Below are 144,179 nucleotides of genomic sequence, written 5' to 3' on the forward strand. Positions count from 1 at the left end.
TCGTACCCACCCTACGCAAACTTTCGCCACCTTAACTTTCATTCGTGTCCCGCCCTGTTTCTCCCTGATGTTGCTGAGCGTCAACACTATACCGACAACCAGCTGCATGTCATACCAATATTAAAGTATGGCTTTTTTCATCAGTGCCTGATGCCGCAAGTCACTACCTAAGCACTGGATTTCGACAACTTCGGAGTGAGATGGGTTGCCAAAATCCAGTGTCTGCAAAATGTCATAATATTAACATCCACACAACATGAAATTCGAACGTTATTAGATATTTAAAATATCACCAACCCAATTTTCCATCCAATATTTAAGATCTGTGTAATCTCTCAAGACAGATTCTGCAATCTACATTGTAGAATCTGTCAGCAGCCCTGTGTGAAAGACGACTGGGGGGGAGCTTTGAGTTTGAACGATGCTGTGCTTTAGCCAGTCACAATGGAGGGGGCGGGGCCGAGACGTGCAGGTGTCCCCAGGAAATGTGTACCTACAGAAACAGCAAGCTCCGCGTCCATAGCGACTGCTCCAGTAATGCCGTCTCGTCAACATGAAATTTTTTTTTTTTTCCAGCGGATGTCTGAGTTACAACATGATTGAGCTAACTGGAGTAGTTTCATGTCGTATCCAGCAACAGGAGGCTTTTAACAGATGACGTCCTGATGTTAGCTTTGCTAACTGTCCCTGTCAACTGCAGCCATGCTTTCTAGACATCGTGATTTCCCATAACTGAATAAATACCACACATAGCAACACAAAACTGCTTTGCTAGCTCTATCATGTTGTAACTAAGATATTTGCTGGAAAAAAATATTTTATTCACGGACCGTTTATTGAGTTATTACCTTATTTTTATAGTCTATGGTTATATACAACGCTAACGGCTAACGTTAACAGCTAACGGTTAGCCCAGCTAATCTACGATAACCATATTAATTATGTGCACACAGAAATAGTAACGTTTGTTCAGTCATTGTGTTTATAGACTTAACAAACATCAGGTTAGTCTACACGGTGATATTGTGACGTGAAAAATGTGATATATAGCTAAACTCTGTTGGTTTTCTACCCGAAGTATTTGTAAACAACACGGCGATTCCCTGGGGGCACCGCCGGAAGTGAAGGGCGTGAGGCCCCTGCACTTCTGGTTAGTCGAAAAACTCTGGAGGCTGTGCCTCCAGAGGTAAAGGAAGAATTTTTTTTTTTTTTTTTTTTACTGATGGATTTCCAGATTGAGATCTGTGTGACGTAAGAATCCAATGTCTTTCTTAAGTCATATTGATGTCCTCTGCCAGCTGAGTTAATCTGAATATTTTGGGAATTTGGCATGTTGGTCAGACAAAACAAGACTTTGAATGATGTCACCCTGTGCTGAGGGATATTGTGATGTAGACAAAATTATTAATTAATCAATTTAAATAATCAACGGCAGATCAAGCTAATCGATGTTGTAAGATAATCATTAGTTGCAGCCATAAAGCTCTTTTATGTGTACAAGTCATAACTACAGCTGCCAATCAAATGTAGTGGAAGAAAAAGTACAATTTTTCTCTCTGAAATGAAGTGGAGTTAAAATATAAAGCAACATATAAAGGAAATACTCAAGTAAAGTACAAATGCCTTAAAACTGTACCTAAGTACACTGGCTGAGTAAGTGTACTTGTTTTTCGTGTGTGACAATTTTCTCTACCATTAAAACAAGACACTTTCTCTTGACTCTTGAGGCTCTGCAGGGAGGTGCCACCCACCACAATATAAAATATTTGAGCCTCATCGATTCTCTACACCTGCTGTTCTAAATCTGCCCTTAATGCTTAAATCCTGGCAATGCCATCCTTAGTTAAGGAGTTCTCTCTTCCCTTGGATTTCCCCTCTTCCAGAGTTGCCTCACCTGGAACCAATCTGTAACACAATCAAAGTGTCCTAACATGAAAGCTCAGTTCCTTCCTTTGATAGTCCATTTCTCTCCACACTTGTTCTTTTCTCTTTTCTCTGGTAGCTCAAGCAGCCATGTCTGGAAAAAATTCAGCTCGAAATAGAGACTCAGTCACTAAGCATTATGCAAATTTCCTTGAAACAATTCACTGGTGCTCTGCCTTTTGCCTTTGCAGACAACAGAATGGGCCTATTGTCTAAAAATAAGCTGTGCATAATGAAAACTAAGAGCCTGGCTTGTTGAAAAATTGAGAACACTGTTGAGAAGGCCTTGAGAAATGTGAGGTAATAAAATATAACTAGGAAGACGAATAACTTGTGTTGGCTATTCAAGTATCATTTAGCATAATCTAATGGCTTCACAAGCCCATTGTTCCAAAGCAAGTTTTTAATAATGTGGGAAGCGTGAAATGTGGAAATAAGAGTGTAACAATGCTTTTTTTTCAGAGCTTATTGTGTTTCCTCATCGTTTGATTGCACCCATCCATCCAAAGCGTTGATTGCAGCTTCTGGAAGAGTTGATGCTTACAGTTTGTACTCTGCATGCTCATCAGTCATCCCTCTCAGCTTCAGAGTGTGTCCAGGATCGCAGGGTGATTAAACTCTAATAGCAGCCTTTTGAGAAGTCCGGGGGGATTTACTCCTGAGTCAACATGCCAGACCCCATTTCCTCCTCACTCACTGCTGCCTCTCAACACCCAACCGGCTGCAGCCACAGTAGATCTCCACATGGAACTTGTATAGATTGGGGAAACCTTGGAAGTGACCCTGCGTAAAGCCTTAGACATACACAGGGAACTTTGCCAATGAATGACCCATTTCTCCCAAACATTACATAATTCACTTTGTTGAAATATCAACATTTGAAAAACGTCACTTTAAAAACACAAGACTAGGATGTTTTTGTTAGATTATCGTATCAAATACAGATATATAGTTCCATCATGCTGGTAATCAGACAGTAATTACAAATATTTCTTGATGTTTTATGACTAAACATATGCAAAAAAATCCTAAATTGCATTTAATAATGTAAACTATTTGATTGACAAAAACAATTTGACAATCACTATATTGTTTAATTCATGTTTCAGGCAAAAGTAACCAAAATTCACTGCTTACAGCATCTTAAAATATGAAGATTTACTGCTTCTTATTTTATTTTATTATTATTTTTTTTTTTAGTCATACAGTAATGATATGAATATCATTGGCAGGGGTGGGTATCTTATAGAAAATTATGATACTACCAATACAAATACCTTTAAGGTGATATCGATACTCTACCTGATAACTTTTTCATCTGATACCCATTATGTGAGGTGGAGCATTTGTTTGCATAGAGTGCCACCAGACTCCACAGGTGTGTAGTATACTCTTGAACATTTCGGTGGCCTCAGTGCATGTTGAACTCATAAACTCCGTCAACTAAACCACACTCGACTTCAGTACAAGACAGACTGTATGGGTTGTAGCTGATGCTGCAGTGGTGGGCCAATCATACCTTGTATTAAATTGAGACTGACTGTGAGCAGACTAATGAAATAATCTTCTTTAATGGTATCAGTTGACTGGAGAAGTTTGGATACTACTTGGTACTGGGTCATCTTGGTTGATACCTTAAAGGTATCGAGTACCGATGCTCACAGTTGGAACAGTTGGGTTTGAGACTGTTGAGAAAACAAAACAAGCAACTGAAAGGTGTCAACTTACACTTTGAAAATTGTAATGCATTTCTAAAATTTTCTATTCCTGTGTCACAACTTCGAAAAGAGGTTATTCATTTAAAAAAAAAGGGGGTGGTGGCACATTGGTGCAGTGGTTAGCTTTTGGTGCCTGGGGTGGGGGAGCCCTTCTGTACAGAGCTTGTATGTTCTCCCTGTGTCAGCGTGGGTTTTCTCCGCATACTCCAGCTTCCTCCCACCCTCCAAAAGGCATGCAGGTTAATTGGTGACTCTAAACTGGCCGTAGGTGTGAATGTGAGTGTGAATAGTTGTCTGTCTCTATGTGCCAGCCCTGTGATAGTCTGGTGACCTGTCCAGGGAGTACCCCGCCTCTCGCCCAGTGTTTCGATGCTTTTCCTCTGAGTATTTGGACAATGACTGATCATTAGGAAACTTTTACATTAACTGACAGTAACTGCTAACTGAAACCCTGAGAGACAGGGACTCACCATGCATGTACATGTGTCTATAGATCCTGGTGAAACAGCTGACATTGCCATGATAGATTTAAGTCTGGATTTTAAAAAGTATCAAATCTGTTTTGCAAAAATCTTTGTTGCTGAACTGATACTGCAGCAGTCTGCCCTGTGCAGCTGACACTATGACACTTGTTTTCCCAAATGTTGCAACATCAACATGATTCATTGACAACAGATTATATTCTTAGATCCCTCAGTTATTGGCGATCACTTGCTTATTGCAGCCTGATCGTCCTGTTCTTATTCAATAACAGACAGGGTCTTCTGCTTCTTCAGCCTGCACACATTAAAATTAAAAAATTCTTTGCTCTTCCAACCACTGTTATACTGATACTGAGTCCCACTATCCTCTTCTCAACTCTTCCCTCTCACGGGATAATCTTTGCTGATCACATCATTCTTTTGAAAATCTATTCAATTATAAATAAATACACTTGAATAACTACACAAAAGATGATTCTGGCAGATAGTGTACATATAAAAGAAGTCTATAACCATCTAATTATGTGAATTCATACTATGTGAGCTGCAGAATCGGGATGTTGTTACAGAAAAATGCCTGTTTTTGATGTAGATCCGTTTTGGTGCTTTCCCAAGATGTCGTGAAACAAAACTGATTGCAGCCAGAGATTGAGACGCTTGTCATAGCGTTAACATTTCAGACATCTTGTTTTTGAAACTTCCCACGGACAACAACACAGCGCCCGTTATCTAGCGTTCCGACGTATGCTGCTCCTCCATGTGACTTTAATTGAGTGATTAGATGTAATTCAATAAGCAATCGAAGGGCAGTGCGCGTGAGTTTGAGGCGTAAAGCAAAAGAGCACTGCTGAGTGGAGCCTTTGTCCATGACCCTCCATCATCGCTGATACCTTTCAGGCTAAATCACGCGGCCTGATCGGCCTCTGGCCAGCACCTCTGTATGGACTCCTCCACTATAATTGTCCAGGCCGCCAATTTCAGGAACTACGCAGTATACAGGTTTAGTTCTTGCCATGTCTTGTGTTTGCCATGTGAGTCACTATCTTTAGACTGCGATCAACCACATAAAAACATCCCAATTATCATTGTCTGTGAGCAGAATTTCCTCAAGTCGATTTGCTGAGAAGTTTTGGGAACGTTGTATAAGCAAACTCTGATAGGCCAACATTCAGTCTAAAGCTATCACCCAGCAAAAAGCACATTGGCTTGACTGCTTTCAACAACTGCAAGAAAAAAGCCTTGAATTCAAAAACATCAGCAACACAGGATTGTGAAATTACTCTGAATTGTGACACAACTTATCCCAGCTTGAAATATTACTGCTGCGTGTGGACCCATTAGCCCCACATTCACACAGCTGTTTACTGTCAATCTGCCCCAGCTCATGCAAATTTGGCAGGAAATGGCTGGCATAATAATAAAGAAACTGAAAATGGCCCACTCCATAGCTTTACTGTGATGCAGTGAAATAGTTCCATAAATTACTTCAAGTCTGCTAATTCTCAGAGTAAATCAAAGTCCCTAGAGGAGCTGAAGTCTGTAAAATATGGCTCATTACTAAACCAAAGGGACACCAGCTCTCAGTGGGATTAGAAAGTCAGGGCTAGTTACAAAATATAAAAGAAAATGTTAATCTTAAATCCAGGATCGTAGAAATGTCAGAAAATTCTCGCCACCATTTGAGGAGCTGACTTGTGGAAGCAATCTTGGCAAATGTGTGTGTAGACAAGTGTATTATCCAACATGTGTCTTTAATGCTTGGTCAGCCGACTTGCCAACTGTCATATTGTTAAAGATAGACTACACCCTCTTGGACTGTGCCAAGAAGGCCCACAGATTTACAGTAATACCCTGCAGTACAATAGTGAGAGCAGAGGCCTGCGGGGCAGCCAGAGGCCCTATTCTCAAGTTATATGTTGTAAAGCTTTGTTACTATAATTGTTACAGACTCCTGGATACAATGATGACTACTGCAGCTGACTCAGATCACATCTGAACCCACAAATCACAGTTAAGTCAGCTTCACATTCTGTGTGTTTGTATCAGCATAGCAGAGTGAGGCTGTAATCGACACTCAGACACTAACATCATATCTGTGACTCACATACTCATTCGTAACAATATCAAATAGATTCATTCCATGTTCAATAAGAAGGTTAACATGATAGTCTTCAAAAGAAACCTACATTTTTAATGCTGCTAACAGTGAACTTTCAGCATCCGGCATCAAGTGATTTTGTTAAATGGTGAGGTACACCTCAGGGTCTGTGTTTCCAAACAGATTAATAAAGCAGGATTTATGCTTGTGCGTCAGCTCTATGCAGAGCCTATGCCGTTGTGACAGTTTATACTTGTGCGGTGGTGTGTCTGTGTCATACTGCAGTTACACCTCCAAAACACTAGTTGACAGTGGAGTTTCTGTGACGTGCTGTAAAGTTTAGTTGATTCAAAACACACCCAAAACACACATTAAACATGACTTAATAGCAACAATTTCAAATACAAGTACACAAACTGACTTCACTATAACTCGCAGCATTCACAGACAAACACTTGTCTTTTGCTGGACATATTTTCCCCACAAATACAACATGCTAATGTTTTTAGCACAAGTCTATGGCATTTTACATTGTATAAATTAGCCTAGCAACTAGTGGAGATTTCCTCTACTCATATGAAGCCAGGATAAATCACACACTGGACTTAAAATGCTATTTTGTGGAGGCTTTATTGTCTTCACAATTTATTGTTTCTTATCTGTGAAGTTACATGCAGTAGTGCAGAAGTACATAAAAGCTTTGTTTGCACTGAGGGAAATGGTTTCAGCTTACAAAAATAGAGCGTTGATTTGAAGCAGAAGTATAAATCCCACATAAGACAACAGCATTTCAGCAACACTATGTTGGCATACACACAAGAAAATAAATACCGGAGAAAAGCAGATCAATTTTGTATCCTCCTATGAAATATAAACAATATGCAAGAATTACACATTCGTGTAGGAACAGACAAATCGCAATATATAAAGTGTACAGTTGTAGGTTTGCCATGAGTTATAATTTTCCTTTATCTTTGAAGCTGCTAATCATTATTTTTATATTAACAATGGATCAAATGAAGTCTGACATAAAAAGAGTCGCTTGTAGTGATGAACACACAGAAACTCATTCTCTGACTCTGTAGGTCCCCTCAACTCTACGGAGGGTTTTGGTGTCTTTCAGCTCATTATTTTTGGTTTTACAGCCCTCAGCTTTAATGTTTTGGTTCACTCTCAAGGCTCTCATCAATGTAGTTTTCAGTTGCAGCAGGCAGCCATTTTCAGTGATGAACCCACTGTACACTTGATGCTAGGCTGACGCTTTACGACCCTCAGAGTTGTCACTGTTCATACTAGGAAGCTTGCTGTCTTGTTAATCAGCAGTCTTGTTGTGGTTTACACCCTACATGATGGACCAGTGACAGGAGGTCACACACTACAAGATCTCTAACCAGGAGGAGTCCCTGATAAGGATGTAAAGATGTGTGGGTTGAACCGCAACCTGGGGTCTGGGGGTGCTTACTAGAAAATATCGAAGTCAAAAAATGACAAAACAGTGTTCTGAGTAGGTTACTAGGCTAATATACAGAAACATTGCGTGCAGTAGTCCACCTTCTCTTCCCCTCTCTCTGTCACTTTCTGTCTTTCCCTCTCAAACACACACCTTAGAAAGCTCCAAAGTGCCACTTGCCTCCATACTCAACTTTATCTTGCGTTCTCATTGTCTGTAGCTCATCGACAAAGTCCCAGACAAGTTCGGATATTAACCATGCTACATATCTGGAGAGCCTCTGCGATGCATGAGTGAGCCTCTCAGCTTGAGTTTTTGAACAGTTCACACGTAGCACTCAGGCACCGATTTGCAAGTGCCGGACAAATGCTGATTTGCTCTGATAAAGGGCTTTTGTTCGGGAGCTCCAAAAATTGTTGACGAGCAGAAACTCAGGGTTAAAGTATTGTGAACTAGGCATTACTGACCAGCATCAGATGGTAGACAGAAAAATGTAGGGACTAGCCACTGACCACAGTAAAGCAGTGGTTCCCTACTGGTGGGTCCTGGTCCAAAAGTGGGTTGGTGGTCCATTCTGAATGGACCGCAAGTGACTCGCAAATGTGTAAGTGCCGTTTCCTGCTGTTGAGTGAGTGACTAACGGACAGCTACTTGACAGAGACAGCAAACAAACAAGCTCAACAACATGGCCAAACACAAGTATGACACAGAAGGTATTAAACTGTGTGGACCTGAACTAATGAGAAATCTGGACCCAATGGCCAGACCAGTTGGGAACCACTGCAGTTAAGCATCAGAGTACAAACTTTGCTGATTTGCAGTTGTATTTGTCTTTAGCCTTCAAAGGTAACCACCAGAGCTGTTGGAATCTGTTTGCAACATGTGCCCTTGCGTTCAACCCCAACAACCCTGATAAACTTATTCTGGGACAGCTGTAATTCCTGTTTTTCCCCAGATGTTGACACCACGAACAAATGGAATAATCAAAGGAACACAAAAAGGTGGCACGTCGTTTAAAGTGGCAGTGAACGGACATGGCATTACAGAGACTGAGATGGTGGCAAAGGCTGTGAACTAACACTGTCTTGTGTTGGTTCTGCAGGGGTGAGTAGGACACAGAGCCATCTGAAAGAGGACAAGGCAGTTGTTCAACAAGTGTTCTCCGAAATTCAGTGCAGGAAGCATGACTCTGATTATAACGCCATGTGAATGAGCTTCTTTCTTGTCTCAATGAGGACATTCCTGGCAATTAGGAGGATGAGAACAGCTTTGTTTGTCTCTCGGAGGCGACCTTGTCTGTTGGGTCAGTGACTACCTGGGAGTCTAAGATGGACGGGAACCATGTGATCTGTCTGTGTGCAGCTCTGCAGCAATAACATTAACAAATGGCAGGTGAAGAGCCAAAATCTGAAGTGTTGTGACTCACAAAGTTACGTGCTATTATTGATTGTGTCAGTTACAGATGAAGAACAGCAAAGAAATGAAACAGATGAGGCCTGTGTACAAAGAGAGACTTTCTTTTTTCAGGACAGCCATTTTTATTGGGCCGATGTAGCCTCTAATATGACTGCAGTTAAAGAGCATAAACGGGAATGTCACTTGGTCAGGATATTTTATGGTGCAACCACAAAATCAAATCCGGATATTGCCTCTTGGGGTGCTTAGCCTTGCCTCTAGTGCCAAACTTAAAACGCTAAAAGAGAGAGGAACAATGTGAGCAATGGACTGAAAGTGGAAAAAAGAGAGATAATAAAAGTGATATGAATGGGGGAGGTTTGTTTCCTCAGATATGAAAAAGGAAAAGATTTTGAACAAAGAAGACATACACAATGAATGCAACTGAGTGAAATGTTGTCATCTCACAAATAAACATCCCATAAAGGTGTGGGTCCAACCTTCTGGTGTGCAAAAAAACAACTCTCTCAAAGTCAAAAGCACAGCAGGTGACCTTGCAGCTTCATCAAGTCTAATTATTCAACTAAAGTATGAGGAGTATGACTGGAGGTAAATAATGGACTTTTGTGGGGGTACATATATAGGTGTGTATGAGTAGGTAAATATTTGTGGAGGTGTAACAGTGTGGGTACATACATCTACTGTGATCTTGTGGGATGTAGGCATTACTCAAGGTTAGGTTGCCATATTGATTTTGTTTATTACTAGGTTGTTGTTTTTTAAAGCTGAACAATTACAATTGACCTATTCTATCAAATTATTACTATTTGTCTTATTTATTTATAAAGAAAATATTTAAAAAGAAAAACTTGAATTTGTAATACTGTACCATCATATGTGCAGATTGTTGAACAAAATTTGTTTTGTATTGTGTATCTATTAAAAAAAGAATTGTATTGCCACCTTTAGGCATGCTAGCGGCATGGTCCACAGTATCTTAAAAATTACTGAATGGACTGATATTAAATTAAATTAAATTAAAAAACAAGCTGTGACAAACACACTGTGGTGTGACATGCTAAGCTAAGATGGTGTACATGAATGACTGTGTACAAAGATGGACAACACATCCCATTTTCTCCCATTAGACAAAAATTAAGCCAAAATATTACAGAGACAGCAGCTGCCATCTCAGGCTGGTGACATCATTTGAAGCCAGAGTCTGTGCTGTAACGATTCCCACAGTATCGAGTTCCTGTCCTCAAAATATCGCGAGCCTCGATCTGGAGCACACTGATCTAAACACACAGCTGTCAATCATGACATCAAACCCCATTCTTATAGCATCAAATAACTAATTATAATCAAACTTTAAGAAAAACACTTAAACATACATCTGCATGGTAAGAACTACCTAAAATGACAGAAATCGTCTTTTGGAAAAATGCATTTGACGTGTACTTTGATCTTTTAGTTTAGCCTGTGTACCATCCACTAACATAGAGGGAACAGGGTTTATGACATGTATTGCAGCCAGCCACCGGGGAGCAGGGGAGATGTTTTGGCTTCACTTTTGGGGAATCATCATGTTGTTAATCTTCATATACACTGATCAGCCAAAACATAAAAACCACTCATGGGAGAAGTGGATAACATTGATCATCTTGTTAAAATGCAATGTTCTGCTGGGAAAGTTTTGGTCCTGGCATTCATGTGGATACTACTTGATTCACACCACCCAAACACCATTTAAGACCAAAGCCCCCCGCTCTCATGGCAACAGCACTCCCCAATGATTTTTTGCCCCCCCAGCAGGACAATGCACTATGCCACACTGCCAAAACTGCTCAGGAATGGCCCGAGGAACGTGACAAAGGGCTCAAGGATGTGCTGGTACCCCAGAGGTAACCCCGATCCCAGTGAGGCCTCCTTGGATGGAACTTGGCTCTGACATGTTGAGGCATGAACACAGGACCTCTGGGGGATGTCCTGTAGTGTCTAGGACCAGGTGTTGGTGGCAATCTCTTGAGACCTGTTGGTTGTGAGATGGGGTACTGGTACATCCCACAGATGCTCGATCAGATTGGGATCTGAAGAATGTTCATCAGGTCAAATCCTGAGCAGTTTTGGCAGTGAGGAATGGTGCATTGTCGTGCTGCAGGGAGCCACTGTCATCGGGGATTGCTGTTGCCATGAGGGGTGTACTTGGTCTGTAATGGTGTTTGGGTGGTTGGAGCACGTCAATTGGCATCAACATGAAATGCCAGGGCCAAAAGTTTCCCAGCAAACCATTGCAATGTAATGAGATGATCAATGTTATTTATTTCACCCGCCAGTGATTTTAATGTTTTGGCTGTTTAGTATGGAGTCTTTGGTGTACATGGTAAAAAGCTGCCAAACATCAGCATGTTGATATTGTTATTTTAGGCTAACGTTAGCATATTTAGCTCAGAGCACCACTTTGCCCGAAGTGCAGCCTCACAGAGCTCCTAGCATGGCTGTACACTCTTCGTCTTGTTCTATTGTTTTAATAACAGTGTGCACTTTCCATAACTGTAATTGATTAAGGTTAAAAATTTTAATCTTACTTTCTCACTCTTTCCATTGTGAGTCATTTTATGGTTGTACTGGGCCATTTTTAGATGATCAGTCAGGAAACACTGCTTTGCAAAATAGCTACAGGGGAAAATAGAATTGAATATGAGGGGAAACTGTGTGGATGTAGAGCTGGAGGAAGTGTAGGTAACCTGGGGAAGGTCACAGTAACGATAACGATCGGGTCAACATGCACTCTATCCTTGTGTCCCCCCCCTGGAACATATGTAGGCTGGTGGAGGAGGAGTTGGAGGCTGGGTTGGTCAGCCAGTCACCCACAGTGTCCTCCTGTTCAACCTCCTTTAAAGCGAGTGCTCTATTGGATTAACGTTGGCCTGAGGGTGAGAGTGGCTGGAGGTAACCTGAACAGAGGGGAAAGGGGGGTCAGCCAACTGTTTCAAGTGAAAGTGGAATTTGGGGCATCTGTGTTTGTTTGTAATTGGGCGTGTTTGGGGCTGACTCTGACATCCTGCAAAGCCTAAGGGGTAGGGCAGAGGTTAGCCATCGTCGTCCCAGTGTACACTGCTCAGGCGTGAAACTGCACATTGACCACTGCTGTGGAACTTTGAGTATCCTTATTTTCCATATGTATTACCATCATTTTTGGGTATAAAAGTATTTTTGTCTGACCCATGAAGCCGCCTCTCTGCTCCTCTGATCTCGTGAGCTGGTTATCAGAGGCTGTTGGGTGTAATGATGTCAGCACACCGTCACTGGCAGACATTAAAGGAGCCAACAGGTTTCCGATGACAGCTTCTGTCCTCGCCTGCTCGAACAGATTTGATTTTCTGGAGCTGGCGTCCAACTGGCTGAAACATGCCAGGCTTTTCTCAGCTACTGGCATGTGAAATGTGGACACCATGCTGCCTGTGCAGTATGCTAAAATCACACGACCGCGATTTGAACTCAGATACATATGATTTTTCAGCCAATATTAAAATATCAAACTGTGTTTTGAAGCAAAACACCGACAACATATCTCAAGATTTCTTGAAATATTAGCGTGATGCAAACTGACACGGGATATCGCATCGCTCCAGGAACAGCCTCCTATGGCCCACCTCTGAAACTCCTGGGGTGAGAGGTCACTGCTGTGACAGTGCCGGCTCATCTGAGGGTCTCCCTTTACCCCAAAAGCAAAACACCCGAGGGCAGAATGGTGGGCTTGTCAGGCCACCCCAACCCGACTCCCCAGGATCCTGGCAGGGAGGCAGAGAACCCAGGATCAGGGCTCCCCCCTGCACAAATACAGACGGGGTCGTGGGTCATCTGGGGAGCTCACACAAGGCTTTCATCCCAGAGAAGCTCATTTCAGGGGAATGTGGCTCTTTCCCCATCTAGATAGGAGTCCTCCTTGAGCCCTGTGTGGCTGTGCTGAACCCTGGATCCACAGACATGTTCCCTCGGACCCGTTTGTTTTGTTTTGGTGCTGCGTCTCTGTGCACATCGCCTCGCCTGGTCCAGACACTGCTGTGGGAAGATCAGGCTGGGTCAGCGCACACATGGTGTTCTGTTACAATCCAAACACTTACTAAAACTGTATCAAACAGGCAGATAGAGGAGACCTGGGTAAAAAAAATAATGTATTTTTGGCTATTACCTTGCATGGTCTTGAGATGACAACAGGGGCTGATAGACGTAGGTTCACATGCAATAAATGAAACATGACTAACTCAGTGTGAGTAGGAGAGACTGAAGCTCACAGTGCACTGTAATTCACTGTGTATTTATTTAGTTCCAAGCCTCCACAAACCCAAGTCAATGTAATTGGGCAATTACACTGTTTAGATACAATGCAAGCCGTGTTACATCTAATTAAATGAACTCCATTTTCCCTGCAGAAATACTGTATTGACATGTACACCAAATAGATACTCTTGTTTGGCTCAATTATCATAATTTAGACTTCGGTACACAGATATCTGAGGAGAAGTCGGCCATCGTCAGCGGCTTATTTCATAATGATCTGAAAGAAAGCAAGTCTGAAACGTGATCAGTCCTTAAAGTAACTTGGCTTTGTTGAAAAAAGACAGAAAAGTCAGCATGTTCAAGAGCACTCATGTAAATTAGGGCTAGAGTAAACAATAAGCATTAGTTCATGGAAATGCAACAAGTGCTATTTTCAGACAGAGAGCATTTGACTGCTTTAGACTGGCCCTGAATGTCAGTCTTTGTATGAACGTGCTCAGAAGATGCACTGCAGACACTACAAACTACTTTTTATTGTGTCTACAAATAGTTTACAACCATATTTGCTTCATAGCATGATGAGGAAGATATTAAAATACAATCATTTCGGAAGTACAGTTGTAAAACAATGGCGCACGATGCCTTCATTGTTGCTTTTTATGATGACCTGGGAACAAAGCACATCTGGCTTTTTCCAGTAATATTAAAGCTAACATCAAAATTACAGGATATTAGTGTAATCTTTTCAGAATGCTTGGCACATGGCACAGTTTCTGTCTGCAATCAATTTGCACAGCATTAGCAGAGAGACTCATTATCTTCATTATCTCCCGTGTTCGTTTGCAGCGACTGATCTTCCGCAAAGCTCAGAGTGAAGATGCCCTCTAGCTGTCATCAACTGGTGCTCAATACAAAGACATTTAACACCAGCGCAGAGACGTTTCTTCTTTTGGAATACATTACTATTGTGTGTGTGTGTGTGTGTGTGTGTGTGTGTGTGTGTGTGTGTGTGTGTGTGTGTGTGTGTGTGTGTGCGTGCGTGCGCACGCTCTGGTGATATTTGCAGCATGTGTCCGCAACTGTTCAGCCTCATCCTCTGAAGTCTTCCATATGTCCCGTGTTTGAACAATCATGAGTGTTGCTTCAATTTTTTCGTTATTACAGCGAGGCACCTCCATGAATATGTTAACACTGTGGAGCAATAAATATATTCCACATTCAAGCTTCCACATGACAAATGTTTGATCTATTTTGGGCACAATCCTTTTGTAATGTGCATTTACTATGTGTTCTTCTGACGTTATGCTCAGTAAGCCTAGATTTAAGACTTTTTCTTTTGTCTACATGTTCAATAGATTATGTAGATTAATACTACAGCTCAGTGAGGAGGACAGTGTTGGTCTGGGTTGATTCTCTGGGCACAATAGTATAATCCCTTGAATAATAATTGTAATAACAACAAAAATAACCTTGCTGCAAGTAACAATTGTTTTAATATAGATTATTCTGCGGATTATTTTCTTTCAGAATCATATATAATCATATATACAACAAATACCCTTAATTAAATTCATTTTTTATCTACGTGGCATGAGATGAAATCATCAAATTGCTTGTTTTTTGTCAAGCAATTTGGGGGTCTGTCAAAGATTCCAAACCCCCAAAATATTCAGTTAACTATCATACATTACAAAGAACAACATTTAAGCAGCTTGAGGGAATGAATGTTTGGCATTTGTGCTTGAAAAACAACTTCAATTGCTTATCTCACCAATCATTGATTAATTCAGTCGACTAATAGATTCAACTTTGAATAACATAAATAACAGTCAAGTCAATAAGTAACCTTAACCTTTATTTATAGCTCCTAGCAATGCAAGGCTAAAAAAGTGAGTTATTGTAAATTTAGGCAGCTGAACACAAGAGAATAAATCTCCATTACAAAAAAATACTTTCAAAATACTCAAATTATTTATTTTATTAAAGCCATAGCGGCCAGACATTATTATGATGTAGGGCTGTAACTAATGATTATTTTCATTATTTATTCATCTGGCAATTATTTTCTCAAATAATTGTTAAATGACTCTGTCAATAAAATGTCAGAAAATGGATTAAATTACTATAATAATTTTCCAGAGTCCAAAAATATTCTGTTCTCTGTCAAACATGACAGAGAACAGCAGAGTCCTGCAGGCGAACAACTGTAATCACTGAAAGTTTGGCATTTCTGCTTGAAAAACAACTGAAACAATTATCCATTGTCAAAACAGATTAATTTTCTGTCAGTTGACGAATCCAGTAGTTGAGTAATTGTTTCAGATTTTGAATATGAGTTATCTTAACCTTAACCCTGATGCTTCCAACAATGTAACGCTCAACAGGAAGTTAATTACAAAGTGAACAATTTGAGATGATTAGCCATCATATACTGCAGATTATCCTCTCAGTTGTTTCACTTTAGCTGCACACTCGATCTCAAGTGTTGAAAATTATGTTTATAATGCGTGGTCCCTGACAAATAAACTTGTTAATAAATAAAATAATAAATAATTTTGCCCATTAAGTGTCAGAAAAATAGATAAAAATGCCTATTAAATCATCCAAAATGTAAGGTACCATCTTCAAATGGCTCGTTTTGTCCGACCAACAACTCGAAATTTTCAAAAGATATTCAGCTTGTTATTACAGAAGACAAAAAAAGTGGACAATCCTCACAATTGGGAAGCTGGATCTAAAGAATGTGGTGTTTTTACTTAAAAAATAACTAAAACAATGCATCACTTATTCAAAAATGTTTTAAGTCAATCAACTTATCAATGAATTGACTATTTGTTTCACCTCTATATATTTTAAAAAAAATTATATAAAACTTGTTTGTTTGGATGAACAAAGTAATATCAAGTGCAACGTTACTTTCTAAATCCTTGCTCCTACATATCTCTATCCACTGTGTGGGCTGCTGCAGTGATGATGGATGGAGGTGTGTGTCTCCCGCTCATGGGTTAACAGTGCGTGGCTAAACCAGATATAGAGCTGAGAGATGAAGGCAACACAGCATCTCCTCTGTCTGCCCTGCTTGGTCCTGTTTATTGAATTATACATCAGTACAACCGCTGCCTCTTTTTTCTCTCCCCTCATCTCTGCCTAATTTGATCAGAGAATCTGCTGATGCAGTGTGTGCCCGGCTCATGTGAAACCAATTTAAAGCTACACATAAAAATCTGGTGTCTCTTTTACTCTCTCCCTCGCACACACCGCATACACACATACAGAGGGTGTGGTGTGTGCCATTTGTCAGAGACGCAGAGACAGTCTTGTAGTAATAATCAGCCTGTATAAATCTCAGCGGGGGAACACCAGCTGATGGCTTGTCCACAGGTGAGACAGACATCTTCAGCTTTAACTGGACACCGCAGCAGTATAGAGCAATGTGGCAACTATCGTGAGTGTAGCCATGTTTACAAAAATGTATGTGGTTTGCAGGATTGTGTATTTATACCACATGCAGATAAATACTGTGGCAACATCACCGAGGCTCATCGTCCGGTTGCCACGGCAACGGGTCAACAGTTTTGTGGATGGAACAAGTTGAGTCCGGAGATGTAACTTAATCTAGTTAACATGAGAACATTTGCTCTCTGTTTACGTGTAAAGTTACATAAATAAAAATCGCAACATGTCCAGTGCTTCACATTCACAATCAGTGACCCCAGTCACACCAGTGTGCGACATTCTTCAAGTGCAGGTATGACTCAAAGGATAGGTTCGCAATGTTTTAGTCTTAAGGCAACACTCATACTCCCATATGTAAACTGAAACAGTTCTTGATTGATTGCACTGGTTGTAAAGAGATTCTTGTGAAGGCCACTCTATGTTACCATCTCTCCACTATGGCACTATGAGAGAATTTTACATTAAAAAGAGTGAACAAAGTCTTCTGGCAAAAGAAACTTAAGCGATGTTAAACTTTTGCTGCAGAGCAATTCAGCATCATCTGGCAAGAGGTTGTGTTGCAAAAGCACACATACACAGACTGTAAACAATATTCACTGGACAAGAGGTCATGGAAAACACAGAAAAACAGAGTCCACACACTAGACTATGCTCCCATGGACATATATTTAATTTAATTACCACCATGGTGATGTATCCAACATCACCCTCTTCATCAAACCAAATACAATGAGAGGTTACCTGGTATTTGAAGGTGGGTCTCACACTCTGTCTGATAAAGCTTGAAAGTTACTAATACTGTAATTAGCAGTGTTGGACAAGCTACTTGGAAAATGTAGTGAGCTGAGCTACCAGTTACTCTACGTCAAAATGAAGTTTCACTACACTGAAGCTACCTCCAAGCTAAGCTATCAGAAAATGGCAAAAGTACCTCGCTACTTGCAAAGCTAATTTTATTTTATTTTTTACTTTATATCAAATCAGCGTTATCTCGGTGATAAGAAAAAATATTAGCCAAACAAATAGGCAGGCAAAGAAAAACTATAAAATGACAGAATTTAATTAAATCTTTCCACATTTTTTTAAGACTTGAACATGTCCTCCAATAACATGACATCATCAGTCGGCCTGTTGCTCTCTGTCTTTCTCTGTCCTCTTCCTACCTACTGCATTTCTCTGTCTTGGCCTTTTCCAGCCGGCTATATGGTTATGTCAGTAATTAAACAACATAATTTCAAATATATTTTTCTCAATAAAACCACAATAATTAAATAAAAGACAGTAATAAAACAATAGCATTAACAGACCTAAATTAAAACTTTTCTTTCCAGGGGACATTAGAACATAAGCATGTCTGGAAAATGACTCGTGACAACAGCATGTCACTCTATCTATTTCTTCTTATTCATATTCTCTGTGTCTAAGCCCTTGTTGTGTCTATTTTTCTGGTGTCCACCGCAAATCCACTAAATATAATAGTCTATGGGCAAGATACGTGAGAGACACATCAAGACCTGCAATGTAGCCAGTCAGAGGTAGAGTAGGGCGGGTCTTGCCAAGAAAAGCCAATAGCCAAAGCAGCAGGCAGAACAAACTGAAGGATTAGTATGTGATGTCATGCGCAAGTGCTCCCTCTTGCACATTACATCACATTACTTGTCCTCAGTTCTGTTGTCCTTACTTTATCCAGACCTGTGCAGAAAAAAAGTCAGCTGGATTTCAGAGCTTTTCCAGAGAAAAGGAGCTTGTAGCTTTAATGGATGCTACTGTACTACTCCGTCAATTAATTAACTTTGCTATTGAAAAGCTATTTGACTTAGAATTAGTGTCATTATCACCACGCTGCTGTGAAACACAGTTGAATTCGTAACGTTGCTACTTGTAGTGACGCTACTGCCCAACACTGATAATTAGAGATTAAATGAAACATGTGTTCATGGTAGCATGGTTTAATGTGCAGACTCTGTTTTCCTGTTTTGTGTTGGCCAATCAAATTCATTCAAGTGCACATCCCAGGTGGATTATTTTGTCACTGTGATAGCTGTCCAGAGTTGTAAATCCTGTCTTGCAGTATTGTAAATCACTGTGTACTTTTTCAGCACCTCACAGCCTTCAAACTTCATAGATGTGTGACTAAAACTGGCCTTCCTGGATCATATTTCTTTGGCTCACTGTCACTTGAAACAACATGCCCCCTCCACTGCAGCATTGTTTAAACACAGAGCTGTTTTCTGTCTCAGTGCCAGTTAAAATCGCAGTAGGAAGCATTGAGTTAGACCGACTGTACTCAAAAAGTGTTTCAATGCACACATGAGCATGTGAGTGTTGTTTTAAGATGGACTTGAAAAAAAGGTTGAGCTATCCTTTAAATGAACGTAACCTGCAGCCACAGGAGACGCAGATAATACAGGGAAAGGACACAGGCGGGATTACTGCAGCCATGCACAGAGGACACATGGAAACGTCCCCCCAAAATAGACTTTGGGACAAATGACAGAGTGAGATCTGATCTGCAGTTGTGATGCTTCAGGCCTCAGCTGGTTTATGAATTCCCAGCATTCCTCTAATTATTTAAAACTCCCATCTATGAGTGAAACTGGGCATAAGAGGAAACAAGTCCAACTCCAGTTTCAATTAACTGCTCTCAGTGCTGTGAAGTGTTCCTGCTGAATGACATGTGAACAGCTTATTTAAATCTGACACAGATGACTACAGACTTTTATCGTCATCGCTCCAGAAACTTTCCATACATGTGCTGTTTCCACAAAAAAATGCTTCAACATGTGAACATTAGAAAATGTTCCCATAAGAGCAACAACAACATATAGGCTACATGTTTCCCATCTCCCGCTTGGCCTTTCCCACAGCCAAGCATGAACATGGCATCACTGAGACATAAAGTCTAACCTGGAGCACTCTCTCCAGCCCATTACCCGCACCGCCACGCCTCTCATACAAGTAACTGATAGCCAGAAGAGTTTCAGGGACCCTGCTGCTGATACACATAGAGGCCTGTGCCAACATAAACCCCGGAGGCTGCGAGCTGCTGCATCAGTGGAAAGCCCGTCCCCTCTGCAGCGAGTACCTGGACATGGTGCCTGCTGGAAGTGAAACAGACAAGTCGCCCTTTAGTGGAAACCTTTTAGAGAGAATGTCATGCATGAGTGATGCATATCTGTGACAGCTGAGACTTTAGCCTGTAGCAGTGGAGTGGTTTATATTAAGGGAGGCCTGCGCATATATGCTGCACTCAGAGCAGACGTCTGTCAGTCTTGATTTTTTTGCTGTGTGACAAACTTCCACTTGTAATTTCTAGTTTCTTTATTGAGGCAATATTATCTTAAAATGTTTGTCTCTGCTTCTCCTGCAGGAAAGTTTACTCTCAGGAGGCAACAAAATGGAAGGAGAAGAAAATCACTCCAATATAGTTCAATTTTATTTCTTAAATTTAAAGCCAAATGTTGTCATGTGCAAATGTGTATGTACATGCATGTGTGTGCACTTTACTACTATGTGCAGGTAAGCAAGTAAAGTGCAAAAAAATCCAATAATTTCTAGACCACATTTAATTAGATGATGACAGCTGTTTTTTATTTTGATGCTGAAAAAATCTGAATAAATCCAACAACATTAAGAGAGATTATCTACAAGTCAAATGAAACTCCAATTTGTTGTTTTAGCAAACAAATAAAAAATGTTTCAATAAATAAAAACAGTGTAAATGTGCAAATAAGCTTCTGCTTCTTTGTGACCAAGGGTCCAAACACTTGTATCCATCAATGAATTTAAGGGCATCATAAAGAAGGTGGTGACAGAGACATGTGCTTGTTTTTCTCGAGAGGCCACTGTGTTTGAATAGTTGTTGTTTTATAGTGGATAGGCTGTATTTGTTGCATTTTGAATCTGTTTTGATTGGCTGCTACCTCCGCCAGGTCTCTCTTGTAAGAGAGATTTTGAATCTCAATGGGACTTCCTGGTTTAATAAAGGTTAAATAAATAAATAAAATTAGGGGACAGATATGAAATGGGGGGTTTTATGGGTCCTCCATCTGAAAATTCTGAGCATCAAACACTTAAGTACTGCATTTTGGTGACTTTTTCATGCACTGATTTGTGGCTTTTTCTGCATCAATGAGTAAATATCTTTTCCTTTTTTTTTCTTTTCCAAAATACAGTTGTAAAAGTCCTCTTCTACTCTCATGTTTTTACTGAGGGGGGGAAACGCACATGCTCAAAATATTGAGGGAGACGTGTCCCCTGCCTCCCCCTGAAACTATAGATGAATGTTTAAGGTTGATAAAGCAGTCAAAAGCTGAACTTATCTTCAGAAACATAAATGCATAAAATTCAATAGAAGTAAACTGCAGCACAGAGCGCGAAAAGAAAATAATAAAATGAAAAGTTCATCTCATGTAAAGCCGCATCATTAAAAAATAAATAAAAATAACAATAAAACAAATACCTAAAGGACGGAACAAAAGTTGGGGCTGCAGCCAAAGTTAAACTCATTATGTTATATTGGATATACCTTTGAACAGGAGACATTTCCTAATAAACCATATAGACACAAGTCTCGTTAACGAATACCTGCACAGCGAGAGAGGTGCCGATGAGCCTGCACGTGCACTGGGCCCAAACCAGTAAATTTGTTTTATTTATTCATTTAATTTATTTACAACTGAGCAATTATTTTTTTCCCCAAATGTAAAAACGTGACCTCCTGACAGCGAGAAACTTAATAGATGTTAAAAAATTATTGCAGATGGGAAAGAGAAAAAATGCATCTGGAAAATGTTTATTTTATTTATTTATTTATTAAGAAATTTAATCCTCCTTCTCCAGCAGATTTGACCGACATGATGTTGCATAACAGCGACAGGACACGAGTTATGTTTGGAGTCATAATTAATAAGTTAATTATGTCGGAAAGAAAGAAAGAAAGAAAGAAAGAAAGAAAGAAAGAAAGAAAGAAAGAAAAAGTGTTAACTTTTGGCAGCCGCAGTTCACTGTTAAGAAACATTTCGTTTAATCTCTTTAAAATATAATTGTCACGTCAATTAACAATAATAATATTTATAATTTTATTTTTGCTCCTTAACCTACGAGTTATATTACACCTTACTTAAAGCTGCGTTGTAAATTCATCAAAAACTTTCTGCTAATAACGTCAGATTTAATATGACTTATTCTCGCCATTTATTACCATCACCTAAATCTCAATAATGGCTCAAAGAGGAAAAAAATAAGGACTTGATTTGAGATAATTTATCCAATTTAACGACCGGCGGACATAAAGGCCTCTTGTTTCCTTAAAATACCCTTTAATTCAGATTTTTATAGCCAAGAAAGGGCAAATTTCTGGCGCGGTGGCGTTTTTACCAAATTGTAAATGCGCACAAAGTCAAGCGTTTCAATGAGCATCGCAGGGCTTAATGGTTTATAATTAATTTAATATTAAGAAGTAGCCAATTCTCAAATGGCACGGCTGAAGGTCGTTTGCGATAATGGGCTGTAATTCTCATCCTTATAAGTGGATATATCCGCAGTGACAGGCTGACTTCTCACATAACCTCCTGTCCAAAGCGTAAATGTTGCTCGGTGTAAAACAAAGAAAATATTTGTATAATATTTAAGCTTAACATCGATTTACTTTACGCACTGTTACTGGTGCAAATTCATTTACACTTTATTTTAAGGTCCTCTTCTGCATGCAGGAAGCAGAGAAAACACAGATTTGATTTTCCTTCAGTGACAAAGCGAGGCTCCTCTGACAGAGATGGAAACTGTTTTTTAAAAAAGCTTTAAAGTTTGATGTGAGGAGAAGTCAGGGGTCAGGGCTCTCAGTCATGCAACAGCAGGAATTTAAGCAGCTATATTCATCTTCTAATTACATTAACGTCATGTGTTGTGTCTCCCGCGTGTTTACCAAAAAAGCTTTCCCCGTTCTGAGCTTGACCTCCCATTTCTACAGGCTGCATAATAGCGCATGCTGGAGCTCGGTGTGGGCCTACTTCAGATGTGTGTGTGGAGCCTGAAGGTCGGAGTGCTGGGAGTGTGTGTGTTAGTGTGTGTGTGTCAGATGCACTGTAGGCTACTGAGGCGGCATCAGCTTGAGCAAGGCATTTCTCTTTACCCCGACAAACCTTCAGGGGGCTTTTAGCATTTGTTCAGTCTGCAGTCTCTGGAAAACATCTGATTCATTTTTTAACCAGTCCCAGATGCGGCAGCGTGAGAGTGTGTGTGCATGAGCGCGTCAGTGTGAGTTTGTCAGTGCATGAGAATTTGGGGAGAATATCTGCTGTCTAGAGAAGGGGAGGGAAAGAAGAACCGTGTGGATTTTTTTTAATATAACTTTTTAGGTATGAACGCAGCGTGCGTCTCATACTGCGATATGACATCGATGGATTCATATTATAGCACTTCTACTGCGCAAGGTAGGGATCACCAGGCGAACCCGTTCAGGACTTTCCCGACCACTGAAGCCAAATACAGCCCCACGTTCATTCCGGGTAAAGGGCAGGCTTACGGAGAGAAGTCCCGGAGTCCTTTCCAGCCGGAGTGCCAGTCACTGGATGGCGCAGAGGAGGGCACCTTCAGCAAATACCAGCTCTTCATGCAGCGACCGACCTGCAAAACTCCGCCCGAAGGCGGCAAGCTGCACCCGGACAGCGGACACAACGGGACGCTCATTGCCTGCTATGGTGAGTGCGCACGATAAAGACACAAACATGAGGCAACACATGAGTTGAACGGAGATGCATGAGAAAAGGGGACATTTGCAAACAACAACTTGAGTGTAGTGTGTAACACAGAATCTGAAAGTTATGTGAGAGCAAAGAGCAGAGAGGAGGAGAGGATAAACCCACCAGGGCTCCCATCACATATCCATGTTTTTTTTAACAGAGCAGAACTGTGTATATTACTTCAATAAATTCATATTTATTGTCATAATTAGTTTTTTATGAAACAGATGTGCGCAACTGTGAGCTGAGGAGAACAAGTACTTTTTACGCGTCATTGGGAGCAAAATATCTGAGTTGCAGACACTAAAACCATTAAAACCATCACAAATTAAAATAAAATTTACATGGAATAAGTAGCTACAAGAAGAATTGAGTCTAATCACTGATTGACAAAAAGCAACCATGAATAAATTAGAAATATATTCCAGAGAAGCTTGCAAGTTAGAATTGCAGCGTTGCATAAGGCCTATTGCAAATTATTTTCTTCATATGTGTGCTCAGACTGAGAGGTAAGGAGGTTATTTAAAACTTTTTTTTAATTTAATTGAATGGATGTTTGCACTTTAGTGTGTGTCGACCTCATGACGCTTCACTATAATTTCATGCTGAAGATGATCTCTCACTGATCTCACTGCCTACAGCTACAACCTGTTGCTGTCTACAGACAGTTAAACTCTCATCACTGACAAATACAGTAATTAATTAGTTTAAAATTCAAATATGAGCTACAAGGCACCATGGCACGCGCGCACACACACATGGGGAATCCACGCGCCTGTGTGTAAAAAAGGAATAAATATTTAAACTGGATTATTTTCCTCTAATCCATTATGCTTATTCAAATTTCTATTTTAAGCACATGATTATTTTATGATAATTAAAATAACTGGTGATAACATGGCGCAGCTATTCCACAACTATGGGAATACACATTTATTTAATGGAGTGGCTCCAGTTATAGGCCAGGATTTCTCAATTTGTCGACCACAACACAACAGTCTAAGACAAATTTAAACATTTAGAAACAGCTTGGACGTCATGACAAACAGCATTCATTTAAAAGCTTCACAACTTTACAGTGTGCCGACAGTTCGTTGCACCACAAATGCACCGTTTAAAGAAAACAATTCATTTTACTGTCCCTTTTATGGGACTTGGGGGCTTAGAATAAAAAGAGAAAAGCTTCTTATTGCGCAGACGAAATTGACTCAGGTCCACAAGAGAGGGCCGAGACTCTTAAAAAAATCCATTTTAAGTAAAAATGACTCCGCATAATATATTCATATAGAATATATTACAGTCTACCTTTTAAAAACTACATAAAAAATATAAGTTTAATAAGATATCGGCGTATAGACTCATCGGCGCCTATATCTTCAGGTCCAGATGTTTATCATGATGCGGATGTTGCAAAAGAAAACATCTGTTATGATCGTGGCTGAAATATGATGTTCGAAACTTACGCAGCAACCCAGCCTTTAAATGGACTTTTTAATCGGCGATTCGTGGTGGAAAACAGATTGAGTCGCTGAAATAAAGCAGGTCAGAAAATACAAATATATTTAAATATACTCAATAATTGTCAGTTTAAGGATTACGTGTAAGAAATAAAGCTGAGCTGCCCTGACACTGCTCAGAGGGACCAACTAGGCCTCAGCATGAGTATTTTCTGTGCAGTAGCCAGTACCACACTTTGCCAAGATACATCCACCAAGTGCAATGTAATGTGTTTTCCTGAGAAACAACTGGAGTCACTCTTCACTTTAAACTCAAGTGTCACTTTTTTTTCTCTTCTCCTGGAGTTTGAGAGCAATGCCTCCACACAGACTGCAGCACCCCTGCACTGCAGTGAATTGATTTGGCAAGTGCACTGACAGAACCATTTAAGCACCATCATTAAATGCAACATGCCTCCCTCGAGGAGAGCTCTGCAATGTTATCATTGAAAAATGTTGCAGCCAGATGAAGGCATCATGGCTCTGGGGAGGATGCTTTGGGGCCTTGCCAAAGCCTCAGGCGTCAACAGGCTTGTGCTGTTATGTGTGGTCCTCAATGGGAGATATATTGCTCAATGCTGACGCTTTAACTCCATCATGGTGACAAAAGTCATCTCATACCCTGAAGGGAGTTTTCTGTGTGGCAACTTCAGCTACAACTGTGATACTGTTTACACGGCAACATTTTGGATATGTGTCATTCTGACTGTGTACACCCAAATACACCATAAAAAAGGAGATGCTAAAATATCTAATATATTAATATCAACACAAGAGGATAAGAGAAGCAAAGGTTAAGTGTGGATTTGTTGTTATTTTTTCCTGTTAAATATGATGGGAAAATATTTTTGGCGTATGCTGCATGCTCATTTTTACCCTTTTTATTCAGGACATTTTTTTTTCTTTTGCAAATTATTTCTTTTTAATCAATTTAAACCATTGCCACTAAGTATGATCCAGCTGTAGTGAAGCAATACACAAATTTAAGAGCTTATTCTAAAATTCATATTCTTGCACATTTTTGCTGTTTAAAATAGTGTTTTGCAAGTTTCATGTTGTGTAGCATGGATTAAAATCATAAATCATTTAAAAGATGTTAATTAAAAATACAATATTGCTTTAGGAAGAGTGACTGAACCTATTTCTGCACAGTAGTGGCTCAGGTTGGCGGGTCTGCTTCCTTGAGTGCATGTTAATCAGCGAGACTGTCCCACAGCGAGAGCAGGGATGGAGCCGTCTACCTGCTCACACGGCGATGAATGAAATAAAACCCCTGGAGCTGATCGAGTGCTGAGGAATGCAGGTCAGCGCTGCAGGAGAGGTCCGCATTAATCTGAGGCAGATGTGCATTACTGAGCTCCTATAGTTATTATTCATACTCCCCAAACATCACATCTCCGAAGCTTCAGAGAGTCCCAGAGAGTGACAAAGTGGGACTGGTTTACATAACCCCGTCTCAACAATACCTTGTACAAATAAGCAACGAGTCAGAAGTGGACATCAAGATTGGGTAATGATTTGAGGGGCTCGGGAGAAATGAGAGGGTTTCTGGGAAAGCCGCACACGTGTGGGGATGAATGTTTACATGCACGTATTTTGCTGAACTCTTTGGCTTTGAGATGCAATGTGTATATGAATATTCTTCCTGTCTTTATGAATTTGAGAGAACATAAATGGAGGCTAAATCTGAAAAGTAGAAATTGTGTTTACAGGCCTGTAGTTGATACTGAGGTTGAGCTCTGCATTGCTGATGTACAACGTAGTGTTTGTGGGGACACTGCAGGGCTGAATGTGCCTCATCCTCTTTGTCTTCTCACAAAATAACAGTTTAAATTAAACATTTATAAAACACAGCTTCGTCAATCTTTGTTCTCTCAAACAACCCCTCCTCCCTTCAGCGGGACATTGAAGCATCCTGTGATATGTAAAACATTTTTCTCTGTGTATGAAAACCAAAACAAGACCCCAAGAAAAAAGTCCTGGCAGTGTTTTAAAAGCCCCCTGTCAAAATATAGTACTCTAAGTACATGTTAAAAGGCTCGGGGAAGTGATGTCACAGGATATGCATGTGCTGATGACTAACACATTGTGTCGATGTTCACAATAAGCCTGAATGACACCTGTGATCGTGCCGGCGTGTGTCTGTGAACCAGAATAAATTAGAATATCTAATGAGAATACTTGAAAGGATGAATTCTTGGCTTGTTAAAATGTAATGACTTGTATGAGCGTGTGACTCGGGAGGTGAAGCAGCAGCCATTTAACGAAAAGACATCAGCTCAGGGGACAGAGCGTCTCATGAGATGTTTGGGTGAATCCCCTCTTGTCACCGCTCAGAAATATGTTTTCCTCATGCTGTTGTGCAGCTAACACAGCATGATTTGGCCCTTTGCTTTGAGCCACCTCTCTTCTCTTGCAGGGGAAGGTAACTCCCCACTGCCTACCTGAGCACCGCATGCAGGCCAGATTAAAGAGATGCTTTGGAAACTTTAACCAGCTGGTGCACATTTTGATCTGTGCCTTTCGTGTTGAGGCTGGCGCTGTGTCTTTCCTTTGACTTCCTTTATTCTTATCAATGGACTACATCTAACCTCTGGAGGAGCGCTTGAATAATGCAACATTTGGCCGAACATTATTTTAATATACGGTCATAAAAGGGGTATAAGCTTTTTGCCTGACATGTCACAAAATGTGAACTCAAGAGGGCCAACTGTGACAGGCTAACGATGGAAACTACTGGGCAGTGCGAAAGTATAATGATCACTTTTGGGTCCGTGATTAACAATAATTCTTTTTCTCTTTCTCTGCTTGCTTTCAGCAGAAAGACGCAGCTCATTTTGCTTGTTTGATATATTTTTCTAATAAAGCTCAGAGGTGGAAAGTTACCCAAATCATCGAGTGACACCGCCTGCAGCACATACTTTCTTTATGCATCTCTGTGATTGCAAAGAGGCAAAATTACTTCATAAAAATGTGATTCCAACATGATCCAGACAGTATAAATGTGGTCATGGATTGAATTCAGGGCTACTGGAAGTCAGGGAGCGGCTAACAGATGATTAATTACATAATCTATAGTCACATTTGATTTGAATTCCTTATCAGTTTAATTCCTTGTCCTCTTTTTATGTCATGTTTAGACTTAAATTAGTTGTAATTTTCTTCATCTTGATCTTGATTACAGACAGTTCATATACTACAATATAAGAATGAAAATGTACTTTTAATTTAAGCACATGCATTTAACTGCAAATACTTAAAAACTCAGTTATAAGAATGTGTCCTACAGGTTTTTGTCCTTTAAAGGGGCAGTGTGTAGGATTTGGTGGCATCTAACGTTGTGGATTGCAGATTGAAGCCAGTTGAAACTCCCAGTGTTCGTTGTTCAGGAGGTTTTTACCAGGAGCCGAATTATCCGCAGAGGTCTCTTCCTCTCCAGAACAAACAGACCAGGTGATTAAAACTGGTAAAAAACTTTAAATAAAACGGATTCACATCAAAAATATCTGTGTTTTTCTGATGTTTTTTGGCTCACCACAGAGGGGCTGCTAACTACGAGGGCTGCCATGAAAATGCAAATGACCCTATCTTGAGCCAGTGTTTGGTTTGTCCATTCTGGGCTACTGTAGAAACATTGCGGTGCAACATGGTGGACTCTCTGGACAAGGACCTGCTCCAACTGTAGATACAAACAGCTAATTTTAAGGTACTGTAAAGAAAACATGGGGATTCTTATTTTCAGGTGATTATACACTAAAGAAAACCTACTTATTATATTACATTCCATTTTTGCCAATATATCCCCCTAAATCCTACACACAGGACCTCAAAGAGGAAAACACAATGTACTTCTACCACCGTTTATAAAAAAACGTAAACACCCTAAATTCCCAAAGTGCTTCCGAGCTGTTTGATATGAGACAGTGACAGCTACAGCCCAAGGTATCATGACAGTAGTGAGGTCACGAACGTGTCAATTTATCAGGAGCTGAGGCTGAACAGAAAGATTTTTTGGTTTCCCAGGGAATCTGCATTCCTCTTTGAGCCGCTGGCATAGATCTCTCCTCAGGAACATCTGGGAGCCTCCCTTCCACTGAGGAAACAACAGTCAACATCAGGTCTTAGACTGTGCTGCGGGAAAAATAATCCAGCCCAAAGCATGTCTGTGAACCAGCAATGAATGTAAAATTAAAAGCCACCAAAGCCAATGGAATATTTGACTTTATGTGGTCCATATAAGGTGTGATAAGTGGAGAGCCATTGTGGCACACTGCTGTCAGCTTTGAGTGTTTTGAGAGAACATTTTGGAGCACTCTGTTTAAAAGCATTCCCTTCCCTATTTAGTGTTTGGTCATTAACCCTTCCCCAGGTTACTAATTTATAGTGTTTCTTTTATTTGGCTTCACTTGACCCTCCCCGTCCCATTCCATAAAAACTGAGAGGGTGCCCTGTTGCTTTACAACCAGTTAAATTACACTTTGATGTTTTCTCTCTGTTTTCAGCAGTGATTAAATTGCTGACCCTAGTAAACATCTGACCTCAGCTAACTGAAGAGGTCTGCAGCTTGTCACAGAGTAGCTTTGGCAAATTGCAGGATCAGCCGGTGATATTCGCTGCATTCATATATATATGTTGATGCATGCTGAAATGAGAACAGTCAAAAACACATTCCTCTGAATGCCAAAAAAAGCTGGAGCCAACGCAGTGGAATCTTGGCTCGCAAAAGAAAGTGTGTGATGGCTGTGTTCTCCAGAACAGCGTGCAGAAAAGACAGCTCAGCATGCGGGAATACTGGAAGATGTTTGTGGCAAAGGACTGTGTGTTGTTAGCGTGACAGAGAAGAGAGAGATGAGTTTGGAGAACAAGACAGAGAAAGATTCTAGTGCAAACTGTGGTGATATAAGTCTGTATGAGGCTGAGAAACTTGAAGGAATAGTCTGACACTTTGGGAAACTGGCTCATTTATTTTCTTGCCCAGAGTTGGATGAGATGACTGATACCACTCTCGTGTTTATATACTAAATATAAAGCTCCTGCCAATTAGCTTAGCAAAAAAGACTGGAAACACTGAGCTTAGCTCAAAGGTAACAAAATCCGACTACAAGCACCTCTAAAGCTCACTAATTAAAAAGTTGTGTCTCATTTTGTTTAATTTGTACAATAAACAAATTTAAAATGTCAAATTGCCATTTTACGTGGGGTTAACTGTTTCTCAGTTGGGACCAGTAACAACCTGGAGTCTTTGCTGGTTGCCTGGCAGCTATTTCCAGTTAAGCAATAGTCACAAAACTCCTATAAATTGGTGATTGTTAGCTCTTTGTGCTAAGCTAAGCTAACCAGCTGCTCAAAGTAGCTTTGTAATAACTGTGCAGACATGAGAGTGGCATTATTCTTCTCATCTAACTCTCAGTAAGAAAGCAAAGATGTGTGTCCCATAATGTCCAACTATTTCATTTCATGTTGTAATTAGTGCATATTTCAGTGTAAATAGGTGTTTTCAGATCAGAGAGACTTTTTCATACTTTTGTATCGTCTACACACCACCAGAACTAGGAACTACTGTAGTTCTTAGAACGTAGTTTGAGGGACTATTTAACTCCTGTAGGTACTCTCCCCACACAAGAGGAATCTTGAGTGACGGAAGACACTGGATTTTGGTTACTTCACAATACAACTTAAAACCAACAAAATATCAAAATGATCTGTTGTCACTGTTCTACATCAAATTGACGTTGGCATTTGACGTTATACTGACGTTGGTGGCCAGCTGGGTGGTGACTGGTCGAACACATTGGCTCATGAGCAACTGCCATTTTTAAGAACCTGTTAGCCGTGCTAACAACAGACAACACAAACACAAACAGCTCATAGTGAAAAACACGAAGAGGTCATGGACAATGGGCCGACAGTAAAGTCCAGACATTACTGACCATAGATGAATTTTGGCTTCTTGAATTGACAATATATGTCGCACAGAAGTGACGCTGCTATACTGACTGCTTTCCAGGCTTACCTAACTTCAGCGCTCCTTTTGGTGGTGCAAGTTCAGACAGAACAAAAGCCCTTGCAGGTAGTTCTTGGTGGAGCTCTCCAGTGGGCAGTTCCTCTCAGGGAGTCCCCAGAACAGTTTGGTCCTGAAATGCCTGAGGCTGCTGATATATAAGTCTGCACAGAACTGAAGTCTTTAAACATTTCACTCACTATTCCACCATCTCCCTGACCCTTCATCTGTGCGTCCAGCTGCAACCTTTGCCTTACAGGATATGTGCCTTGCTCAGGGGCATGACTGCATTTTCTCTCACAGATGTAAATGCCATGCAGGAACCTGGAGTTGACCTGTCTTACTTCTCAACATTTCAACCATATTCCTGCTCAGGGGTAGAAAGAAAATATTGCACAGTGCTTTAGCATTAGAGGCCAGCGTAGGGGTAGGTGATGTCAGAACATCTGCCTGTGTGGAGACTGTAAGAGGGTCTGACAGGTGGGCCACAGCGATATGAGGTCATGAACTCCAGCTGGGCGAGCTGTGTTGTTCCATTAGTGTCTCTGTCAGGGCAAGTCTGCGCCAGAGAGCAGGGGAGGGCTGCTGCAGTATTGAGAGGATGACTATTGACAACTCATTGTGGGACACACTAGCCAAAGGCGTACTAATCTATGAAAACAAACATGCATGTTGCAGACAGCCACCGCCTAGCTTCATCACTCTCAAACTATTCAGTCATCTTAGTAACCACTAAAACACTTGGCTCTGAGAGTCACCAGTGCCACAAGGTGTCAACTTTCTTTCCCTCTTCGCACTGGGTTTCTGGGAATGACAGGAGGCCATTACTCATAAACAAAATGCAAAGTGACAAAGTAAAATGCACGTTAATCCTTTTAAACTCAGTCTTACTCTGAGACAAATGTTGTTAGATTTGAGTAACGCTGGCGTTGCACAAGACTTACAAGTCTGTTTATGTAGAGGAGACCATTATGCGCTGGTTTCGGACCAATACAGTTAGGACGGGGCGCTCACCGTGCCCAGTCGCAGGAAAGGCAAACAGAGAGGCTGACAGAGCACACTGTTCTCACTGGCCCGCAACCAGAGCCCTTCAGCTTATTTATTCACACAGCTGTTTGTTTATTGAAGGAGAAGGGACAGCTTTCTTCATCTCCTAAAAGGAAACAAAAAAAGCTAGCGAGCGCTGACAGGAACAGAGCGAGGTCTGTCACAAAATGGATGCTCTCGAAATTGAAGGTGACAAACACAATGTTGTTTACATCTCCGGGGCAAGGCCGTGAGGGGCAAGCATGCTCGTACACAAGGCCCGCCATACACAGCTCGAGACGGAGCAGGTCCTGCGTGACTCGGGTTTCAGGTGGCGTGATTGAGAGATGTGAGGGAGAGGGCTTCAAGGGTTGTGTCACAGGTCACGCCAATGTGTAGTGACATAGCTTTCAAACAGTAAAAGACATTTCTTCTCTTGTGGCAAACAGACAAGGCCTTTGAACGGCAAAATAAAACAGTACAGAGGTGATGTAAGCTTAAAGTAAATGCCGTTTTGTGTGGATGTTGTAACGTGATGATGAGCAGACACAGTGCCTGACTCGAACGTGAGGCACCGTGGTTTCATTCAGCCACATTTTAAAGAAAGTATCACACTGCTGAATATTCCAATTATAGTGTAGTAACTATAATTATAGGACTATTATTGACAACATGTGGCCCTCTTTTTTTCTGCTCTAAAATGGTCAGAAAGTTGGTTTTAATAGCTTGCTTGAGCATAATATTATTACAGTAAGAATTTGATTAGTATTATATGTGAAGCCACACTTAAACTGTGAAGGTTATTTTGATTTTTCAGACTTCACATGAAAATCTTAAGAACGTCACACTTCAACTGAAACCAAAATTGCTCAAATGTGTTTCATTAAAACCACAGTGTTACATCTAAACTTTGAAATCTCCAGTATGTTTTATGAGGTTTTTGAGCAGTTCTGTCAATAAATTTCACAGAATGAAGGAATTCTCTGGTGATTTAGAGTTGTACGTCCATAAAGCTAAAGACATATTTATAAGATAGTGGTCGAAATTGATGCAGCAGAAGTCAAGATGTCCTGACTTCTATTTTCTAGCAAAGGTAAAGCTCTAAAAATCCCTGGATCCTACATTTCCCACTAAGCAACTGGACAGTGTCTTTTATTCAGCCCACTTCTTGCCAACTCCACACCTTCAGTTTGTAATGCAGGCTTTCCGTTAAAAAAGTCCAAGCCAAGACATTTTCAAGCTTTGGTCCCTCTAGAGCCACAGATGGAGACATTACATTATATTTAATTGTATTAACTCCTTTCACTGACCAAATAGTTCTTCTTGTGACACATAAACTAATGTCATATTCTCATATGAACTTCGTACAATGTCCAAAGTTTCAGAGAGGTGTTCTCTCTTACTGGAAATCTTATGTTTGGTTAAGCCAAAGCCTGGATAGAGAATGTAGGAGGCAGGACATGATGTGGACAACACTGTGGTCCCACAGGTGGTTTGTCATTTGGTCATAAACAACAGTGTCTCCTGCCTTTCCTTGAATTTTCTGACGATTTCGGCTTGGGACCTCGTAGACAGAAGTTCCAGAATCTCTTCATCTCTCCATTTAGATGTTTTTGTTACCGTTATTCTGTACATGACCCTTCTTTTTCACCCTCTGATGTTTGTTTATGTCCAGTTTTGCGTAAGCCTTGTCATAGAAACTTCATTAACACTCTCATTGGCTTGCTGTGAATTCTCTGGACAGTTACCTGCTTTATCCACACAGGTTCAATCAGACATTACACAGACTTTGTGTTAGGGAGGTGGCAGGATAAAGTCCATGTGATGTCCGACCCAACTAATTTGGACATTTGCATTCTCACATACAGCTCTTCGACGGATAACGACAATTTTGGATTTGCAGCACATGTCTGAAAGTGGCTCAAAGTTCATGTGTAAAACTGGACAAGTGCCCCTTTAAAAGAACAAAATACCATTGATTGTAACCCTGCACACTTCTATCTGTGTCTTATGATACTTACAGGAAAAGACAACAGTGGCCTGACAGAGTCTGAGTTGCCCCCGAGTGTTGACCCTCCCGGGATGGAGGGTAGCTACCTGAACCTGAAAGTGCCAGGGGAGAAGGGGCTGAGCGAGCGGCCGGGCTCAGAACTTTCCAGCCCTCTGGACAAAAGTGAGGCAGAGAGCAACAAAGGCAAGAAGAGACGCAATCGCACCACGTTCACCAGCTACCAGCTGGAGGAGCTGGAGAAGGTTTTCCAGAAGACACACTACCCAGATGTTTATGCCCGCGAGCAGCTGGCACTGAGGACGGACCTGACGGAGGCTCGTGTGCAGGTGAGGATGGGGGAAGAACACCAGGTTCTACATGATCCTTCCTGTATTTGACATGAGTCAATGAGTCCTTCAAATTGAATGACAAAATAAGTCCTCTGTTCATGCCCTCTAGAATGGTGAATGTTGTTTGATCAAATCTTTCAAAGCCAATACTCTTGTAAAAATAAATTTTATGATGTGACAACACTCTGATAGATGTTTGGCTAGAATTAGAAAACCCCCCACTGTCGTTAGGGGTTAGAGAAACATGGTGGTTTGGATTAAAAGGGACTACTTTGTTAAAGGGACAGTTCACCTCCAAAAACACATATTTTTCTGCTTACCTGTCGTGCTAGTGCTATTTATTAACAGAGGTGGGACCAAGTCATTGTTTTACAAGTCACAAGTAGGTCTCAAGTCTTTGCACTAATATCCCGAGGCAAGTCCCAAGGACAAAAATTTGAGTTTCCAATCCAAAAACAAGTCATAATGCACTCTACACTAAATGTAATACAATTTTAATGGATGGAACGTATTGATAATATATTGAATTTATTAATTTTTTTAATCTTCAGGTTTGGGGGAAGGTGTCAACTATTTTTTAGTCAAAAGGTTCAAGCCCAAATTAAGTCAAGAGTCACTGTTGTGAAAATCTAAGTCAAGTTGCAAGTCTTTTTTTTGTCGATTTTGTCAAGTCGAGTCAAATGTCATCAAATTCATGAGTCGAGTCTGACTCTAGTTAGAGGTATGTGACTCAAGTCCACACCTCTGTTAATGGATCTAGATTGTTTCAGTGTGAGTTGCAGAGTGTTGGAGATATCGGCACTTGACTTGTGGTGCTCAAAACGCCAAAAAAGCGCTAAGAAAAACCCGACAACAATGTTTCTTTCCAGAAATCATGACCTTGTTACTCAAGATAATCCACAGACCTTGTTGGGAGTAGTTTCATGTGGGAACTATTTTCTTTCAATCATACTACACCCACCACCCGTATCAATGCAAGGAAGCATGCATCTACTGCTAGCTCACTTAGCTAGCTAATATTACAACTCAGCCGAGGAGGACACAATTCATGTTTACATCTCGCACCGTCATAAGCCTGAGCCTCTCATCCATGAGTAGATGCACTCTTCCTTCTACGCAGTGACAAGGTAAAGATTAGGGAATGAAACGGGAAAGAAACAGCTGTTTCCCATGTTAAAGTCCATCCAGCCCAACCCCCACGTTACTCTAATTGTCATCTGATTATCTGCTTTACTCGTTAAAATTACTCCAGCCACTAGAGGGCTTTGTCACTTCATCATAAACATAAGTCATTTTGGGGCATCTGCTGAAACCACGAAAGCTGTTGTTCTTTCTTTGGAGGATCGTCTCCATGAGCTGTGTTGTATGACTGCAGTCGTTAATGTTTGCGTGCTAATAATCACTTGGGGAGCTGACAGAGAGGGCTGGGAGAGTCAAGACTGGCATGCTGACAAAGATTGTTCGGAGCAGCAGACAGCGAAGCCTATTGTTCTTCATCTCTCTTTCTGCCTGCCAGTTTTAGATCAGAGTGGGATGGGTGGGACTAAGGGAATACTCTGCTCTTAGCTCTTACATGCTGCAGACTCTGCGGAGGGGTCAGAGGCCAAGGGTTTCTCCTCAGCACTACTATGTTCAAACTACTTCACCGCACAACTCTGGAAGCAGGGAGGGAAAACACATGGAGAAAAAAAAAGAAAAGTCATCAAAGCTATTTGGCAAGGATATAAAAAACACTTTGAGATGCCAGTTTCAATTTCCACGCATGGTCCAAGACATAGTCAGGGACAGAGAACCTGGCCTGGTCCTTGTGGTGGTACAGTAAAATAAGTACATTCATGTTGCGTTCACACAGACCCATCTATTCCCCAGATGAATATAATTAACTTCCTCATCTGACAGGCACATAGCAGACTCTGTTGAGTCACTGTGAGGTTTGACCCATACTTCTTAAAATCAGACCCTAAATATGTACGCAATCAAGACTAAATCCCACAATTTCAACTGAAGGTCTATCAAGACAAAGTCCAGGGATATGCAATTGTTGAATACCAAGGGGCACTCGAAGCTTGGCAAGCAATCGGAGAATCCTTTTCATCTCAAACAGCAGCCATTGAAATCCAAAGTACAGATGGTTTTTTTTTTTTGCCAAAATGCCAATGTCAAGGTCCCACGGTTTCATCCTCAGCTTGATGATGAATGTCTTCATAAAGTCGGGCTGCAGTTTTCCATAATCACATCTGCAACTTCTGCTGCCACTAGTTTATTTAGCACAATTAGCTCTCAACCTCAGACTTGAACTTCACCACACTGCCCACGTTTTTATGGAGAGAGAGGCTGTGTGTGAGTGACTGCTGAGGCAGTCTATCAATCGTAGTGGTCCTGGATGACAGAGATGAGGTGAGACGGCTGGACTTCAAAGCTGCTTTTGGAGTTGTGCACTCTGCCCTCCCTCTCTCCCTCTTCCCCTCTCTCTCTGCCTGCTGGCTCTGGAGCATAAATAAAGCTCTTTAATGGCTCTGTAAGCTGCCTCTTGCTGTCAACGTCTTTAGCAATTACTGTATCACCGCCAAGCACTTTGAGCTCCGAGAGCTCTGAACCACCTTCTTTGCAGATGTCCGCTAGATAAAATAAAAAAGAGTAGTAAGTGTTTGCAGTTGGTAAATATCATCCTTTCGGGCTTCATATTCACGATGGGTCAGCGTTAATCATTATGAGAAACAACAAAAATTCTTTGTGTTAATTGAAACTCTGCCCGTGCAAAAACACGGTGAGCTTTCCTTCCTAACGAACTTAAAAGTTTGGGAATAAGAGACACAGAGCCGCAAAGGACACATCTGACTTCATAATGTTCTCCGAATGATCTCCCTGCCAAACTATTTGGCTTGGGTCTCATTCCTACTGCCGTTCAAAGGCAAAGCTACGTAGAGCGAACCCTCTGTGAAACATGACACACTCTGTACCCAGAAACCAAGACTCGGGCCATATATGTGCTCAGACATTGTTTGCTTGTTTATAGAAGGCTCCAGTAAGTGTGTGTGCGTCCAGGTTAAAAGAACGCATTTGTTAGTGAATGACTTTGAATTTTGTATATAACATGGTATGTAAATGTGTGTGTTTTCTGAGCGTATCCTGTGTATGTGTGCACATGGTCCGCTGCTCTCGTCTGCACGCCTCCGAAAGGTCAGCGGGGTTAGCTGCGGAAAGCCAAGGGCTTAGGCGTCAGGAAATTAAACATGAAATGAAAACAAGCTCCAGTTTGAACATTCTCCCATCTCACTTTCCAATATCCCCACTTCCCCTCGCTGACTTAAAAGGGAGGAGGGAGGAGAGAGACATGGAGAGAGGGGTCGGCGGTGGGAGATGGGAGAGAAGAGGCTGAGCTTCAGAGGGGAGGGGTGGGAGTACGACAAAGAGATTAAGACTAGAGGAGTTAAGTTGGGTTATCTTGATCCAGCACAATTAAGATGGCAGCTCCGTAACTGATAAAACTTTGTATTTTGTAAGGAGAGTGGAACTTTGAAATACTCGTACAACATTAACCTTATCGACATCAAAGGAACCTCACCCACGAAATGATTATTTGTCTGTCAGTTAGTCATGCTGTGTAATCTTGAATTTGTAAAGGAAACTTTGTTTTCCTCGCATGCCTCCACGGAATACGGCAAACATGTTGATTTCCATTTATAAACTCTCACACGGCTCATGTACTATAATCAAAAACTCATTTGTCCAATAGTATGCTCAGTACTTCCCAAACACATGCATTTTTGCAAAAAAAAAAACCCCACCTTACTATGGTGTTGGGGATTTTGGATTATTGCAGAAAATAAGGTCAAAAGTTTATGATACTTACACATTTTATTCAGCAAGATAATCTTCACATATGATTTTTGAATAGCAAATGCAATGGCCAGACATAAAAAGCTAACATTAGGCTGTAAACTAACTCCACCAGGGTCCTATGGCTTCAAAGTTGCCACCACAACAAGGCTGTAAAGCCGCGTTCAACGTGATGACATTCTGTAGCCTCATTTAGTCACTTCTTAGTAACTGCCATCTTAAAGACACCTAAAAGCTTCAAAATTAATGAGTGGGGTATTTACTGATGTTTTTATGTCGTAAAACCAAAATGTGAAGTCTCTTAAGCTTGTGTGAACCACAGACCTTATTTCAGGCATTTAACAAAAAACCCATTCAAAAACACTTTGACTTCGAGACGAGGGAACCAGGAGTGCAAAAGTGTTGACTCAGTTCCGGGTTTGAGGACTCTGTTGGTGTCTGACTTCGAAGAGAACATTGATAAGTTTCACTTCCAGTCCAATTTTAAATACTAAGGTTTTTTTTAGTGAAAATTAGGGCTGCCCCCGACAAAGACTTTTCCTAGCTGACCAACAGTCGTCATTTAGGGCCATTAGTCGACTAGTTTACCGCATGTTTATGATGTTAATTTAATTATTAAATGATATATTTTGGGTGGGGCAACACAATGGTTTGAGTTGAAGGTGTGAGAAAGAATAGTATCAGTAACATTGTTAACACTGTGCTACATTACAGAGAAATACAAAACCGTACTAATGAACCTTCATTAATATAGGCCTATATTTTATCTACAAGTGCACGTCACACACTGAGCGAGCCGCCTGTTCATGACGCTGTCTGCAAAGCAGTAATGATTGTGCTAAGTGGCTAATGGACATGTAGCTACTGACATGTTTCAGATGATACGTCATGTTTGTAGTCGACCAATGAAGATGAGTTTACATATCACCTTGGGTTCGTCCTTCACCTTCTCAAAATGATCCCACACTTTGGATTTCCTGCCCGACATGTTATTAACTAGCCTGTGGAATAACCGCAGGTACCAGCCCTGGAAATGAACCTGACTCCTGTCTGACTGCTGAGCGTGGACACTTCCTGTGTCTGTCCTTTCAAATTAAATTCCCACATGGTCCAGTCATACAGGTTTTGATTTATTTTGATAAGGCGCAGCTCCTAATAGAGTGAGATGTTTTTGTTTGTTTTGTTTTTCTGTGACTAAGCAACCAATGAAATCATGCTGACTAACAACCTTTCTGGTCGACTAACATTTGGTCGACTATTGGGGGTCAGCCCTAGTGAAAATGCATGTGTTTGGGAAGTACTGAGCATACAACTGGATAAGTGAGACTTGGTTTATGCTGCACAAGTTGTGTGAGAGTTTGTAAACCGATGTCTTGATAGAGTTTTGCTATTGTTTAACAATTTACACACTCAATCAAGAAACTAATATGTTGGCTATTTTCCTTGGAGGCATGTGAGGAAAACAAAGCTTTCTTCACAAATTCAAGGTTACACAGCATGACTAAGAGATTTGCAAATGATCATTATGTTGATGAAGTATTCCTTTAACCTTAGCCCCAGTTTGTGCTTCTCATATATTACCATTACATTCAAGTCACAGAGCTGAGCGTCCCATTTTCCTTAAAATAAATACCTGGTGATTTTTGAAAAACTCAGAAGATGTTAAGCAACAGTGACGACTGTGCTGAAATTCCTTCCGGAATCTTAAAGACTCTTCTAATGATCTGTATGAAAATTTATTCCATCAGCTACCAAAAAATAAATAAAGAAAGAAAATATTTCTTAGGTCTTTTTTTACAAAGCACAACCAAATAATAATGTGTTATTGTTTATGAATATCTAAAATATTGGACGGAAACATCAATCAATTTTCATTGCTGTTTATGTTGCACATATTGAGCAAGAACATTTGTATGTCATTTGTGGCGACCATCTTTGTTTGGACCATTGTTTGAATTACGAAAAAGAGGTGTAACTTGGCTAACATTACCTTCCGATAAATCAAACTGTGTCACAACTTTCCAGAAACTAAAACTATAACTGCGACCGAGCTTTGCACTTATCAGGACAATCAGGCTTTTTGTGCTGAGGCTTATATTTGGAAAGCTGTGATGTTCTGAGCTCACATAACCAAAGGAGAACCAAAGAAAAGACATGACAAACCTTAAACAATAATAGACCCAATATCCTCAGGGGGAGCATAACATAGACTCCCAGCCCCCCTCCAAACATATGATATAATTCAAAGGGCAACAACCCCTCACCTTGACATTGGGGTTCAGCCACAGCCTTAGATATCATCTTACCACTCTGCAAGGGTGAGCTGTCCTCTAATCTCGCCAGCTGACCCGAGGAATGTCGGAGTCAGACGACATTTCTTTACGTCACCTTCTCGCAAATACACAGTCAGCGGCTGTATGTGCCACAGGAGGCCATATATGGTCCTCTCTTTGAAAACAAGCCAGCTTTTAACTAGTTTTATCTGGCCAGAAGAACGACAGGTTTGTGTGCATGTTGTGGTGCTTATAGCAGATTTTATGCAACTGAATAAAAATCCCGTCCTGCACTGTGAGAAAAACTTAGTATGGGATCATATCAAACCTTGTCTGCTTTTATAATAATCACATCTTTGTGCAACACTGCTCATGTTTGTCACTAAGCTCCGCTGCGTTTAAGTTGACTGAGAGAAATGGTGAGAGAGAGAGCAATGAGGGGGGATTTGAGGAGGTTGACTGAGGGGAAATTGCATGTCAGGGACTGTGAAAACCACAAGCTGATTGGGCTGGGAATCAGCCCACAATCCAAGTTCAAACCCCTGTGTCGAAGCAGGATCGCTCTCTCTTTTCTCTTTGAAGACGTTTCCCTTTCCCTCTCGGGAGGATAAGATTCAGACAACCAACAAATACATACAAATAAACATGTGGAGTCATCCAGTACCTCCCTTTGCTCCTCCATTCTCTTGCAACAAGATGTGAGAAAACTTTGTAGAAGAAAGATTAGGGAAAGTTACAAGTGATTATATTACGGAACAGTGGAGATAAACAGATAGGACAGGAGAAAATGTGGAGAAATAGATGAGGAGGCTACCACCGGCTTTCATTTTATGATATTAATGTATTAAGGATTAAAACGGTAAGAATGATACCAGAATTTTAAAGTTTGACGCCATACTAGAAAAACATGATACTCAATACCTTTTTTGATACAACGGCAAAAAGGGAAAAAAGTCCAAGTACAAAAAAATAGGACCAATTTTTCTCTTCTTAGATTAACCACCTGCACACAGTGCTGATAAAGACAAAGTCACAGAACACAGACCAACAGTCACACAGTGGGTTCATTGCTGGAGAGAATACAGTTGATTTTCTCCTCAGTTGTTTCATCCATGCAGCCTCTGGTTGAAAATCTGATTTTTTATTTATTTTTTTTTTTAGCTTTGGTAGATTTAATGCCATTGAATGTTAATAATTGCCAAAAAATTGTATCATTTCAAACACTGTGACTACAGAGTGACTAAAAAGGCTGGATAAACATGCAGGCTGAAGGTATCTGAAACTCATGTTGGATGTGATTCACACAAAACAAAGGAAAGGAAAGTGATTTTTCCCACAACTTGACTGATCTGCACGGTTTGGGAACAATCATCGATACAAATTACAATTTGTCTATTAAATAAAAACATCAGAAAACAGAAAAATGCTCTTCACAAGTTCAGATAGTTCGGCTGAAGTCGTCAAATGTTTAGCCCAACCAACAGTCCAAATCCCAAAGTTATTCAGTTAACTATGATGAAAACAAAGACAAGTAGAGTTCACAAGCAGATTTCAGAAGATGTAACCAACAAATGTTTGGCAATTTTGTTTAAAAACTGAAAAGATTTTCCACAGATCATTTAAGTAAGGATCTTGCTACATGCTATAGGAGCATGGTAGTAGTTTGGAAGCCACTTAGGTGTCTAAATAGCTGATATTTAACCAATTATAAAGCAGTGTAAGACTTAAAGCAGGCTGAAAAGAAATGGCTTGTGCCAAGGAATGCATTTTGGTTCTCTGTCTATAATCAATATCCAGTGGGTGTTCTATAAGGCCAACAATGTCACTATTTCCAACCCTGTTTCCAACCATGACATTTGTATATTACAAAATTGTTTACATAATTACATTAACAATGTAATCGCTGTTGTTTCTTTGAGTTCATGAAACATGACATTTAACTACATTTATATACCGCACTGGATTCATAAGGATGTGGTAGGGGTGGATGGTGAATATACAAAGTGCAGGACTGTGACACCAGGATCTGGGGTATACATCCTGATTCCTGTCAGATTAAAGCAAAAGAAGCACTTTGATTACGGTCAGGAAAGGATCAGGATTATGGCTAAAAGTTCATTAAAAAGGTAAAAATAAAAAAATAAAGCTTCAGTCACTACTAGTGGATATTGTATTGAGAGATTGCCTGTTCTGGTGGAAAATAAATTAAATATGTTTTCAGTGAGCATTATGCTGATACTCTTAGTATCAACATTTTTGCGACTTGCCAGATACGTTAATAAGCAACATTTCCTCTTTATGTTGATACAGAAAGTAATTTGTAATTTACGTATTCCTCAAAAAAACATTTTCTCTTTCAATCAGTTGTATTTTCGAGAGGTGTGAACTTGAGTCACATGACTTAGACTCGAGTCACAAATTTGATGACTTTAGACTCAACAAAATCAAAAAAGGCTTGCAAGCGGACTTGGATTTTAGCACTAATGACTCACAGCTTCCTTTGGACTTGAGCCTTTTGACTTGAAAATACTTGATACCTTCCCAGGAGCCAATCTGGGAAGAGAAAGTTAGATATTTTTTAATATGAGCTGAGTTTAACACAACAAGACAGGATAGAAACACACAAAAAAATTCATTCTGTTGTGGTGCTGGTTAATAGTTCTTGCTATGAAAGTATAATGTCAAAACTAGGACTTTTACTCAGTTCCACTTGTTTTAACAAAACAATTTTGAAAAGCATGCAAGATTTTTGTCAATTTAATATATTATTCAGTTATTAAAATAGTATTACATTTGGTGAAGAGCACATTATGACTTGTGTAGGACTCAAAACATAGAGTTTAGGACATAGCTGATTTGTAACTTGCCTGTCTTGACTTGGGACTTGAGTGCAAAGATGTGAGACTCGCTTGTGAATTGCAAAACAGTGACTTGGTCCCATCTCTGGTAATTTCTCGGAGAGAGAGCTGCTGTTACTCATCTTTATCTACACTTGTTAAGGCAATTTTGTTTATATAACCCCAAATCACAAACGGTAAATTTGCCTTAAAAGGATTTGCAATCTTCACAACATATGACACCCTCTTTACTCAGACCGTCGATTAGGGTAAAAATATCTTGATATGTAGAAATGATTACATTACACAGCATTGACAGTGAGTACCAGGACTGCAGTAGAAATATTTAGGCTACAAACTTTACTTTTTTGCTCTTAGCACTCTTTCTTTCACAACTGTCTTTCAGCCCTCAGTCCTACTTTCCTTCAGTGCCTTCCACTGTTAGGGAGAAGTGGGCTAAGTGGCCTGCACTTGGTCTGTCAGCAGGTACTGAGAGCACAGCCTCTCTGCAGAGTAGCACGTCTATCAATCTCACAGGGAGAAATCACCCAGTACCTCATATACCGCATCTAATACTTAATTATCCCAAAGACGGACAAGCAAAGCATATTCTTGGTCAAAAGTTGAACTTTGGTTTCATGGATTATATGGAGGGATTCCCCGCTGTATCCCACTGTGCTGACATGTGGGGGAGAGCACACCTCTCTCAGAGTGATTTATGAATGGCTACAGGCCCAGATGTGGATCTGTCGACGCTGGCAGCCTGAAGGGAGGCAGACGCCTGTGTATCAAAGGGAGGAGCTGATTCGTGCAGCACCAGGGGAGACTCACCATTTTCACATCAATAGCTCCGTGTGGACGGCACTTTAAAGACACGTCAAGTCTTAAAACCTGGGCCTGGACTTTCATGTGCTGCAGAATTTATTTGCTTCACTATCTTCATTTTATGTGGTTCAGTTTCTTACCTTGTCTTGCTGAGCGGAGAGGATGGCCTTGTTTTATACAAGGAAAGCACTTGGGTTTTGCTGTGATATGAGCGCTGTGTTTAAAGTGATATTCAAGTTTTGTTCTGTCAGGGCTGGTCAGTATTTTCCTGATGAAATGAATTCTTTGCAGGTGTGGTTCCAGAATCGCAGAGCCAAGTGGAGGAAGAGGGAGCGTTATGGCCAGATGCAACAGGTCCGGACACACTTCTCTACTGCTTATGAGCTGCCTCTACTGACTCGGCCTGAGAACTACGCACAGGTAAAAGGAAAAGAAATGGAAGTGTAGCACAGATACTCATGATCTGAGGTATCAGAGTCATAAATGGTAATGAGTAAGGTTTGTTAATGATCCCACAATAACTCTAGTTAGCCACTTGGGGGCAGCAGAAACAATATGTGAGCACAACACTGACATAATATCAATTTTTAAGGCCCAAACACTACAAACCGACATCTAAGAACCAGTGGTGATGAAGGCGGATTGTTGTGTCGCCTCACGTTGCCTGTGTCTTGGCCAAAAAGTTGCACTTGAACACATCACAAAGACAACAGTCAACATTCATCTAGCACTGCATCTGTGTGAGAGGAAAAAAACTCTCCATACCATTCATAATTAAAAAAAGGGAAACTGGAAGACCAACAAGACAGACTCTCAGACGCTAGTTAACCAGTTAGCACATTAACAACACAACTCAGTATCGAAGGATCAAATTATATTTACAGTGCTGGCAAACAGTAACATGAACTTTACTGAACCGTTTCTGCTGATGAGCTCAATGCCTAAAAAAATCTTATAACCTCCAAACTTCAGTCATTTGTTTGCTCTTCTCACTCCTGTTTCTCTTCTGGTGCGCTGAGCTAAACTGCCAATCAGAGTGATTTCACTCACTGATGGGCTCCACCATGTTGGACGCCAATTCAACATGCAGCCAAAAAACAGGCCACAAGGGCCAACAAGGGCCAATTAGTGCCAACAGTGTGGTACACACCCCAAAAACTAGGGCGTCAGATACTCACTGACAGCCTGACACTGACCATCAGCCGACTGCTAGCTTGGTGTACTGGGGCCTTTAAGTTCATATGGCAACCTAGTTAGCGAAGAGTTGCTTATTTACACAGACAGATGTTATGGAGCAACATTATCATTCATTTGGAGTTGTGTTTCTGACCACCTTGTGAATATAAGTCCAATTATCACCCTTTTAGCTCTGGTTTTGGTCTCCACCAACTCCTGGGAGAAATTTCTGTCTCTTTAACTGCTAAATGCATCACAATCTGTGCACTGCCAGCTGGTTTTTAATTGTGTCTGTCTGTCATTTGATGATGAGCAGGTTTTGTACAGTGGGTTTTTTGAGGTTTTTCACTGAAAGAGCTGCTGCTGGGCTGAAAATAAATGAAAGTGGTGGGAGTAAACAAATCAGTAAAGTTGCATCCAGACAGGTAAACAATGAGCTAAACCTAAACTATAATGTCCTGTAAATACAGAAGCTGCAGATTCAGGTGATAACTATCTGTAGCTTCATTACTACAAGCATCCCCTGTCAAACCGTCATTTGATTTTAATCAATTATAGCCTCTTTAACTTAAAATCACTGCTTTTCTCCAGATCCAGAACCCTTCGTGGATCGGGAGCAGCAGTGGAGCATCTCCAGTGCCGGGTTGCGTTGTGCCTTGTGACTCCGTCCCCTCTTGCATGCCGCCTCACCCTCACGGTCCTGGAGGTGTCTCTGACTTCCTGGGCGTGCCCAGTCCGGGGAGCAGCCACATGGGACAGACACATATGGGCAGCCTTTTTGGAGGTCCCGGGATGGGCGGGGGAATCAATGGCTATGATCTCAATGGTGATCCAGACCGCAAGTCTTCCAGCATAGCTGCGCTGCGTATGAAGGCCAAGGAACACAGTGCAGCCATCTCTTGGGCTACATGATGCCTCGGCCCAGTTCCACCCTGCCCCCATAAGGCCCTCGACTCTGGAGCAGCCAACAGCGAGCGCTGTGGGGGAGGAGGGAGTTTTCCTGAGAGCACTAACGATAACACAGGTCAAATGAACAGGGAGAGACTGTGGAGATAACAGAGGCCATTACAGCGGCCAGCGTAACCGAGATAACAACTGTGGCTGTGACAATCAGCAGATGCTCAAAGTGAGAGAAATACAGAGGTGTGACTCAGAAGAAGATGTCACCGAGAAGTGTTCATTCTTGATTCCTTGATCTCTCAGGTCTCATTGAAATATGAGGTTTAGTCCTCAATAAACTGGGTATCATTCATGATAATGAAAGGTTTCAGTAAAATAAGCAATATAATAAATATGGTTTACAAATTGCTTTCATAGAAGCCAGGATTTCAGTGCCAAATCCAGCTTTTTCATACAGTATTTTCATTTACAGAGGCTTGATTCACGTTTTTACTTCCTTTAGTTTGTTACACCGCCCATCCCACCACACTCATTTTATGTGTCTTACTTTGGACATGTCTCTTATTCCACATACATGAGTTCAAGTACATATCTAAACATTCAGTATTTGCATTTTAAAAGCCATGTAAAAAAAAAAAAAAAAAAAACAAGGCCAAGCTTAGATGGATTTTCTGTCACTTACAAAGCATCCGTTAAAGTATAGGTTCCCAACCTGGGGGTCCCAGCCCCCCTAGGGGTCACCAAAGCTTCAGGGGGGGTTGCTAGCCCTTCCTGTTTTTAAAGGGTGTAAGAAAACTTAAAAGATAAAGTAAATAACATCTCAGCATTACATTTATTTCTGTGACAAAAACTAAATTAAGTTGTATATTTAAAGCTCAGATTATCATTTGAGATATATACTTCTCACAAAATCTTACAGGATAAGGGACCTGAACACAAGCTATATTCACAGAGCCTTAACTGTCTGCCAAACAGCCTGCTCCTGCATTTGAAAGTATGCAGTTCGAACAGAGGTATGGCTAAGCATCAGGGAGAAGAAAACACTTCAACACTTAAAAAAGAAATCTATTAAGTATGTAAGATTGTTAAAAATGAAAATAAAAAAACACAATTCAGAGAATCGTAAAAAAAACAAAGTATAAATAAGTTAATTGTACAGTTTTTGTTATCCATTGAATATAAAATAAAATATCTATAAAATATCGGGTTCACGTCAGGTTTGTCATTTAACTCAAAGATAGAAAAGGGGTCCCTTAAGTAAAAAGGTTGGGAACCACAGCTTTAAAGCAAACAATCAAAGAAAACAATTTTTTGGAAGCCTGCGGTGGGTAGTTTATGTCCCTGCAAAGGACAGAGGTTGAATGCAATAAGCGAACAGAGTCTAATTGAGCGAGAGCAGACATGAGCCTGTGCCAATTTATTCTGGGAGGAGGGCAGGCCTTGGATTGGCAGCAATTTCAAACCAACGTGTCATTTCCTCCCCCAGGGCTGCCTCCACAGGTTCCCCTGCTAGGCACAGGCCTCAGGTTACAGGAAACACCGTCTCAACCGACAGACAAGGCGCAGCAACGCACAGCAGCAGCCTTCAACACCAACTAGCTACGCCAGCTTCAATCAGCAACCACCGGGAATAGACACACTTAATTAGCTTCAAAGTGAGCCGTCCTGCCCTGCGAACACCGTAGCACATCACAGCGTACACGGCGAGGACATGCTGCACACACAGTTCCACACGCTGTAATAATCAATTCGTCGTCAGACGTGGGCTCAGCAGAGATGACTCTTGGAGTTTGTAGCTCGCTCACACAATCCGCCACATGCCAGAGACTGCAGGCCAAATCAGTGGCCCCAATCGTCCCGAGGAGCATTCTGTAATGTTTAGGTAATGTGATGACTTTAGAGCTGGACTGCAGGAATGTGGTGAATATGTCCAGTGATTGCAGGGGTGTCTCTGTGTGTTGCCCCGCCGGAATAAGCTTGTCACCAGAGCTGGGCTGCAGGCTGAGGCTAGAGACAGGCTTCATTAGTCTTTTGGCTGATCTCTCTGTGACGCCTGCTGGGCTACATATCCGTTTTCTTTCCCTGGTGAGGATGATGGCAGGAGAGTCTGTTTCTGCTCCTCATAGCTGGTTGATCATTGTAACATATGAGTGCCCGTTAAAGTCCTCCATCTTGAGAGTAAGACTAAAATTTATGACTGTTTTCAGTATTGATTTATTTTCTCGATTGTCGATTGTTCGGTCTTTAAAATCAGGCCTTTCAAGATATTGCGATTCCGCAATCAGCACGATACACGCAAATTAAACCAATCCCCATGAGTTCTGTGTGACCTTGCAATTTCGTCAAATCATTTTTTTCGCAAATTTGACCAGTTTTCATAGTTTCTTGTGAGTTTCACCAAGCATAGCAGTCTTCACATGTCACCAAACTCACTTCCTTGGTTTTTGGTGTGAAGATGCTGACATGTGACATGAACGTTTCTCATTTGGAGGTAAACTGTTTTGCCCTGTGTGCAGCATTGTGGTGGAACATGAACAACATCAATTGACAAATACTTTTTTACTGCAAAAAACACACCCAGAGAATGACTGAAATGCTTTGACAAGAGACTAGATTAACTATGCAGAGTTAGTGGTGACGTTAGTGTAGTATGAATTGCAAATTTAGAACAGTGGGTTTTATTCTGAGTTTTAATAAATTATACAGCTGTTTTTGCAGTTTTCACTTGCTCCACCCATTTCATCACGAAAAAAAAAAGCCTAAAAACATCACCACATGCGTTGGAGCGTTTCAGAGCACAACAATCCCCTCCCAAAAAAGCACAAGAAAACCTGGAGGGACTGTAAAGTGCCAGAAAACTGTGAAAAATCACATTCCTGATCTTTTAAAACCCAAATGTTACTTCTTCAAGTGTCACATATTCAGTTTACTATCATATAAGATAAAAAAGCAGCAGAGTCAAAGGCTAGAACCAGAGAACATTTGTCATTTTTGCTTGAAAAATTATTTGAAATTATTATAAAGATAGCCGTGGATTATTTTTCTGTCGACCCATCATTGCAGCTCCACAGTTCCTGCTTTTAATTGTAGAAATGACTTGCAAATCTGTAATTTTTTCCATATGAAAGAAAAAACAATTTGAAATTCCTAATATCATCTGCTGACAAAACAGATTGTTGTTGCCTTAAAACCAAGCCCTTTCATGTCAGCAGCGAATAAACGAGGTGACAACATGATGATTACTTTGACATGACTGCTCATGCTGTGAATATATTCTACACAGTGGGTTCATTGGAATCGAATAAAAAGACAAAAGGCCTCTAAAATAAAGCCATGACTCTCTGTCCAATAAAGATTTTGAATGAGTATAGTCTTTGTTCGATGGGAGTGATAATAATCAAACACATTATAAAAACAGTATGCGATCAAATTAAATTATTACATGACTTTTTTGTGTGACTGAATTCCTACTTTGTTGAGTGTGTCTTCCCGCTGGTCCTCCCTCAGTGCTCCACTCCTCTGCAGCTCCGTCCGTGTTGATACTACTGAAATAAAGCAATTGAGATCCATAGTTATAATGTCGTATTGTGTGAATGTGGGCAATATTAATGATATTGTTCTTTTGCTTGTACATTTGTTTCGCTTATTTTGTCAAATAATGGACCTCCAGAGATAAACCATTGAAGTATTACAATAATCTTGCCAAGAAATGTAAAATTATGTTTTGTGTGTGTTATTCTGAAGAGTTGCTCTGGACTTTACCGAGGTTGAAATTGCTTTCTAATTTTCTTATGGCTTTAAGCAGCTTTTTTTTGTATATTAATCAAGTATTTCTACTTCTGATTGTGACGTTATATAATGTGCCATTGCAATAAGTTATTGCACTTACAGTGTTGGAGAAGTTTTTATTTTTGACTTATACTGGGACAGTGGCCTCTTTGCTAAAGCCAGAGGCGTGTGGTTTTGTGTCCCAACAGTCGAAAACTGTCTCCTAAGCCCGTCCATATTTAGCACCATGAACAGCATCACTGACATCTGTTTAAAGTGCCTGACATTTGTTTGTACAGAAGTAACTTGCTGTTTCTGTTGATGATGGTTTTGAAGTGATTTTGAAATAAATGAGTCTCCAATGGATGAAAGAGTTCAGGTAATTTCTTCTTCACAGCCTCTGAAAACAACTTTCTCACGTTGTTTCTCCAGCTGATGAAGTCCTACATGATCACACTACTGTTGAAGTATTTTATGTCACATACTCAACATATTTCTATGCCGGGCAGTCAATTCTTTGTTGCTCGCTCCTGTGTTGTGCTCCTAATACAACATATACAACAGGAAAACACATACAAAAACTATGAACAACAAAGATAATATGTGCAAAAATGAAATATAGTGCAGATATCAAATGTGGTGCAAATATAGAGGGATGCAAGGGAATAGTGGAGGTAACAGACAATAACATCAGAGGTTAAGTTTGTCAGGAGCTTACTGTCAGCCAAAGCTGCCACAACAGTTTTATTATTCTTATCATTATTTTCACGAGATACTTCTGTATGTGTGTTTTTGTCTGTGCTCTTTATGCTCGTTTGAAGTGGGCGGGGCTCAGGTGGAAAAAGGTGATGTCACTAACTTCTACACACCAATCAGGATTTAGCAACATCTGAATCAACATCTAATGACGCTTGTTGGGTTGTTTGGTTTTTGTTGTCGGGCCACTGTCAATTAAATCTGATCAAATCAGACCCACACTGAGGCAAACTTTAGTATAGTCCCCCTATAAGAGACACTCACATTAGTGTATAGTGAGCAGTAAACTGATATTTCAGACACTGATAAGTCACACAACTATCTATAAAGTGTGACTACATTGCATTCTGGGATTGTTGCAGCAGCAAAAATGAATGTTTCTGCCATTTTGGGAATTTTTGGGGCACTGGAGCATGAACTTCACACTCAAAATTCAGACACAATCAAATGGTGGAGGGGTATATAAAATACACTATACATACGGAATATAACACGCTATATTTTTGAATGTTGCCTTAAATAAATAGTTCAACATTTTGGGAACAACAACGAGAGTTAGGCCACAACGTGTCATTTTTACAGTTCAGTTTTTGAGATTAAACAAACAAGATGAAATGTGTAAGTCAGTGAGCTTTAGAGCTGCTGGTGGGGGGACTTTTGAACAGAGTCCTGTTTCCAGTCTTTATGTTACTGTATGCTAATATGCTTGATATTTAAAGGGATAGTTAAGATTCTTTAAATTAAGGTTGTAAGGTAAGGTAAGGTAAAACTTTATAGTCCCTGGGGGCAATTTGGGATACAGAGAGTAGTCATAATTAAAACAAAACAGAATCCACAGAATCCAGAGTCACACACTGTGGTGGTACTTATCCATCGTCAATGTAATACCTATAGCAGATGGCAGCTGGCTCACCCCATTTTGGAGAGGAAGAAAGGAGTACTGCCACAACACTGAGTGCTGTGAATGGGGAGAGCAATAAGAAATATTTTAGCCACCTAATATAAATCAATATTAGTTTAATTGTACGCTTTATTTAGAATATTTTCACAGCTTTACCTTTACCAGGCGCCCCTTACAACAAGGAACTGAAGCTGTTGCATTGCTCTTTAAAGCCACCAGACTCCTTTGACAAAAGCAACACCTCACAGAACATAGACATTGCTGGTCTACCGCTGCCTTGATCGCTTAGTTTGTTCATGTAATTGTGTGACTTTAGTGTATACAAACTAATCATTTAAAACACCACAGACACACATAAACACAAACTAATTAAATGATTGAGGCAGTGGTAAACCAGCAACTCCTGTGCTCAAAGGAGTCTGGTGGCTTTGAAAAGAGTGATGTAACTGCTTCAGTTCTCCATCACTAAGGGCTGTCTGACAGGAAGGTACAATGATGAAACTCTTCTTAATAAAGTGTACACTTAAATTAATATTGATTTTTTTTTTAGGTTGACCTTTTTTAAATGGTTGAAATGATTTTTGCTGCTGCCCCCCGTACACAGCTGTACCTTCCTGCTTCTCCAAACTGGGGGTGTGCTGACAACCATCTACTGCAGGTAATACACTGACTGTGGACAAGTATCTCATTTAAAAATTCAACTTTTACAAACTTTAACAGACATATATAAGAGTGGTATCAATCTTCTCATATAACTCTGCACACGAACTTCAATAACCTCCTTCAAATGTCAAACTAGCCCTTTAATAAATACAAACCAATCTGTAACTTCTGCAGAAAAATCTGAAACCAAGTTTTGAACAACTATCCAACAAAATAAAACCAGTGAATGTCCACAAATACTTGCATGCTGATGTGTAATGACATAAAGGGCTTAATACAAACAGCATGTATTGGCAAAACCTAGAAATATTTAACGTATCTCTAACCCAAGATGAATGTGTATGCATGTGTGTATGAGTGTGTGTGTGTGTGGTTGAAGGTGGATGATATGTGATCCCATTCCTTTTCTCGCATCAGCAGCTTCCAGATGGGATGCTCTGCCCAAGCCATTAGGCCCAGAGTTAAGCCTAATAGTTTGAATGGGACTTAAATACCTCCAGGTGGTCTTTGGCTAACAGTGTAGTTATGGCCGCGGCGAGAGAAAGCTGTCATGCAATACAGTATGCAACATCGTTTCACACAGATGTTCTTTGTTTTTGCAATACGAGCTCAATCATGCAACAAAACAGTCCTCAGAAAAACATTTCTAATCACTTCAAAACGTCTTTCCTACACAACAAAAACTGTGTCTGCAATCAATCCAGCCTTTATTTCAAACTTTGTGCTGAATATCATCCACAGAAGGCACAACAACTTGGGACAAGTTTCACATGAGACAAAAGGGAAGGCATGGCCAGGGAAAAAAAAAAAGATAACCTGTGCCAATCTGCAACTTGCCATCGCTGTGGTCTTTGCCCTGCGAAGAATGTTGGAGCGTTCCCATTTCTGCTCGCTCCCAGCAACAATTGCTGTCTTTTCCACAGTTGTGCAAGAGTTTAACTGGAGCACTGTGATCGCACGAGAATGGGGAAACTCAGAAGACGCCCAGTAATGCCTCCAGCTCCAGTCGAGGAACTGGAGATCATCAATAGGACTGCATTGGAAGGGTACAAGAGGACCTGCCTCAGTGCAGGCTTGTACATGTCAAATGAAATACTTATCATGCAATGGCCTTTTATTCTTTATGTTCATCATGATGTGAATAATAATGGTCATACCAATAAAATTAACTAACATAAAACTCTCCAAAACAGCTTTAAATGTTTTACAGTGCTCTCAAACGCACAGTGCACTGTTAGAAAAACATTGGTGATATTCTGATGACGAACAAATCCCACAGAAAGGCCAAGACCAACAGAGACTATGTTTTCATGCACAAAATATTCATTTTTTTGCCCTTAATCCAAGAAAGACAATATTCCTACTTAACTGTTCACATGACTAATGAAAATGAATATTCCACTCATATTCCTGTTTACATACAGCCGTGCACACTCTGATTAACATGCCCTAAAATGTCATTTATCATGTCAAAATACGTGAAAGTGGAACAGCTGGAGCCGCTTGTGCCATTATGCTTCTTTGCATCAAGATATCATTTTTATTTTTAGTGTTCCACTGGTGGCGAACCTGTTCAACAGTGCAAACACAGCCTCCCTCTTTCATTCCTTCAACCACCTTCATGAAACAGTTGGCATTACAATATTTGTGCACATACAAAAAGCTTTTAATATCCAAGTCTTGCATTATGTTTTAAAAATAGGTGTTTCTTCTTCTGACCAGAAATGTGGGCTTTCCTTTTGGGCATGCATCTCTACCCCTGCCTTGCAAACTGTTGGGTTGTTGGTTTGTGTACAACCCACGGAGCTGATTGTAAACAGGTAAGAGGCCTTGTGTTACAAACTGCGATAAAACCCAAATTGAGACGCGTTTTGAAAGCGCATGTCCAAAGAATGCTCTTGAAGCCCAAATAATACAGGCATGTCCCAAATATCTCCAAAAATCAAAATCTATTAATTAACTCCAGAGTGTACAGAATTCAGCTGCCAGGACTATAACCAGAACCAAGAGACATGGTCACATCACCACAGTTTCAGCCTCTTTACTCTGACTCCCAGTGTGTTTTAGAACAGATTTTAAGATTTCACTGATTACTTTAAAGACTCTTCTCTCCCAACTATATCTCTGACCTGTGAGTGCCGTACATGCCAGGATGTACATTGAGGTCCTTGGGCAGAGGTCTTTTGTCTGTTCCAGAGGTTCGAATGAAAACTAAAGGGGACAGAGTGTTTGCTGTCAGGGCCCGAGGCTCTGGAACAAGCTGCCCGAGGAAATCAGGTCGGCGGAGTCAGTGATCTCTTTTAAGTCCCTTTAAGTCCCTTTTAAGCCTTTCCTGATTTTACTTAAGTTTTAAGTTCTTTAATCTGTCTTTCATTTCCTCAGTTTTTATATACCAGTGTTTTTTATCAGTTCTTTAAAAAGTTGTTTTCATGTCTGTCTTAAAGGGCCAGTGTATAAAATGGGTTGAAAACAGTGACATCAGTGGTCAAATTCTAGATTGCAGGGCTCACTCGCTCACCCCTCCCGTCAGGTAAATGATGGTGGCCTTGTAGGGACAAAAAGCCTTGCGCACAAGTTTTTCAGGAGTAGGTCTATCTAGCGACGAGATGAATATTTATTTAGAAATCTAAACCATGTTACGATATTGTAATGAATCCCTCACGAGCAGAAGACCAGAGGAGCGTTCGGGAAAAGGCCAGTTTATTTGAGCACTCCAAAAACTCCGGTAACACTCCAGGGGGTAAAAGACTCCGTCCCAAACTCTGACTCTTCTAGCATAACACACACACTTCATACGCACATACTCGTTTACTGTACAGAGTGGGGACCCCCTCCCCTCTCTGCTCCACCAATCTCCAGCCAGCACACTGACTGACAGCGTAGCCGGTAAACAGAGCTCAGCTGTTTATTTAGCCTAGCAATATCTCCGGACTGTAGTAGCTGCAATGGACGACTTTGAACGCGATTTTGAAGAGTTTCTTGTAGCGGACACAGACCCAGAGTGGGTCTCTGCTGTTTCCTCCTCCTTCTTCCTTCCTTCCGCTGTCTTTGTTGGTTCATTTATACACGCATTCTCTGGCTGGCTGGATTGTCCGCTGGGTCTGCCGTACATACATGGCGGCGCAAGATGGCGACCTCTCTAAAGCATGGCCCTTGCTATATTATTTATATATATATATATATATATATATATATATATATATATAAAAAAGCATAATTATAAGGCTACGAAAACCAAACGAATTTTATTTTATAGCGATTACACACTTGTATAAATATATTAATGGGTAGAATATTCAGATTCAGATTCAGATTGACAATAAACCAGCCAAATATTACACACTGGCCCTTTAATTATTGACATGTAAAGCACTTTGTAACTCTTTTTTGAAAAGCAATTTATAAATAAAGATTTTTTGTTTTAATTCTTATTGTGCATTTGTTGGGGACCATTTTGAGCTGCAGGTTTGGGGCACTGGTGAGTATTTACACTTAGTGTGTTCATTGTAATGAAAGAACATGTCAGCTGGAGCAACACTGTGGAGTATATGTGGTTTTTAATAGTGTTTGGACAACGATGGAGGTGTATGGCACTGAAGGATGAGCTACATCAGGATTTAGTAAGAGACAAATACTTGTGAAGACAAATTCAGAGTTGAAAAATATAGAATATCACCAGGCTTATCCTTTAATAACTGATGATAAAAAGGTAGAAAAAAATCTCTGAGCAAATCAAAACTTTTAGGTGCCACTCATGACCCCAGTCAGACCATCTGACTGACGCAGACTGAGCTCAGAGGTCATCACAGGACTGATAAAACCATAGACCCAAACAACAAAACGGGCCGCTAGTTAAAGAGTCATTCCCTCTTCCTCTGCACTCCCCTTCTGTCTAAAACGCGGGTAGATGAGATAAATAAACACTCACAGAGAGGAAGAAGAGCAGCCCACTGTGCCCTGAACAGCACTCATTAAATCTAATGGGTCACGCTGCTCCAGCCAGGCTCCACTGACACCCTTAATAGAAGCCTGCATGGTTAAGGGACCATGAAGACCATTAGGGCACTTCAAAGTTCACCCCACTACATTAGGGCCCTGCTGATATGGCAAAGACGGGACAGATCCAATTCACTACTTTATTTTTCCATTGGTCGCCCTGTCAATCAGCCTGCTCCATAAACAAGTGGATGCTTGAGCTGCTCATTAAGGGCCATCGTTAGCAAGGCCAAGGCTGTAAATCAGCACTTATATCAGCTTTCAGCAAAAAAATTCTTATAGGTCATATTTTAGAGCTGACACTTTGGCTTACACTGTTAAATGATCCCTTTGCTTTGAATATAAAGCTGGTGCTCGCACTGTAAATCAAATTTTTCCACTTAATTTTGGACCAATGAAGGAGCTCCTGTGAACTGCAGAGGTCTGGAGCCAAAGGAAAATGACAAGCATGCTGACCAATAAAAAAAAAAAAAACAAACTTCACCTTGCAGACTCCGACATGTAAATTCACGCAGGCCATGTTTGCTACTATGAAACTGAAGTCTACCTCACTCAAATAACTTCAAGTGACGTGTCGTCGTAAATCAAAAGAGCCAGCAGAAGTTTGATATATTGATGCTGTCCTGAGGGACATAAAAGGCCGAGCAGTCTCATGCTGTGGCCATAAGTCAGAACTGCAGCCCCTCAGCACGGCTTTGTGGAGAGGAGCAGGCGGCTGAGGAGGAAGGAACACCACATACATCACTTTGTCCAGTAAAACGTCCCTCATTACAAGCCGAGAGTGCCAGTAAACAGCTCACTTTTAGCGAAGCTTTTGACACACATAAGAAACCAATCCTAAACAGCTTGAATATACCACTGACCTAAAAGTAGTGACATCTGTTTTTAGCAAGATTTGCCAACTGAGTAAAGAAAGAAAACAGGCAAACAGCAGGAGCGAGAGACAGGATGGTTTTGTTTGAGCTGTGATGTGAAGCAATACTCACTGGGACTTTGTTGGGACAATTAAGGATGTAACTCAAGATGACAGAAATAAACAAAAATCCAAAATGTGTAGTCATCATGTCACGTGCATCACATGATCCGACAGGTCATGGTGTCTGCAATAGGAGGTACGTGTAGGAGGAGGACTTTGCTCAGAGGTGAGATCAGAGTGGAGGTTTACTGAGAGAGGAGCATGGATACCTTACTTTCCTGAGCTCCCTCTAATGGGGTCTCTGGCTCGGGGCCAGCCTGACCTATCAACGTATCTACAACTCAACTCTATCAACCAGATCAGTTCCATCTCTTTTGATGCTCATACTGTGGAGCACATCTGCAGTGTTGTAAATTTGCAAACACGTGGTCATTCCTGATCAGAATGACTTTTATTAAAGTATGATGACGAAGTGGTCCTCTCCCTTCTTCCTGTAATATTCACATGGCTGATGACATGCTGTGTAAGGCCCTGTCTACATGTATATGATCTTTTCCTCTACGTTTTGGCCTCTCATGTGCACACAAACAAAATTTTAGGTTGCTAAAATGGAGGTTTTTTAAATCAACTTCAAAGGCGCAGATTTTCCATACTCTGGCTACTGTATATGCATGTGGGTATGTAAATTGGAGCGTTTGGGAAATGATGACATCATCTCCTCAATTCGCACATGCCCATTGTTGCTTTGTGTAACGAGCATATGCTAGGAACAATAACAAGAATGGCGGACTACCAGTTTGCTCACATGTTGTTAAAAATGCTTGATCTAATGACTACTTTACATTAAAAGTTAGTATTATTGCATCACATCAGGGATGACTGGAAGCACCTGCTGCACCCAGTGGTTTTGCATAACTCAGCATCCATCAAAACTTACAGTTTTGGGGTTCCCAGTGGCCTAGTGGGCAGGGCAGACATCCCATATACAAAGGCAAAGTCACTGCTGCAGCAGCTGCGGGTTCAATTCCAGCCTGTGGCCCTTAACTGCATGTTGTCCCCTCTCTTTCATGCTTAGACTTAGGCAAAAAGCCAAAAAAGTCAAATGACAGTTTTGGTTCAAACCTAGTCAAACCAGCAGATGTTGAGATGCTTTCCAGAGTGGGTTTGCTGTCAGTGAGAACTTGATGGAAAAATTTCACATGTCCAGAGTATCGCTCGTATGTTTGATTGAGCTCCGTCATCCTTAAAGTCATCGATAATCAACTGTGATGAGATCTCTCAGTGTTCTGAAAAAGGTGAAAGCAGCTAATGCCAGTAAGCCCTTGGAGTCGTTTTTGCGTTCTAGTGTGGACAGAGATACTTTGTAAAATGAGGGTCGTGTGGACAGAATTATTGCTTTTAAATGGAGGGGAAAAATATCAGTTTTCAAAAATATCAGTATACCTGCAGGCAGGGACAAAAAACATAAAACAAAACAGAGGTTTCACAACCTCTGGGCTGCAGACCAGTACTGTACCTCAGAACATTTGCTGACAAGCTGTGAGGAAAATGAAAAAAAAAAAAAGCTGGATTATAACTGAATAACTTCACAAGCTATTATTTGTTGCGGTAATCACCTTGAACTCGGCACACTCTGTCTGAACTGCATTTTGCTCTCATTCACATCTTCAGCAGCAATATACTGATTTTAAACTGAAGTAGGTACACAAGGACCAGTCCATCATGACTTCCTTACAGCACTTAGCAGTATATGAAATCTTTGGGAGGCCTCTGTGTGAATGTTGCTGAGACGTCTTATCTGTACTTTTTTTCCATTTAGCAAGTAACCATAATGTTTTCTTTTCTATCTGGTCTGAAGGCTGTGTGATATTTGTGATTCTACTGTATCTGCAACAAAGGGGAAACCCTCTTGTAAAATACAACACAAAAGTACTGTTTGGATTAGTGGGCACTGTGCAAAGCTAGAATCAAAATCACAGCGAGTTTGAGAAGGTATTAGCTTGATTTATTAATGGCACAGTTCACCCAAAAATCAGTGTTGGAGGATATCGGCTATAAAGATGTCTGCCTTCTGTCAAATATAATGTTATTAGATGGCACTAGAATTGTGGTGTGCATGCCACCAAAAATGCATCTCATAAATTCAACAGAAATCGTGACCCTATTACAGCAACCAATCGTATCGTAGCACAGAGGGAAGCATGCCTCTACTCGTGTACGAGATGCTTGTGCCTGTGACAGCACAAGATGTAAACATTAATGGCGTCCTCCTCAGCTAAGCTGTAGTGTTAGCTAGCTCAGTGGTGCTCGGTGAGCTAGCAGAAGATGCATGAGTCCGTCTGTGTTGTGATCCAGCTGGTGGGTGTAGTTTGGTAGAAAGAAAATAGTTCCTACATAACACTGCTCACAACAAGGTCTGTGTATTATCTTGAATAACTGGGTCATGACTTCTGGAAAGAGACATTGCTGTTGAGTTTTTCAAATTACTTCTTTCTTTTTTTGTGCTTTGAGCACCACAAGCTGAGTGCCATCAAGTTCCATTATGTTTGAGAGAAGGCAGACATCTCTACAGCTGATATCTCCAACACTCGGCAACTCACACCAAATCAATCTGGATTAATAAATAGCATGACAGGTGAGAGGAAAAATCTATACTTTTCAATTTGGGGTGAACTACCCCTTTAATCTGTGGTCTGTCTCCAACCTCTCCTCCATTTTCCCCATCGATGCTGCGCCAGCTGCATGACAGGCATCACTGTGGTCTGTAACCATGGAGACAGCCTCACGATGGCTCACATCATTCACTGACTCCCACTAATAAAACTCCAGTTTATTAGAGTGTGGAAATGTCTAGTGTGGCTTTTTGACATGCTAACATAAACAGAGAGGGAAAGGATTTAAAGTGGTACTGACACATGGGTGGAGGTTTTTGGGCAGACTGAGGTGAACGGCGTGGCGCTAACACACTGGGTTAGTGGGTTAAATCAGCACTTGTGTATTGTTGTAGAGCAGCAGCACTGTTAAAAGTAACAAGCGAATATAAAAGTGTGTTTTTGCAGAAGCAATGCTTATAAGATGAGATTGGTTAAGTTTATAAAAGCTGTTATTTTTGTATTTACAGGATGCATATGGTAGACCATAAATAATAAGACTGATAAAACATGCTTCAACTGTCAGCTGGCATGCTGTAGCAATGAAATGACTCACCCTGTTGATTCCCCTAGTTTTTTCTCTGCCTGTGCAGCCCCTTAAAATTTAAGTCGATGCACTGAATCGGCAGCCTGTCCACTGATGATTTCCTCCTTCAAGTTTGTTATCAGACTGTGTTTCTAACCTCCTCAACCTCTTTGCTCTAGAGCAGCATTTTGTCTTTCCTCTCGGCAATATGCTTCCAATTATGAATCTTGTGAATATGGGGGCGGTGGAGCATCTTTCTGATTTATTGTGCACTCAAGTCCAGCCTTGTTCAGTGCATTTGCAGAAAAAGCCCTCCTGCTGCAGAGCTCAAAGGTCATACACACACAACAGTTGACCTCTCGCGGACTCATGTGCAACGGGTCACTCTGGACCTGATTGACAGGCAGGGATGACGGCTTGACAGCGAAGGCCACAGGGTGAGAAAATCAGGCGTGCAATGAGGAGCTAAGCGCTGCATTAGGCTCCAGCTGGGTGGAAACTTTGTAACACAGAAACTTAAGGGGGCAGAAGTAAAAAACGAAACAAAGATAACTAATGAGGAAAAATGTGGCCTCATACAGTCCCTATCACTTGGCTGACGGCTGGCCGCAAAAACATTACTCTTCTCCTTTGTAACCATAGAGCACTTTGTGGTCTCCTCACATGGGATAGCATGGGCCATCTATTTGTAGTCATCATCTAAATCCAAGTCCTGTGGACTGAAAACACATGCTCCACAAGTGAGTCACACAGCTCAAGAGAACTCTCAAGACAGTGGTGATGCTCGGCCTGAGAAACGACCCATCCCTACAGACTCATTTCCTGGCCCTTCCAGCTCACTTCCTGTTTCACGCTGGGTCATGGGCACCACACTGTGCGTCACAAAGGTTGTCTTGTCGCGTCCCGGGCCACTAGTTCTGTGGGACTCAGTAGCTGTGGGACAATTCAGTCTTTCTATACCACAACAGCGAGGCTGTGACTGAGGGCTCCAGCATTATTTGGTTCACTGTGTATTTTTTTAGATTCTCACATTTTCACAATGGGTTTTGTGGTCACATTGCAGCAGATGTGAATCATCTGCCCCCGGTATGGTTTGTGTTGAACGGTCCTCAGGGGTTTCTCCGGGGCCCTTCAACTCCCCACCGGACCTAACACCTTTCACACTGGATAAACACAACACAAAGGAGAAACGTAAGTTTTATGTTAGAGGGTGGGTTATTACATGCAGGAAAAAGTACTCTCTAATTCCCCTGGGAGTCTAACCACTCATAAATCATCAAGCAATGAAAGTTTCCTCTCCAAACAGGGGGCTAAAACAAACTGAACACGGAGCCCCTCAGCCTCACCACTACCCCCATCCCTTGCTCTCTTCTCCCTTTTTTCCTGGTTGGAATTTTTATGAGGAAAGAAGAGATGGAGTGGTGCAAGACTACACTAGAGCAAAGAGGTAAATACTACAACACCAAGCCTCTGCAGTGACCCCGAACTACAAAATAATCAAACATTATTTTAAGGGCTTTTACACAAGTTTCCTTAACGGCAGTAGGAAGGCTACAAATCCTACTCCTGTTACTGGCAAAATAATGACAACAAAGGAGCAGCATGCTGTTCAGTGTCTGTTCTTCTGCTCAGATTTGGTACCACAGAGAGGATGCAAAAGCTTTTGCGAGGATGTTCTTGTGGCCACAATTAAGATGGAAAATGCTGACACAATCAAAGAGGCTCTGAGAGACGTTTTACCACTAACCAGAGGTGTGGACTCGTCACATGACTCCGACTCGAGTCAGATTGGAGTAACAGATTTGATGGCTTTAGACAAAACTTGAGAAAATAAAAAAAGACTCACTACTTGACTTGCACTTAAACACCAATGACTCGTGACTTCACTTGGACTCGAGCCTTTAAGCTTGAAAAAACATGATGCCTTCCCCCAGGCCCAAAGGTTAAAAAGTGTGCCACCAATCGATTCATTTCCTGAATTGACGAACGTTAACGTTATATATTCACAGCAAGTCCAAACATAATTCCCCAGATCCAATTAGTTGGACAGCATCCAATCTAGTAGCAGAAGAAGAAGAACCACAGAGAACCAACATTACATAACCGAGGGTCAGGTTTCATTAAAATTATACCAAACTTCATTTTGTTTGTGTACAAAAACTTGAATAAAATATTGCAGTACATTTGACGCTGCACAAACCGACAGTAAGTCGAGGCAAATATTAACATAGCTAGCAAGCTAGTGCTTTTTGTAAATTTATTAATGACGTTACATTTGTTGAAGAGCTCATTATGACTTGTTTAGAACTTGAAACTCAAAGTTCGGGACTTGAGTGTAAAGATTTAAGATTTACTTGTGATTTGCAAAAAAATTGAAAGCAGAATAAATCCTTCATTTTTCTATTTTTCAGTAAAATTAAAGCAGCCTTTAATCTGGTATGACAAACAGAAGAAAATCCTCCCAGTGTGTCAACACACTGATTTTTTGCCAGATTTTGAAATTGAGCTGCTTTCAACTTAATTTCACGGCTCTAAATTAGATTCAAGTGTTGTCATCCCAGAGGCAGATGCAATAAGAGGAGTATTACAAAATAGCTGCTCCAGTCTATATATCTGCTGTGATGCCACCAGGATGGCTGCAGACACCTCAGGCTTGTACGTGAGTGTGCTGCAGAGAGTAAACCACCAGGATCAGGAGCTGCTCGTGCTGACCACCAGTAACACTTAGCAGCTGTTAAATACTCAGTGAGAACCTGACCTGAACCAGTGCAGACACTTCAAATGCAAGACGTGGTGGTGGTGGTGGGGTGAAGGTGGGGGGTGCGCTCTGACACATTGACTGCTACTGGTGCTTACTTTCTGATCAGCAGGTCAAACACAAAATGTGCCTAAAATACCAAAGACACACTGTTTTAATTTGAGGGTCCGGCCTTATAGTCATGTCAAATTTGCTTCAGTCAACATTCAGAGTTTGTCAGATTAAAAATCTCAGACCTCTTGAGATTGGAGCTCGTGTTTACAGAGTCAGTGAGAGGGCGCCTTGGAACATATGCATACAGATGGTGTTAAATCATATTTGTGTGTGGCAGACAGCTACGTTCATTTCTCATTTCTAACCTATGAAAATAAAGATGAACGTACTCGGGTCTTTATTTTTAAATACTAAAACAACACACACATAACTACCTCAAGAAGCAACCTACATATTAAATAATGATGAATAAATACTTGCTGAAATTCTTATGCATACATCTCAGTCTCTATACAAAGGTCCCTTCTTGTTGATGCTCAGAGGAAAATATACATTGACAAGCAGTGGATGGAGCAGTTGTAGGAATGCTACCGCCCTCATGTGGTGGGCTTAATTATTGTTGGCTACTGAACATGATGGAAACTGGGCTGAATTTTTCATTGATTGTTTAACACTAAATATTTTAGCGTCTGGGGAAATATACACTGTACGATAAGTAGTACAGTAGTACAAGTTAAAGTGAAAGCTAATAAATAAAAGCCAGGGTGAACACACTAATGAAAGTTTAAAATTGTCTGAAAGAATACACACTTTTGTGAGATGCTGTACAGGTTTTTGAATTTATGATTCAGTTTGGTTACGCTTCACTGACACCACTGGTTACTGTTTTGCGACCGTTGTTGATTGCCCTCGGCGTGCATGGCACAGGAAGCAGAGCTGCAAATTTCTTTTTTTATTTGAGGTGACTGTAATGAGCTCCAGTATATGGTAATGAGGCAGGGAAACTAAAAGAAGTCAGCTGGCCGTTGTTCGCTTCACCTTGAGCTTAACAAGTATTCATACATTCCCAAAAGTCTAAAAGTGTGTTTCTTAATAAGCCTGTTAGGAAAATTGTAATCACATGTGTGGTTGTGTGGACGGTTTGGAAGGCTTCAGCCAAAGTTTTATCTCCCCTATTATTTTTAATTCTGTGTAATTATTAAAAAGCAGGATACAACAACAAACATATAAATAAAGTCCCTGAGAAAAACAATGCAATAAACATATAATATTGACAAATCTCCTTTGAAAAGGAGGTTCAAGTACAGCAAAAGAAAATCTGTATTTTATGAATTTAAGTATGCAAAACAGAAACAAAACACTGGGCATCTCTGCATTTCATTTAACTGATATTAACTGAGTTGACACAGCCATGCCCGTATATATCTACTATAGTTTAATAATTAAATCTGGTCTTCTGCATAACTTTTGGTTGGAAATATTCAACAAAATCTCACAAGTTATCTCTGTCTCTGCCAAACCATCTGCAATCACTGCCCTTTTCGGAGTCACCCTAATGCCTGCAACATTAAATTATACAAAGAATAGCTTTTGTAACTCTCTTGGCAAGACACTTGATTCTTGCTATGTGAAAATCTCCCGCTCTCCCTACCCATCACTCTTGGATTAAAGATATTTCCTACTTTTTTAATATGAAAAAAATAGATGTATGCTGAGTGTGTCATCTGCTAGTTTTAAGAGGACATGAGTGCATTTGCTAACAAACTGACCTTTGCTACCATAAACCATTTTCAGAGTCCCTACCTAATGTATTAAAGGACAACTTCGGTATTTTTCAACCTGGGCTCTATTTCCCCATGTGTATGTGTGCGTATGATTCATGGGTACCACTCGTTCTGAAATTGGTTCAGTATTGAGCCGCCCCAGGGCCGCTACAATATGCTATCTACAGAGATAACACTGGCGATCTGAACCGGTCAGTGGCGAAAAAAAGCACTTTTATACGGGACGCATTTGCCCCCATTACCGTTTTAGCTTGTTTCGCGGCTCAATACTGAACCAATTTTAGAACAAGTGGTACCCATGAATCATACGAACACATATACATGGGGAAATGGAGCCCAGGTTGAAAAATACCAAAGTTGTCATTTAAATGTTTCACATTGTGTTTTATCGTTGCATATTCCTCATATGCGCAGATAACATAATTTCTTGGATCTCATAGGTGACCAGTTGTTTGTTCTTTGCTTCCTACTAAAGGTGCGATGTGTCTTTTCTTTCTTTGATCCTCGGTTGTGTAATTACTTTAAAGAGCCGTGTGTAGGATTTAGTGGCATCTAGTGGTGAGGTTGCAGATTGCAACCAGCTGAAACTTTTGCATGGCAAGCGTGTGGGAAAACTATGGTAATCAACACAAAAACATGACTGGCCCTGTCCACAGCCAGTGTTTGGCGTGTCCGTTCAATATGGCAGACTCTGTGGAGGAGGACCCGCTCCTTAAGGGTCATTCTAAGGTAATGAATACATGATTCTTAGTTTCAGGTTATTATAAACTATTGAGAACATAGCTGTGAATATTATACCAATTCTGCCAATAGAGGGCCCTAAATCCTGCATAGTGGACCTTTAAAGTCTTATTTGAAACTTGGTACTATGGATTTGTTTGAAAACCTAAGAAATACATTTAGGGGGAAAAAAAAAAAAGATAAATAAATAAATAAAAAGAAAGTCTAGTCTTAAATGCAAACCATATGCGAATTTGTCTAGAATTTTTTCTTTTACACTCTGCAAGAAACTACAGTAGGGGTTAAAGAAAACAACACATTTAGGGGAAAAAAAACCATAAGAGCATCCTGATATGTACAAAGTTCAGCCAAAATAACTAACAAACAGCCCCTTAAAGGTGACAATAACTTGATAACGCAGTATCTCCCTCAGCCTGAGCACGGGGACTCTCATCTGTTAAGTTATAAATAGTTGCTCTTAAAATAGTCCTATAAGTCTAAAATGTTGGCCACTTCAGAGCAAGTCTTTCCCAGAAATAATAGGAGCATTTCCATTTATTCAGTCACCTGTTGCCAAAAACACAAAAACGTAGCGAACATGTGGTCTGTGAACAGTGTTGTGAGGAGGGAAAGAATTATTACAGACCCCAGTAAGCCCTTGAAACGTTACCTCTCGTATTCCTTCACTCATCAGCAGCACTGAGCAGCTTGAAGCTGTAGCTCGCTCTGATGTTTTTTTTTTTAAGTTGGAAAAGAGTCCCATGTTACCCAGAATGCATAGCAAACAAGTCCCCTTTAAAGGGTAGCCAAGAACGAGACAGCTTTTTGCAACTGTTGAACTCAACATGTCTATCTGACTTACTATTTGTTAGATCTACGCCAGGCTCAATGTGTGCCGTTGAAAAAGCAACCCCAGAGGGAGCTGAATAAAATTCAAGATGGAAAGAACACCTACGGAGAGACGAGTGAAACGCTCCAACACAACAGTGTGAGGGAGGTGAGGAGAAACATGGCAAAGAATCTCTGCCTGTAAGCAGCCAGGACAAATGATGGAGGGCAACCAGGAAAGAGTGAATGAGTAACACCTGCGAAGCCTGACTGGGGAACCTCAGTCCAGATATGTCCGCCCCCCAGCCTAATAGTGCACTTCGCTCTCACTATTTTACTGTTACATTCCAGTGACTTCACACACCTAAACAGTGGGTCTGTGTCTCCCAGGTGAGAGGAGAGCTGGAGAGGCAGAGCAATAAACCTTGTTCAGTGCTGAGAGCATGCAGCAGTGAGCTAACACAGGCTCTCCAGCACATCTTTAACTCAGTCCTTCACCTGAGGATGGTGCTCTTTGCCAGAAAGAGAATGCCCTAATGTCCTCAACATCTGCAGGACAGTGCAAGTGATGTGGTGCATTACAGAAAATCATGTGGCTGCATAGTATGCTCCATACTCATAATTAGCACATTAGGCCAGCAATAACATAAGCAAAATACCGTGTTCATTACTGATTATTCTCTTTATCATTTTTGTGAGTAAGTATTATCTATTTAGTCTATAGAATGTCAGAATTAGGGAAAATGCCCATCAAAATGTTCCCATGATGACAACTCCAAATTGTGTTTAGCCCTATATACAAAGACAGTTAATTTACAAGGCTACCTTGCAGTAACCTAGTAAGCAGTAACCAGTGAGTAGCCTACATATCTGAACAACACAAGCAGAGAAAATGAAGACCTGGAACCTGTGAAAGACTGGCTTTTTTCTCAGATTCTGTGACCCAAATACAAATTTCAGCTACAGTATGTGGTCACAGTATATGTTTTCATAGAATCACATACTATATCATGGTAGCTATATAGTATACAGATATATACCAGCAGGGTAAGGGTACATGGCATGTACATTGTCAATTTGTTTATTTGCAAAGAAGTCTGAAATATTGTTTCTCAGTAGCTTTAGTTACCCAATCTATAATTCTCTTCAGGGCACCTTTGCTGCAGTTTAACTTCTTCCAGCGTGAAGTAACTGGAAGTTTGATTGTTGATAACTAAGACAGGCAGCTGTTGTCTGTTTTATATCCTTGTAATTTCAATATCTTTGTGTTTGGAATGTTTGGTCAGACTAAATAAAGCCGTTTAAAGACGTCACTTTGGGCTCTGGTGAATTGTGACACACTACTCAATTCAATATTCTGATGTTTATTTAAGAAATATGCTATATTAACAGAAAAACAATGGACTGATAAATATCCCTGATAGCATCCTCTTTGCAGCTGTCATAATCCAGTGTGTGGCTATGTTAAAAACATCTGCAGTGGCAATGTAGCTGAAATGTGTGCTGTGACACGTGTTGGTCACACACAGAGCAGCTGAACACCTAGCAAGCCACAACAAACCAAAGTAGAGCTTGAACATGTATTGCCCTTACTTACATCCCTCAGGTGACCAGAGACATGACTCCAACTGAATATCTATGTTGCTCCGTTTCCACTGAATGTGAATATTTAAGCTGTTGTTCGCGAACACGTCAGCCTGAAGCACTTTTACCTGCGGACAGGTGACGGCTCCACAAGCCTGTCTACAGGATACAGCATCCATCTTGTTTTGATGTTTTTCTGCCCCCTAGTGGCCAAAGATGCACCGCTTTAGATTAATATAGGAGCTTGTTTAATTTTACTTACTTACTTTACCTTTATTTAAGCAGGAAATTTAATTGAGATTGAAAATCTCTTTTACAAGAGAGACCTGACCAAGGTAGCAGCCAGTCCAATTACATTAACATGCAGCAAATACAACATATAGTACAAAAATCGACAATATCTACACTTGATAGGTGCAATAATGTAAGTCTTGCCACTCAGCCTGTCTATTTAATATTTTATCTTGCTTTTATTTTTTACTGCTTACAATCAATGACTCAGGTGCAATATCACTATTGTTAAACTGTGCATTATTTATACTTCCACTGGTCAATAATGTAAAACCAGCCATACAGTCTGTCTCTTTATTATATTCTGCTTCTTTTTGATGCTTTCTTATTATATTATTTTGAGATTTTATACTGTTTGCTTGTTGTTCTGTTCTTTGTTTTTGTACAGTTTACTTACTTTATGTTAAATTTTATATTTTGCTTTGTTTGTTTTTTTTCTACTGATGCTTTCTGTTTGCACCTTCCCTTTGCTGCTGTAATGATGCAAATTTCCCCACTGTGGGACGAATAAAGGATTATCTTATCTTATCTTATCTTATCTTATCTTATCTTACCTTATTTTTATCTTAATAAAACAACAACAACTATTCAAACATGGTGGCCTCTCTCACATTCCTAATGATGCCCTTAAACCCATCAGTGTATATAAGTGAATCTAATTTTAGATCTTTTGTAGATTGTTCCATGTCCATGGTGCATTGTAGGAAAATCAAGTTTTCCCCAGATCTGTTAAAACCCAGGGTACATTAAAAAGCAACCATTCGGAGGAGCGTAGCTGGTAACCAATATTGGTTTATAGTACCAGTGCTGTTGTCTGCGAGTGGTCATTAACATCCAACTCACTAAATCATAAAGAATGCAGTGATGAGTAAGGGACTTTGCATTTGTAATAAAACATAGAGGTGTACAATGAATCAAGGCTATGTAAAATGGAGGAAGTTGCATGCATATACAATATGTCAGCGTAATCAATCACATTGCTGGCTGCACAGCAAGTAAGACTGTTCTGTGGGGTTGAGCCAGAATTAGTTTTGCACTTTCAGCTACATAAAAATAAAGACTTCATTTAAAGCAAATTTACCATTTTGCCTCCAGACTGTTTCTGAGCTGAGAGCATTGCAGCAGTCAGTCACATCTGCTGACAAATAAATAAATAAATAAATATAGGCTGCATTATGAAATTAAATGGCGCTGGTGTTGTGCCAGTGTTGTGCACAAACTGATTGTTGCAGACCACAGGAACCTGTATTTACTTCTCCACCTTAGTGTTTTTCTCTCTTGTCAAATGTATTTGTAGCTTAAATTATTTCACAAAACACAAATGTCCCCAATAAAATGAACAAAGCTGGAGCTGGAGCTCTGTCACATATGTTTTTTTGCTGCTGTTGTTTGTTTAGGGTCGTAATTGACACATTAGTGTTCATATTCAAGAAATAGGCAGGTTTGTACCTACGACAAACAATCTGGGATGTGTACCTGAAGTCATATTTGTTGGCTCTAAGCCATAGTGAAAGTGTCTTTTGTGCAGCCAGTCCTTGTTAAGACAAACAGGGGGTATATTTTCTACTTAGCATTCTGCTACCGCACCACATGTTCTGGCATATCTGCACAGGATGAACTTGACCTTATTCATTTTTCCAGTATGTTGTTCACACTTCTCATGGATTTTTCTTGCAGGAAGAAAAAAAAATCAATGCACTAATGCATTTGAGGTGAAATTGAGCCCATTATCACAATAACACCGAGAGCCGTATGTGGACCCTACACACACTTCATTATGCTTCGGCTCATCGATAAATGAGGCATCCATCTTTTGTGTTTCAATACCTTACATCTCAAAAAAGTGAAGGAAAGATGAATGCTTTGTTGTTGATTTATTAGAAGAGACTAATGGCCAAGGCCGCAGAGAACTGTCTATTCTGACTATTCTGATAAATAACTTGGTTGTGCAGTTTAACTAGAAAATTGATTTTATCATGGGGTCAGATGCAAGGAAAAAACATCTTTAAGCTGTTCTTTAAAAACTCTTAACAATTCATTCATCTCTCCTATCAAACTTTAACTTTTAATAACAAATAAAAAGCTGGAAAAACCTCCATACATTGTATATGTTTCCATCATGCAAGGATGCATTTTCATTACTCATAAGCATTAATTGCAGAATTACACGCATGTTTAATTTAATTTAGGAATATGATCTGTAATTGTGCAACCACTTTAAGAAAGCAAAAGACAAGGACGGTCATTTAGAATGCCATTTATGTCATTGACTTTTCAAGAATCTAATACAAATGCATACACATACATTTCACCACCTAAAACCACATTATAACCACTACTGCAATAAACATCACCATACAAATAGAAAAAGAATCAGAGGTTGGCTTTCAAGCTTGGGAGAGGGTCATGAAGAGCCACGAGCTCACATGCTCACAAACTAGTCCATACACATTCAAAAAAGAGCGTCCAGTATGTACACACACACACACACACACACACACACACACACACACACACGCACACACACACACACACACACACGCACAGACACACAGAGCTTGTATAATACAGCATTAAAGAAGAGTGGCTGTAGAAAAGGCGAATGGAGAAAGGGAGTGTGTTACAGTATACAGTATGAGCAGGAAAAGGGAAACAGCCAAAGTGTACATAAAACACATTGTTTTTACAGTTAAGCCAACTTTACTTAATATAAATATTCTTCATCCAAAAGTCAGTGCAGTGCCTTCTGCTCAGGCTTCACCTGGTCCTCATGCCTGGCCCACGTTACACCCAGTCTGTGCTAGACCTGGTCCAAAAAAAATTACTGTTTCCACTTTACACACAAATCTTTTTACATCAGTTTTGTCTCTGATCTCCCACTTTCTCTATGGTTTACATATGAGTGTGTGTGTGTTTGTGTGTGAATGTGTTGGTTTTTTTTGCTACCCAGTACCTCAAAAGTCCAGCTGTGAAGTACAAGAGTTTAAGAGTTGGTTTTTCTACCAATTAGCCAATAGAAAAAAGAGATCAACAAATTTACAAGTGTCCATTTTTGTTCTTTTCTCCTGAATTCCCTTTTTTAAAAAAAGAAGTTCACAGATGGAGCAGCTCTACTGGATTCCCCTGAAGAGACACATCGCAAAGACCATGGCGAAGAGCTGAAGGAAAAATAAAAAGGAAATGATCAGAACACGGGAAGAAGACATAGATTATTTTTAACAACATTATGACATGCATGTGATACTTGAACAGCAGCATATCATTCCAACTCCGGATTGCTATCATTTTTACAGTTGGTTATATACATTTCCCTCTTTACACAACAGCAGTCAGTGTGGATTAAAGCAGATACATTGTTGATGTTTTGCAACAAAATGCATTGAATGACCACATTTTTTAGATTTCATTAATTGTTATCTCACTCAAACTCAACCATCACATTTACAGTCGACCAGTACTAATTACGACTCATTACTGTAAATTAGACTGCAACATCTACACTGACAAAACATGGACGAATAAAAAACATTAACCACTAACTTGGCTATACAATATTGTATCTATATCTGTAGCTATCCAGCCCAGTGGCCAGAAGAAAGATTTGGCATTGTATGTTTCTGCAAACCACAAATACATTCGATTTGTACGTTTCATACGTATCATATTATTAACGTTTCTAGTGATGTAGTATGTGAGCTGACTTTGTCATTGGGAGGTGGAGGGGATAATGGATGGCGTAATTCCTTGGCGAGATGCCTGCCAAGCTGCAGACCACTGATCGAGACCAACAAACAACAATACCAGATGATTTTTTAGCGAGATGGGTGTTTCCACCGGGGATAGTGCCACAAAAAGCAGGTGTTCTTATTATTCAAATACCTTACTATTGGTTTTCCAGGATGATTTAACAGTCATTACAATACGATCAGATCAGAGTTTCCTTCCTGAAGAGTGCCAAGAAAAGTGATTGTTTTTCCCGAAACATCGCTGCATTTCCTGCTGTGATAGTACCACGAAAAGTGATTGTTTTTTTACAGATACATCACTGCGTTTCCAGTTTGGATTGTGCCACTAAAACTGGGTATTTTCTTTTTTTAAAGGATGATCTTTTACTGACCATGACCAAGTGATTTATGTGCCTAAACATAACCAAACATTAACCACAGCACTGTTGAAACATAAAGAAACGTATCTGCTAAACAATAACTTACAAATCTAATATACCTTTGGTTTACAAAAATGAACAATGCCAACATATATTCTAGCTGTTAGATTTTGTTGTCCTTCACATGTATGTATAGTGATGAATATAGGCTACAGTATACTGTTTTGTATGACATCACTGGCATTACTTTGCATATTGAGACATACTGCAATATTTCTCATTAGTTTCTGTAACACATACACATGCATGCACACGTGTAGCACAATTCATTTTATTATCTTGGTTTATGAACAATTAGAAACAATTTTTTAAATAAATGAATAAAGCTACTTTAAATGGAAAGCAATACATGTTGTAATGCTGTTTTTTTCAGTCATTGTGTTATTAGTGACACTGTGTTCATTTAGGGAGAAAAAATTCAGTGTTCTGTACAGTAGTAAAAGTGAGCTTAGCACAGAGAAACATGCTGATAACCAACTGTAAAGTCAAATTTATGTTCCTGTAGCATCAAGTCTCACCACTAGATGGAGATCTTGCCATACAAAGAGCTTTCAAATAACACCGCACACATTGAGGCAAACATCCTCAGCTCAATGTAGAATCACTCATTTCTGAAATAAATATTCACATCACTGGAGAGACAAAGAAAATGCTGCATTTGTGACGATTAAACTGAAATGAAAATCCTTCATACCTCAATGGTCAGCACCACAATGGCCAGCGCTCCAGCCACGTAGATGTACAGTTCAAAGTAGTCAACTACTGCGGAGTAACAGCCCTGCGGACACACAAAGACGTTGACGCTCAGCAGAGAATCAATAGGCTATAAACTTGCAGAATTACCAAGACAATTAAAGTAACATCACAGCTTTAATCGAGTGAGGCTCCGAACAAAAGGCTGGTTGAATGAGTGGGAAGCAGGGCCTCCAGCCTCACTGCCTTTTAATGAGGGCTCTTTGTGTGAATGAACAGAGAGACACACACATTGTGGGCATCTCGCATTGTTCTAGTGGTTTGAAAAAAACAACAGGTGGAGAGTGTGGTAAAAACCTCTTCCTATCAGCTTTCACTGTAATTACATTTCACTCCAAGGCTTTCTTTACACACATGGAAGCAGGGATGTGGGTGTGTGTGTAACTGTGAAGCACAGCTAATTTTCACATATACACTCATTATCCTCTATTTTTGCACACATGCATGCTCCACAAAGATTTAACCACTATATACACCAACACACACACACACACATGCTCAGATTCATACATACACTGGTGTCTCCACACTACAGCACATAGTAGGATGGCCTCCCATGACACCCAAAAGCACTAATCAGCCATGGAGGAGTAAGCGAGTCCCTGGATGTCACCCCTCAACTGTCTCCAGCTCTAATTAAGCCTGGAGGTGGTTTGGAAGGAAGGAGAAGGAGAGAGGGCAAGGGAGAGAGAGGGTGTCTTGGTGGATGTCAGAAGTTACCTTGTTATTGCGGAACATCATATTGCCTGTTAAGCACTGATGGCTGATATAGGCCAACTCCGCGGTCTGACTGGCACGCTGGCAGCAGGCTTGTGGCACCACCTCTTGGTTCATCATCCTGAACAGGCTGTCCTTAAAATCCTCTGGGCTGTTCACCCCACAGCAGTCAAACTGGTGGGAGGAGAGGAAAGAATAGGGGAAGAAGCCCTTATTTCTGAGTGCCTGTTTGTGCACTGGCCTGTGGTCCGCTGTGTGCATGCACCAATCCAGCATGAATATTGACCTAAATGTCTAGGATTTTATCTATAAAATATAGCCCCCTGACGCCAGGCTGCAAACCCTTCCTGTTTCCACAGACTGTTGGTGAAAGCAATGAGTTGGTAAAAGCTACAGTGTGTAAGCTCTTTGCCATGTGTGCTGTGGCCTTACTGTAGTCATGATGGCATTCCATGTGGAGGTAAAGACATCAGTGTTGTTGTAGCCCTGATAATGTCTCTTCAACTCCTTGGTGAAGTACTCTCTGGTCAGCTAGAAACAACAGAGCACAGGTTAGTGTCACCACAGGGATTATACCGGTTTCCTTCACTGGACACAAGGGCTGGGTATCATTTTATGGGAAACTGCACTGATGAGGTGAATACTGAGGCGAGAGTTGGGTAGTTTTCTGGTGTACGAGCTCAAACCGGTTTGATATTATGACACATTCTGGCCAATTAAAGAGTAGTCTAAATCAGCAACCTGTGCCGACGGTGTTGCGTTGCTAAATCCAGCTTAGTGTCAACAAGCAATATGACAATGTGATTAATAAAACAGTATGTTTATAAACGGACTAATTGAGCCACTAATGTCCGACAGGCTGTGTGCAATTCAGTTTCAAGCCAAGCACCAGCAACATGAAGGAGATCAGTAGAGATGGGAGGGGCAGAGCAGCACAGGACGTGTTTGTTTACTAAAAATGTATGTGTTTTTTGGGTAACGAGATGAGACATGGCAGAGTTAGTGTCTCAAGAAAACTGAAACTGCATCTGTATGGCAATATTTTGAATTTAAAGCCAATGAAAGAGGCATCATAAATAACTGCGACTGACACAGTGATGTCGTTGTAAGCTGAATTTTTGTCCCTGTTTCCTTTTATTCCTGTTGCTTGCTTTGAAAGCACCGCAATGGATGTGGAATGGCTGATGCATGAAGTTAAGATGAGGAATTATTTACATGACACCTCCTTATTTTTCTACAAAAACCTAAATACGAAAAAGGCTGGCTGGAAGTAGTCTGCTAGGTATCTGAAAATTTCTGGTAAGCTAAATGACCATCGCTAATAACAAGCTAGGCTACTTGCTGTTAGCTATATAAGATGTCATTTCCTGTTCATATCACGACATAAACGTGTGTTTTCTGTTTAAAAAAGTAACATTACAAATGTAGGAAGATAGCAAGTCGGCTACTCACCCACCTTTTTTTTTGGCTTTTTGCCTTTATTAGATTTAGATTAGATTTATTAGGACAGTCTAAATGTGAAGGGGTGAGGAAGAGGAGGGATGACATGCAGCAAGGGGCTGCAGGCTGGAATTGAACCCTGGACGCTGTGGCAAGGACATTGCCTTTATATATGGGATACCTGCTCTATCCACCACGCCACTGGGTCCTCATCCCTACCCCCATCACCCACCTTTTAAGTGGGTAAGTCTCCAGTCTGATCTGGAGCGAAAAGATGATATTTACATGTCACAGAAGTGCATATTTAAAGACTTGAGAAATGTGTCTGAAACCAGCTCAAGAAAAGTGATGTCGCTTCAGGTTTCAAAGGTTTAACAGATGCAGTGATTACAGAGAGGTCCTATGATATGTGATGGGTTAAACAGATATCTTATGCTGTTGGGATGTGGAGTCATTTTGTTCCACTCAGGAGCTGAGTTAAGATGACCACCAGGTATAATTTGGTATTCCAGTTTGATCTGGTGTTTGGCTAAATATCAAAGTGGTTTGAACATTTTTACACTGGCCCAACCCTGATAGAGGTAACTTACATGCTCCCGGAATATGAAGGCCAGGATGGCAGCAGCCAGCTCTGCTAAGAAGATGAGGAGGATGAGCATGAAGAACTGTAGTAAGACAAAAGAAAGAGGGCAAAGAGAAAGAGAGAGTAAGACAAGGTCGATGAGTGGCAGAAAATGTGCATGTCAGTCAGTAAAAATCACATTCTGGCTGTGCCCGCTTCACTCAGCATTAACTATGCATGAGGCTTGCAGCACGAAGGCAAATAGAAGGGCATTTTGCTCTTTTGGCTTTCTGTTTCAAGCATGACAGTCCAAAAAACTGACAGACAGAATAATCAACATATATGCACACAAACAAGATCAGTGACACAACTACATTTTGAATTTGTCAGCCGACTCACAAAGAGGAGCAGACACTTGTTTTCACGGATGGCTCCACAGCAGCCTAGGAAGCCCAGAAGGAAGAGCATGCCTCCCATGCCCAGGATGATGTAGACACCAGTGAACAGCAAGGGGTTGGCTGCTACAATTTCCCTGAACCCTGTGGGGTCCACCAGTACCCACACTCCCACTCCCAGGAGGAAAGAGCCCCCCAGCTGATGGAGAAAAGAAAGACACGAGTTAGACAAAACAGAAACTGGCTGCATTTTAAAAATTAATGGGAACTCAGTGTAATCCCCAGTGGCACACGCAACATTCAACAAGATGTCATATAATGGAAAATAAATTTGTGCTTTTTTTTTTTCAGGAAAAAATGCTGGTAATGCAAATCTTTGAAAGGCTGGGGTTAAGAGTTGAGGGTAGATAAATGGCTGGATATCTACAGTGCTATAAAGCCTCAGTGGGGGGGTGGGTGGAGATGTCTCCCCTGCTTCAACTACTCCCCCCAACCTGCTATAGAAATGCACGGCTCTGCTGCCTCCATCCTCTCCCATCCTCCCTTTCACTAAAACCCTATCTGCAGCCACCGTGGGGTGACTCATGTGATTAAGAAAAGAAGGTATGGAGGTAGGGGGTGGAAGAGATCTGAGCCTCACACACACAACTACAATCCCCTTCTTCCTGTCACAGGAAGGAGAGACCTGAGCTTCAGCAAATGAACGTCACTTCACGTCGGAGGCAGAGGTTATGGTGTGATGAGCGGAGGTAGCTATTTTGAAAGCTCATTGGAGGAGTCAATTTTCATTGTTATGCTGATGACACTGAGTTATATTTATCTGTAGCACCAGATGACACTGATGCTCTCAGCCCCTTGATAACCTGCCTCTCCATCATTGTGCAGTAGATGAGTAATAATTTCCCTCAATTAAATGAAATTTAAACAGAAATTCTTTAAATGTACAGACAGAAGTTATATTAAGCAAACTTGGAAATCTGGCTCTACAGAATAAGACTGAATTATAAAACCTGGGTGTTGTTTTTCACTACAAGCTCAACTTTAAATTACATATCAACAAGAAATAGACCCTACCTCTCTTTGGAAGATGCTAAAAAGCTGACCCATGCCTTTGTATTTGCTTACCTAGACTACTGTAAAAAACATTCATAGTCTAACATTATTACACTGGCAACCTGTAAAAAAATGATTTTACTTGTTTTTAAGGCCCTAAGTGGTTTTGCACATTCGCATTTGTCTGCCTGCATATCCGAGCATGTTCCAAACCGCTCCCTCAGAGCCCTGACACACCAAGCCAACAGTCAGCTGTCGGTCAATGTCAGGCTGTCGGTGAGCAGTGAGCGTGCGTCTTCCTCGTGTTTGCCCTTGTCAGCTTTTTTTCCCGACCAATTCAGAATATTGAATCAGCGTCACACCCAGCGGAGCCTGTCAGTGAGTGAAATCACTCTGATTGGCGGCGAACCACAAGGAAATCAAAATTCCAGCGCACACCAAGGTACTCCGGTTGACACTTATTTTAGCTTGCAATTAAAAAAAGGAGCCCATTCTGATTTGTAGTTCAGCTCAGTGCATTAAAAGAGAAACTGAAGTGAGGAGACCAAACAAACAACTAAAGAGGGCATGAGATCGAAACAAATTTGTTATATCAGTGAAAAATCTTTTTTTTTTAGCGGTAGAGCTCTTTGCAGAAACAATTCGTAACTGTTTGTGTTATTGTTCGTTAGCGCAAAGTAAATATCATTCTTTCATTTTCGTTCAACATCAGGTTGTGTTGTTAATGTGTTAACTGGCTAACTAGCATCTTGAATGCATCCTATCGGTCTTCCGGTTTCCCTTTTTGAATGACAAATACAGACTTCCTCCACCTGCTACTATGGAGATTTATCTTCTCTCACGCAGGCACAGTACATGCAAGTTGGCCGTTGGCTGTAGTCTTTGTGGTGTGTTCAGGTGCAGCTTTTTGACCGAGACACCTGCGACATGAGGCAGCGCAATCAGTTGGGTCGTTTAGCGCTGGCTTGCTTAATGTACCAAGAGTACTGTGATGCAGCTTATTGTTGTTGAACACCAAAGGTTTGGAGCAAATAAGACAAGCAACCTGTGTTCATAGTTAGGAAACAGTTCAAATTTATTTTTATGATCTTGCTTTTAATAAATTCGACATCATTGTTAATATGTGAAATGTTTTTCTATATTTCTAATACTTGTCTTTATGATTTTTTTAATGTTAAAATTGTTTTTTAACATTATCATCTTCTTCTAATTACTAGTAGTATCCTTTTTTTAATCTCAAGATTTTATCTTATTTTTTTCAACACCCGTTTTGCTCCTGTATTTAAATATTTGTGTTGATTTTTTTCTCTTTTTAAGCACTATGAGATGCATTATATGTTATGAAAGGAGCTATATCGTCCAAGGTTATCATTATAGTCATTACTAAAAAAAAAAGGTTGTGTTCCGTGAATGTGAAATGCATTAGGGAGAAACAAAGGACGTCAGTAAAAACAGTGGTTGTTATTGAGTGATTCTAACAGCCAAGTTCATTCTTTGGTCTGTTGGTTGCATTATTACCCCGGCCTTGAACAACCGCCTTTGAGTGGAGTCTCTAAACGGTTTGGTTGTGCTTAATAAAGCAGGAAAAGAGACAAACCTTCTTACTCAGACCCTCCCCCCCTTCGCAGGCTCAGACTAACAGGATTACTCTTGATTGTCTGATCAAGACTGATAAACTCAGGTGCCAGTCACATACTCTTCGTGGCACACCGTGCCTCAGATGTGTGTCACCACACTAAAATCTAATCAAAAGAGAATTTGATAGAATCAAGATTGCCTCCGTCTAATGAAATGCAAATGTGGCTCCATTAGTCAGTCGGGCAGGGGGCAGCCAGAAGCCCATCTCAAATCATTAGATTGACGCTAACTTCACAGATAGCCAGATTAAGTGTCTTTGAGAAAGAGATGAAAAATACTTACAAAGATAAGGAAATTGAAGACAAACATGAGGTACTTGATGCAGCTGAGACAGTCCCCCTCCATGGTCGTCCCCCGAGCTGAAGCCTCTCCCTGCCCCTGGAAGAAAACAACATAAACATGAAAACGTGCCACTTAATGAATCCTGCCAAATGCTCACAGTATTCCCGTTCTCCTGAGCTCTGGATATGCATTCAGATGAAACTGCCAAGAAAATAATACTCTGCAAAAAAGAAACCTGCTCACATTTTTAATGAGTTCTGCCACTCAAACATACAACACACACACACACACGCAGGCCTGTCAGTTCATTTGGTCCAATTTCAGCTGAAAATCCTTGTATTATCCCCTCAGGCGCACCGTACCAGCTATAGTCTCTCAGCAATCCCTAAGTAACTACAAGTTTGGGCTACAAATGTCAACCCAACCTGACACATCTCATCTCACCACACACCGTGACAACTTATGTAATTTTAAAAAGCGCTTTCACAGTCACAAGGCCTGATTCCCTATCAGCACTTCCTGTCTCTGGACAGATGGGGTCTCTGGGTTTAGTGTGACACGGGGGGGCTGTCTATCTCAGAGCATTTTAAGGATATGAGCCCTGACTGGGCTCCATGCGCATTAACCGACAACGCATGGCCTTTACCATGGAGCTTCTTTTACTTAATGTAATGAGAGGCAGGAGCCCTGTGCTCTCCTCTATCTGACATAAACACACTTTACCTGATGAGGGCCCGTCCTGGAGGCACTCCTGGTTAATGAAGAATGCCTCCCCTGCATTAAAAGACAACATGGGTGCCTCAGTATCCATGACCCTGTATACCTATATATATCTGATGCACCACAAAACCTTCATTGAGGCCTTTTTTTGTTTAACCTACCAAACTAGAAATGAACACGCTTCCCCCTCAGGGAGGACAGGAATTGTCTAAGGATTCATCTCTACGTATTCTGCAAAAACTGAAGTAGGAAAAAATCTGTGGGGCAGCTATAATTGCAGTCTCAGTGAAAGAAGAAAATTAATTATTTGGCAGAAACGAACCGGCACTCTTTGCTTTGTAGTTGTGATTATTAATTTGCTCTCCCATAGTGATAGCCAGGATTGAGGCTGAGAAACAAGCGGATTAGAAAGCAACTTCTCTGAGGAATTGTAAATAGGTTTACACAACGAGGCAGCGAGACACCATCACCTTTAATTGAAAACAAAAAAAAGTTTAACGCCTTCTTTTCACTTCTCTTTGTCTGTACTTTGCAGCACGTCCGTCAGATGTAATCTCATAATCTTCAGGCAGTCTTCCCAATGCCTGATGTGCTGTCCGATGGCTCCTTTGGGTGATCTCTCTGCTTCCCTGAGACGGCGGTGAAGCCCGGGTTGTGATCGACGCCAGCTTTGATTCCTGTCTGTCTTTGAAGGGGCTCTGCTGTCGTTCAGATGTAATTCAGCCTTGACCCTTTCACCCCTTTCACTCGGAAATTCTCCGTTTTCAGGTGAAATAAACCACAATCTCTCCAAACCAATGTCTTTAACAAAACTCTCAATTGGTTGCTGCAAATTATTATTTCATACAAAAGTATAGCAGTCATGCGAATAAGAAAGTCATGACCCATATCTTTTTCTACTCTAGTTTTCTTTTATTGTGGTGTGCCCGCACTGCTTTGTTTTTCCTCCTGCTTCTAATTTCAATGTGCTGTGAGCTCCAGAGAAAGTTTTTTGTCTCGTTGTGGGCTTGTGTAAGTTGCCGTGACAATAAAATTGAACAATACTAAAGATGTGAAGGCGGTCTTTGTCTGCTGCAGGAGCGAGCTAACACAGAATGAGAACATTTCCTCCCCTCACCAGCCTGAGGGCTTATTATTTTTCCTCTCCTCCTTTCCTCCCCAGACCCAGGGAAATTGATTTAGAGCTATGGTTTAACACCTCCTCTAAATCATAATGATATGCTTAGGTATTGATCACTCTCCTAGTGGTACTCTGAGAGCAACCAACAGCCTCATTGCTGGAGATGGGTTTTAATTAACCCCCCCTTTTTCCTAAGCCCCACTGAAAGGCCTAATGAGGGCACAGGAGGTCTTAATTGAGATTTGCATAAATTACAGTCTCAGAAAGAAAGCATTAGAAAAGGCCCTTTCTCATCCCTCCTGCTCTGCACAGTTAGTCCTGGGCCCCTATGAAGAGTGCAAACTGTATTTATTGGAGCAAGGGATGAAGAGGCGGAACGAGGAGGGGGAGGAAAGGGGAGGAAAGGGTCGGATGGAAAAACTCTCAGGGCTCAGCTCACATCTCATTCTCCAAACAAAATGTCTGATTTCTCTTCCAGCTTCACCCTTTCGCTCTTCGCTCCCATCGCAGGGTCAAACCAACTGTCAGATCTGGAGCCAATTTTCTTTTCTGCATTAAAATGCATTGGATGCTTAAGAATGAAGTGGACGATTCGGGCCTAGCCGGGCTCCGAATAACAAGCTTATGGTGCAAACCAGCAAAGTATAAATCAAACTGCCACCGGGACCCTGGAGAAAGTGCAGAGTAAACAAACTGGTCTTTCCCATGACTCCCATGGGAGCGCAGGTCCTCATCGATCACAGCCCAGGCGTAGTGATCAGACCACTAGGTCTCTCTGAATATTCTGCAGAGTGCATTATGTGGACAGGGGAAACGTGGTTCACACCCCAGGAGCTGCAGCAACAACAACATCGACAAATTACTACCAGATTAAAGGCAGATCTTCCTCAGGTGTGCTGCTTTGCTAAGCCAGCAATGTGTCAGGATAAGTGTGGCATTGTGTTTGTATAGTCTAGCAAAAAAAGAACCAACCCACCCAGTATAAACAAACATGAAACAAACGCAGCCGTAAGGAATCCTGCACTGCTATATTTGCAGACATTGTTAGCTGGAAATACTGTATGTATGTATGTCCTCAATCTGACAATCTAAGTGGCAGTCTCTGCCCTGAGGTATCCAGTAAATGCCAACTCCATCTACGTCTGCAGCATCTCCTATTACTGACATCATGAAATGCCAAACGGCACTAAGATCCCATTGTTTACTCCTGGCAAAGGCCGACCCACAGCCAGCCTGGGCAGTGGAGCCCCAGCATGGTTGAGTTTGATAGGGGATTAATGAGAAGTGATCCTAAATCAACTTCACAGGACCGACAGAAGCCAGAGCACTGTAATGAGGGCAAACCCATCTGACCTACATTCTTCTCAGTATGAAGATGAGGAACTCTGACACATTTCTACAGGCCTGTTTTCACACTTAACTCAATAATCCGGAGGTATGTTTGGCCTGTGTCTACACGATCATGATGGTCATGTCAACCCACTGTGGTTAAAAGATAAGGAAGACATAGACCTGCATTTGGAGCATATATAAATAGTACACCCTTGGGTGGTTCTCCTTGAAGTTGACACTTTCGGCACGATTAATGAAGTGAGTCCGTATTCCCCTGCTTCACTGGCCACCGCCCCGGACAAATGGATCACCATGACAAGGACAGTGTGTCTGCTCCTTGCCAAACTGTCGCCACCCTCCACCCTCCCGCTAACCAGTTCACTTCATGTTGAGCGTGAGCCAGCATTACAAATAACCATTAATACTGGAACCCTGTTGAGAATAGAAGGGTTGGAGCTTGACCCTTTTAAATGTCATTGACCCTCTAAATGATCACCTGTAGTTGAACCCTGGGGATGGCACATTTCGTCCTCTGGCTCCCTGGTGCAGCTGGAGCAGGTGTGTTTTTCCGTGCCGTACTAAAGCTCTCTCCGGAGTGTGCTAATACCCTCCGACAATGACACTAAGGGACCACACACATGCCACATCAGCCTTTATCTCAATTAAAAACCCATTTTCATATTTCTCCATGACTTCCTAAATCAGCCGCAGCAAGTAAACACCCCAAAATCCGAATAAAGACAGGCTCCTCTGGCAGTGAGCAGGGCTCCCCTGAGGCGCGCCATGTCCCTTAATGAACCTCCAATTAGGAGAGAATGAGCCCTGGGCTGTGCTGTCACACTGAGGAGCTTTGAAGTGTACTGAATGCTAAGCAGCTCTAGCACTGTATGCTGCTTTAGAGGGCATGCAGCTTGCAGACAACAGTGAACAAGCGCAGAGAGAAAGTGTACGAAAGTAGCTCAAAGGCAACACAGCACACAGTGTGTGTGGGAGTAGCTCACACAGGGAGCACAGCGTAGAAACTCAGCCGGGGTTGGGAAGTTGGAGAAACTGCCAGGCTTGTAGCAAAGGTCTTCATGTTGGTTCGATGCTGAGGTGGAGACATACAAATGATCTACCCTCAGGCAAGCTTAGCTTAATGAGTTTTCACAGTATATATATAGGATTGTGAACATTAACGGCTTCTACGCATTATGGGCACTGCTAGTTCACCACAAAAAAAAAGTAGGCAGCCACTGATGAATTTGCTCTGCCTTGCAAAGCCATTTATCATCTCAGTCCATTGTTGCAATACGTGCAGTGAATCTCAAGCAATTCTTATCTGAGCCTGTGAGTGGCGCTCTCCTGACCTATTCAGTTTGCGGATGAGATTGTGTGAACCCCGGAGGGCAGAAGTCCTCTGACCAGGCAGCTGACACACTCCTGAACAAAAGCCTGATTAACTAGAGAAGACTTCCAAAACGAACAAATGCGCAGTCAGAAACTCACTGACCATGTGTTGTCAACAGCACTGCAGGCCACATTCTTGACATCCCAACTGGGCACGCATCCAGCTGTTGGTTCAGTACTAACAGTTGCTCATGCTCCTACAGTGAAATCGATTCTCCAGCTCCTTAGATAAGAAAGATTGGAAGGGGGAAGGGTATTGATAGCTTCTCGGTTAACTCCAGCAGAGGACATGTGATTGAGATGAGTAGATTTTGGCTTCTATTGAACACTAGTGTGTGTGTGATCCTCGCTCTCTCAAAGCAGGGATTCTCACTTAATTGTGTCGGCACCTCTATCTGGCTGAGTGAAGATACAAACTGGCTGCGCGGGGCTGGATCAATACCAGGCCCAGGCACATGGTCAATGATGCATTGATCCCCTGGAGTTCCAGCTCTTAGTCTGCTGGTTGTCTGGCAGTGAGGGTATGTGGTATCAGCACACAATGAACACATAAACACTTCTGCACCTAACCGCCTGGTAGGGCTCAGCTCGGGCTTTTCCCACGGGGAGGTTTGGAAGATGACACAATGCCACTGGGGCTTTCCACAAAAATGAGTAATAACTCAATTCAGAACTAAATGCTCAATAATGACTGTGACGACAACAGAATGAATTATTTTCCTGCAGTCCTTGTATTTTTGCCTTCTTTTCTGCAAGTTCCCACAATCTTAGCCAAATTCTTTTCATTATGATGAGGTCATGAGGAGCAAAAATCAATGTCAGTTCGACCAAAAGTTTGAAAATCCAATCAATAATTCCACCAACTCTAATGTGACCAGTGTTTGACCCTCAGGCAAGAGACTATTAAAATGTTGGTAATGTTCTCTGCGGACCTTGTTTTCTACCATATATCGTTCAATTCAAGGCTGTTGTTTCTGCCAAATCTCCATGTAAAGAGAGTTTACATCACAGATGGCCTCGGCAGAAGTAAACAATGGGAGATTTAAGCAGAGACAACGCTTTCAGCCTCAGGGGACCAAACACAAAAGGAAACTTAGGAGGGTAAACATGCGCAGAAGCACAAAATACACACCAACTCACACACACACACACACAAGTGCTCAAGCGTCACCATATCCTGACAGTGAGCAGAAATATGCTCTCTACGATAAAACAATCTTAGTTTTGACTGTCTTGTGGCTCAGATACACAATTTTTGTAATATCCACTGAGGTTGTTTTTAGCACCGGTTGTGATCTCTCCAGCCCTCCAATAAGAACACCAGTCTCCACGGCAACCCGGATATGTGGTGAGAGTGGCCTTTGTCTGCAGAGCAGTATTTGGCATCTCCACTTAGCACTAGTTCCTGTTAGAAAACAAAGGGACGCGGAGCCCTGCACTTTACGACAGAGGGGACAGCTTGGCCGGCCATTTGTCTAATGAGCGATCACTCACACCCTGTTGCAAGGCCATATGTTAGTTTGAATACAGAGAGTTCCCCTCTGAAGAGGACCTCAAAGCTGTTTCATCACTCACTGATGACTTTGTGTAGCACACACACATCTAAACCTTCATACGCTCAGCTAAAGTTCAACGAAAGAAAGAGAGAAACAGCAAAAGGAACAGTGTAACCTAATTTGTGTTACAGGCTGACGTTTCAAACGCAATGCAAAGATTAAAAACAAAAGCCTCAAGGATAAAGCTTGTGAATGTTTGTGCCTCAGATGAAAGAGATATCCACTTATATCGGAGGCCCCGTTGCAAAAATAACAACTTCATAGAAATAAACCTAAAAGTGTGTTAATGCCTTTGCATGAAGAGCGTAGCAGAAAATCCATGACTCTTTGATCTTGCTTGTGATTTTCTGCAGCGGAGGCACCTTGTACTGCATGTGGTTATTAATGTAACTCTGTGACTGTGTGATTATAGAGCATCGGTTGAGATCAAGCTTTCTTGAAGCATTCATCACAGAACTTAAAAGGATCACTTTGGTTTATTATAATTTGGGTCTTCTTTTCATTTATATTTAACAAAATAGTCTCACCACAGGGTTCATTGATTAGTTGTCCCGGAGCTTCTAATTGTATCACACAGTCTCACAGATGGAGTTTGCCCCACCGAAACTGTGGATGTTGAAACTTTCATTTCAGTCTGATGAGGTTGTTTTGTCAACCGCTGTCTCTAAAATAAAGAGTGAAATTTAATCCTAACTTTTAAACCAAGATGGAAAAAGTTCTGGGCAAACTTACTCTGTCGAGTGAGACTGCTTGATCAAAAGCTCAGGAGCAAGTACTACTGTAGATAGACCATGTGGTGAGACTGTTTGATCAACTACAGTTTCCAAGGTCGAGAAAGAACTTTAATTTTTAAAGGGGCTGTTCATCCCAAAATCAAAAATACACATTTTTCCTCTCACCTGTAGTGCTATTTATCAGTCTGGACTGTTTTGGTGTGAGTTGCAGAGTGTTGGAGATATCAGCCGTAGAGATGTCTGCCTTCTCTCCAATATAATGGAAATAGATGACACTCAGCTTGTGGTGCTCAAAGCACCAAAATAATTCATTTAAAAACTCAACAGTAATGTCTTTTTCCAGAAATCATGACCCAGTTACTCAAGATAATCCACAGACCTTGTTGTGAACAGTTTCATCTAGGAACTATATTGTCTCTTTTGAACTACACCCTCCAACTGTATCACCACACAGAGGGAGGCGTGCATCTACTGCTGGGTCACCTAGCATCACTGAGCTAGCTAATGTTACAGCTTAGCCATGGAGGACGTTATTATTGTAACATCTCGCACTCTCACAAGCACAAACCCCTTGTCCATGAGTAGATGCACTCTTCCTTCTGCACAGTGATACGGTTGGTGGGTGTAGTTTGGTAGAAGGAAAATAGTTCCTACATGAAACTGCTCACAACACGGTCTGTGGATTATCTTCAGTAGCTGGGTTATGATTTCTGGAAAGAGACATTGCTGTTGAGTTTTTGAAACATATTTTTTTGTGCTTTGAGCACCACAAGCCGAGTGCCATCTAGTTTCATTATATTTTAAAGGAAGGCAGAAATCTCGACAGTATCTCCAACACTCTGCAACTCACACTAAAACAATCTTGATTGATAAATAGCACCACGTGTAAGAGGTAAAATATGTATTCTTGATTCTGGTGTGAATTGTCCCTTAAATAATCTACACTGATTATGATAACACTGTTCTTAATTTGTAGTATAGATAAATGATATGAACCACTTTATTTGGGGGTAAACTTGAAAGTGAGCATCCAAAATGTTGGTACAATCCTTCACTGCACAGGAACAAACTGCACTATACTAAGTAAATGTACCAAGAAGTCGGAGTGTAAACTGTTTTGGATGCTTATACCTGATGATTTGGGTAATCTTGGGTAGTCTTTGAAATTAGGCCTTTCTTTTCCCTTCCAAACAACCTTTGATTGATTCAAATGGGTTTGGTCACCTGACAACTCGTGTTTCTTACCCTGTCTGACCTCTTTTTTTCAAACAATGTTGCAGTGTTCCCAGGTCTCAGCAGCTCATTAGTCGCTACAATCTTATTAAATTATGTCAAAAACTCAGAAAGCAAGACCCAAATTGTAATAAACCAGCATTAACCTTTAAATCAGTTCTTATAAAACTAATAATGTCTCAAGAATCTGGTTATAATGTTTCACATCACTTGCACATGTAACACATATTTGTTTGTCTGCTTTGCTGCTTTTATGGTTATGTGCTATGACTGATTACATCTGATGTGTCTGGGTTTAAACTCCCCTTTAACCTCTCAATCTATACATGTCTGCCTCTCAGCCGTGCCTTGAATACTAATATTACAAATGCCAATGCAAATCAGAGCCTAACAAAGACCAGTGCTGGCCTGCTGTGGTGGGTAAAGGACAAAAGCACTTGTCTGCCTCTTCGCAGGACCAGCTTCGTGCACCGGCTCTCACCAGCGCCGTGCCTCCTGTTGACGGCAACAATGGCTTTGCGCCTGTGCTGTCAGCATCTTACTGAAAAGAGTCTGTCAACAAGGTCTTTCTGCTGTTTCTCTCGCTGATTTAACATGCATCTGCTGAGAGTGGAATCACTGCTGGATTCAGTAGAAATCATTCACGGCAACACCCCCACATTACGGATGCTGGGCAGAACAACAGCTGAGAGTTTTCTTTAAGACCATGTGCGCTTCGTTTATAGATAAAATACTGCCATACCATGTGTATCTGCTTGTGCCTCTTCTTTGTTCAGGTGAAGCTGACGACTTCTCTCGGTTCTCTCTCCTCTCCTGTTTTCATGGGCTGTTGGACAGAAGCACAAAGGAAGAAGCAGAGGTCACGATTGAGCTAATGAGATGAATAAACAGTGAGGCACCAGCCAGGAGACAGAAAAGTGGCACATTTGTCTTGGTATGCGTAATTCATTTGTACAGAATAAGACTGAGTTAGAAAAAAAAAACCCACAGAAAATAAAATTCTAGGACACTTAAAATGACAGAGTTTGCATTTATTATGTATGAAGCGCTCGCTCCCAGCAGCGAGCTAATTTAAGACTGCATCAGTGTTTTATGTGTGAATGTTTCACTTCTCAGCTGGAAGGCAAAATTAACAAGGAAAGAATAAAATAAAGGTAGTGCCTTTAATGGTCGCAGTCCAGGCCTCCTTTCTTGGCAGGTAAAAATTTAATATCTGCCTTGAGGTGTTTGAATGTGTGTATCTTCTCACTTTGTTAATTACCCTTTATTAGAAGACTCAACTCACCACAGACTCCTCATACAGCTTCTGACGTGACCTTGATGAGCATCTGAACTCATGCATTATTCACTGCGAGGAGAATACCTTGCTTTCTTACTTGCTGGCTTAAACTGTCAATGCACGATACGTCTCCTACCAACCGTGTCTAATGAGCATAAATGCTTTAAACTTTTTCTCCTGGTTCTAAACTGCTTTGCCACAAGTGTCTCCCAGCTGAAAATAACGATATAGCAATGAGAGCCAATTAAACTGCTGGTATTCCAGCACCGATGTGCAAAAATAGTCAGGAGCATGGTTTTGACTGACAATACTTTGGAGCTGTATTCAAAGCACTGGCACAGACAACTACAGCATCAAATATGGCGAGAGCTGCCTACGGAGGCATGAACAGCATGCAGCTCTTGCCACATTAGATGGTGAAATACAGGCAGGGTATTCTCAGTCTGACGGGGGGCTGGGGATGGAGAATGTCCCAGGAGCATTCTGGCTGATAGAGCCAGCCACATCATCCCGCCGACACACCATATTGCCAGCAGACATCAGATTCACCAGGACGTAGAACCCAACTGACAGTGGCAGCAACACACCCTCCCCCGTACACAATACAGGGGCTTCTGATTGCATCTAGGAAAGGCAATCAAAGCCTGAGTGAGGAAAACGGACAAATCCGAGAAGTGGGGAAGATGCACCGGAATGATACACTCCCTTATCAAAGACCATTGAATTCAGACACTACAAAGCACAAGCTCAGGGAATCAATAGCATCTCCACGGTGGTTACACATGCACAGGGAGCCAGCGTATGGAGTCTATTTGAAAGAGTCATTTACAAAATATTCACCATATGGCTTAGCAAACACATCCCTAGGCAATACAACACCGTAATCCCTTTCCATTTTGTTTCAGTCCATCACAACAGCAGCAGATAGGTACATAATCGTCTGTAATCTGGTGCTGAGCAGCAGAGTGGTCAAATTTTACCCTGAAGCCTGTTGCAGAGGTGTCTCTCCTGAACCCCTGTTTAGAGAGCTATTAGCTGTTGGAGAGCAACAGTGGTGAGGGTCTGCATTATTTTTTGGTTTCCATGGAAACCCTTTTCACTGGAAAGTGGAGCACCAATAGGATCGCAGAGCCTCATTGAATCGGTTATGGGGGTGAGAAGAGAGATCAGCGCAGACGGCTGAGAAAGCACAACAATGGGACGAACCCTCGAGGGAGACAGAAAGGCCAGGCCGCTGAGGGTCCAACAAAGCGGCGAACGACTCAACACTAGAGAAAAGGTTTCATCTACATCCGCTCAATAGCTTCCCTTTTAAGGATATCTCTCTCGCCAACTAGTCATTGACATTTAAGCTCACGAGCACTGCGGGCAATTTAAACATCAAGGCAGCCACTAATTGATTAGCCTCTGCTATTTCAGGCTCTGACAATATTATTGCATCACCAACATCTATTCAGTGTGTAAGACACTAGCACATTACAAATTATGTGCTTAATCTACATACAGTTTGTATTGTAGTTAAACCCCACAGGCCAATTCACAAGAGAGATAACAGAGGAAGCTGAAGTGGCCATAAAGAAATAAGAGGAGTGAAGGAGTGGCTATGCTTCAAATAAAAAAGTATCGTCAAAAAGTATCCAATATTGTACTGGGGGCTGTGGACTCAAGTTGGACTAGACCCAAATTATACTCAGTCTAACTCAGTGGTTCCCAACTGGTGAGTCGGTTAGGAACCCCTGGTCTAATCAGCTCAGGTCGGGTCTCACTTTCCTGCCACAGGTCTTGAAACTGAATGGATCTCAGCATATTCAGTATTAGCTCTGATCACATGGTGCATCATATTCACAGTGTGATTTCTGGAAATCTGTAGCCTATGAAAATGCATGCTATTAAATGACTTTTGGAATTTGATTGACAGACATTAAAAAGTTTGTAAAGTATTACCTACTCTCGCCCAGTTGGCTGCAGGATGTTTCACTGCTGGTGCAGGAGATGAAAATAGGGCTTCATGCTGCTGTCGTGCTGGTGTTCTCTCTATATTAGGATCTGTTCAGCTTGACCGCACTTTGGATTTTAGGTCTAATTATCCTCAGGTCTTCTGAGGTTGGGTCTGAATGTATTCGGTGTGGGAAGGATTTCAACTTCTCTCTAAAGTTCTTGTTTTCACTTTTAACACATCTACTTCTGTCTGTTCTGTGTACTTTTTGTGTATACATGCAAGTGCGGCAACATGAGGAGAGACTGTCCGAAAGTGTGAACTCACTATTACCTCCGTTTGTATGATTCTTTGTGTTTCGCCCCTGTGACCGCAGGCTTTTCACCATATCTTCGAGCGTAGACATTCACAACAGACATAAAAGAAGTAATTCACTGCTGGAAAGATGTTCTTTTCATAAAACTGGGCTGTCTGTGTAGAAGAAAGACACAAATGCTTTTAAAATTGGTGCTATAATGTGACCAGAGAAAACAGAGAAAATGGCTGCGGCATTTGCTTTCGCTTATGAGGGAGAAAACATACAACTAACACGATGCGCAGCGCCACACAGTAATGCAGGCTTGGCCATTTTATCACAGGAAACAATATGATAGTTGGCTACTAACAAGCAATCTGTAAGCTCAACAGTAAGTTAAAATATGTTTCTAAAAACATTTGATTTCAGTATTTTCAGCCTGTTTTTATAATACAGGAAACAGTATAGCACCTGCTTCTTGTCTAAAATGTCTCAATGTTTAGACAGTGCTAAACAAAGCACTTATTTATGTGTCTGAAAACATTTAAGGCGAGATATAGGCGATACAGTAACAGAACCTTGGTTTATATATGTCAGCACTTCTTAGTTTTACAGTTTGATCTGAGTTTGAGAGAGACAGAGAGAGAGGGATGGGTCTCTTTCTCGATCTGCTTCTGTACTCTTTGCATCCATGATGATGCAATTTGTAGTTGAAGCAACAGCCCTAGAGCCAACAAAAATCCACTGGGTTTGAGATGAGAGATGAGCAGGGGGATCTGAGCACTGGTAAGATGGAGGGAAGTTTACCACATTTCATTTACACATACTACCCACATTGTCATGATACACAGCTGATTGAAAACCAATAATGTATCCTTTTAACACTGACCTTCAAACATGATCTGATGACACACTGCAGGAACTTGTTTGTTTCAAGCACGCCCTGACCTTTACTACATTTTCACAATTGGCTAGGGACTTCTATTTTATGTTTTCTCCTCGCCTCCATAAGTCTCCTCATCCTGCCAATCAGGTGGCCAACCTTGACTGAAATGTCAGAGGTCAGAAAACAGCAGGGAGCTTGACTGGCGACACTTCCTCTGGGGACAGGAAATGGGCAGGAAACCTAGGGAGGAAGTGACTATTCTTCCATCTACACCTCACAGCTGTATTTGCCCTCAATTTCTCACCAGTGTTGATAAAAGCAAACCTCTGAGCCGGAGAGGCAACGGCACATTTACAGACAATGACCTCTGGGGCCTTTTATGCTTGGAATCAAACCTTTATAAACACACTTAATAAAAGGGAAAATCCACAGCTCTGGATGTCAGCTCTCCCTGGTGATCGCCAAGCAAGTCCAATTCCATATACATCACCGGATAATATTATAGAAATGAGAAAGAGGGTAATTGCCAGCAGCCATATATCTCCCGAATGGCTGCTTTAATGAGGGCAATGCTGAGGCAGAATTATCATTTCACCCCATCTGGATTTATTGATCTAACAGTGTGAGTCAACCACCAGAGATAAAGATAAACCACCACGATGGAGAAACAATCCCCACTATGATCAGAGGGCATCGCTCAATTAATCACTCACTCTCTCTTCTCTGGCCACAGCTAACCCACTATTTTCTTTGTTCTCCACGCTACAGTAGGTGCGCTCGGGTTACACACCGGGCATGAATGTATTCACTCATTTGCGGTACACAATTATTCCAGCTAGAGATGCAGACTGAACTCATTACGCAGTCATCTGTTTTCTCTGTGTTAATTGTTTTGTGCTTAATGGAAACCTGATAAGAGCACAGCCCCTGGTAACGTGTTTGGAGGGTGCTATTTTGCTGCTGATGAAAGCTGACACTGTGTCCACCTCTTTGGCAAGTCAGCGGCAAACATTAGCCAGGCCTCTTCTCTTTGTAGCAGGCTCCTCAGACAGCAGCCCGTATCTTTCGCCTGGACAAAGATGGCCTCATCAAACACTGGTGTGAGGTGTCTAACTCAGACCCTTTAAAACATCTGCAACCTGCGTCTATAATTACACAACATCAACTTCACTCTAGTGACACGGTGATGAAGAACAGCAGCAGGACTACTTGTTGTTGTTTTCTTTAACCCATGCCTGTCGAACTTAACAAGCCACCTCGTACACCAGCACACTTTCACCCTACTTCCCAGGCCCCAAAGGCTAGCCCCCTGTCTCAGAGGAGCCAGGGGCCTGAGGGGCAGTACAACGGCGCTTTGAAGTCGAGCGATTAAAGAGTAGAGACCTGTCGAATTGGGATGATGGGGCTAAGGTTGGAAGAGGGGGAGGATCAGTACGAGGGACAGGAAAGGCTGTGAATACTGAGAGCTCCGGGCCCCCTGGGACACAATTAAGAGCAAGGCTTTTTTAGTGAGGGTTACAAAAACACAGCAAGGATGGCAGCAGTGCAGCCTTCCAAGCCAAGGTAAGAGTTCATTACTACGTACACAAAGGAGGCTGGGGCTGTTAAACTCTCGCCAGTTTGTTCACTGACTCCCCCACCCACGGGCCCTACGAGCTGACGAGGAGCTGCATGATAACCATTTCCACCCTAGTTAAATCCTAAAGCCCAGTAAAGCTTGAGAATCACGCAGCTTACAGGGCCTCAAAACTTGGAAGATGAAGATCCAAGCTGCCAGCACAAAGAGGAAGTTTGCACTGACTCTTCCCTCAGGATGTGTTTCCTCAGCTAAAATGTTACATGTGCACACAAAAGACAACACACCAGATCTGTAGTCAAGTCAGATTAGGAGACTATATATGACGAAATAGTTTTATGAAAAAAGGTAGGACCACACTACAGCGGGGCAATATGTAGAAAATCAAATAGCACAATATTTTTAATCAGCTGACTGTCGGTACTTTCACAAAATAGTAACACAATGAATTTTTTTTTACAAATATCAATCAGTCATGTTGATATAATGATTACATGAGTAAAGGCAAATAATATAACAGGCGGGTAATTTCAGAAAATTACATCACTCTACTGTAATACAGCCTTTAAAACCAGGAAGAGACAACACTTATGATAGTATATAGTCATGCCCCGATCCAATATCAAAAATCAGGATCAGGACTGATCAAGGCATCTTTTATCTGATCGAGATCGGCTATATTGAGTTCTACGGAGCATCCGATCTTTTGTTTACCGTCATCTGTCACACAGGTGTTTTTACTCGGGAAGCTTTCATACAGAGACACACAGAATGCAGTCGTCTTAAACTTTCCACTCTGCTTTTCTCCTCCACTCAGCTGAGCTCCTGTGTGTGTGTAAGAGCAGGGGCTGAGCCACGCCCGCTGCAAAACACCACGTGCCATAACTGAGAGCAAAAGTGCAGTGTGAGTCTGTTTATTAGTGTTTTTTTACCAGAATTATGAGCACTTGTTTCATTTCAGCTCAGTATGAGAGTCTCGTTCATGTATGGTGTATAGTGTTTATCCGCACAACAAAGGCCCCAGGAGCAAAAAGCACATAAGAGTTTTACATTATTAAAGTCTAATCTGCGAAAAAGATGTACAGACGCTGAAAATAAACACTGAATGAAATGCTGTACATTCAGGTAACTCAGGCAACGGTTGCAACAAAGCTACAAACACTGAAGAACAGGGTACTCTTTCAAAGGGACAGAAACAAGGTCAAAACGATTTTTGACCTATTTACTTATTTTGTAATAAATAAGTAATAAATACATGAACATGAATGACTCGGGTTGGGGCCAAAAAGTTGATCGGGACATCCCTAATACCATGAAAATCTATCTATCTAAGGTGATATCGAGTCTTATATCATGATATCGACATAGTATCCATATATGCCATGCCATCTCTGCAATGATTGTCTTCATTATAGATTTGTGCAGATTATTCTGTCATCATTTGGGCTATAAAAGGTCTAAAGCTTTTCTAAAAATTCTCATCACAGTTTTCTAAAGCCCAAGGTGATATCTTGACTTTGCTTGTTTTGTTTGACCAACAATTCCAAAACCAAAAGTTTTTATCACTAGATTCAAGAAAAGCAACAAATCCTGACAATTTAGATGATGGAAATAGAGAATTTAGGGCGTTCATGCTTGCTCGTACGATTAGCCAACAATGCTCTTTACACCCAGGCAGGATCGCCAATGTGGCTGTCTACACCCAAGTGTATATTCCTGGGCATCCTAACAATGCTGAAATATGGCATTAACACAAATGGGATTATTCAGCTATTCTACCAAAGTTGATTAACACAGTGTGCATACGGCAGCTTTATACATCCAAAAAACTTGCAATAAGCCTACTAAGTCAACTAAGTCTAGACATAAAAACCCAGCATTTACTCACACAGGAAACAAACCCCTGTCTCATGTGCGAAAGTCGTGTGCTTAACCCATTTATCCACTGTGTCTCACTCCCTTTGTAGACTGTTTCACTCTTTATAATACATCACCAGACTTTTTGGTGGCACTTCTGTGAGTTTCATCTTAAAAATCTACCACTTTACTCTCAGAGAATGTCTGAGATTGGCTAGTACAAGCCCTAACCATGACCTCTTCACCTTCACCTCTTCAACTAACCACCTCTGAGTAGCCACTCACAGCACTCAGTGGGATCCATAATAACACCTCATGGGGATGGGTGTAAATAGTCGAGTAGCCGCAGTGTGACTATTCTAACCCAAGTCTAAATGGACAGTCCTAATAATTTTCTGGCATTACATCAATTGCTTAATTGGCTAATCATTTCAGCTCTGATAAGGAATTGTCAACCAGCACATACTGAACTGGCCCTAAACCTACTCACTCTAAACAAGAGAGGACTTGAAATATGTTTATAACACTTACACAACAGTAACTGATGAGTATATTTGTTGTTTAGTGTTGACTGCTACACCCAAAAGACTGAAATCCAGTGGAAATCCATGGTATTTCTACTAAAACACATGATTATATTCTCCACAAGACACTGGATGTAGAAATACGTGGCCACTGTTGTCCTATAAGTCAAACCAGCCACTGCAGCATGTGTTAAGAAGAACACATCTGGTAACCATTTCTAGGTCTCATTTAAATTTTACTAAAATACCAGAGATCAGTATGTTCTGTACATTTGTTGAAATCACATTCTGTGGCAAAGACTTCAGCTGTGATCATAACCACAAGGTCCTTATCAGAGGGGGCTGTCCTGTACCTGTAAGGTTACCTGTAACTGTGATTATCTGTCCTTAACATGTCCTCACCTTCATCTTTATATTGCTGAAGAAAGAAGCTGTTTAGTGTGCTGACAAACAATATGGTAAACATCTCAATGCAGAAGATACACAAGAAGTGGAAACAGATCCTTGGCTCAGTGGGACCAGATGCAACTTATTTTTATAATTAAAACCAGTGGAGGGCATTTGAGTTTGGACTCCTCCACAAGCAAAACTCCCTCTCTGAAATAGATACGTTGCTCATATGCACGGGAAACTGCCAAAGCAGTGTTTTGCTGTTGTTAATCTGAATTTTGCTTCATGACCACTTGGCAGCTGTACATGACATGGCAGTGCAAATGAAAAACAAAAACTTTGACACACAACTAGGATTAGTATAAAGTAGTATAACTCCCAGTGAAAAGATTTAAACCAAAAAACGGGCAGAGGGACACTTGGATCGCTGCCTGGTAGTTACACCATGAGTTCAGCCCAAAATCTGAGGCCCAGTGGGTCTGGTTCCCATTGCTGATGGTTTTCACTGCATACTTTACTGAGCACACCCAGCAAAACTAACTACTCTACTCACACACCACTCTGACATCCAGATAATTCAGATTCCAAAACTAATGTTTCTATCTGGCATATTTGAAGCATAGACTCGTTGTTTTCGACCAGGTTCAGACAAGGTTAAACAACATCGTAAAGCCTGGCCTGCAACAACACACTGACTTCCATTGTTTGTGAGTACAAACATGTGGGTCACATTACAACACAAAAGTATAAACAAACGTGGAGGATGATGGCAGGATCCCTGCCCAGTTTATATCCGAGGCCTGCTGGTATTTTGGATTTCACAACTTTGTCATGGCATTGTTAATTGTTGCAGCGATACAGCCAAAATCCCTCTCAAAAACCATGTCGAGATAAGTACAGAAGGAACAGGCGTGAAGAAACCTGTTGCTTAATCTGGACAAAAGACTCCAGAAACACATTAGAGACACACCTTGGAGCTCCCACAGTGATTTATGGTGGAGCGCCTTCACTAACATCCTGAAAATCAATACACTCTTAAGAAATAAAACATTAACCTTCAGGGAAAGAGCAGAAGTGCTGTATATTAAATGAGTGTTGCTACTTTTACTAAATTGAGTACAAGATGAAAAGCGTTGCGATCTGCTAAACTACCACTGCTAAACCAATTCCTGGGGGAAATCCTACTTATGGAGTACTATCACTCATAAATATCAATCAACTGTCAGGAGGCAGCGTTTTAAAAAAATAAGCACAATTACAAAAATAATGTGAATATGGTAAGGCAATATTACAGAACTGTAACAATTTGATTGCAGCAGATATGATATTAACACCTTATGAATCAATATGAGGAGGTCCCTGCTGATTGCACTCTTGCATCTAACTAGTTGACAGTAAAAATCAATGAAGTTTGATCTGATACAGGCAATTATGCGTATGCTAAAATCAATTTCTTGTGCTCGGATTTATTGAGTAATAAAGAAGGTAAGTTGATTTATTATCCCCCTCTGGAAATGGACAAGATATCCATAACAAATAAAAAAACTGCACTGACTCGTAGTTTTTTTTTCTTCAACAGCACCTACAAACACAAGTATAACTTAGTGTATTCATCTACATGCAGTGTTGGGAGGGTTACTTTTGAAATGTAATAGGTTACAAAGTACAAGTTACCCTGTTAAAAATGTAACTATTGTAGTTACATCATCAAAGTAATGTAAGTGATTGCATTTGATCACTTTCTGATCAGTACTCAACACTGAAACTGTCAATTTTTAATGAAAATTCGTATATTCTTTTACATTTAGTTGTAACTCTCTTGTAAGTACCAACGTTTGGATTAGTGACTGTTATTCAATTACATATTGTTTCTCAGTAACTGTAGTGGATAACAAGTGCACTACTGCAGACAGAGGTGAGTAGAGTAGAGCTTGTTTGGGGCAGAGAAGCAGGGTCGTCGGGGGTTGGCTGCAGTCGGCAAGACGTCACCGCTCCCCCCTTGAGGGCGGGCGGCCCGTCTTTGGACCTACTCCTGAGAAGGTCCATCTCCTTTGTGGCTTGGCGTGGTATGGCGAGGCTAAACTGACAGTATAAACACAAATGGGCGCGGCATGGCTTTACTCAGAGCAGGTCTTCCTTTCTATCAAACCCCTGGCGAAAAAGTAAGTCTTGTGTTGTAACTTATGTCAGGTTTAGAGCCATTAACTTTGGTGAAACTATTCAAAATGCAAAGCCTAGCATTGGATTCAACAGTTTACATTCAGGTGTATTTAGGAGTGACTGAGGCAGCAGACTGTTCAAGAGCAAACATTGACTTGAGCTTAGCAATAATTGTGCTCCACTGAAACACACAAAGCTGTGCTCCATTGCAAGACTGAAAGCCAACACACATATTATACAAGCTACAAAGAATACAAGTATAAAACAGACCTTTCTAACTATGCATACACAAAGAGCTGATGGCCTGCGTCTTTGTGGATTTTGCAGGAGGCTGTACAGGAGCAGCAGGGCAGGTGTCCCACTGCGTTACGAGACCCAGAAGCTTTGCATCTGGATCATTTCCTCAGCCCAGAGGGGGCTCCACACTGGGACCTCCTCATAAAGCTGCACATGTGCTGAAGAACCCCAAATCCCTCCGAATCCTTCATCTGTGTCAGCCTGTATGTGGCAGCTGTGGTGATAGCAGGTAACAAGCTGTGACAAACTCACAACATCACAGAGAGACCAGCAGTGAAAATGACTCATGCTTTTTGTCTCTCACACTGTCAAATATGCTTTCACTAATGGCCAAAGAGCCTGAAAATATGTTTCTGCATGAGGGGTATAAAAAAAAAAAAAGAGAAGGTTTTATCTCTCGCGTTCTTCGGCAGAGCAGGGCGAGACGGATGGCAGGAGGATTACTGGAGCAGCGGAAGATGAAACTAGGATAAGGAAGAACTCTGAACTGTGTGATTAAGACTTCTGCCCACTCCAAAAACCTTAAGGTACACTCCTTTCCACATCGGTTCACTCTAAGCTCGATACTCCTGGGATAAGGAGTTGAAAGATATCCTTTGAGGAGATATCCTGCCTGTATGTGAGTCCCAGGAGGAAGCCAAGAGGGACTGAGATGTGGAAAAAGAGGGTTGGACATTTTCCATGGCACAATCTAGTGAAAATGCAGGAGTGCTTTAAGAAACATTCCTTCGATAGGCTGAGGGAGCCACAAGCGGGGAGACGTCAGGAGAAATCATGCTTGGCTCAACACAAAAAGCACTCAGAGAAATGAGATTTAATCTGCTGAGCTTAAAGTGTATTAGCCAGATGTAAACAGTCAGTACCAGCTGTGAGAAAGTTAACTTCCACAGCCCTGCTGCTTGGAACAACAATGCATGAAACATCAAACATTACCACTCAAAGGAACTCTGCAAACAGCAATATTTCAGGGCCAAAATAAAACTTTCACAAGCCAGGGACATTACAGTTGTGGGAGTCAGTGGGTTAAGGTTAACTGGCCACACTGAAACACTTTCTCTCTGAGAATACACTGCCTCCAGGCCCCGAGCTGTGGGAAAGGGAGTTTATGCAATTACATCACATTGATTTATGGGGGACAGAGGAAAGATGGGGAGAGGATGGAAACTGAGCTGCTTGGAGGCGGTCCAAGATTTGGTCCCTGAAGAAACACAAGTCAATAGGTTTACACCACAAAACATGATGGATTTGAGACAATTGTGTGGAGACGGATGTGGTCAAAGAAACACAGTGAGGTCAAGCCTATCTAAAATGATTGGTTTTGATTTACGACACAAATCTACGAAAACAGCCATAATACGGAAGCTTTTGGATGAGCGTGCTCATGCAGAACACGCAGATGACAAGTTCAGAATAGCAAAAACCCCACTGCTGAGCATACTTCCAATTCTGATGACAACTGTCTTGCCCGAGCAGATGCTGCTGATGCTGTCTTGGGTATTAATTGGGCGCAGTGATGAAATTGTGAGTAACGCGCCCAAGCGTGCACACTGCAGTGTTAGCGGGATAGCATATCTCCATCAGCCCACCGCAGCCTAACAGTTATAAATAAACAGCCCATTTAGTGCTCTCCACTACTGTAACATGACCACAGGAGTGACCACAGCTGGGATATTTATGGTGAAACACATTACTGCTCTTCTGCTTATTTAAACATTTGAATAGAAAATGCAAAAAAAAGACAATTGCTATCTTCCTTCCACTTGTCTAGGAGATGCACGTACTGAAGTCCTGTGAGCTGAAGCCGAGCCACTGTGTGACTGCTGTGCTAATCACCTGTAGCCATGACTTTAGCAGCGTTCATCAAATTGCCACAGATGAATGTTGTAGATTGTTACGAGAAGTCAGAAAGCTGATATCTCCTCAGGGCTTCTGTCATATAGTCCAGACAAACAACGTATGAGCCGACACAACAAAGGAAAAACGCGACTCATTAATTTTCACCACATGAGACTTTGATACCAGCCACCAAATGGTGAAGATATGAGCAAAGCAGGGGGAGATTATGGAGGAGATTCAGCATAATGAGCTGCAGAGTTACAGTAGGAGATATTAAATGGTTTTTGTCTTAAAAGTTTGCAATATCTCCAACTGTCTGCAAAGTCTCAAGCTTCTTGGAACCACAACAAAACTTCGGCTCAGGCCAAAAGCAACAGAATAAATACATACGCAAGAAGAGCCGGCCAAATATTTGAAGGGAGTGCTTTGAAAGCGCACAGCATTGACTGCATTATCAAGGCTGGGCGGCTGTGTGAGGTGGGGGTTGCTCTAGATGTGGCAAATGTAAGGAAAGCTCACTCAGAGATGTTTTGAGTAAGAAAAGGTTGGACATCTGTTCCTTATTACATAAAAAAGCAGCTTGTCCAAATCCAAACTGCCTGCAGAGATAAGCGAAAGTGGTTTCAGTAATTGCTCACAACATTGGCCTTCTCCTCCTTCATTGTTTCTTTAGTGCATCATTTTAATGTGGGGAGATCAAATGAGATCATGTCCGGTAACTGACTGAGACTAAATTTTATTTATGTATTTAAGAAAGCAGTTTAAAGCTTTTATCTGTGTTACATCCTGTTTTGTCGTCTGTCCAAGCAAGCAGCGAGTTACAGCACCAGTATGGAGCCTCCAGCTGAGCCACCAGTTAAAGGGAGACTTTGATGATTTTCAACCAGCTTTGTATCATAACAATGTGGGCAGTATGTGGAAATGAACTGTGGTAAACTGCCCTCCATCTTACCAGCGCCCAGATCTCCCTGTTCATCTTAGCTCAAATCTGATTTTTGCAGGCTCGAGCAACAGATTGTACTTCCACATTTTCATATGCCCACCACCACAGACACAAAGAATATAGAAGCAGGCTGTGATAGAGACCCGCCCCTCTCTCGCTGTCTCTCAAACTCAGACGAAACAACCTCCCTGTACAACCAGGCAGTGCAAATATAAACCAAGATTCTGTTACTACATTGCTTTTACTTGCCTAAAATGTCTTAAGAAACATGTTTCAGTGTACTGTTTGGCTGTAATACAAGCTGTTTGTGAACAGGAAGTGGGCACCACTGTTTCCTGTGTTGTAAAAACAGATGGTCTTCCGAATCGCATACTTTTCCTCTTTACTTTTAGTAGGTACTGCAGCTGCCCTTGAACAGTATGCACTGTTGCATGCAGTACGCACACAATCAGGACATACTGCTAACTGCATACAAAAAACATTCTGGCATACTACATTTGACAGACTATGTATTGTGACATACTAAACCTTTTTCTGGCATACTATATAGTATGGTAATATGGGTATTGGAACGCACAGAGAGACTGAAAATACCGAAATCAAACGCTAAAACTAAGCAGTGCTGATCACATATGAACCAATCTTCTGTTGCTGTGTTGCCAATTTCTTGCCTCAGATATTAAGAAACATATTTTAGCTATATGTCACCCACAAATGGAAGTGTTCATTGATCCGGTGCGGCGCAGCGCATTCTGGTAGTTGTAGGTTTTCTATCTCTTTGTAAAAGCAAATGCCACAGCCCCCTTCCTCTGTTTTCTCCAGTCATGTAGCACTAATGGTAAAGTATTTGCATGTTTCTACTGCAAAGACAGCCCAGCTTTATGAAAAGACCATCTTCCCTGCAGCCATCTTTCCCTCTTCTTTATGAAGATGGATGATTTTTTTTTTTTTTACTGTATGGCTTGACAGATAAAACCAAAGGAACCACCATAAATCCAGGGGTTTTCAGAGACACCCACAAAATCACTCCGGCTTCAACATTAGTGCTGAAGCATTTCACATGGGATCCAACTCCTGCCAAGTGTTATCAGGAAACATGATCTGGGCCCGTTTCTCCAGGGCGCAAACTCTTGGAGAAATGCCTGAGCCGTCTGCTTTTTTTCCTCAAACACTTCACAGTTCTGAGCGTCACACCCAGGTGGTCAAGATGAGGTTGGATGACTTTGCTGCTGGCCCGTCATTCTGACACAGGATGGGTGACAAATCAGTGGGAAGCCATCCAAGATCACCTGATGTTCGACTGAAAATAAAATCCCCAAAGGCATCCATACGCCTAAATCAATGAACATTGCAGCCAATTTAATTTCACGTACCGGAGACACCTGCCGTGCCTGTGCTATCTCTGACAAACACATGTGAAGGTGATCCCCGGATTCGACGTACAGACTGAAATACATTTTCATGAAAATATCAAACTCCTTTAATATACTTCAAATGGTTAAACAGTGGCTAGCTTTTCTGTGCAGTGGATTCTCCTTTCTCCCTAAGCTTCAAAGAAAAGGAGATGCAGCACAGTGAGGATTAGGGAAAAAAGGAATTATGCTTCATGGTGTGCATGTGTTTACCCTAATAACTATTAGCAAAGAAATTTTACAGCGAAGAAAATACTGCCTCATATCTATTTTTGCTCTTCTCTACTTAGAAAACCGCTCTTAAGGATTCCATGTTGAAGTTGAGCCACTGAGTTTATAAAATGCAGCTCATTCCCTCCACAGTAATGGCACCGTGGTTTGCTTGTGGCCGTAACACATCGACTGGCATTGACCAACTGTTTGCCCAAAGGACAGAGGCCGTGTTTTAGTCCAGTGACCTGTGAATGCCGTCTCGAGAAGCGCACTTTTAAAGTGGTGGTGGGCTAAAAATTTCATAAAGCACCATCAAATAATCATGAGGCAGTGCGGCGCTCGGTCTTTGCTGTCTAATTGTTTTCCCCTTTGAGGAGTAAAAATAACTGTCTACAGCATGTACATTTGATCTGCTGCTAAAAGGCAATGGCTACTATTCAGTCAGACATGCAGAGGCTGTTAAGACAAGTAAATTCATCATCACAAGAAGCATGCAGGGGAGTTGTCCGAGAATCAGCACTGCAATCAGCACACAAACCGGTCGGGTTGCTTGAACGACCTCAACTGGCTTTAGGGCTACGATGTCAGTAACAGTTCAACGCCCCTTTTGTGCTTCACGTTTCAACCACATGTGGCGTAATGGTGTGATTGAGGGCAATAAACAGAATGACACTGAAGAAACACCGGCAGAGAATCCTGCAGACACCTGCATCACACTCTCAACACAGGAGGACTTTATGTGCTGTAACTGCAGGTGAGATAACATTATCAGTCAAGCAAGAGAGGCTCTAAATACAAACAGACAGATGGCCCTCACCTTACACTGCTATTTGTTTAGGAGCTCTGAAGATATTCAGTTCCTGCTCTTTAACAAGCTAGAAATGAAACACAAGCGTGAGTCTCAGAGCCTTGTGATCCTGGCAGGAGAGACATCATTAGCCAACCCTTCCCCCAGGTTTCCCCAGGTAGAAGTTGGACCCTGCTGTGGATTTTTTTTAATCAAACACTGATCTGTCCCCCCGATGCTGCGGAGGCTGACAAGGAGCCCATATGTCTGATTGACCTGCGGTGAGTCTCGCCCTGTGGGAGGGACTGTCACGTTGCTGTTATCCCAGAGGAGCTGCAGGGAGCAGCGCTATGGACAAGGTGTGTGGGCTTCAAAGGCAGCAAAGTACAACCAGCCTAGCGGAAAGAAATTTGCTGGGGCTTTTCAAAGTACTTACTCATATTGGCATGGTATTTGAATACAAATGCACATAATCAGATTGCAAGAAGGAAGAAAGAGAATCACATTAGCCCAGTTAGATCTACTGAAGTTTACAACCTTCACTTCCAAGTCGAAATCAAGAAGTCTCTGCTAAGGTTTTTTCTGTGCCATGTTTATGAGTTCAATGCAAAACATTTAACCTAGATTCCAGCAGATATGAGATGCATGGACAGTAAATATAAAATAACCCCATTTCCTGCTGAGTTCTGCCAGCAGCATCCAGACTGTAGGGTTGTGTGTGTGTGTGTGTGTGTGTGTGTGTGTGGGAGAGCTTCATGTGCATTTGTGTTTGCGTATTTGAGGTTTGTACGGTTATCACTGACTGGAACGGCAAAGTGTTATTAGCAGACTGGGATGCAAACCCAAATCACGCTCAAAATAAATCTCTTAGAGGTACTCTATAATTCAGCCATGCTGGAAAAGCCGAGACAGCAAACAAGACTACGTCATATATACCAACTACCAGTCCTCCCTGTGTCCATAAATCTGATGTAACCGCACCATCTCGGCCTCATATCCCAACTTCCAATCAAGAGAGGGTGAGTTAATGAGCGAACATCCAGCTCCAACAACCGACATGCATTTAATTTGTTTAAAATGATAATAGGTTAATTATCTGGGTCATCATTACCAATCTACTGTCCATCCCTACAACAATTTCTGCACTCTACATTACGGAATCAATTTGTGGCGAGAGCAAGTGTGTGTTTGTATTTGCGAGAAACAATTACCATATCACATTATACTGTGTAGCCCATCATCAGTGATTAAAAATAAACAGGATATTTACAGGGACTCAGATCCCCTTTAGGCAGAGGAAATAAAAAATGCAGAGCTGAATATGTAATAAAATAGGACACGTTTTTTTTTTTTTTTTTAAAGCCCCAGAAGACTAATGAGGGCAATCTTGTAAAGCTATATTCTCTTATTCCAGAAACGTGGATGGAAAGAGCAGGAGCATTCGAGGAGGAGAACCTGGGAATGGAGAAGGGGTGGAGTAGAGGAGAGACGGGACACAGTTGTGGCTGGGGCAACAGAAAAGAGAAAGACCAGAAGCCGGGAGAGAGTCCCATTTCATCAGAAAAATGCCTGAGTCAGGAGACGAGAGAACCATTAGACCCAATGAGTCACTGGGAGAGGCTGAAAAAACAGATCTGGGCTGAGCTCGGCTCGCAGTACCATCCCCGAAAAGTAGCCAAAGAGAAGCAGAACAGTGGCCCAAAGTGAAGCACAATGGCTTTTATCCCCAGAAGCATGCCATTGCCTCCTCATCAGTGGAAACTGATGTCATACATATGTAAAAAAAAAAAAAAAAAAAAGTCCCTGCATATGCACACAGAAAACAGTTTTATGGGGAACCGTGGGTCAAAGAGGTTCACAGAGGGCTGCAGCTTATTTTCATTATGACTTAATCTGCTTATTATTTTTCTGATAAATCAATTAATTTTTTTGGTCTGGAAAACTGGTGATCACAGTTTCCTAAAGTGCAAGGTGACGTCCGACAGACACTCCGTTCACAATTATTATAGTGAATCTCTGCAAGCTGGAAGCAAGACATTTTGGGATTTTGTGCTTTATAAATGACTTAAAAAGCTCTTGAAACACTCAAACAAGATCTTTATCAAATAATTGGTTAATTTATTTGTGTATTCAGCTCTAATGTGTACAGCACATCCTTCAAATCTCAGCCACAAACAGCAAATCCTGTTCCAAACAGAACTGGCCATACAAACATAGTACCCAAAATCTGAACAAGTATACAGGGCTCAACAATAAGGATTGTCCGATATCCCGGGGCAAGTAAAGTGCCACGTGGGGCAAGTAAATCTAGCAACTGACCTGCCTGATTCAGCTAGTGTTAACAAACAAGTACAAACATTGTTTTTCCAGAACTGATGATGGAAGTGGCTAAGAACTGAGTCACCTCTCTTCCTTCTCATTTTGGCTGGGAGTTGCACACATGCAGCACTGATCGGGCACTTAGAAGAAAATGGTAGCAGATAAAGACAAAGTTTACAAGCTGAAACGCAAGCAAGCATTTTAATTATCCTGGAATCAGTAGTTCAGTTGGGTGGCGTTCATAAAATTTAAACATGACATTTAACTTTAGTCTTTGTTACTTCATTACAGCTATAATAGATATAACAATTTGTATGGGGCGAGTAAAAATCAATTTCTTGCTGGCAGATTTCTGATCCACTTGCCCGACTGAGCAAGTGAAAATAAAACATTAATGTTGAACCCCATCACAGAACAACACTTGTGGATGTTTGCTTACATACAGACAGAGAAGCATGTTCCACCTCCTCACATTCAGTCTATTGACAGTATGAACTCCAAATATAACCTTGTTTTTCTTATTCTCCACACATCATCAGTCCTGCAATGATTCACAATGTACAATCCTCCATGTGTGTCTATAAATGATTCCTCTGAATAGTGTCTTTATCAAAATCTTTAACTGGAACCAAGCGATTTATCCAAGAAACAAGGAGTCTTACTAGCTCTTTATCTATAAAATGTTAAATTTGGCACCACATATCATCCATAGTGAAAAGCTTTAGTGTTAGTCAGTGAGTGTGGGAAACAAACACATCCATAAAATGAGCTCTTCCTCCCTGGTGCTACTTGATTAGCACCCAGCTTCCTCCTGCCCAGTGTGCCAACACTGAGCCCACTGTGAGTCAACTCAGCGCTATTGTGTGAACTAAGTAAAGAGCCGGTTGTTTATGCGGCAAACAAAAAAACAAATACCACACATAAAGCATAACGCTGTGTGGTGCTCTGCCACATCTTTTGTTCCATGTTCTTTCAGGTGGCAATGTGCTTAAACTTCAGCATCATTCAGTGGATCAGAGTTGTGTTAAAGCCAGGCAGGTAATCTCCCCACAAGTCAGCCCCGTGTCACATATCTGTGCCAGACTCCCTGGCCAGCCTAAGCTCCTCTCTGAGCTTTGACTACATCTAGGGGATGAAAAGAGCACAAGGTGATGAAGAAACCCTCCAGCAAAGGCACAGGGATTTGCCGAGTGTGCTTGCTCAGTGTAATGACCAGCGGGTACTCACCAGCGGCCTTTAATGGACACCTAAGTGACACGGTTTATTAGTTCTGAAAAACATTATGCGGGGGGAAAAGATGGCTGGGGGGATTTCAAGATAGATGTGATTTGAACATCCCGATACGGGGCTGAGTGTACCCTCGACTAAGTGCCTACCAAGCCGTGAGCCCGTTGGAGAGCCCGCTATCTGCTGAGCCCAGCTTGTCAAATACATACCTTTTACCTCATTACCTGCTCAGCACAGCCATTATTGAGGGAAATAGGGTGAACGCAAGATAAGCACAAAGAATTCTTGGGTTGAGCACAAACAGCCGGCCTGCTTCCTCCAGATAAAAAGGAAACGTCAGCACGGAGGGGCCCCTCAGCTTCCTGCTCTCAGCGAACTAGCTTAGGTCATTCACTACTTCCTGGCCCATATGGAGACACGCAAGGGCCAAAGGAATGCATGAATGGGTGGATAGCACTGGATTAGACAGCATTTTCTAATGTCCATGCAGGAAATCGACCAAAAGCTTGTACTAAAATAGATCATGTCTTTATTGGAGGCGTTTTAAGAAACTTGTAAAAGATAATTAGCTCAAACTGAACCATCACATGTTTCAATTTAAGTTTAGACCAAACTGGACCAAATTTCCAGACAATGTGCAAAAGAAGGTGCGAATTATTGTGCATTTCTATCCAGTATCTTTATGCAAATATCACACTGAAGATAAACAGTCAGTGGCTAATTCTCTATTTAAATGCCATTAAGAAGAAGAGGGAGCAAGAGGTGACATAATTAAGAGAACGTCAGTTAAATGATGTGGAAAACGCAATGTAAATATGGCATTTATCTTTGTTTCATGTAATTATTTGAGGAAGGTTACAGTCTCATCACTCCACACACATATGATGTTCTACTGTTGATGCATCAGTCTCATGCTTTATGTACATCGTGGTTGATTCATTCGCTTTGTATGTTTTAAATGAACTTTGCTTCATTTTACTTTTATCTATAAGTCCATTTTTCTACATCAGTCCAGCAGTAAACAGCCAACGACAGCCAACGGAGAGGCAGATATTTGAATCATCAGTTGAAGATCTGAGCTGAGATTCTTTAAGTTGAGCAGCTGTTGCTTTTTTTATTTTGTCCGTCAGTGTGTAGTGTTCTCCTGGGGACATTTTGGTCCCCAGATGTAGCTGCAGAGTGAGCGCTCCTTGTTTTCACGCTGCTCTTTGGTACAGGCAGCTGCTGACCCAGACCCAGGGTGACCCTGAGTGAGATAGAGGCAGCTGCCAGGAGGAAGAGAAGCTTTGCTTTATTAAGCTCTGAAATAAAATTATCTTTTGTCTTCTGCTTAGAGGTGGAGGATTTACAGCTCATGGCAACTTAATACAATACAGTCTCTGGCTTTTGTTTGATATATAGTGTTGGCAGGAAGTGTTGTACATTTGCTATCTATTAGCATTACTAGCTAACTAAACTTATAACTATATTAGATGAGCGTCACTGTCACCCCGAAATGTCCTGCCAAACCCCATTTAAATTCTCACACTCCACAAAAGGAAAAAGGGGGAAAAGTACTCAAATATTCATATTGAACAGCCAAATCTGATTCAACCGACATAACTCTGAGTCAGGCACAGCCGTACCTGACACATAGTTGCATTTTGAGGAGTCTGTCTATGCTTGTAGCTACACCATAACTCCCTAACAAACAACTAAATCCATCTTTAGAGGAGCACCAAAGCAGTTTTTGTATGACATGACCTTTAGCTAAAACTGCACAACATCAAACCACAGAGTTTGAACACTTGGTGCTCACAAATCACACTCCAGACATATATAATAACACACACCTTCATGGCTTTTAAACAGCTGATGAAAAATACACCTTTCCCAGAGTAAATTATTTCTGCCAGCTGAAAAGCAAATTTCATTTTCTCATGTCTCCTGACAACAAAGATGCTGAACCCATTACTAGCCGAGGCCTCTGCATCACACACATTAAATGAAGGGTCCTCTAGCAATCGAAAAAAGCAATTTTCTCATTGAGCCAATAGATACTCCATTTAGTTCCGGGCTCTCTACGGACCGCTGCTGCCGTAGTGGGGCTGATACAGGGGAAAGAGAGTGTAGAGTGATGACCCAGCCTCGTTTTCCCTCCGCCTTGCTGCTCTGAACTCATCGATACAGATACAGACGTGCTTTGCAGCCTGGATGAGAGGGGGAATGAAGACGGGGCAGATGAGAAAGGATGGGGACAAGAGGAAGAAAGAATAATAGATGAGACGATACAGAGGGAGACAGATAGAGGAGGTGGACGGAGGTTGTGGTGAGGCAGGATGAATCGAGGATGGGATATCAGGGCCGGCGATCAAATGACCGGCCAAAAAGGCAGCAGACTCATTTGCAGGCACATCAGCCGATAGTAAGGAAAGACAGAAACAGTGAAAGTGGTGAGGGGGAAAGAGGAGTAGAGAGGCACCCAACCAAGTGGAACCATGGATTGATTAATTTCATGCGTTTAATGAGCGGTGCTCTGCCAGGTCAGGCGGCATCGTGTCAGTCACCCAGTCCCTCTCAGCAGGAGCTGCCATACACTGAAATTTACACTTTCTGTTAAGGACTGGGAGGCTGAGCAGCAGAGAACTCACCACACACACACACGCACACACACACACACACACACACAGAGACACACACTCATAAACTATATGTCTCTTCAGCCTGCGTATGTCTCTCTAACTCTATCTCACACTTCCATTCTTCTTTTCATTTGTGTTTGCTGTACGTTTCTTCGCTGGCATTGCAAATGTGTGATTAAGAGCAACACATTATCAGAGGCACTATTAAAAATGAGTGCACTGATCACCAGTGGCAAGTCTCACACCAGGTGTTTTGTGTCTGTAGGCGGAATAAATAGCAGCTTGGCTCGGAGGAGATTTGAATACACTCAAACATGCTCCCTCCTAATTGCTACTCTCCGCATTGTTGCAGCCAACCTTTATTCCCTGTATAAATTACACTGTAGGTTTACAAACCCTGTTGTTTGCATTTGTACTTATCCCGCAGACATCACTTGTGTGTCTGAGCAACAAAACTATTTCCCAACACTCGTGTGAATCAAGCAGAGGAGAGAAAGGCTTTAGGCGGAGTTTAGTCATCCGTGTTGGCAGCTGCTCCAAAAGCATCAATACTACTGTTTCTTTTTTTTTTTTTTTTTGACAAGGCAAATGTTCACCCACAACATGCCGAACAAACACGCCTCTGTTTCCAGTTTGTGTGCTTCTCTCTCTACAAATTGTTAACTCCCAGTCATTTAGGGGGTTTGGGAGAAGAAGGAAAAAAAGGAGGGTGGAACAAAAAAGAGACAGAGAAAGAGAGAAATCTCTACATGATGCAGCAGTATGGTAGCCCAGCTCATTAATCACGACAGGAGCTGATTTGTCAGTCTGTGCAAGCTGGTGGGGCGTGATATGATTCTTCTCTCCTCTTTCCAGACACACTCTGTACCAGCCTCGGGGAGACAGAGAGCCAGAGTGAGTAACTCGAGGCAAGAAAATCCAGCACACTCACCTGGACGCTGGTGTGTGTTAATGGTTCCCCTGGAGCCAATCTCCTCAGGTGAAATCTGATTATAACCTTATTTCCAGCTGTTACTGTATCTGGAGAAATGTTCGAGTCTTGTCAGCGGGAGTATAACTTTCTTACTCTGTTGGTGTCCAAACTTTTGAGTTAACCACCCTGAATTCACTTAAAAGTCACATGATCAGCACTGCTGTAATAAAGCATGTGTTATCAGTGTCCTCAGTGTATTGACTTTTCTATCTCAGAGCTCTTGAATGCATCATGCTCGCCTCAGTGGAGCTCAGTCACAGAGGGAGAAGTGGAGGGGGATGAGGTAGTTTTGGATGATGTATCCTTCTCTGATTAATGCAAACTGACAGTGAACTCCTGCCCTACAGCAAAGGTAGCGCCGTCAGAGGCATCCATCTGCTGACCCCATACATGTGTGCAGACAGCCTCACCACGGTTATGGCTGGAGCCCCGTGGGAAGGATGCCAGCTTGGAGACTGACACACATCACTCTGGATCCCCCCCCCCCATGTCACGTTTCTCATAGTATAACCCACTATTACCTGTACACAGCATATTTATAACATTGCACAGACTGATTCAGGACACAGATAGTCACCTGAGGATCTTGGGTGTTTGCATGAGTGTTTATTCCCAAAAGGATAATAACACTGACCCCAAGTTGACTGAAGCCTGATAAACGATTTAAACAATTGGGTGTGATTTCTTCTTAATGTAATTTCTCTGTCATGCTGTTTGTTCATTAGCTCAACTTGCAGCAACAAAGTAAAGCAGCAATCAAAGCACATCACCCATCAGACACGCTGTTGTAAATAATGAGCGCGTTCAACACGACAGTCGCGAAAACAATCCACGGATCCCAAATATGATCGTTTATTGTCATTTCAACACATTTAAGTTGGAGACTTGTAGTTGTAAAGCGTGTTTCTTACCTCAAAGCGCAGCTCAGTGCCGAAACCTGTATCTGTGACAAGCTGTTTCCTTGCGTAAATGTCACCAAAAAGCCGCTGTGAGAAGCCTGGAACTGCTGGAGGGAAGTGTTGATATGAAACAAAATAAAAATGCCGATCAGCTGGGAGGTCCACGGAGGTGATTTGTGCCCAGCAGAGTCCAGCTAATACAATCCACCGCTCCGAGATCTGCGATCCCAGTCTGGACAAACAGTAACAAGCAGTGTTGAGAGGAGAGATTGGTATGCAAACAGTTTTGTGAAGTCACTGAAAGCGGAGCGGCTCATCCAGCAGCCTGCTCTGCTCCGGAGGGCGGAGACTCTGCGCTCACATACACGCCCCCGGTTTACCTTCTGCTCTATTGTCGCTCCGGTGTTAGGACTTCTTGGAGTTGTTAATGCACACAGCAGAAATCATACATTTTAGCATCTGTATCAACAGCAGTGAACCACATGTCAAGATAAGATGCATACCTCTGGACTGTAGTCAAGTTCTGCTAAAACTTTTTTTAATTCTCCTTTTTCCTTCCTTAGAGACACATTACATTGGTTTTCAGGTTAAAGGAGAACAGCATTTTGGGGAAAATGTGCTTATTGCCAAGAGGTAAAGGGACAGTTCACCCCTAAATCAAAAACACATATTTCCTCTTACCTGTAGTGCAGTTTTTCAGGCTAGATTACTTTGGCGTGAGTTGCCGGCTTTTGGATATATCAGCCATAAAGGCAGCCACCATCTCTCCAGTACAATAGAACTAGATGGCACTTGGCTTGTGGTGCTCGAACTGCAAAAAAAAATACATTTGAAAAACTCAACAGCAATGTCTCTTTTCAGAAATCATGACCCAGTTACTCAAGATAATCCACAGACCTATTTTCTTTCTACAGAACTACGTCTTCCAAACGTATCTACTTCCCATGTGGTCAGTAAATGAGCTGAAAATGGGCCCTATGGGACTGTCCATGAGTTCCATAATGACTCCATGCCAACTGCCCACATGGGTGGTTTTATTCAAGTGGTCCCCACATAGGTTATGCTACAGCTACCTGGGCACCAATTGGGTAAAGGCCCAAAATAGGCATCTTATCTTTGGCCAACTTGGGTAAAACCACCCATGCGGGCAATTGGCATGTAGCCACAATGGAACCCCTGGACAATCCTACATAGGGCCCATTTTTCAGCTCATATATGGGGCCCACATACAAATGCTGGTTGGGTCAATGTGAGATGTAAACATTAATGGCGTCCTCCTCGGCTGAGCTGTATTGTTAGCTAGCTCAGTGGGGCTAAGTGAGCTAGCAGTAGATGAACACTCCCTTCTGCGCAGTGATACAGCTGGTGGGTGTAGTTGGTGTACAGAAAATAGTCCCTGCATGAAACTGCTCATGACAAGGTCTGTGGGTCATGATTTCTGGAAAGAGTTGTTGCTTTTGAGTTTTCAAATGTACTTCTGTGGAGCCCCAAATACCACCCGGAAACTAAAATCCAATCAGGGCCAAACAGGGATCCACACTGTAGTTGACAAAGTAAGTAGACAATCAGGGAAATGTCCCCTTAAATGATAGATATGAGAGTGGTATTGATCCTCTCATCTAAATCAGGGTGGGATTGCTTTTTCTCAAACGATTGCTTTAATGTCAGGATGCTAAGTGTTAGACAAAAAAAAATCCATCATAAAATCTGAATTATGACAATAAAGTCAGATTTTTTTCATCTTAAAACTCAAAGTCTTCTTTCAGTTGCAGAATAAAAACAATTTGAGCAAAATTCTGACTTTAATCTTTTTCTTTGAATTCAAACCGAAGATATTAATCTCAGAATTCAAATATATTTTGTTTTCATGTGGCTCTTATCTTCCTCTACAGTTTGTTGTTGTAGTCTCAGTGGGAAAATGTCTCTTCTTTGGACAAAATAATCACTCATGTCATTGTGTTTACCCTGATGATCTTTTACACAAACAGAGTGATGGTGACAGTCAGCATCTTATTAATACATATGAGACAAGATACAGATCATCACTTGTGGGGAAAGAAATGAAAAAGTTACAGTACAACAAATTACTGTGACTAGAGGGTATCCTAAGGCATAAACTAATATTGTGTTTGTGGGATTAATGAGTGTTGCTTGCTTGAGAAATGAGCTCAACTCTGTTTTGATTCCAGCCACAGATAAGTGACAACTCTCAGATAGACAGCTGATAGTTATTGTTTGTCCCTTGTTAATTATTCATGCTGTGTGCCACTCTCTCACAGCCAGAAAACAAGAGGAGTGCTTTTGTTTCAGGTTTGGAGGGGGTGAAGGTGGAGGGGGGTTGTCTGAAGTGTTTCTATCCCTCTGTGCTCCTCGTGTCACAAAATCTACTACAGATGGAGAGCAAGATAAGCGCTCCAGAGACTGATCTTTTTGCCTTCTCCTCTAAGGTCGTGACACTGACATTCCCAGTGGCATACGTGATACTTCCAACCCCCAGCCTCCTTGTGTTTTCTCCTGATCCCTTTCTTATTGGCCCATAGGAAGTCTGCAATTTTAAGAGCATTTCTGGAGTCAAGAATAATGGCAAAGAGGGCTTTAAAGTAAAGTTTAAAACAAGGCAGAGATTATCTCATGGAAAGGTTGGATTGAAAGACTCGTCAGGAGCTCGGTTCAGACGCAGGGCCTCCGCCTGCCTGCTTGTGTAAGAAAAGTATCACAGGAATGGCTTGGCTGCCGAGAGAACAGCTGTGAGGTATTTTCTTTTTGGCTCCTTGGGTATTTTCAGAGGGCTCAGAGAGTAAAGAAAGGCTGAGGTGAATCACTGACTAAAACCGCCTCCTCCCCCAGCCCTTGAGCGCTCACATGGATCACTGGTGTTGGGGAGAAGTTCTCTCTTCAGGCTCTGACACAACTCAGCTCAGAGATTATTTGTTTTTCTTGGCTAATCAGTGATTGATCAACAAATGTAGTGATCCGTGGCCCCCTGGGATGTAGTGCACCGCTCAATACACAGCTCCGAAATCACTTTACAGTCTCAGGTTTTGACCTTTTGGTGATGGTCTAAGTCACTTTGCAAGAATTCGAGGAAACAATTTTAATTGACTCAGAAAGGATTTCACAAAAGTGGTGACTGATCAGAAAACCCAGGGTGCCTTTCACTCTCCAAACTTTAATTAATGACATTCGAGGTGACTCAGATGAGGTGATGGAAGCTTTCGCTGCCGCAGGGAACGAGTAAAGCAAACTATTTATTTCAGTGAAAGCTTCCAGTGAAACCATGCGGATGTCGAACCACGGGGAATTTGGACTGAACGCTGTGTTCATTACATGTGCAGAAATAATTTGAAACCCATTTTTTTTCTGGCATGTTTCGGTGAACAGTCTACTTGTTCCTCCACCATCATCCAAGCTGCCGGCAATAAAAATTTACTCTTGTGTCCATGTTAATCACATAACACACACGCACAGTGATAGGCGGACTGTGCTAGCTTTCAGGCCGTTCCTCACATGCACATTCTTATCGCACACAAACCCATTTAATTCAATTTACACAGCCCGCGCTTCAATTTCACACACATAGCATCATACCACATGCTATCTCATTAAACAGGCTGCGGACATGCTTCACAAGCTCGCACAAAGTAGGCCTCATTGTTGCACACACACACACGCACACACACACACACACACACACACACACACACACACATACACACACAGGGGATGTAGTCTTAAGGAATTTCCCCGGCAACAGCATAGAAGTAATTTAATATTTGCATTTTTGTGGTGATGTGATGCTGGATTGTTTTGTCCTTAAATGTTTTTTAATATGTAAATGCTAGTTCCCGTAAACACACAATGTAATTTCACCGTTCTGTGGTTGTTGCACGGAGATAAAACTGTCTTTGCCTCATGATGAAACATGGTTTATGCTGTGCAGGTTTAAAATGGCATAAAAGCTCCTTTTTCCATTGCAACTGTGCCGCTTCTTTTGTGTTCACTCTGACATGCATAGTGTGTCGTGTAAGAGAATAGTGTGGAATTTTGGGACATGTGCTTATGTACTCTCTTGCTGGCATAGGTGCAGATTTCAGAAGGGACACAGTCGGACACATCCCCCTCAATATGTAGATTATGTGCATTTGTCCCCCCCAATAAAAACATGAAAGTAGCAGAGGACTTTTATTTTGTCAAATAATCTTCTCATAATTTTGTCAACTGATCAATCAATCAATCAGTCTGTAAGAAAACAGTGAAAATTGGCTGTCAAAACATTCAGTGCTTCTTTTGTCAAACCAGCAGTTCAAAACCATAAAATACTCAACTCGCCATGATGAAAACCAGTGAAAAACAGCAAATCATCACACACTAGTGAACGTTTGGTATTTTTACTAAATATTAGGTGATTACTAAAATATTTGCTCATTCATTTTCTGTTTCAGCTGTAGCATTGTATGCAGGAGTCAGGAGACAATTAAACTTAGTTTTAAGCATTAAAACCAGCATCCAGACATATTGTGACTTCTTGGAGTCTCCACTGGTTGCCTGGCAACCTCACAGCCACGACAAGACTTAAGGCCCAGTCACACTTAACCAACATCAAAGAACTAGTGGTGATGAAGGCCAACTGTTGCAGCACCCCATTTCACTTGTGTCTTGGCCAGAAAGTTCCACCCGAACACACGCAAAGACTACAGCCAAGGGCCAACTAGCACATATATTCTGCTCCCTGGCGAGAGGAAATAACTCTCCATAGCAGCAGGCAGCGGTTGTCAGTATTTGTCATTCACAAAGGGAAACCGGAAGACTACGAAGATGTGTTTAGGACACTAGTTAGCCAGCTAGCACATTAACAACACAACTCAATGTTGCCTGAGCAAAGAATATTGATTGTTTGTCGCTACCTAACATAACACAAACAGTCACCAACTGTTTCTGCACAAGAGGTCAATGGCTAAAACATCTAGCCTAACATAAGATAACAAGTTTCTTTCAGTCTTACACCATCTTGACTCTGTTTGCTTTTCTTACCTCCATTTGTCTTCACCTGCACTGAGTTGAACTGCCAATCAGAGTGGCATCATTCACCGATAGGCTCTGCCAGCTCCTACACAATTCTGCACACTGAATCAGCCAGAAAAAGCCATCAAGGGCCAACCAGTGCCAACAGTGCGGGACACACCGCAAAAACTTGGGTGACAGATGCTCTCCAACAGCCCAACATTGGTGTGTCAGGACCCTTAAAATCACTGTGTCTAGTTGCAGTTTGGCTAGTCTCTATGAACAGGCACCTGCATACGTAGGCAGAATCTCAAGGCAACAGGACAAGATTTTGGTATTGGAAGCACTCTTATGCAGAATTGTGTTTATAGCAAAACAGCAGAATCCACACAGAAGTGTGTGAATACAGTTGAGGTAAAACTTTAGAATAGACAGGGCCAGCCGAAGTGCTAGGCTACACTAAGACAGTTAAGGAATTGAATTCAGATGGAGAAGCAGCAAACAAACAATGTCCTCCCACATCCGGGACAACGACAGTGATAAAGCATCATGACTCCCTTCATATAGCATCTCAGGTTGTGAATCTTTAGACTGTAAACAATGGCCGGTGCATGAAAGAGGAAGTCTTGGCCTAGGTATCCGCTGGCTACACCAAAATTTGAAATACTGGCCGTCGTCATCAGACTGATAGTCGATGGGTTCCAAAATTGCAGTTAAACAAGATGTAGTCCCAACATGTTACTCCCTGTAAAACCAAAACTTGTCTTTATTTAGATGTAAATTTATAGTGTGCATCAGAGACAAACTCAGTGACTGAACATAAACTGTTCGGATTAGGCCCACCCTCATAAAAAGGCAATTAAAAGTTATTTGGCAACTTTAAAAAGATAAATAGAGCAGAAATCGCAGTAGGAGGATCAGTCACAAAACACTGATGATTGCTTTTTATGATTCATTTATTTTAGAATTCTTATTTAATTTGCTTGAACAAACAAACAAAGCCGTGGAGGTTTTGTCCCCAACTGTGCGATTTGCCTGCCATTATTCTGATAAACGCAACGTCCCTAAGACACACGCAGACGTACACAAACACAGATGCGCGCAGGAAGATGTCGAACACACCCATGCAGCCTCAATCTGTCAGGGGGCATCAGCCAGCTCCCAGGGGAAAAACATGCCATCATGTCTCACGGCTTCCTGCCCCCTGTATGACTCCGGGACCAGGATCAAAAACTGTGAGACTGGGTGTAGACGGGTAAGACTCATCTCCTGCGTGCCCTGTAGCAGAACCACACACACATTTGGTTGCACTGCCGCTGAATAGGCTTCGCTGTCTTTAATTTTCCATTTGATAGCCTGACTCATAATTCTGTTTTCCAGAACTTCAACATGTATTCATCCTGAGGCGAAACCTTTTGGAAAATAGTTCTCGTCAACACAGATATTTAAGCAGAAACCATCCTTGTGAGGCAAATGGCAAACATTTCACCCCCCAAAGAATTTGACTGATACACCATTTAAAATCAGCGTGCTTTCACATGAGATCATCTGTGAATTCATGCATCTCCATCTGGCTTAGGGAGCCCGTCTGTGTCTGTCACATGGCCAAGCTGGCAGAGACGAGAGGGTAGAGGAAGGTGACAATAGAACTGACACTCTTAAGCTTGAAGGTACTGAATCGTCTTTATTTGGAAACATCTTCATCTCAGCAACTCCTGTGGTAATGGTGTGCTTTACCTGGCTGTAACCTAGCAACAAGCCCCCGACGCTGTTAAGAGGAATAATTGGACAAATCTATAGGAAGAGGCGTAAAGAGGAGTATTAACATGCTTAATCTGAAATAAGAAAGCTTTTAGAAGTGTGTTTCTGTGTTGAGACTGCGCTGTGCTGTTTCGTTTTTACCTTTCCTTTGTTTCTGTGTGCATTCCCCTGCATTAAAAACACCTGTAGGCACTTTAGTGTGAGGTTTTCCTCCACCTTAATAATTACGGGTGTCTACCTGCTGTAGCTCAGCCAGTGACAGCAGCCTGGGGATACAGGAGAGAGCAGGAGAGGAAGAGTGGGAGGGAAGAGTGTAGAGATGTATGTCAATCTGATATTTTATTCTTCTTTCAGGAATTCAGGCACAACAGAAAACATCTGCTGGGCCTGAGTTTAACCAAGCAGCGAGCAAACACACATAAGACACACCGAAGATGTAGAGCGAGAGGAAATGGAGAGTGTAAAGATCGAAATAAGGAATGACTGGACCATTTTTTGCCCTTTCTCCCTCTGTATGTACAGTAAGTGTGCTGACTGACTCTCTCCCCCATCCTGCTAACCCCCCTGAGTGCAGCCATTTCTTTGCTGTCTTGCGGTGACAAGCCAAGCGTGGCTGAACTGCCTCCTTATACTGTATACCTCCAGTGTTCCCAGGAGGATGTGCTGGCTGGTGAATGGAGGAAAGTAGGCCAGGGGAGCCACCAATGCATCCCCTCCTCCTCCTCCTCCTCCAGAAATCTGATTCACCGAGAGGGAAAGATCCATTTGTCTGTCACACACAATTTCTCTCCTCCTCTGTTTCATTTGGGGATTTCGTTTACCTCGGAGAGAACATGCATCTTTAACTCTGTAGATTTCTCATATCCACTCGGTAGCTGTAGGTGTGCTATACATTCAGCGTGACAAGACATCACTGTTTAGTTTAATTCAAACAGGTCTGAGCCAGTTCTTCTGTTAGAGGACTGTTGTTGTGTGTGCAGCACAAGCACAGAGATCTGTGGTTATTGGTCCAGGCCAGACACATTTTCTGGTCTGGGAGCCTTGGAAGGTGGAAATGTGGGATTTAAAAGATTTTTTAAAATGAATAATGATTTGTGGATTGAGGCATTGTGGGCCGGTGCACTGTAAAATATTGTGAGATGGTTAAACTGAGGAAAAACAGAGGCGTTCAGAGCTTGGAACAACAAATCTTCAAACTGACACTGATTCACCTTTAGCAATGAATGACTCAGCAGTTTTTGAAACACGTTCTCACTCTGACCTCGTCACATATTGACGTTTGGTCATGGACTTTCCACGTCCAGAGATGACGTGCAGGATGGGTGTGTTGGTTGTTGATGTTCTGGGACGCTGTGTCAAGTTCTGCCTGTTACATGCATTGTCTTCTTTCAAAATACACTTCTGTTTTCACAGGAAATTTAACATTTACATACAGTCTCTTTCAAAATAAATGCACTACGTTGATACAACACCGCAAATTGACTTTTTTTTTCCTAATGTGGTTGAGTTAAGGAAAAAAACAGGGTTTGGCTTTATAATCTTATGGAACGCAAACATTACTTTCCCAGGTCAAAGTCAGTGTTTGTTGGACCCATTCACCACCCTTCCCACCTGCCCCACTCGGATGTTCCTCGCCTTAACTTTTGTTCTTGTCCCACCACGTTTCCACCGAAGCCACCGAGTGCTGTAAAACTAAAATGGCAACTGACTGCGTTTCATTCCGACGTGAAAGGACAGCTTTGTTCATCAGTGTCTGACACCCCAAATCACCGTCCAAGCGCCAGATATCGATGACTTCAGAGTGAGACTGAGTTTGAGTTTTTAGCAGTGGGGCTCCCCTCACTTGAGACTGAAAGCACCGCTGTGAACCTTAGCAGTGATAAAAGGTTCATTACATCCTGGTCAAAAGCTTAATTAAAAAAAACTGCAGGAACTAGAGACCATCTTGTGATGAGATCACTCCAGTCAAAACAAACGATTTGTAATTTAAAGCGAATGTTAGCCAGGGGCTTAAAGTCAGTGGCCAATGGCCCTTTCCCTACTTCCAACGCCCTTGCATGGACCACACCCATCTTCAAACTTGACCTTCATTTTGACCTCAACTATACACATGTAAAATTGTGTGACTGCATCTTGCAAGGTTGCGACTTTATCGCTAATTTGTAATATCTCTATTTTAATTTTTATACAATTCTTCACCAGCAGAGAACGAACAGATCAGTGAAGAGAAGTGGTATTGGAGTAAGTAAGGTTAGTTTGTTAATCCAGACAATTTCCAAACATTTTTAAAGCAAAACTTGTTATATTAATCATGTCTTATTAACAACAATTTCCTCTATATTAAGCTACAACCTGCTCTATTTCGCTCTGTGATGAGATTATACTACCAAAAAGAAAAAAAAGAAAAAAAACAGCAGTTATCAGAGTTAGCTAGGAGCTTTTGTTGCCGATTGTGATGGCACCTGCTCGCTGTCTGAAACCACCTTTAAGCACAGCGCTTGTCGGCTGCCTTGCTTTTGTAAAACTGAACAGCTTCAAACAGCAACAGACTGAACATTACAGCTGAACTGAAGACAGTCAAAATCAGTGCTGAACGCTGCAGTCGTATGAACTCTGCTGTGTTCATTCATTGATGTACGTAGTAAAGTGCATTTAGTAATGTAATTACACACACAAAAGGAACACATTACATGGTCTGTGATTATGAGTCTTTGTACTGTAGCCTAATGAACAAAACTATTCACATCAGCAAAGTGATTCATTATTTATCCAAACAAAGTGTAAAGAAAGCTTAACTAAGTACAATGAACTAAACATGTTCAGTTCAGGCCACACTGCGTTCCACTTACACACTCTCAGTACAAAGGGTCTGTTCTTCATTTCCCACAAAGTCCTCACAGCGTTGGCTGTCCTTGTTAGAGACACTTGTACCAGCGCTACAATAAAAACATGTGAGTGTTTGTTAACTTAGAGGTTTATGGGGTTAGGGACTGAAGTGAATACTTACCATCATCACGGATAGAACTGTTTTTTTGAGATTATCGCAGGAAATAACCATGAAATGACTTAGCGTGTATTAAGGACACACAGCAACTTCTGATTATGATTTTTCTTTAGTTGTTTTATATCAGGATAAACCCCTCCAGGTGTATCATTTGTTTTCAAGGAAGTCCTAAAATATACACTCACCAAAAACAGAAACCAAGACAAAACAAAGGAAAAATAATGGTAATCGACTCAACAGCAAAAGAGACTCAACAAATACAACCTCAGAATAGAACCTTACATCTGGGTGACTTCAGCTCACCTGGCAGGATGTTTGGCCAACTAGGTTTAGGCCTTTGCAGTGGCACAGGCGCAGTACCAACCTGTGGCCCTTTATTGCCAGTTGTTCCCCCTCTCTCAGTACCTGTTGTTCTGTCTCTTTCCAGCTGCAATATAATAAACGCAAAAAGCCCTAAAAATAAATTTAAAAAAAAAAAGGATGGACACTTTCACAAGGAAAATGATGAAACTATCAGGGATCAATCAGTGATTGCATTTGTGAAAATACCAGGGCTGCAGCTATCAGTTCTTTTTATAATCGAGTATGCTACCAATTATTCCACTGATTAATCGGGTATTCAGGTAAGAAATAGCCTACTTTTATTGAAGAGCAAAAGTAAATATACAAAAGAGAAAATAAGAGGTCTCCCGTGTGTGTGTGTGTGTGTGTGTGTGTGTGTGTGTGTGTGTGTGTCTGGCATGCGTGACAGAAAGAGAGACTATCATAGTAATTGTCTCACTCCATGTCACTTGAGGACTACTTTGCTGGGAGGAAAGTGGATGCCAACTGCGGGGACAGACCTTCAGATAGGGCTTGTAGCAGTTCAAATTCAGTCAGTGCAGCCTTCAGCGCTTAGGGACCTTCATCTCAACAGCAATCACAATAACACTGATTTACGTTATATGCTATGTTAATGTTAACCTTGTTTCAGGTCAGCTTCATGGACTGGATGCATAGACTGGATGATTTCTGCTGAGACACTCAGGCATTGACATCGTGCTATTGTGGAAGGCTAGTTTGGCTTTACATCGCACCAGGGGTCAGCAACCTTTACTACCAGAAGAGTAATTTTTGGTCCAAAAAAATAAGTTAAATCTGTCTGGAGCCATAAAATATATTTGAGCCTTAATAAAGGTAACACCTAGATTTTTTAGGACACCAGAAATAGTAGCCAAGATGGGCCCAGCTCATTCAAGTTCATGTTGGAGGAACTGTGGAGCACATATTGCTACCCACACTCATATATTCTGGTCCTGTCCTAAATTAGGTGCTTATTGGAGAGAGGTATTTGATGCCCTTGAAGTGATTTTCCAACAAGATATTTCACGGGAACCTATAGTGGCATTATTGGGAGTGATTCCTGAAGGAGTGGAGGGGCAGGCCAAGAAATATTCGTTGAATATATTGCTCACAGCTGCATTAAAGAGTATAACCATTAGATGGCAGAAACCAGATCCGCCCACTTATAGTATATGGATCCAAAAAGTATGGGATCTTTATCAAATGGAGCAAATTACATACTCATTAAGACTCCAAAGATCCATTTCTGCTGTTCGATGGAGCTCTGTTATCCCTTTGTCAATGCAATGAGAATTGCTGCTTGACCCCTCTGTTTGACTTTTGCTCCATACTGCATCCTCCCTTTTCCTTTTTTTTTTTTTTTTTTTACTTGTTTGTATCCTTGCTGTGATGGTTGCTGTTGTCTCTTTGTCTTCTTGGAGTGGACATTTAATATTTTAAGCATCTGACTAACACTTGAATATGTATAACTGTATTTGGATACAGCTGGAAAGGAAGATAATTGTATGGATATATAATGTACTGTTGTTGACAAAATAAATAAAAATTGAGTTAAAAAAAATAAATAAAGGTAACAAAGCCTTATTAAGTCTGAATTAGCTTATCAACATTACTAATAAGTGTAATCATTATTATGTTTTACCATTGGGTGGCTCTGCTGTAAGGTGTTTAGGAATATTTGGTACCTTGCAGTGATCTGTCTATGCACTATTAAATTTAATATTTTCCTCCAAGACTTTTCCTGTCTGGATTTTGAATCCATAGGAGACTCAAGACAAGCCACTGCTCTTGAAGTTCAGCAAAATATAGACAAAAGGCGCCAGGCCGTAGACAAAGCTATGACTCACACTTTAGTTGATGAAATGTTAAAATGTTTTTTTAAATTTGTGGGCCTATAGGTTAAATATTTTTACAATTGGATAATGTAAGAATTCCAAGAACCACAACAATGATAAATTAAAATTAAAATGTTCAAAAATAAAAATGATTCATTTCCATGAAGCCTAATTTTTGGTCAGAGACACAGGGAGCCATTGGAGAGGGGCTCAAGAGCTGCATGCGCTTTGGAGCTGCAGGTTGCCAGCACTGGATGCACTGCAGAGTTTTCATTTTGCTTCAGCTCAACAGGATCACAAACATAAGACACTTTGTTGTTTTCTCTGGCCTGTGTTTTCTCTTTGCTTCTTCCATTTTGCAATTCCATGTCATCATGTTGCCTGTCCACAGTGCAAACACGTTGTGTGACAGTAATAATCATCTGTGTGAAACAATGTGTTGTATAGAGATAGGTGGAATTAAATTTTAGTCATTAAGTTACCCGAGTTTCTCAAGGAATCATGTCAGCCCTAGAAAATACTTATGATTAATTGCTGGGTAACAGAGTAAAACACTATAAGCCAAAAATAGAAGTGGTCCTAAACTACCTCAGGAAGCCCACTGTTTTGCTGAGTTAAGAAATTTGATTTACACCATTGTAAACAACACATTTTAATTTATCTCAGAAGCATTAACCCCAAAAAGATGCATCCTGGGAAGAATAAAGTCTAATGACTTTATTCTTAGAAACTTAATTTAATGAGATTAATGAAATCTCAGCGGTGCATTCATTCTAATCATAATTTCTAGTCAGAGGAGTTTGTGTTTCCCTGTCTGATGTTTTACAGTGCACTTCTGCAACATGTCTTATTTTGACAGCTTTTAACTGGAGATCAGTTATCAGGTGTGGAAACAACATCGTCATGGTGGTCACTATTTTTCCTGCCTCTGGCCTGCTGGAGGCCCCGCAGACCCAAGATTAATGTAGAAACCTGTTAATACAGTCTGAGCCTGGAGCTTTCAGAGCCATAACTCTCACTACTGTCCTGTCCCACCACTAACGTTGTTTTTTCATGTCCACAAGCCGATAATGACGTTCCCAGAGTTTATTTTGGACCTGCTACACTTTACACCGCAGCCTTTTTACAGATGCCCAGGTAATTTTCCTCTTTCCCTTCAGAGAGCTACTATACATAAATGAAATATGGATGCAGCTCGAAATCAACTCCAGCGGCATCCAATCTCTTGAATCAACTTTGGGGATGTTTCCCTGCCAACTCCTGCTTGGATACCGACACTTCCTTAGCAACTGCGTGGCCAGCGGCTATATATGTGCATTTAATGCTGACAGGAGCTGCAGGGCTCAGCTGTTGATGGAACACAGTTATCCTTTTTCTCATTACTGTCTGCTCTATGTGAGATTCACCAGGCCTGAGGACAACCATCAGGGACTTACACGTGTGTGTGCAGAGTGTGGCCAATAAGCAGAACAGACCGGTTCCTTAGAAACACCTGTCCAATACTCTGAGCAGAAATCTGAGCATGCAAACAAAGGATTTTTTTCCTCATCAAAACTCCAGATGTCGTCAGATCTGGATGTAAACAACTCCCTGACAAAAATGAAAATTGCTCAAACATGTTCAAAGTGCCAAAACTCGCATGCATAATTTCACTCGAGATCCTAGAAGACAAAATCAGGTGCTCCTCCTGTGACGGCAGTGTTAGCTTACCTGTTCCGACATGCACAGTAGCTGCAGCTGAAAAATACATAACACAGGAATACCCCAAAATCAGTGTCCAAAACAAAACCTACTGCACTGAACAGATGTTTGTTTTGGTCTTATTTCCATGGATGGATGAATAAATACCTCAGTCTGGAGAAAAGGTGATGCTTAAAGAGACACCTTGGCATTTTCTGTTTTTAACAGGATGTTTGTGTTCACCAGACAAGTTGCAGTTCCTAAATATCAGGAAGCCTAAAAGGTCAGTGGTGATCTCGGAGCAAAGAGCAATAACAGCACTGTATTTCTTTATTGATTCCCCCTCCCCATACAGAACTTACTGTAAGTGGGCTCCAGCACCAGCCCTAATGGTCACACAAGGTCAGTAGCACAAGCTTTCATCTCTGGAAAGTCCCTGCAGCCAAAACATTGCAGTCAAAAGCAGCCTTCAGTATTATAGTGCTGGAATCAGCTGGACAAGTGCATGCATGGAAAAAATAGCCAACTATGGTTTAATGTGTTTAAACTGTAAAGGGGTTGCTTGTAGTGATGAATCCACAGATAATTAACATGCGACACTCTAAACTGTGACTCTACAGAGCTTGTTAGCGTCTTTAATCCAAGATGGCTGCTCAGCACTTTAACAGTAGTGAAATCTGCAGTAATATGCTGTTTATTAGCACGTCTGTCTTATTGTGTGTCACACATAGAGCTGTTTAATTTTTATCCATAGACATGTTGCCACAGTTTTTGTATGCACAAAATGCAGCATAATGCAATTATATCAACTGGTATTGCTAAAAATGGCTAACCTGTCTAAAGCAGATTGCAAACAACATCTTGGTTTTCCAGCTTGTTGGACTGAAACACAGTCAATTTAGGTGCAACATCTATCCCCGTTCCAACTTCTGACGTACATGGAAGGCAGCAAAAGTGTTTGTGTTTAGCTTGATGAGGTGGAATGTCGCCAACCACCAGTGTTGGGCAGTAGTAATGATATTACTTTTTCCAGTGACGAGTAGTGTCACTAATTACCAAATAAATTTCAGTAATAATATTACAGTTACTCCAAAACCAAACAACGCGTTGCAACGTTACTTTTGTTATCACATCACTACTGACTTGAAATACAACAGCAGCAGACTTGGACTGTTGCTGCAGGTAGTCGGACTAAAACTCTTTCCACTGCAAAAAACATGTCTTCAAACCTCCGGTCTGAAATACTCGGCTACTAGGATCGACCACACAACAAGGAAATACACCTCACCAAAGGTGAGCTCTCCTCAGCCGTGGAGGTAAGCTGTAGCCCTACACTAGCTTAACAACCAAAACTAGATTTTAATCTTGGACAGCTGCTACAAAGAAGTCATGAAACTTGTGGCTGGATATGTTGTGGATGAAATGTTGCTCCATGAGTGACTCTGTCTTTCAGGCAGAGCCTTGGGAAAATACTGGTCACAGGCAACAGAACCCCCCCCAGGTAAATAGAAGCTATCTAGCCTCAGCTACACTCATCTGTGATTACCTAGACATTCAAACAGAGGCACACATCTGAATTCTGGGGAGATACACAATTACCAATTTTATGGGGAGTAATGGGAAAGTAGCATAACAAGTAGTGTAACAAATTACTGGGTTTTTTAGGTCATAAGAGAACATGTAAATCTTTTAAGCTTATGTTAACCACAGACCTTGTTTCAGGCATCTAACCAAAAACCCATTAAAAATAACTTATTGATTTTGAGATGAAGGACCCAAAGTGCAAAAGTGCCAACTCATTTCCCGATTTTAGGATTCATTCCCGAAGCACTCTATAGGCCATAAACTCATAGCTTTGAATATTCATACCCAGGACTTACAGTAAATGAAGCTCAGCGTAAGTTCAATCAGGAAGACTTTCTTTGTGCTCATCCATTCACATTTCTCTCCCTCCCACTCCCACTGCTTCCTCTAATCGACTGTCAATGGGCTTCACTCTTCTAGTTATCCAATCAAACTTCGCTACGATCTCTATCAGCCAATCAGGATGCTACTGCAATATTTTAAATCTGCTCTCTCCTCTGCTGCTGTGAGCTGTCACTTTAGGCAGAATCGTTGTGCCCTCTTCCATCCCGTTAACCTCCAGCCATCGTATCTAGAATCCAGGAGATGAACGGAGACTCCTCTACTCATCCATATCATCAGCACTTCTCCATCTTTTCCACATCCTCTTCTCATCTCATCTTCACCACCTCAACCACCAACAGCACCTAGTTTTAATTCAGTTGTTTGCTGTCTTCACTGGTAGATTGGGACATATTAACCTCCAGACGCTTGCCTCTGTAGGGGTTAAATCCAGTATTCTGCTTACGACACTCATTTGCTCAATGCACACACCGACCATCCCTTATGACCAATAAATAATACATTTAAAAGAATTATGTATAATAAATAATCACTTTAAGATTATTAAAACTTATTTCAGAAAGTAATTATTATGGCTTGGTCACTTACATTGGATGGAAAGTTCATGTCTCCAACAAGTCTGTCGATGAAAGTGGAGCGATGGATAAGACGTGGACAGTTATTTGTCCACCAGGGCAAAGATGATCCCCATCCCGTCTGAGTGATGTGACACATTCATTTACCGATGGATCTTAGTCTCATTATTTGAAGATGTGATTGGTGTACGAAGGTAATCCAGGTGATTGATTGGAACAGTCTATCATGAGAAACTGGGGGCGCAGTGGAGTAATTATTTCTGTACAAGGACAAGACAAGGTGAAGGTGTAGAGTCTGATTGAACATTTAACCTTGGATCACTAGCCGCGATGATTCAAAGCTCAGCCAATGAGCTGTGACATATTGTCATATCAAAGTCTTACTTCAACATCCATTTGCTGCAGCATCAAAGAATAAATGTCACATACAATATGAGGCAGAGGAATTAATGAATAGCGGAAGCAACGAGGGGGAAAAAAGTAAATAGAAAAAGCAGAGCGGAGCAGGTTGGCTCTTATTTTTCTCTTCATGTCAACTCAGCGGGTGGTTTCAGGGGAAACACCTGACTGCCAGGTTTCATATGAAAGCTCATTTTTAAATCATAAATCCATGAGCCCAAGTCCATCAGGGGAGAATTGATGCCTTTGTCAGTTGGCAGTGTACATTTTCTCAATAAAAAAGATCAGATTCTTTGATGTGATATTTATAACCCCTCAGGATGAATGTTCAATTTGCTCTGACTCCGCAACACCACTTTGAAAGTGACAGATACATGAAACTTTAACGTGAGATGTGGATTTAGGGAATACCGCTCATATAAAAGCGTGAGCCTCTGCCGTCAGTTTTTCTCTTTCGAGCTTTACAGGAAGACTTGTAAATCTGCTCCGACCACTCACCTTGTGTCAGGAGCTCTGAACCCTTCAGCTGCTTTCTGTTTATTTATTAATTAAACGGTTTACCCTGAAGGAAAGTGCATTAATTACTGCTAACACAAATGTTCGGTGTCGTAGGGCTTCGTTTAATAATGAAAGCATTTTCCTCTCAGCTTGCAGGGATGTGACATACTGCACACTACCAGTAAACAAACAAATTACTACTTGTTTTCTTGTAGCCGAGTGTCGTTCAAAAGAGATATGACTACATTCACCTGACCTCAGTGTGCAGATAAGGCACCATGGTTAAAATCAGGAAGCGTTTGAATGTTTAATTAAATGAATAGTTTGACAAGTGCTTATATTCTTACTCAGTGGAGTGAGATGAGATGGTTGATACTACTTAGATATGAGAGTCTCTCTAAGAAAGCAAATGAGCCTTTTTCTTAAATGCTGAATTGTTCCTTTATAGGTCCAATGTGTAAGATTTAAGGGGATTAAGTGACATATTGCTGTAAGGATTGCAGATTGCAACCATCTGAAACTTCTCCAGGTTTGAATTCTTTAGTGGTCATTGTTTAGGAGGTTTTTAGCGGGATCTGAATTAACTGAAGAGGTTTCTTTCTCTCCAAAACAAACAGCCCAGGTGAATAAAACTGTTAAGAAGTTGAATAAAGCAGTCTCATGTTACAAAATAGTGTTTCTCCAATGCTGTTTGGCATGTCAGAGACAGGCGGCTCGCCCATAACACGCATTCAGGAGGTTTTTACTGCTCTCCTCCTCTCCAAAACAAACAGACCTATCATTTAAAACATCGAATAAAACAGTTTTGTAATGATCTAGTACAAAACGGGGACTCAGTTGCCGAGAAAAACACAAAACAAAATCAAAATCTTTACTTATGAGGTCAGGGGTCAAACATGTGAAGGCAGTCAGTGAAGGCAGAAAAGTCCATTCAGGGAAATCACGCAGAGAGCAACGTTCATAAATCCAAGCAGAGTCAAAAAACCAAGGAATCAAACACGAGAAAAAGGCTGGAAAGCATGAACGCACAATCTGGCAACTGAACTGGGGAAACACTGGGCTTTAAATACACAAGGGCTGATTACTAACTGCACACAGGTGAGTGGAACAAGACACAGGTGACACATGAGGTAAAAAACAAAAATTCAGAAAGTAAAAGAAACACTAAACACAATGAGAACACATTTCAAAATAAAACAGGAAGTGGACACACAAACATGAACATAAACAATCACAAGCTTCTCAGACGTTGTTTTGCATCTCGGAGACAGGTGGCTCGCCCACCACATGCTAATGTGTGCTCAACTTTTTTCTCTGATAACTTAAGATCAAGACATTCAAGAGGTGTTTTACCAGTAGACGAGTTGTTCTTAACGGTCTCCTCCTCCCCAAAACAAACAGACTCCCTATGTAGATATAAACGGCTTGTTCTGAGGCAGGCATGTCAAACTCATTTCAGCTCATGGGCCACATACAGCCCAATTTGATCTCAAATGGGCCAGACCAATAATACCATTGCACAATAACCTGTAAGCACCTTCAGCTCCAATATTTTCCCACACAATCACAATACATTCTATACATCCTTTTCCTCACCCTCATCCTTTTACAAAACAGATGAACAGCCTGAGATGTCTCAAGAAAAATAAGTGCAATTTCAGCAGTATGTCTCAGTTTTTCCACATTCAGCCAGTCTGCTTCTCACTCTCATTACATGTGCATTTATCCACACATTTCCAGATACAGATTCTCTGAAACTGAAGCCTCTGATTGACAATATTTTGCACAATGTTCAATATCTGCAAACATGATCACAATAAGTATTCATTGTTGTATCTGACAACTGTATTCTGGTCAGGGTGGAAAAGACACTGAAATATAATTTTACATGAAGTAGGCAACGCAACTTGCTCCTGAAACCTCGTACCCCTTAGTCTTGTCATCTAGTGGACCAGATTGGACCCTTTGGCGGGCCGGTTCTGGCCCATGGGTCATATGTTTGACACCCCTGTTCTGGGGTAACGAAAATACAATGATTCTTATAGGTGATAGGTGATTATACGCTAAAGAAAACATACTTATTTTATTATTATAATAATCCCCCATCATGGAGTTTAGTTTCACTGCTTCATGGCCAACATTCAGCTCCACATCTCCACTGAAGCCATCACCCATGCCACTCACTCTATCCTCACCCACTGCATCACTGAAATAAAATCCTGGCTGCATACCAACTTCCTCAAACTTAATCATCATCATCTGTCCCACATCTCATATCAAATCCACCCATAACTCACTGTGCTCTCTTCCCCCCAGTGTCCGTAACCTTGATGTCATCTTCGATCAAACCCTCTCCTTTGACCAACACATCACCAAAACAGCCTTCTTCCATTCCAGAAACATCGCCGACCTCTGTCCATCACTCTTCTTTTCAGCTAAAGATACTCTCATCCACGCATTCATCACTTCCAGACTAGACTACTGCAACAGTCACACACTCCAGAAACTACAGTATATCCAGAACTCAGCTGCTCGTCTTCTTGCACACTCCCGCACCCGTGACCACATCACCCCCATCCTTCATAACCTCCACTGGCCCCTCTTATCCCCCAGCATATCCACTTCAAACCAGTCATCATCACTTACAAATCTCTCCACAGCCTGGCTCCCCTCTACCTGCCTGAGCTCAGTCCCTCCCGCACTCTTAGGTTTGCTGATGCCAACCTCCACTGCACCTGGGAGGACAGGGCCTTTTCCATTGCTGCTCCCACCCTCTGGAACTCCCTCCCTAAAGACATCAGAGACTCCTTCTCGCTCTCCACCTTCAAAGAAACCCTCAAAACACCTTTTCAAAGCTGCCTACAACCTCTAAATTCAGTGTACTTCACCCTCTCTGGGCTATTTCCCTCCCTACCTCCCTATGGAAATTTTTTGTGGTTGCTCTTGGTTGTTGGTCTCTGTAAAGCATCTTTGAGTATCCAACATATTATTATTATTGTCATATTCCATTTCTGCCAATATATCCCCCTGAATCCTACACACTGGACCTTTAACAAAAACCTGGATGGCAAAACTGAGATTCCGCTTACACTGATACTTTCAAAACCAGACGGGAAAGTAGTTTTTCTCTCACAGTGACAGTGACAGTTTTACAGAGTCTGGAAACAGTCTCGCCTCCTTGCAAAACAATGTAGAGAATGAGAGACAGAGCAGGAAGGGTAATGCCGGCTGACATTAAATAAATAAATAAATACAGTCCAACATAACTGCATTTGCTTCTCCTTTTGCTTTTTCTGAGCTTTTCATAAATGGCAGTCTCTGGCTACAAGGTCACCCCTTCACTTCACTTCAATGTGATGTTTGAGATCTATATTTTATTGGCTTCTGTGCCGTCTGTATATTATGCCCGTCGCCTTGCTCCTCCGTCTTTCTCTCCCCAGCTTTGGTCTCTGACACACACGTCTTCTTTTGTCTCTGCTCTTTCTCTTAAGATTCTCTTGAATTTGTAACATTATTTCTGGTAAAAGTGTAGGAGCGAGGCTCCTCCCCGAGGGCTTCCCACAGTGGGCTCAGCTTTATAGCAGATTAAATCATAAGTAGAGCCCGTGGAATCTATGGGGAGAGAAGAAAAATCATCCTCTTTTATATTTCATTTGCATGCCTTCCCCATCTTTCCTCCAGGCCTTTTGGTTAACGTGACCCACCTCCCATGGCTGTCTCACAATCTATCCTCTCCATAATGACTAATTTAAATGGCTTTGATAATCCGTTAGTACTATGAATTAAATAGCCATTAGACGAGGGTTCACAGGGAATGGGGTGAGAGGAGGAAGTGGCCTGAGTCTTCTCTCCATCTCGCCTCTCACAAGTATTTTTCTTTTATTTAAAGCAGTAGTTTAAAACAAAGAGAGCTCTGTCAGAAAGTTTAAACATCGCCCTATCTTTCAAAGCTTGCAGTTTATTTTCTATTTACTCTTTGAGGATGGAGATAAGGCATGACTATTTTTGAACAATCAGTGACATTGAGCGCTGAGCTAACAACAAAGTACATTATTCACCTTATCATTAAATTTTGTTCTGTTTTCTAACAACCATTAAATATTTGTGTAAAATATATATTTGGCCTGCACTGTTTATATCTTTAGGTATTCACAGAATACACAGAAGAAGTTAAATTTTCCTTATTCTCTAGCCTCCACTGGACAATCCCTGAACATTAGGAACGGTCTCCTGTCATTCCACGCTTCATCCAACACAAACCTGCTTTGAAACTTCTTATTAACTGTTTGAAAAATCCTAATTCTCAACTTCCAATTAACGTCTTTTCCTGAGCTGAAGTTTTAATACCTTCATGGCTACCTGCAGATAAATCTCCCCCAGTTACAGTTTCCACTTTTCCTTCAAATGGTGCCTTCTGCCAGGTCAGCTAACGACATTTCATGAATTCATTTCAAAAAATATAATATTAAACTAGGAGTTATAAAACCTGCAGCTTTGTGTGCTGCTGTCCTTGCTTACGTGCTTTGCTTTGTGCTTTTGTGTGTTTGTTTGTGGCGATGTGCTCTGTGTGTTTTATATATAGTACATTCTTAATGTTGTGGTTATATGGTTATGTCATTGTTTTATTATTAGTGCTTATGTCTTGTTGTTTTTGCGTATGTGCCTTGCCATGTGCTTCTGTCTATGGTTATATGTTTGCTCAGTGCGTATGTGCCCTTCTATGGACATGCCATCAATCTGCTTTTATCTCTGCTAATTTGTTTCTGTGCTATTGTATGTTATTTTAATGTCTTTTTCTTTTTCTTGTATACACATATCTACTATCAACCTACAAGGGACTGCAGATAAAAATGAGCCAGTGTGGCTAAATCTGGCACATTTACGTGATTTAAGTGAGCATGGTTAATTAATGTGCTCCGCCCCTTTCTAACCTACCAGCACCACTAAAACTCACTAATTCTTGTTAGTGATTTTACAAGAGATTTGAGGGAATATGATTATGTGCATAACTATTTCTGACTTCCTCAAGTCCACCTCATCAGGCTAGCTTTTTCCAGTCTTTATGCTAACGCTAACCATCTCTTGGCTCCAGCTTTATATGTCACACATCATTGTTTTTTTAAACATGCTGTATTGCTGTTTAAAACTGTTTTAATTAGCAAATGTAACCATAATATAAATTCTTGTCTGTGTCAGTTTGGCCTAATGATGTAGCCATTATCAGTTAAAGGTAGCCTACAGTCTGCAGGATTTTGGCCAGGTCTCTTTTGTAAAGGGGATATTTGGTCTCAATGGGACTTTGTAGTAAAATAGGAATAGTTGTGTTTTTGTTACTTTAGAATGAACTGTTTGTGTCTACACAGGGAGCAGGTCCTCGACCACAGAGTCCGCCATGTTGCATTGCCATGTTTCTACAGTAGCCCAGAATTGACAAACCAAGTACTGGCTCTAAAAAGGGCCATTTGTGTTTCACATTGTTCAGCCCCTCTGCAACTAGAGTGATTTTTGAACTTGAAACTGCTTTATTCAGTGTTTTTACAAGTTTAAATCGACGGGTCCATTTGTTTTGGAGAGGAAGAGACCTCTGCGGATAGTTCGGCTCCCGCTAAAAACCTCCTGAGCATCTGGATCTTAAGTTATAAGAGAAAAAAGGGGAGCATAGATTAGCAGGTGCTGGGCTACTGGCCTGTCTCTGAAGAACCAAACAGTGTAAGAGAAACACTGATTAGTAACATGAAACTGCTTATTCAGTGTTTTTAGCAGGTTTAAATCTTCAGATCTGTTTGTTTTGGAGAGGAGGTTACCTCTGAATAATTCAGCTCCAGGTAAAAACCTCCTGAACAATGAACACTGAAGGAATCCTAATCTGGAGAAGTTTCAGCTAGTTGGAATCTGCAGTCCTCTCCACTATATGCTGCGGAATTTAACACGCTTTTCCTTAAATGTGCCACTTATTGTTGGATTAATCAATTACTCATTTTAATGTCAAACAACTGTGAAAAATTCAACCGTTACAGAAACAGCAAATTGTCATATTTGAGAAGCTCAAGTCAGTGAAAAATTGGTATTTCAAGTCAATCCAAGTCAAGTCAATTTTACTTACTAAGTGTAATATCACAAATCACAATTTGCCCCAGAGGGTTTTACAGCATACGCCATCCCTCTGTCCTTGGACCCTCACAGTGGATAAGGAAAAACTCCCCCCAAAAAACCCTTTAATGGAAAAAAAAATGGTAGAGACCTCAGGAAGAGCAACTGAGGAGGGATCCCTATTTCAGGACGGACAGATGTGCAATAGATGTCATGTGTAAAGAACAGATCAACATAATAAATTTACAGTAATCTGTATGATGTATTTGTATCACCTTTGTAACTAACTAATTATCCAAATCATTGTCAATTAAAAAAAAATCTTGGTTGATTTCTCATTGTAATAAAAAAAATGTTAGAGCACCATAGTGTCGACGCACACAGTAGTGTAAACATACTGCAGTATCAGCGCTCTGTAAAAGAGATTAATGATTCTAATTTAGAGGATCGCTGGAGGTGAGTGAGATTTAAATGCATGTAAAACACAATAAAAGCCCTGTTTCTGTGTTACATTAAAATCCTACATTATTATTCCTATAACCATTTGAGATTAAAGGGTGCTGAGAGATGCACTTGTGCATCCGCACATGAGCACACAGCCACAAAAGTGTGACACAGACCACTTCATCAGCTCATGTCTCCGCTCACCACAGGCCACCGGCTCTCCTCCACCGTGAAAATATCTTCCAAACCATATAAATATTTATGTCCATTAATAGTAAAGAGGCAGCACGAGTAGATGCATAATGCTCTGGTGCTGGTCTTATTTTTCGAATGGAGGATGCACTCCAACTGCCACGACGTCTCTGTCGCCATGACAACAGAGATCAGCGAACGAGCCAAGCAGGACTTGGCCCCGTCAGTCTGCTCAGACAAAAGTAGCATGATTCTCAAAGAGAGGGGGAAACAATGTGCACGCTGACTGTGCTCCAGCAGCAGAATGCATGTTAATGATAACTTGTTGTTACTTGAACATCACAAGGACACGAGTTTTAAGCAGGAGAGAGTGCGCGCAGCACCCTTCAACCCCACCCCTGTGAATAGGTTTACACCACAGATGTCAAAATGTGGATATGGACATGATTAGATGATCTCAGGCCGTTTGTAGACATTGTTACCAAATAGCAGGAGCCACAGAATACTTTGACCATATAAAGATGTGGACGCTTATGAGGAAAGCAGATGTGAGGAATTACAAGCTATCACATTCACATTCCATAGACCAATGTGTGCCGGAGTCCAAGTCCAAAACATTGTCTTAACAAGGAGCTGGAGATTTATTGTCCTCCTGCTGTCAGATGTTAGTCGAAGGGGGGATTTTTGAAAGAATCATTATACATGTGAACACTTTCGCTCATATAAATAAACAATAATTTCACCCATACTCCACTTCTTTCCATCTCACACGCATGTTGTTCTTGGTGCTGGGGCTCTAGCCTGTCAGAGTATTGAGGTTTTGTGATCATGGACATGATTTCTCTTTGCACTGACATCTCCTCTGGGAGCAGTGACGGTTCTGGGATAGAAGATGGATGGAGAATGAAGGGGGGGTCTTTCCAGCTACAGCTGGTGGATGAGAAACAAATGAAAGACAGGAAGCAGAGATAAAGCTGAGGCGTGTGTCAGAAAACAGAAGCGGAGGGTTATTAGAGTGTGTGTTGAACACAGCAGCTCCGTGAGGGATTAGGGAGGCCGAGCAGCAGGAGCGATTTGCTCCAGAGAGAACAGCTTACTGACTTTCTGCTTTCAAGGTAACACAGCTTTCACTTCCACACTCAGCATGCATGCATGCGCTGGCTCAAAGTACCTTCTGCAAGATTAACAAGGAAGTTTGGTCATTGTGTGAAGAAAGGACATAATATCTTCCACTACAAGACGGAGCTGGAAAAGTTGAGGGTTTTTTTTTTCCTGATGAAAAAAGCTTGTGAGGTGAGGTTTACATCATACAGTTAGTCATTTTCCCCACAATGAGAGAGTTCCTATGTAATGACAAGAGTCTGTCCCTCAAGCTGTCCTCAAAGACTTTCACTTTCCAGCAGAGAGATGACCTAGTGAGAGAGTCAAAGCAAGTTATTTGTATAGCACCTTTCAAACACAGAGGAAACTACAAGGTCTTTACACAAGACAAAGAAATGCACTGAATTAAACAATACAAAGGAACATTTCAAATTATCAATCAAAGATACAAGAAAAAAGAGACTTTTTAATTGTGATTTTAAAGCATCTAATCAATTTTTAATTCTGTGTGTACTGTAGTGACTGAATGCAGCTTCATTGTGCTTTTGGTTTAAACTTTAAGCTCTTCTATTTCCCAAACATAGATAGGTCCAATACTAGGTTAATATTCTTCAAGAAGTTTAGAAATGTCAGATGATTTTGGCCCAAATAATTTATAATCTAGTGACAGCTCTTTAAAATCTGTTTTATGAACTACATGAAGGCTAACGTAAAGATTAAAGGGATAAAAAATGACCAACAGAAAACTGCAGCACATTCGGGCAGGGCAGAAACCAAACCTCTAACAAGAACCAGTAGCTCTTTCTTATACATGTGTTGGCTTTGATTGACTCGATGTGTCAGCCCAGTGCGGCAGGGATTTGAATCTCCAGCACAACAGGGCTGCCCACTTGAAGGTGCGTCTTAAGTGAGATTTATATTTCTGCATCAAATCAATGCCGCACCTACAGCGTAAGTTCTGCGGCAATTTAGAGCCTTTGCCTTACTCTACGCCATACCTTATGCCTTAGCCAGAAATGTAACTACACGTCGCGGTGACGCAGAACTCCAGTCTATTTTTGTAAAGCCGGATTTATACTTGTGCATCAGCTCTACGCAGAGCCTACACCGTAGCTTACGCACGTGGCCTATGCCGGTGTGAGCATTTATACTTGTGTGTTGGTGTGTCTGCAGTTACACCTCCAAAACACTAATTGACCGCAGGGTTTCTGTGAAGTGCTGAAAAGTTTAGTTGATTCAAAACACACCCAAAACACACATGAAACATGACTTAATAGCAACAATTTCAAACACAAGTACACAAATCAGCTTCACTATAACTGTGTCTTGTCTTTATCTGGACAAATTTTCCCCACAAACACAACATGCTAATATTTTTAGCACAAGCCTATGGCATTTTACATTGTATAAATTAGCCTAGCGGCTAGTGGACTTTTCCTCATATGAAACCAAGGACAACAGCAATATTTAACAAAGGTAACGTAACAAAATTCAGCTCCAATACAACTCACAAGGTTCACTGACAAAACAACTGTCTTATTAAACTTATGTTGTGACACTTTGACTCGGCACCAACCACTTACTGCTTAAAATACACGGGACGGGATGATGAAATGGATGTAGAAGAGGAAGAGAAAAAGGAAGCTACCATATGATACTCATCATCCCTGAATAATGACGAAGCCCATCTGACGCCACTGCACCCCACTTGGAGGCAGCCAGTCATGCCTTGACTTGATTTTATAGACTGGTTCACTCAGGCATGACTCAGCACGACTCAGCACATTTAAACTGATAATGGAAATACAAATTAACCTGGCATGGTTTGACTCAGCGCAGCCTAAAATGCCAACTGAGCACATCACTCCTGTTCTTAAAGGAGACACATTGATTTTCATAGTGTTTGCCATCTTCTTTAATTTTCTAATGTTACAAGATTTTACATACCAAAGTGACTGCGGAGATCTGGAGTCACAAATGCATCACTACAACACAGCACACCTGGGAAAGAAAGACAATCATACAGACAATCATACAGGTTGTAAACGAACTAACTCTCAAACTCTCTCGAGCTTGTAATGTCTTTAACAGGGTCAAAGTTGAATCAGGCACTGAGATGGATGTTCATGGGGCTGTACAACATCGGTGAAACATGCAATATGCAATAATGCTGTTGAATATTGCAATGACGATATTACTCACAATAACTCAACACATATGGAAGTATGCATTTTTAATGTCGTCCTGCTTTAGGGTTTCGCTGCTAACATAGACGGCAGACAATAAATAGTCTGTATATGCACACTGAATAGAAAAATGAAATGCAGTGATGTTCACAGGTTTTTATGTAGTGAGTCCTCGGGACCCACTGGTGATCATTTGAGTGGGACACCAAAAAAATTTATATTTTCTGACAAATTGTAGTGTTAAACTCACATTCAGTGTCTTATGGTTTTAATTTTGGTTTTATTAATCTACAATGAAAACATATCTCTAAAAGTTAAATAAAATCTCAAGTCTGAAACTTTATTTACAAAACCACAGACTGTATATGTGTCTTTATATTCTCTAACATTGTACAACATGTCACATCTTGAGCTGCGCTCAAAGAGAACCAAAACCATCTACCCAGTGTAAGGCAGATGGAATATAGTATGATTGTGATTTGTGATAGTCCCATAGAAATAGAATCTAAGGGCGCATTCACACCAGGATGGTCTGGGGGACTTGGTTCGATTGGGCAGGGAATGCAAAAAAATTTCAAACCTTAATTTGGTTCAGTTCACTTTCACACTGCACTTTTTAAAACAGACCAAATCACCTGGACAACGTCACGCAGTTACACCAACTGCTCGTTTGGGGGCGGTATTGCCCGAAACGACCACTGGCCAGGAAGAAAAAAAGCAAGAGCAAGAAGAAAACCCGGCTCATCGATTGGCCAGGACTGAGAACAGAAATCCATCCTCTTCAGCCGGGTTGGTCACCACAAAACCAATGAAGCAACACTGACCATATGCCAATAAGCACCTGCACCTCCTCACTGCTCCACGTCTGCCCACAAGACATTTTCCAACTTTTTCTTTTTTTATCTGTGCCTCTCCCAGTTTGCGCCGTTGGCTTTTTTTTTATTCTATCCAAAATGTACTACGCTCTACGTCACTTCCTCTCTTTGGTTCACTTTGGTTAGCTGCATGGTCCGTTTGCATTTCCCACTGAAAGCAAACTGCGCAAGGGTTCACTTGCAAGTGAACCGAGACCCCCAGTTTTCAAGTGGACCAGGGTTCGCTCATTTGGTCCTCACCAGAGTTCGAATGAGCGTTCACACCACTCCAAACAAACCGAACTATCCGTGGATGCAGACCAGAGTTTGTTTAAAGTGGACCAAATAGCGCCAGTGTGAATGCATCCCAAGTTACTGTATAAATTTAATGGTTCAACATTTTGAGAAATATGCTTCTTCTCATTCATTCTGATAAGAGTATTTATGCTTTGTTTTCATTTATTGAGACTCGATGAGCCTTCGGCAATATATGATATATACAGTACGGTAAGAAAATGGTGGCCACCTATGAAAATGTTTTTTCAACAGGGCACGTTCTGTGGACGGTTAAACATCATCAGATCATCATCAGCATGAATCAATACAGTATCGATCAGCAGCACAAGCACATCACAATGTAGCATTATCAGGAGGAAAAATCCAGTGCATCCCCTGGACAGTAAAAGCACCATCGTCACTGACACAGGTGAACAGAGCATCTGCTGTCACAGCTGACGTCGCAAGGTAAGATAACAGGATTGTCTGTATTAATATCCCGCATATTTGTGAATTTGAGTGTATTTTATGAACCTTAAATACAAGGTTATTGTCTGTCAGCAGTCTCCAGGGACCTCTGTGCCGCCCTGCTGCATTTACCAAGAAGCGGCGGCCCACCAGGCTTCAGAGAGCCCGGGATAAGAACAGGTGGGCGAGCGGAAAGGTGACAGATCTGTGCAGAGCACCAGAACAAAAACACCGACACATCACACAATATGATAATAACATCCAAAACACAAGTTTCACAATCAGTTGTTTCAGTGGCATGAGAAATACTTTTAAAACTAGTAAAGTCACCAGACACCACTGTTTTAACATGGACTGCTTTTTTTCAACTCCCTAAAATATACTGACATGCAGCGTGTGAATGCATGGCACATGTAAACACATTATTTATGGCAACTCAAGCAGTCTTATCGTGCATGTTGGCGTCACAATAAAGGTACATTTTCATATATTGTGCAGCCCTAATGTTCACAGTAGGCAGCTTGGGTGAAGATTGTCACGTGTTGCCTTTGTTTTCTCTTCTAAATACGTTTGGCTAACCACAAGGATTGTTTCAAACATTTATAAATGTCTGTTCCTCTGACTTCCTTTGAGCAATTTCGTGTTACCAAATCTCTGGTGAGCAAAATGTTATTACTATTAATAGAAACTCTGTGCTCAGTTCTCCTGGTTCTTGTTAAAACTGCGGTAGCACTTTCTTGCATGTGGTTAAACTGTCTAATGGTCTTTTCCTTTGTAAACTCGGTTGCAGTCGCAGTTGTCCACCCTGCTGGAGATGAAGGCACAGAGTCTTGTTATGATTAGAGGTTCCCTTTTTTCTTTCCATCTATTTGTTCATATTCCAAAACCAGTGTCTACTGGAAAACTCGCCTGCCAATCAACACTGCTTCGCTCTGTCTGCCCATTAGAGGTGATGTTATTTGTTCAGACTGTGACCCCCAACATCCCCCACTCCCATCTGAGAGAGACCCCATGTAGAGGCAAAATAGACGAGGGTGTGGACGAAGACTGGCCTGCCTGCAGTGACAGCAGGACGTTCCCACACACACACATACACGCACACACTAACCCACTGATAGCCCCAAAAACAGCAGGACCCCAGAGAGCAGAAGAGAAGGGTGGGGTTTTTGGGGGGAGCTGGGTGGAGGGGGGTCTCAGCTGTGCCTAAGGACAGTGAGACAGCAAAATCCAGGGCAGGAACACACACACACACACACACACCCACACTCCACTCACTGTTATTAATACAGGTCGTCAATTAGGCCTGACCTAGAAAGCCTGTCTGCACGAAGACTACACAACAAGCTGAAACAGACTGACGGGCTCAAAACACTCCAAATCCCTCCACTCAGCTCACTGTCTAAAAGCCTGGATTAACTCACACATAAACACAAACATGCAGACAGAAAATGCCACTTAAAAAAATAACTCCATCTCCAAGACTGATTTACAGCTGCAGAACAGACAGAGGCACATAAATGCATTTCCACTGCATGGTACGATACGGCTCTACTCTACTTGATTCACTCTTTTTTGGTTTTCCATTGGCATAAATTGTGGATAGTACCCAGTACCTTTTTTGATACAACCTCTATTGAGGCTCCAAGCGAGCTGAGCTGATACTAGCACTGTAACAACTGGTGAACCAGGTGAGGACTGAAACGCACAACTCTGGAGACAGTTCGAGTAAAATAAGTCAGTCTTTACTTGTCAAAAGTTAGGCTCGGTACACAGAAAGACTATCAGGCAAACAAATCCAATTAGGATGAGGCAGAGGCAGAGTCAATCAACAGGCTAAATCCAAGAACCAAGAAAAGGTCACAGGGAAACAAAAGGATGGAACGCTAGATGCACAAGGCGCTAAGACAAACTGGCACTGAGAGAAAACAAGACACACACTAAATACCGTGGTGAGGGGAAGGATAACGAGACACAGGTGAGGCTAATCAGGGCGGGACAAAACTATGCAGCAGACTGCGTAGGGGACAGTGGGGTTGGTTGGGACACTTGATGATTTTAGAGCCCAACCCAAACATAAAAGGCACAATTTTGCTTAACTTTACAGCAGAAATAAACATGTTTACAGCCTGATACAAGAAACAGCTTTGGTCTCTATGGTAAATTTTACCATTCGTAACAACTGTACAAAGGGTGATTTTTTAATGTAACTCACCTTTTACATTTCATTAAGGCTTAAAGTTATGCATAATTTAGGGGAGCCCCTTTGACTGATAGGTTATTTGCGAGGCCTCACTGCAGTCTGAGTCAGATCCACCCTTTGTTCCCCAACAGCTTTAGTGTCTTGTACAAATATCACTTTTTGGCTCGAAAATTTACCAAGATAGCGACAGTTGAAATGCCAAACTCGAGGCTTCAAAATGGGAATGCACAATCCATGACTAATGGCGCTATGTCCATTATTTTATATATTCTATGGGTAGGACCTAAAAACAATGCTGTCCCAGTCCAACCTGGTCTCACTCCAGGGTCATCGAAATCTGGCATCACGGCGTCAGACACAGATGAAAAAAGCCATCATTTAACGTGGGCATGATACGCGGCTGGTCACCATTATAGTTTAACAGTGCCCAGCGGCATTGGGGGAAACGCAGTGGGACAAGAATGAAAGTTGAGGCAGTCAAAGTCCAAGTAGGGCTGGTGGGAGTGGGGGGGCGGGGGGCAAATCATGGTGGTCAATTTGTGGTGTTGTTTTAACGCACCCAGGGTACCTTTCATTTCATATCCCGATGTGGAAAGTCCATGACCAAACGTCAGTATGTGACGAGGTTGGAGTGAGAATGTGTTGCCCCAGCACCACTGGGAGAGCGGACACACTTTGGACTTCTGAGCTAGCTACAGACAAAAATTCAAACAGCTAACACTAGCATCAACTGATTAGCCAAAAAACAGCTCTCCAGCAATATATTTTTTTGCATGTGGCATAACTTAAAGCAGTACAACAAGAGAAAAATGATGTCAGGATTAGCCAGGTCTCCATTTTGAGGTTGAAAGTGAAGAGGGTGTGGCTGATGGTTAATAGCAAAGGCATAGTTACTTTCTAACATGCTAAAAACACACTGTCCCAATTGTCCACACGTCCCAACCAACCCCACTCTCCCCTACACTACACTTTACAATTGACAAAGTGCAGAAGTTCCTCAGTTTGGTTGCTGATGAGAGGATGATGTCACATTGAAGATGATGTCACAGCAATTTTTTGCTGCATCACTATGTCAATCAGATGAAAAATCCAGCCTACATTGACGGGGTACTGTCCACAGTGAAAAACAAAATAGAGAAAAGCATATGGTACCAAAAGTGAGTTGAGGCAATTCAAGCTGAACTGTGCAGTGGAAACGAGGCAAACGACTGCATGTAGCAGGACAAAAAAAAAAAAAAAAAAAGACACGGGAGGAGTGCCAACACTGAAATTAGGCGTCTAATTTAAAGCCTTTGAAACTGCTTTCTGTGCAGTTGTCAGCAGAAGACACAATTAGTTCCAGCATGTCTGCAACTTGTTTCTGTGACTCTGCAGGTACAGCATGCTGCGAGGTAACTGGCAAACCATGTAAACAACACTAACCTGCAGT

The 144,179-nt window shown here is 41.4% G+C and overlaps 2 protein-coding genes across 2 annotated transcripts; one reads left to right on the forward strand and one right to left on the reverse strand.

The window, feature by feature from the left end:
- The first annotated feature begins 22,779 nt into the window (after positions 1 to 22,779).
- Positions 22,780 to 50,387, forward strand: alx4b (ALX homeobox 4b). Its single transcript, XM_049573835.1, has 4 exons — positions 22,780 to 23,507; positions 34,096 to 34,409; positions 44,479 to 44,607; positions 45,955 to 50,387. Exons 1-4 carry the CDS (start codon positions 23,168 to 23,170, stop codon positions 46,273 to 46,275), a joined length of 1,104 nt encoding a protein of 367 aa, XP_049429792.1. The 5' UTR covers positions 22,780 to 23,167; the 3' UTR covers positions 46,276 to 50,387.
- A 20,491-nt stretch (positions 50,388 to 70,878) lies between these two features.
- Positions 70,879 to 112,236, reverse strand: tspan18b (tetraspanin 18b). Its single transcript, XM_049573838.1, has 9 exons — positions 111,931 to 112,236; positions 88,231 to 88,314; positions 79,405 to 79,500; positions 76,436 to 76,630; positions 76,065 to 76,139; positions 74,467 to 74,565; positions 74,038 to 74,208; positions 73,259 to 73,342; positions 70,879 to 71,557 (listed from the first exon to the last, which is right to left on the reverse strand). The coding sequence occupies exons 2-9, from the start codon at positions 88,231 to 88,233 to the stop codon at positions 71,510 to 71,512; spliced, it is 771 nt and encodes a 256-aa protein (XP_049429795.1). The 5' UTR covers positions 88,234 to 88,314; positions 111,931 to 112,236; the 3' UTR covers positions 70,879 to 71,509.
- Between the last annotated feature and the right edge of the window lie 31,943 nt (positions 112,237 to 144,179).

The sequence above is a fragment of the Epinephelus fuscoguttatus genome, linkage group LG4, assembly GCF_011397635.1.
Source record: "Epinephelus fuscoguttatus linkage group LG4, E.fuscoguttatus.final_Chr_v1".
NCBI lineage: Eukaryota > Metazoa > Chordata > Actinopteri > Perciformes > Serranidae > Epinephelus > Epinephelus fuscoguttatus.

What these genes read in the sequence shown, in the direction of transcription:
- tspan18b (XM_049573838.1), bottom strand. An exon ending in GGAATGCCATCATGACTACA is followed by an intron (nt 74,209 to 74,466) that starts GTAAGGCCACAG and finishes TCCTCCCACCAG; the next exon opens with TTTGACTGCTGTGGGGTGAA. An exon ending in TTGTGGTGCTGACCATTGAG is followed by an intron (nt 71,558 to 73,258) that starts GTATGAAGGATT and finishes TTTTTCCTTCAG; the next exon opens with CTCTTCGCCATGGTCTTTGC.
- alx4b (XM_049573835.1), top strand. Translation starts at nt 23,168, where the DNA reads ATGAACGCAGCGTGCGTCTCATACTGCGATATGACATCGATGGATTCA. An exon ending in GACGCTCATTGCCTGCTATG is followed by an intron (nt 23,508 to 34,095) that starts GTGAGTGCGCAC and finishes TGATACTTACAG; the next exon opens with GAAAAGACAACAGTGGCCTG. An exon ending in TGACGGAGGCTCGTGTGCAG is followed by an intron (nt 34,410 to 44,478) that starts GTGAGGATGGGG and finishes AATTCTTTGCAG; the next exon opens with GTGTGGTTCCAGAATCGCAG.